Here is a 112,768-nt window from a genome sequence, read left to right on the forward strand (position 1 = left end):
CTCCCTGTGCTTCATTTCATGGATTTCTTAAGCAGAAATAGTCTTCATGTCCCACTGTGAGAGAATGTGCTGCTGTGAGGTTTAATTGAGATTTGTTGGTTTTGAGATTATTGACTGAAATGTGGAAGGATGATATTACATTTGCACAGGGATTTATTGCACATTGCAGAAAGCAGGAAGGACTATGGCTTAGGTGAAAACTATTGTAGAATTTGGGGTGTAGGTTTTCATAAGTGTATCACTTTCAAGCAGACACAAACTTTTAAGTAGTGCCAGTTGTTTGCTAGAGGAGTGTCCCAGGATGATCTATAGAGTATTTCCTAATTAATTACTTAAGATTGAAGGTATATTTAAATGGTACTGCATTGAAGGGAGAGCTATAGTGGTGCTTTCAACTTACAACCTAGAAATTACTAATTGAATTTGTTTTAATTAGGAAAAATCAGCTGCAATTGAGGAGCTGCCCCACATAATTTTGAAGATTTCTCGAAGTTGCAGTGCCCTGGAAATTGCTACCATTTGCCTGATAGCAGTAGTGTGGGCTGGGTTTTGTTTTGTGAGATTTTGGGTTTGTTCTGGCTTTTGCTGTTTGGGGGGGTTTTGTTTGCTTGTTTGTTTTCATTTCCCTGTTTTTTTGTTTTTGTGGAATTTGTTTATTTTTTTTTAACAAGTATTTGTCTTTAGTTTCTTTTTTTTTTTTTTGTTGGATTTTATAGACAAAATTAGCACTGTATAAAAATACATTCATTGCACAGAAAACATGTCAGGGTGAAATGTGTCTGATTCTTTGTGGTCTGCTGGTATTGCACTGAGAATTCAGGCTTGAGGACTTAACTTGCCTGAAGTATTTTATTTCAATTCTCATCCAAAAATATAGCATCCAAATCTTTGACACCTCGCTGGAAGTGTAAATGTAAAGATTATTGAAGTGCAAAGGAAATTGGGCAAAACTTGCAGCTTTCATCTCCCCTTCACAGCACTACATTGAGCATTTCATGTCAAGATAGTGACATTCTAAGTGGAGCTGATATTGCATCTCAATTGCCTGCTTCAGGTCTTGAAATAAAGTGATGTTTGATTATCTGTAATCAAGGTGTCAGGGTCCCAAAGCCAAACCCCTTATCCATATTTATGGCTATTAATAATGAGAAGTGCCAATCTCAACAGAATATGCAAGAGATCAGTTTCATAAAAGTATTCAGGTGATTAAATAAAATTAATTAAAATCTAAATCTTCTTAAAGCCCAGCCCAGCCTTGGTGCAATTTGGCCATGCTGCTACATGAGAAACAGCCAACTTTATGCTGACAGAGACAACTTAATGATAGATTTGCTTTATCAACTATAAGGTGCTTCAATAGGAGCATAACATGGAAAGGAAGAATCTCCCTGTTGGTTTTGTTCCAACAGAAGGTTTTTATGAAGCCTTGACAGGAGGATGGCCTCCAGTCTTGGGACCAATGCAGACAAATTAGGGAGAGTCTAGAAGGAAGAACCTTAACCTACTTTAGCCTAGGAAAAGAGGTAATCAAGAAGAATTATGATAACAGTCTTCCACTAAAAATATATTTAGGAAGAAAGTGATTTATTGCTCACTCTACCTGCTAGGGTAAGGAGAAAGGAAGTGAATGTATCACAGGCTTCCTCTGCTTCTCCTCTTAGCAGGTAGCACCAGAATAAAGATGGTTTGTTATGCTGCTCCAGTGTCCTGCCAGCAAGTAAGGATTCATTCTTTGTTGTAGAAAAGAACAAATGTCTTGCCAAAAAACTAAATTACAATCATCACTGCAGTGAAAATGCAGCAGGGACTGGTGGAACTTCCAGATGGGTGTGAAGGAAGGGCTCCTGCCCAGGAGATGTGCTCTCTGCATGCAAGCAGCACAAAGAAAGCCAAGAGTCACACTGGAAGGGACCCTGGACAATCAACTAAGGTACTTAGAAAGATCAGGAGAGAATAGTAGAGATGATGTTCTAGACTTGTGAATCCTAAGCCTTCTGCTCTAGGGTCAGGTGAAGCCAAAATTTTCCTGGAGGGAAGCACACAGGTGATGTTTCCAAGGTGGCTTTGTCACCCTCAGCCATGGGGCAGCATTGCATGAGCTGCTGAGGAGATGGGAACCCTCTTGACAAGGGAAGCTTCTTTGTCTGTCAGCATTCCAGCATGGGGAGGCTTTAAGCCAAATTTGGGAGGAAAAGAAAAACAGGAGCCCATTGCTAAGCAGTAACAGCTCTCAATCTCAACTAAAGCATAAGGACCAGAAAAAATCAGGTAGTTACTGTAAATCCAAGGGAAGGACAGGTAGGAATATGCCTCCACTGAACATTCCAGGTGATACTGCCTGAGCTGCACACCACTCCATCTCCCTGAGACAGCAAAGGACCAGGACAGAGAGAGACACAGCCCTCAGCCTGTGTTTGAGGGCCATGGTGGCTGACTTTGACAGGACTCTTCTTTCTTGTTTCTCACCACTGGGCACCTAGGACATAACAAAATGCTTCAGAGATTTATCTCATATCTTCTTTTTTCCTGCTACAGGGCCTTTGGTAAACATCAATTCTGGTGCCATCTTAGCACTTTTCACCTTTTACCCCTAGAGGTGATTGAAGGCACATTAGTAGGGCTTTACACACCATGAGAGCTTCTTACTTTATTCACATCACCCTTTTTCATAGAAACATCACACTAAGACAAAACACAGCAGTTTCAACCCACCACTCTCCCTACCAAATACGCCACCAGCAAACTCCTGGGGATCTTGACACGTCAGTATGGAGGTATGTGAGATTTTTCACTCAGTTTAAGCCTTATTCTTGACACCAAAACAGAAAACTCTGAAAAGTGGCTAACAAAGTCACTAGCAGATTTCTTGTGATTTAAAAGAGCAATCTTTGGAAAAGGGAAAAAGGAAATGATGAATCAAACCAACTGCAGTCTTCCACAGTTTTTCTGGGCACATAATCAGATCTGGGTTTTGTTCTTTTCAGCATTTGAGGAGTAATGTGATGATGAATGAAAGCCAGCATAAATTTGTCAGATCATTTCAAACCAGTGCATTTCCCTTCAAAAACGCTGCACACCATAAGGTGAGAAGCAGCAGATAATCACATATGTTGAATTTATGAGACTTTTGTTACTCTTTCATGTGATATTCCTGAACTAAGGAAAGATAGTAGAGATTAAAATTGCTTGGAGCAGTTGAAAAAGCTTCTTGGGAAATCCTGCTTGGGGAGTATTTATCACTATTTCATCCTCACACAGCAGTTAGATTTTGCAGGGGTCTCTCCATTGCCATCAGGGTTTTTAATCAGTGATATTGGGCAGATGCCAGAGAAAGGTGAAGTGCAGGCTGTGGATACACTACACAACAGGAGTTCAAAACAAACTTGACTAACCATAGAAACAGATGGCAAAAAAAAATTGAACTAAAGCAGTTCTAATACAGGATTTTACATTTTGGCAGCAGTGTACTACAGTACAAGTGCAGGCTTGGGAATAATCAGGCAGTTCCATTGGAAGCATATAGTTCCTGCAGCACATTTGAACTCTCCTGGGTCAGAAGTGGCATCCTGTTTTTAAGAGGTAAATTCCATACCAGGATATGGCAGCTAAAAGCTGGCTGATGTAATCCTCAGGTTCAGCTCAGCTGGGATGGAAGGTATCAGCTGGAGTTCTGTGCTCAGAATAAGCATGGGACACACTCTCCACACAAACAGGAGCTGAACTCATTGTGGGGGGTTAGCAGGAGCCTGAAGGGAAACACAAAAGTCTCAGCTGGCAAGGATGTAAGAAGAAAACAGAGGGAGAGGCGAAATCTATTCTCCATGACACATGTGGACAAAAAGTAGGAAGGATTAAATTTAAGTAAGGAAGACTTAAAACAGATAGATGGAAGGTAATAACAGCATATGCAGAGTACATATTTACTGTTCAAGAAGATTGTGGAATCTGTCATTTGTGACTGAGAAAGATGTTAACATCAGGATTGGACACTGCATTGGACAGAACCTGAGCTAGAATCAGTAGCTCTATCCAGCTTCTGATATTGTGAAACAGGATTGATTAACAAGATTTAAAAAATAGTCAAAAGAAGTGTGTGCAACAGCGAGCACTGGACAAAGCAAGCACACACCAGCTGAACAGTGCAGAGGACAAACCTCAGCCCTGGCACCAAGCTGCTCTCGTGGCAGGGAGCACAGCCACCAGTGCTGGACTCTGTGACAAGCACCAAAACACACCAACAAGGGGGGAACAGCAGCAGAATAGAACCGGAAAGGTCCAAATTTTGACACTGGTTTTCCACAACACTGCAGTTGCTCTAGCCTAGTGCACTGGACTGTCTTCTCTGATACTTTACATGCTGTGACTGGCCCAAGCTTTGAAAGACCTAGCAGTGGAAGGGCTGGAGCTGATGAAGGATGACTCCAGTGCCTCCTTGCCTTTTACAAGGCAAGTAAACCAATTCCACAAAGTTACTCCAATGCCATTAGCAGAATATCCATACAAAGAATCACTACTGGGGCTTTGGTCCTTGCTTTTGAGAAATGAGGGTCTAGCACAAAAACTAGCAGGAGAATTTATTCATTCCCACATGGAAGCCAAATAGATTGTGGTCAGTGAATGGCTGAACAGGCACCATGATGCATTACCTCAGATGCAGCAGGACTCACTTTGCTCCAATGTCAAAGTAGTTTTAAGTGACTAAAGACACTCAGATTTTTTGATCAGCCAAACAGGTGGGTCCTCTGCTATTGCATTAGGGATATTGTCTCCCATCAGTGCTAATTGCTGAGCTTCAACACAACTTCATTTTCATTGCACCTACCCCTTGAGAGAGCCCCAAGGGCAGAAAGCTTCAATCTGAAAGCAATGATCCACAGCTTCCAGGTTAGATACATGTGATACTTCAGGAATTGTTCCCAGAATAAACTCACTTATCACAGCTCCAGCTGCCTTGGCTATAGAAAGGTGGCTGGTGGCTGTATTGCTGCCTTTAACAGCAGTGTCAAGTTCAAATCAAAACTGCAGGAAAATTTTGGTCTGACAGTCAGAGCTGTCACCAGTTGATGCTTGGTAGCATCAACTCACACACTTTCTTGTGTTGACTTAGTGTATCAATCTAAAGAATATGCTGTCCAATGCTGGATTTTAAGTTTAATTTTACACTTCTCAGTACATCAAATGCATCACTTCCTAAGAATCCACAATTCCACTTATTTTAAACTGTCAGCATCAAACAAGCAATTACAGAGCTACCTTGATACTTAATGTATTTTCAGGGACAGCAGACAAGGAGCCTAAAATTGGAGAAACTTTTTACAAGAGCATGTAGTGACAGACAAGGGGGAATGGCTTCAAACTGGGAATCGGTTTAGATTAGACATTAGGAAGAATTCTTTACTGTGAGGCTGGTGGGACACGGGCACAGGGTGTCCAGAGAAGCTGTGGCTGCCCCATCCCTGGCAGTTCAAGGCCAGGTTGGATGTGGTTCTGAGCAACCTGGTCTAGTGAAAGGTGACCCTGCCCATGGCAGTGGGGGTGGAATTAGATGATATTTAAGGTCCCTTCCACCCAAACCATTCAATGCTCTATCAGGACTGGGCATCACAGGAACATACTCCTGATATGGAAAACAGTCAATAAAGATATTATTGTTCTTATCCAACAAACTGAGCATGGATGGGAAGAACAACCAACATAAAACCTGAGACTTCCTTGAACACCAAAAATGGCCCTATTAAAAATATATAGCCTTGTAACAGCTCTCATACCACTAATCCAAGATCAGTAACTTCCGATATAAAAATGTGGAAGCAGTAAACACAACATATAATACATGAAGCATGTTTGCCTATACAATACAGGATTTATGCAGCAAAGCTTGTACTAGAACTGCACAAATCAGCCTAAAAAAACTAGGATCCCAGGGAGTGCTGCTGCAACCCACATCTTTGTACACACAAAAATTGACTCCTCTCTCTCTCTCTCCCTCTCCCCCCAGTGCTCAATACTTCCCCACAGTTCATCTGTCAGATAAAACTGCCTCCAACTGAGAATGAACCTCAGCTCTGCTTGATAGCATCACTCTCCTAGGCAGTGGTGATGCATGGAAGCAATGACAGCCCACACAGCCTAAAGCTGCATCCGTGAGGCACAGGTGGGTAGCAGAGTTACAACAAGGGCACATTTTAAAATCTGAGTTTATTTCATCACAAATATGATAAGTATTTTGGTCAAAATTGAGAATTTTTTAAAAAATCTGTTTCCATTTTGGATTTTTCTGCTATTATAATTGTGAGTTTACTAATAAATATCATTTGATAGTATATATTTATGATCTTTTACAACTCTGCTGGCAGTATTTTTCTAAATCAGGGTATACTGAAGTCCTAAAAAAAGCCTAACTAGACTCAGGTTTGGTAGGTATGGCTGATGAAAGTTACTATGACAAAGACTTACAGAAGTGATACATCAAATGTTTTCTGACAGCCTTCACAGCCTAAACATTTTATACCATTATATACAGAAAAACTTCCCTGAGATAAAGGAGGTTCCAACTGCAGCTCCCCCTGACAGCTGCTCAGTATTTACACAAAGCTATTTGCTTCCCTGCAGTCACCAAAATAAGACAGTCCAAATTTCTAAGAAGGAGCACCTACTCTAAAGAAGTTTCAAAAGCAAATTTTGTTTAGCATTTGTGAAGAGCATTCTGAAGCTATGACTCCCCAAGACTGAATTGGTACAACTCCTACTTTACTCACAATGGAGGAGCCCACTTTACAAGACTAAAAGCTGCAGTGTTTCAGGAGCTTCACAGAGCCTGATTACATTTGTGCTGTAATTAAGTTGCATCCATCCTTGCTCACCACCACCGAGAACATTCACATCTCCAGCCCAACAGCTGAGCTGGCACAGCAGCCACAACTGGGCAAATACTGGCTTTAACAACAACAGTGACCTCATCAATCATGCTGAGTCACAGAAACACACTTCAGAACAAATTATTAGACTACACAAAATTTTGCAACACAAACAATTAAAACAAAGTTGAAACATTTCCACAAACTCACTTCAAATTAAGAGGAGAGTAAATTAACAGCGTGCTTATGATTGTAAAACTACTATGCTTGAGGGGAAATTCTGCTTGGCTGATGAACATCAGAAAGGCTTCAAAAGATTAATTAAATAATCCTGTCAAAACCAGTTGTTTCTTAATGCTCCCATAATGAATAATACTAATTATGAACATACACTCTACTCAATGTGTGCTTTTGGAATTAATTTGGCAACTGTGACTTTAGCTGAAATATCACTGCTTGCCTAGATTTTATTTTTGGAGTGATTTATCAATTCAAGAACTTAATTTATTCACTACTTAACCTCTGATGTTCTTATATGTATCACTGTTAAGACAGGAGCTTTTCAAGAAAACCCAGATGAGCAGCTGTATCTATAGATAAGAAACTCAGTGTTGCTGCTTTTTCTTGTTTGGTGGTTTGCTCCCCCTCAGCCACCTTGAGAGTTCTGAGAGGACCACCCAGAGCCAGAGCAGCAGCTGTGACTTTTCCCTAAAGATACACTGAGAGATATCCAAGGAATCCCTATAAATCATGAATAAAAAGATGAGAACGATCAGAGAGCTTGCAGCAACAGGAAGGAATGCCAGCTGGGCCCCTAGCAGACCTGGGAAGGGCTGTGCTGGCCATGGCCTCTGCAGCAGCCCCCGAGCACCCCTGGTGCTGGGGGATCCCGGGGCAGTGGTGACTCCTGCAGAGCAGCAGGGATGCACCAGCTGCCCGGGGCCAGCTGCACTGCTGTGCAGCAGGCACAGCCCCAGTGAGCCTTCACAGCCATCACAGGGTGCCCAGCAGGGGCTCTCCTGTGCTGATCCTGCATTCACACTTGGCTTCCCTGTGTAGGTGCAAACTGTCCTAACTGACTGTGGAAATTACAACTCTCCTGGGACACAGCATTTTTTCATTCATGTGGTGCCTGCGCTTAAAAACCAAATTAATAATGGGTTGGCATCAATATCTTCTTTCTACAAGTGGCAAGAACCAACTGCTACAGAAATAGATCTGAAGCCATTGATAACCCAGTTCTTACATTTGTCCGTGTCCCACATTTGCAACAATCCTACTTTATGGAAATTGGAATTTAATGTATTAAATACTTTGCAAGATCACCAACTGTGAATACTGAAAAAGAAATATTGACGCTGTACTTTTCCTTTTTTAAACAAATATTACAAAATTGAATTTTATTGAGTTTCACACAAGATGCACTTATAAAATTGATACAGAATGTCATTCAACAGAAAAAAAAAATGAATGCAATTTCAAGCTTTCTTTAGCAACTGCTAAATAATTATAAAATAAGATACACCAAATTGACAGATAATCTTTATTTCAATGTGTGAACATCTCCAATTAGTATAAAATACATCAAAATTTAAAGATTTTCAAAATTTTCCACAGCACAAATCCTTTTTACTTTCATCCCTGAACATAACCACAGATTTTGGCCATTACTCCCACTACTCTTATGGGAGAGGAGAGGCTGAAAGACTGCAGCAAGGAGCTCCCACCAGAGCAGACAACCCTAAATTGTACAGCAGAGTTCTCTCATTACCAAGTCTGCTCAGACATGTAACTCTGTCCAACTGCCTCCATCTGTTTTATTACTGTAGTCCTGCAAATTTCAGGGATTAGCAGATACATTAAACTTTCACATGTTCATACAGCAAATAAACTTCGGCTTTCCCATTCTGACAAATTAGGAAATAAGCAACGAGCAAATTGTCTTCATTTGTTCAGCACTGAAGTACTTTTATGATACCTTCCCTTGGAAAGTAAGATTGGTGCTTACTTGAATGTCTGAAAGGCATTTTGGAAGCTAATGCTGTATTTTCACATATGAAGAATTTATCATTAACTAAGGGGCCTCTTCTGATAAAACTCTCCAGCCTATGTTCTGAGCTCAAATTTAATCCATTCTTGGTCTGAGGATTCCAAAACTTCTTTTGTCAATCCTCCCAACTCTGCATCTCACACCAGAAAATAAGATGCATTGTAATGCTTAAATGTCCTTTATAGATCTAGTCCATCTACTTGACTACAACCAATCAATTACATTAAATGGATAATTATGATTTGATTGTCAGTGTGAGCTTTTATAGGCATGTTCTCAGGCAGGTTAATATACAGATGTCATTCTTCCAAGAGTTAAATGCAAAATGCAGTTCAATGTTCTTTACTGCTGTGTTAATGCCATACATACAGTTCCAACACAACACTTGTTTGCTGCAATTAACACTGCTGTTCCTTAACATTAGAAGTGCCCCTTTAATACTTTTTTCCTACAGGAACAAAAAATCCTCAGCTTTAAAAAAAATAAATCTAAATAATTTGCCTTGCAGGACACACAACACATGAAATGAATATGCTTCATATTTGCCCAGTTAAGCAGAACCTTCATTACTGTGATCTTTCCTTGGTGTTTAGTATCCAGATAAAATACTAAGCAGTAAGTCTTTCACTTAAAGGCAAAATTTTATTCTGATTACAAGATTTTCAAGATACATCTTGAAAAGATTTTTGCTGACAAGAATAACTATCTGGACTTACTGTTTAATGTACCAATGCTTTATGTGTTTGTTGATATAAGCACAAGTTTTGAATTCTGTAGACGTTTAATAAAACACGGTAACTGGATAGGCAAGCTTCCGGTCAAGTCGGCACACATTTCCAGGAATATCCTTACACTGCAGGAACCTTCATGAAAAATAGTGTTCTGGAAGCATGGATTCATAATGCAGAACAGGGTTATGCTTTTTCCAGTCTGTTTTCCAGAAAAGTGATAACTGCAGCTCTACCACCAGGCTAGAGACTCACGATCCACCACATTTTCCAAGAGGCAAGTTAAAGATCACTTACTTGACCTGACCAGATACCAAGCCAAGTTACTTGTAGAAAGAAATTAATAATTTTTTTTTTTTGCCATTAATAATTTAAGTTTTTAAATAAATATTTATGTGCCTTTTGGCAACTGTCCATTCTGGTAGCTCTGCTGTCCCAACAGCTCAGTATCCTCAGCACATTGATTTTAAAAAAAATAAATTCTTAGTCAATTCTGTTTCCACAAATAGTAAACCTGTCTATCTCCAACAAGTCTTTCTTTGCAGACCTGTGTTTTAATTCTGAACTGTCTTGACTTATATCTTTTTCTTCTCCATCAGGAGTTGTCAGAAATTGATCAGAATTGCTTGTTATAAGTAAAGATGGCATATTCTCCTTCTGATGCACTGGTTGATTGGTAACTGATGTAGAACCGTTTTCATCTGTGGAAATTCCTGTTGGAACAGAAGATAATTACAAAGATAATGAATTTAATACAGACACATTGATACAATGTGCAACATCCAGATTCATCCAAAGCTATCCCAAAATAGCGTGCTGCATCAAGTCAGCAGAAGTAACAGAAAAATACTTGCTGGAAGCCACTACATCTTCTTATCTTTACTGTAAAAGGTTGCCTTTTCTGATTTATAAAACATATAGAAAATAAATAGACAGAAAAAATAAATTCTACGGAAGATTAAATAATCAGCAAGAGCATAAGCAGCAGAAGTTAGGACATACATGCCTATTTTTGTTGGCTTAAGCAAAAAGATTTCTGACGGTCCTTGTGTGAATCACACTAATGTTTGCTACTGAAATGAACAAAAGGAATCCCTGTGGCAGGAACTAGATGTGCCTAATCCTCTACATAAGTACAATAAACCTGCCTTCTCCAGGGATAGCTAATAAATGACTCATGCACTGCTGTGCACTTTAATAGCACTGGCTCCTAAAAGCAGTGATATTAAAGATGTCTATTTTTATTCCTGTCTCTTACTTCAGTGGAACTGAATACTGGCTTCATTAACCTAGGATATTGGTAATATCCACGTATTTTTTCCATATTTTGTTAAAACATTAAAAGAATTAAAATACACAAGCAAATGACAAGGAGATAAGAAAAAAGGTAAGAAAAAAAAATCTCCTCCTCAGTAAATACTGAGTTATTGTTTCTAAAGGAATCTGAAAAAATTTGACTGATGTGGAGAGTACTGCAGACCAGGCCAAGGAAATGTTACCTGTCAGAATGGCAACACTATCCAAATTACTACAAAAACTTATTTCTGCAGAGCATCTGTCCACAGTATGCCATCTACTATCTGGAGATACATGGGTTACTCTCTACAATCTTAAGCAAGTTAAAGGTACTAAACTTGCATTGAGAAAGGACACAAGTAATTTTAATTCTGGAACTTGGTTAAAAACATAAGTATTCTCTAATCCAGCAGCTTCCAGATGTAGCTAAATCTAAATCTAAATGATTACCAGTACTTAGGGCTTTCATCCTTCAAGAGCAAGTTTAGAATTTTAATTCTTCAAAATGTTAAATGTTTTTGTGGACAAGGTAGAAACTCTTTAGAAAATTAACTGATTTAAACTATAAGCTGGCAGAAAGGAGACCAGACTAATTAATTCCCTTGCACTCATCCCCATACAAGATGGGTTGAGAGACTATTGTAAAAACCTGATGAGTGGGGCACAGAGATTAACTAATACTGCAGAGCCCAGCAGTAATAGTGCAAAAGCTGGGGAAAGCTAAAATCATTCTTTCACATTATCAAGATTTCTATTTAATAAAGAGGTGTTAAAAAAGACAAAAAAAAAAAATCTCCAAAAAAACCGTCTAAAACTGAGCTTTTTCCATCAGTAGTGGAAGCTAGGAATATTCTGAATAAAATCTACAAAAGCTTTTTGGTTGCTACTTTTTGCTCAGAATCTTTCCACTAGAGAAAATAAGCATCCCTGCTACTTCAACTCTAAACAGTCTTCAGGATTTATACCCTGTAAGTTAAAGGTTCAATGTAAGTAAGTACAACTTACAAAGTCTCATATCCAAATGTAGTAATAGAATGTATAATTCAAACATTATCATCATTATAGTCCTCTAATGAAATGCAAAATTGAATGCAAATATGAATTCAGAACAATTCATATCTCATTCCTTCATCGTGAAAGTAAAGCAGTTGTATGAATTTAAATACAAAGATTTGTACCAAGTTTCTGCCTGATGTTATTTGACACCTCTGAGATAGAGAGGTTTATGCCAAACACTGACAGATTCTTAACTCTCCCCTTGCTGGCGAGACACTCTGACGACTAACGAGCACCTTGCATTTCAAGCTGTTCTAGTTGTTGGCAAGCCATGGAGTGAACACAATAAAAGCCCCACTGTTAACTTCTCTAAGGCTCTCATTGAGCTTTTCCCACAGGAAGATGCAATCCAATTCAGTTGACAGGAACAATGAAGGTTTCTGTTTCCTTCTATAGTGTGTCACACAAATACAATAGTGCCATATTCCCATTATAAATTAACCACTGATGCTGAGGACCTGTAAGAGGAAATTGTGTGAATAGACTGGAAATGGAGTAGAGACCCACTGAAATTCCTATCTGGATTTCATAAAGCTTTTTGTTATGTGTTCATGACAACTACAATTAATTATACCTATGCATAAACCTACCATGTTTTACTTTGATTTCATGAGAAATACAAATTCCTTCCCTTCTAAACTTAAGCACTGTCACAGATGATATGTAAATATTCACTTATTTATGCAGTGACTGGCAGAGGGGATTGGACAAGATGGTCTTTAAAGGTTTCTTCCAACCCAAACCAAACCATTCTAGGATTATGATTTTAAAACAAAAGCATGCTTTTATTCCATTGTTTCTACCACCTCCACATATCGCATATCCATCTTATCAGAGATATGAGAGTTTATTACTGAAAGAAGATACGTGAACTAAAAGCAATAAATTCTATTACATTTACATTATAGTCTATGATATATTTGTGTTCACAGCTGTGCTATGGCACAATTAAGGTCCAGCAACAGGGTATGTACAGCAAACATTGCCATGCATTTGGTTTAATACCAAATTTAGTCTGAAAAATTTTCACTGAAAACAAACCAAGGCAGTTAGCCTTACCTTGGGTAGATTTAAATGTGCCCTGCTGTTTGCCACCTGGCTTCCCTGGGGTGGCAGCTGGGACAGGATTGAATAATTTCTCCTCCATTTTTGCTTCCTTTACATATTGACATGATTTCCCCAGCAATACAATGCTGTTGAGGACTTTGAGAGATATCAACCTGGGAAAAAAAATTGTTTACATATTTGCATTAGCATATTAAAATAATTGCATATTATTCACACTGCAATTATTAATATGAAAATAATTACATACAGTAAGTGCTGTCTTAGAAGGATTAGCTAACAAATTAAATCCTTTCAATATCAAGATCAAAAGGTAGTTTCCCTTTTCTAACAATTTGTTTCAGATTCAATGCTTAATTTCTTTTTCCTCCAGAAAGCATCTAGAGAAAAACATCAAGTTTTATTATTTAACTAAAGGACTACAAGGACTGTTAAGCAGCCATTTAAGACATCAAATATTTAAACACAGAATTAAAAAGTGCTCTCAACACTGCAAGTCCAAAATAAATGCACCCAAATTAAGTGTGCCCAGGAAAGGATTTCTAGCAGACTTGGAACCACAGGACAGCAAATACAGAACTACAGAATCATAAAGGTTTGAAAATACTTCCAAGATCATTAAATAATAACCATTAACCCAGCACTGCCAAATGCAATATCTAGCTTTTACAAACTACAAGATAATCATAGTAAGTATTTTTTCACATCACAGAAGACAGTCCATAAAACTTAACAAATCCAAAGAGGCAGCACTGCATTAACATCATAGCACAGTCCAGGTGATGGCAGATTCCTTTTCTATATCTAAATTGCAGCACAAACATCAACAAATCACTGAATCCCTTTCACATCTCTCTCCCTGTTTGAAGAAAAGGAAGGCCTCATCTAGCATCAAGTGCTTTTTTATCATTCAGCTGAGATTAGGTCTTTTGCAAAATCCAATTTTCATTACTAGTAACACATGACTCATAGAGCAATGTCCACTCCAGGAAGTGAAGGCTCATTGCAGAATGACAAGGAGAGAGTGATCTGTTCTCTGCAGTATGAATGAAATATTCTCTATGCAAATCAAGCTACGTAACAAGAGTGAACCAGATGCAGACTCTGAATTCATTCTCCACTTTGCAAAGTCTGTTTGTCATGTACATCATTAACAAACTAAAAAGACAACATTCACAGATCCATGAAACAGGTCTGCCTAATCATAAAGTGACCCAAGCACACTGCAGCAGCAGCCCCCCTATCTCTCTGTGCAAATGTAATCAGGACTTGTCAAACAGAAAAACAAACTACACTACACTTTTAAGGGGAAAAAATAAGTTTTGCGTATTCTATTTCAATAAAGAAATGGAAGAGTGAGCAGAGCACACCACTTTCAGTACTCAGAAGTGACATTTTAGTATCCAAGCAACCACAAAGAAGATGCCATTTTATCCAGGTTGAAAGCTGTGCTTCTCTTCAATTTTATTATATTATGGGGACAGATTTTATTTCAGAGAGCTGAGAAGCTCTCCTTCATTTTTAATGTTTTAGAGGTGTTTTTCTTATGCTTCTTATGTAACATGTTTTTGTTCTGAGAGTAGGTTTATACAGCCTAGTTTGACTCTGATTTAATGAGATCAGAAGTTGAAAAGGCCATAAATCACCACTTCCCTGTATCAGTTCCAGTTTTTCATGGAAAATTATGCAAGTATTTCTAGCAATTTTCCTTTATTCTTTTCTGCCAGCCTACCCCAGGCTGAAATTTCTAACAACAATGTAAGTTTGCAGTCGTTCAAAATTGTAGAAAAAGAAAACTCAAGGTTTTTTTTTGCAAGACTCTTTAACTACAGTTAAAGCTTAACTAGAGTTGTTAATAAACAAGACAAAATTAATTCATCCATAGTATAGGCTCAGTTAACTGCTTCAGATTTTATCATGTCATTTCTCACATCTATGGTATTATGTTTGCATTATATATATATATATATGTATATATACATATATTCCCACATCTGATGAAAAGCTGAAATTTATGTTCAGAACAAAAATTACTTGAAAGATGCAAGAGCAAAAAGTGAAATTTGTCAAAAAGTGAAAATTGTTCTCCTTTTTCAATTAGGACAAAAGAGACTAAAATGTATTTACTTTTGTGATCTACATCTTTAAAGAACAACATTTAAGACTTCATGTTAATCACATTACTCCTTTCTGCCCTTCATTCTCTAAGCCACAGAGACAGTGAAAAATCCTGGGCTGCAGCAGTGGAACGGTAGAGGTAGAAAAATATTACATATATTGGGAAAAAAGAAAAACCACTGAGCAGGATGAAAATGCTGACCTTGGTATACCACAGCTTGAATGTGATGACCAGGGCATAGTGCTTTGAATTATACAAAGCTGGCTTTAGGGAGAACATGGGCACAGCATGTAGTATGCTGGGGAAAAAAATCAAAGTATGGTGAAGAGGAATGTGGCTAAAATTTTACTATTTGGCCTATGTGCAATATCTCAAAATCTTAGTTATCTGACACTAAACAGATGTGTCCCTACACTGATGTAGATAAAATGCATCTGATTGAGCTCTACTTTTTGCAGATCAGGGTCAGATTAGATAAGAGTCTACCTATTAAAAAAGAATGTGTAGTAATCCTGTTCTTTCCACAAGCTTGTAGAACAGTAGTTCTCCTCTCTTCCAGAATGGCCTCCTCTCTTCCTGCTGAACCACTGCCTCAGCCTTAGAAGACTTACACTTCTCAAACCTAAAGCTAAGTTGTTTTTCACTTAAACAACTTGGTAGGACACTGGAAGAAGCACTCCCACAATACTGCAGGCAGGTTCTCCTTCTGTCAGCAACTTGAAACAATTAATTTCTTATGATCTATTTTGAGTGATAATAAACAATGACAGTGTAGCATACAGCTTTCCTAGAAAGTGGTCATCCACATATAGTACACAGCAAGTGTCTCAAGACAGGCAAACTAAATTGGATGTAAAGTACATTTATGCAGTCTCAGAAGAACCTATCAACTGGTGAGAAGTTAAAGGTAAGACAAGTATACACTGACTTAGCAGTGAAGGGGTGCTGAAGGGATAACTGCACATCATTGGCTATGGAAAACAAATTGCCATAGAATATTATATATCTTAACTTAGATTATTTACTGACCCCACTCTTCCCAGGAAAGATGATCCTTGCATTTATTTATTTTTTAAACATCATTTTCCTAAACCAAAGTAAACCTTCCATTTAACTACCTGAGAGAAAAATTCATTATCTGCTCAGAGCTCTTAACTGCTTATTTTGTTGGTTTATTGAATCTTTTGGTCTTGTTACAGAAAACTTCATTCCTTGGAATTCAATTTCCCTTTTTACACAGAAGTATGGTGCTTGTCTCTCAGATTCTCTCAGTCTTTTTGAAATGAGTTATTTCCATTACTGAATTTACTTATTGAGGGCTATAATCCCCCAATGTAGTCACAGTACTTAGGCACAAATCTGCACTCTCAATTTCAGATTATGACATAAGGGTTTTACATTTATGTTCTACTGCATATAAACTGTGTTTATTCTTAAATCCAGAAGGATCAACAGAAACTTCTTTCACATATGTAATAAAATAATGATGAATACTTTTCAATTGTGTGGATTTACTTACCCACAGTAGAACAGCACAACACAAACATAAGCTAAGACTCCTTGTACTTTTATTGAGCTTGTTACGACTCTGATGAGCTGTTTTAAGAAAAAAAGTTAAAAGTTAGCACACAGTTATTAATAGAACATTGTAACAGACATTTCTTATTTGGTCAATTCAAGAAAAAGTACAAACATTTACAATAACAGAAATTTAGTCTAATATTCCCTTTGGCAGTACTAACTACTCCAGATTTTGATTTGAAAAAGTATTATACTAGCACTTATTTGCTACTTTGCCAAAATCAGAGTCTGACAATGTTTCCTTAATGCTGACTTTGAAGAAAAATAAGAAGTGGTAAAAATCCTTTGAAACCCAAAGGCTAGGAGAGTTAGCAAATTTTGAAGAAAACATCAAGAGATGCAATGCAAAACAGAATCATTGTTACACATTATGCTAATTTTATGATTACAAAATTGCTTTGTGGACAAGGCATACAACTCCCAAGTTTGACTAACAAATGGATTCTGAAACTTCAGTTTTATTTCAGTAGTTTAAGCAAATTCTGTGAATAGTATTTGTCTCCATCTCTATGGGAAAGCATTCATTTAAGTTAACTCATACTGATATTATTCCAGGAACATGGTGAATTAGCATATTTGCTGACAAAGCATGTACAGATCCCCAGCATTATGGTAACTATTGCTTGCCTACATGTATGTATGGGGAAAACCAGGGCAGTTATTTAGAGAAAACATTCTGCAATAGTTAAAACAGGACAGCATATGGACATATGTTCCATTAATGAAGGAATTCATTTTATAGCAATGTGTATGTGTAACAAAGTCAACTATTTCAAAGTGATGTACTCAACAACAGCTCAGGAGCTCAGTGCCCTATATAAAGAATTTTGAATCATTAAGTGTGCCATTTCAGGGACAGCCACAAGGACTCATATGAAAAACCTCAATAAATTGCTGCACTACTGCTAACCTTCTGGCAACCAGCTGCTTTGACTATTCCAAATGAATGAATAGGATAGCTGCCAAAAGGAATATGTGTTTAGCAAACACAGATGTAGTTTAGTTCCACTGGTACAATTCAAGTTCTTAAAATTTCTACAAAATAAATATATATTTGATGTTCTATGAAGGGCTAAGAAACAATAATGCATTTGTGAAGCCACAGGTAGTATGTGATATAGGTTATACTGAGTGTTAACTCAACCTTTCAGCATCATTTCAGTTACTTCAGATGATAATTTCATCCTCAAAATATCCAGCCAGGTATCTCAGAGGGACAGATTCTCAAAGTGAGATCTTATTGACAGAAAACAGATAGGAATGATACAACTTACTAAAACAGCCAGTGGAAGAGGAATGAAACCCATTCTTCTGGAAACTGAATCACTATAATCTGTATATGCCTAGGAAAAGAAGAGGAAGAATAATGAACTACTTATGCAAAGGAATGAGCTTATTTTAGCTTGGCACACCCTCCAGATAAGAATAAAGCTCTGTTAACAAACACTATACGAGTATAAAGTGTACCTATTCACATTTTGGAATTCAAATGGAGATAGCTGCACTCTCAGACAAAAATGTAATACTACCATGACCAGTAAGATTAGCTTCAGTGCTCTAAATCAAGAGCAACTGGAGTATAATACAAATCTCTAAATCGAGAGCAATTAGGACACTCAATCCAAAGGCGCTCTGATATTTCATCTGTACATTATTACCAGCTTAGAGACCTTTTTCTATTAATTTGACTGATCCTCAAATACAGGGATAAAAGAACAATTATCCACCACACTAGCAATTTTAAATCATTCTACAAACATCTATAATTAGCCTTAAGATAATGGAGTCAAAATTATTTTGAAAATGTTTTTTCATTTGAACTCAAAACATAAGTACTTTGTATGACAGCTTGCCTTGCAGTATTCAACATCACACCAAAATTAGTGGCTAAATGATGCTATTTTATTTCCCACAGAGGATCCTTAGGAAAAGTAATGGAGCATTCAAAACTAATAAACTGGGGGTTTTTTATAAGAAATTATTAACTATTTGTAGCAGAAGGTGTCCAACTTCTTTGAGGTTTAACTACTGCATTCTTCACAGCAGCCCAAGAAACAAGCCCAAGAAAACTGCAGAAATCATAGTAATGATTTCATAGTAATCATAGTAACTACAGTAATCATAGTATAATTTAATAGAGCACACATCTAAAGCACTGATGAGTGGAATGCTAACAAGTGAAACCTAACAAGTCCTCATCCATGAAAGGTGTGCAGCTTTCCAAAAAATGGTACTAATGAAAAACAAGTGGTCTGTTCTATAAATTTATGTGGTGTACTATAAATAGCCATGCCACGACAGTAATATGCATAGTGCAAACATGTCTGAACATCTGTGTGCTCTGTCTTGAAAAAAATAGAAATTCCTAATGAATACTCTGTTTTAACCCAATATAGTTAAAATACCATGAAAAGAACAGTAAACTAAAATTATCTTGTTAAGTTTACTTACTTCTCATGTATGTAAAAAATATAAAGTTGTTGCAACTGTCCCCTTTAACTGTATTCAGAAGAGACTACTCAGCAGCGTATTAAATAAAGCTCAAACTGACTTGAACAACTGGATAAAAATAATATAAATCATAAAAAATATTCTGTTATCACTTATTAAAGAGAGCAAAGAAGAGTTTCTGTGCTGCAGGAGTGTTACAGTCCTGGTATGTGTTACTTTAAGTGCTCGTTCCAATATCCCCCCATATCAATTGTGTTACTTTAATACAGTAAAGTGCATTTTATTTTCAGGCTTACATTTTTCTGTCGACTGCTAACAAGGTCAAATGCAAGACTGGCTCTGTATTCACTGTAGACCTGGAAAAAATCCAGCACATCAGATGTGTGATTAATTTATTGCACTTTATAAAAGCAACATAGATATTAACAAAGTGTTTCCATAAAGCATTATTAACCTATGCATTTGCTGAAAGAGTCAAAGCCAGTTTTTCTGAGGTCTAACTGCACTCATCAAGAGATGAGCCTCTATTTCTGCAGTAAAGTAATTTGCATATATATAGCCATACAACAAACAAACAACACTATGCTTTAGGAATTGAATGAGAGACTTCATGAAGTTACTGAGTTTCAGGATCATGAGAAACACAAAATAACAGAAATCACATTAATCACATTTAGTTCCCCCACCACCCACCAGTTCATAACTGTTTTAAGGTACAGGAAAGCTAACTCTAGGATAAAATTAAACAAATGAGAGAGCTTTCTTATACACTAAGCAAATGATCTATGAAAAAAGCAAATTGCATCTGAAGATGAAATTAAGTTTTCCCCTCTCTTTAAAACAGTTCAGCATAATTAAGAAAGAAAATAATCTATTTTAAGGATAAGTGGCAGCACAAGTTGCACTGCAGGTGTTAATACTCCTGGAAAAATTCTGACCTAGCAACCATAAATCTTTAGAACTTCATACACAAACCCCACAAAGTTTATGAAATAAACCTTGCAAAATTGCCACTGACTACCCCCATCCTCCAGCTGTTTCAGCACTCTGAAGCATGCTACATTTTTGGCTACCATGACTTCATTACTGCTCTTTTCCACTCTCTATACAAAAGTAGGGCATGCATAAATGCCTCTGGCATAAGGGAGCTTATTAAGTGCATCTATTGCACTTGTTTCTACACCCCACAATGTAGTTACTTTAGAGATGCTAAAAAGAAAGCACTTCACAAAGTTCTGGTCTCATTTCCTGAGAAGTGGTTTTAATAGTGAAAAGACACTAACTCATATCTTCACAAATTTACCAACTATGTTTGAATTCTCACAGTGTGGAGCACAAATGGCCCCTGTATCATGCTGCAACACACAAGGAGCAGCCTCATCCACTGCTTTAAAAGAATGACTGGATAATATATGCAGCCTAAGAAATTTCAGGAGTGGGAAACTAACATAACCTACTTCATATCAGTGCTCCAGAGACAGCAGGGAAAAAAAATCTCTGATTTCAGATTCCACTTTTAACAAACATGCAAGAATAGAGTTAAAGCTGCCTAACAAGATCTGTTTTTCCAAAAGCCAGAATTTTAACCTAAAATCCACTTTGTTAGGAAAGGCTACAAGCTCTGTCTAGACTGCAGAACAGGTAACCTTTCAATTTAACTAATGATCACTTCACAAAATGATCTGCCAGTAAAGTGAATTGTAGCTATTATGTGTGCTGTTATACAACATTTGCAATAATTTATGGATCTGGAACTACTAATTTAGAATCAGAGGTGTTAGTTACACATTAAAATGATCCTCAAAAGTATATTGTATCAGGAAATTAGCAAGCTTTCCCAAGTGATATCAAATACATGAAAATAACAGCTTTTATGTTTTCTGTACTGGAAAAAAAAAAATTTAAAAAAATATATTAGCAAAACTAAACACAATTTAAAATAGCACCCAGTATTCCAAACAGGATACCTACGTCTGCCGTGATGTCATTGAATTTTGTTATAAAGGCATGTTTCACAATATCCACTGCAATTTCTGAAGCAACCACCATGCAAACATCCGGGAATAACACCCAAAAGTGATCTGAAGGTTGTGAAGAAACAAGTTAGGCCATTTAATTTAATGCCAGCATACAAACATAATTATAACAGTATTATTCAATGAAAAATCCTCATGAGCCTGAAGCCTGAAGAATCTGTAAGTTTACATCATCACTCAGCATGCAGAGTGCAAATTCTTGCTTATTCCATTGCTCTCCTAATAACTTATCAGTACAGTACAATCATACCACAGTAAGGATCAGGCTCTAAACTTCACTTTGTAAACCTTTAACTCCAGTAGAAAGACAACCTTTGTAAGTACCAGATACTACAAGTTCAGTATGTGTAAGACAGACAAAGCATCTGCAGTTTTAGATACTTAAGGCAAAATTTAGGCAGGCTGGTAAGATTCAGACAAAATATATCACACAGATCAGGGATCAAAATTATTAAAACAATGTTTTAATAAGTAGGTATTTTACACAATATTTATTAAAAATGTCATTAAAATCTTAAGTATAATCAATATTAGATTAAGAATTGTTTTTTTAACATAATCTTCATCACATTTCAATCTCACTAGCCACTTCATAGGGGATCCTTCATTCACAGTGTACTCCAAGGAAAGGAAAGGGCTGGAAAGAAATAATTCCAACACTGCTTGAAAGATAACTGTCTATGTTTATAGCATAACAATATATATTCCTGGCAGAAAGAATACAGTTATTCTTAAAAGAGTACCAGAAATAGAAAAATGAGAATCTAAGATATTTGCAAAATTAAGCTTTGTTAATTAAATGTGTTGATTACCCTTATCTTTCAGACTGAGGTAAGAAGCAAGGGATACAGCTCTTGATAGCATAAGAATTTTTCTTAGTTTACTCACCTGGATTCCATGAGAACTGTTCCATATTTCTTAGACATACAATTAGTAGCAGCACGTAATTGGTGAACCTCTCCTTTATATCTGGATTAAAAAACCAAAACCTGTCAGCTCCAAAGAAACATTTATTTGCATACAAAGATATCTACTCATTCTGAGGTTCTATCATTTATTAATTCTGCATTAGATAACATTTTCCACAAATTATTTAACTGGATTTAAAGGGTAGGGGAAATGCTGGGAACCACACCATGGACAGAATATCTGCAGTGAGTTGTGACCTGGTTTATCTGATGCTGCCTCAGTTTGAGGTTCCCAGCAGCAGAAGGGAATTGTGACTTACTATCACCTCTTCTAATACATTAATAAAATAATAATTCTTCTTGATAAAGTCTGTGCCAAAAGGACCAACATTTCCTAACTAAAACAAAGAGAATATACCTATCTGTCCTTTCAAGCTAATAGCTTAGTACATTAGCTTGGTACTATTAGCAAGGTACATTTTGTTTTCTACAGATCATACATATCCAAATTACTGTATACTGAATTCAATAGAAGGAAGAAAAAATGTTTGAAGACAACTGTTACACCTTAGCTAGAAGGTTCCTACCAGTCTTTCTTCCCATCTTAAAAGGCAAGAGCAGGATGCATTGGCACAGTTATCAAAACCATAAGCACTGTAACACAAAAGCAATCTAGCTAGGCGCTATGACTTGTCTCCTAGACAAGGCATTTTTTTTGATTTGGTGTCCTGTTTCCAGAGATGACACACACAGCTTGCTTCAGGAAGCATCACAGTTTTTAGGTTATTAAAAAACACCTTCCTGAAATTGCATTATTGAAAAACAGGATAAAACCTAAAACATAATGTCATCACAATTTAGAAGTTTTATGCTTCTGAATTCACAAAATACTGCCCAAATGACCAGAACACAGAATTGTCTGAAAGCCTAGTAACAAGCTACTGCTTGACGCTGTCACAAATGGATGAAAAAGCAGTCAAGCACTCATTGATCTACATTCTCTATCATTCCCTTGGAAATAATCACTGAATTTTCAGACTTTTGCACAGAATTGCAAAAAGGTTTTATCTTCTATTTCCCACATCACATGCTTCCACACTGCCATGAAACATCACTGGTCAGCAATGCACAAACACAGATCTCATCTTTAGTTTTTCAGGTCCCAGGGAGGACTGTACAGAGAGATATTCTCAAGTGGGAAGCAAGGACCTTAATTCAGGCCTAACATTAAAGTATGTCTCAAGCTAATCCTCCACACATTTATTAGCTGCTTGGTACATATTAGCTCACCAGTCAACAGTATTAAATTGAGAAGGAACATTTTGAGCTTTAAATTTCCTCTTATAATGCTGTAATAATACAAATTTTTCTTCCACTAATTTCTGAGACTGGGTGACATGCTGATACCTATTTTCCTCCTCTGCTTATTTCCCCTCTTCACAGTGGCCTCTCTTCTAATCTGTTATCTCTGCTGCCACAGCTGTTCAACTGTTAGGAGGGAGAGGAGTAACTGTGGCTGCTGTCTTCATTCTCATCTCTCATCAATTGTCAGAGTTGCAAGCAAGGCAGACAGAGCACTTTACAGCAGCTTCAACAGTAAACTCAAACAATTAAAAAAATCATTTAATTTCTCACCCTCATGGACAAGGACAAAAAACGCTTCAGGATATCCAAAACAATCACTGCTACTCAGTCCTAAATACCAATTAAAATTCCAGAATACAAAATATGTACAGCAATGTTCCATAATTTATTATGAACATATTTGATGTTGTACATGTACATTTGTTTTTTTAAACTGGTGAGGGGATTTTCCTGTACCATGTATTGCCACATCTTGGATGATGTGGTGAACCACACAGCAAGTGAAGCTTCCCTGGATTCACACTTGCTCAACAATAAAGGCAGTGCATCACTGTATTTGTGAATTTGGCAAAAGAGTGACAAACCATGAGTGTTAGTGATCTGTTACAGACAGCACAGGTACTAGCAGGAAGAAATCATTCTATTCTGCTTCAGCATAATGAAGAGTAAAATGGAAAGAAAAAGTGATCTCTTTTCATACTCCATTGTGACAATGCTTAGTAACATTGATATAAGCCATTTGAACATGGTTTTGCATGTATTTCACTAAGCATATATGATAAGCATTTCACATAATGGTTGTCCTGTTAGGATACAGTACGGCTTCAATAACTCTTGCCATTATAAGACAGGGTTAAATGAGAGCCAAAATGACAGACTAATGACATTTTAAATGCTCTTCAGCTACCTCCACAAGGACATGATTAAGGAGCTTACTTTCTCAGTATGATCCTAAGTGATCATAAAACCTGACGTGTAGCACTAATTCAGATACAGTTATCCCCTTGACCAGTCTCCTGTCAGCACATACCAAACATAGTGCTGATGACATATTATGCACTACTTCTCATCAAGTGACCAGAGCACAAGAAAGGATCAAACACTGAACAAGGAATCATCAAGGACACACCAATCTTAAACAGTCCTGCCTCCAAATCCCTCATTCTTAAAAAGAACAACTTGATTAGAATAATGGTATTTAAAAAAACCTAATGCCACATGAGAAAGCAATTTGAATTTCAAAGACCAAAGGTAAAAATAAAGGCTATTCAATATTGTGATCAGAGTAAAAGAGAGTGATAAATTTGGAACAAAGAAGAACAGAGAAGAAAAATTACAGAACTATAGAGAAGAAAATTGAAGTTCTAAAAATTCGGAATAAATGTTAAATTTTTGAGACAATAGATTTAAAAAACAAGGAAGAGTCAGGCCTATCAACCAACCAAAGGAAATAACCTAATGCACTACATCTAATGTCCTTCTTTGTATAAGGTACAATTGAGTTTGTTGAAAAAAAAATTTAATTTAGAGCGCAGCTTGAAATTAAAATACGACATTTAAAAGCATAAAGGAAGGCAGCATGCTGAGCTTTCAACAATGATGAAAGAACTTCTCTTTATAATTTGGTGTTCTTGTTCTCTAATACTGACCCTACAAAATTAGCTTACAGATAACTATTTCAAAAAGAGAAAATCCTATTTAAATTTAGGGAAATATTTCTTCCTGATATAGCAAATAAAAGGTTTTGTGTATTGAAGTGTTTTCCAATGGCCACAGTGTTTAGATCACCTGGGTGTACATAAATTTCCTTGTAAAAGTCAGGGTGACAATGCAAAAGTAGTTTTGCTGCAGCTGACAAATCAAAGCTGTGGGAACAGCATGGCTGAAGTCCCAGATTCTGTAGCTGCAGTCTCAAGCAGCTATACAAGCCCCAAGGTCTCTGTTGATCTGCCCCTAAGAGATAAGTTTTATTAGATAACAGTGAATTAATGTATATTCATATCCTGTTCAATTAATTATTACATAGATAATTCAGTTATTTTAAGTCTTGAAGTTTGAGTGAATTACAGTATGTTACAGTAGAATTTTAAATGGCCATACTAAGTTGAGAAGGAAAAATGACTCCATGAAGTCCAGAAAGGTAAATACTAGGAAGAATAATACAGCCACATGTCAGCTTGCTATCCACCAACTGGTGCTGAGCACGATGCCGAGTAAAAATGATTTCACAGTTTTCAGATCTGAACTGGTAGCTTGGTGGCACCTCCTATCCTGATGCCTTACTCCAGAGAAGCTTGAGGCAGCAGGGCTCTGCAAGGTATTTCAATGTGTGATACAGGGCATGTTTTAGAAAGTACAGCTTGCACACTTTTATTCACAAGACAACTTACTTTTGAATTCTAGTCTCTTGAACACAATATCTACTCTTGTGGTCATTGCTTATCTTTTCTGCTACATCATATTTTTCTTTCAATTAACATGTTAAATTACCTACTCATGAGAAATTTCTCAGATGCCCCTGAGATTCCTAATATTTACCTCAAGAATGACTATATTTAGCCACTGTGTACTAATTAGTACTTGACACTGAATTGAAAATATATGCTTGACAACAGCAGTATTTTGAGCTGAGCCCCAGAAAAGGTGGGACAAGAGGAATCCATTCAGTGCATCCAAGCTTAATCAGCTACTACTGCCATCATTACCCTAGACATGACTGCAGACCTCAGAAAACTACTAGAAGGAGAGAAAAGTGGGAAATATATGGAAGTACCTAGATTTAGTGTTTCCTTTCTGCAGCCCAGACATGCAGTTTAAGCACAATGTGTTCTAGGACACACAAGACTCTCCAAAGGCTAACTGGAAACTCAGCTGATAAGATCAGGCTAGCCTCAGTCTCAGGTAGGATAAAGTACTGGCACAGCATGCCAATACAAGATGGACCATCATTTCAGCTGCATGAAATAAAACATTTAAAGGATGCTAAAGTGATGAGAATACATGAATTGAAACAATAGTGTTCCATCCTTACTGAAGCTGTGGTGCATTAAATCTGCTCAAGTTCAAAAGAGGTGAAAAGCTCTACTAAAAATCTGTTATTTAATTCTGAGAAGAAAAACACTGCTATTTATGACCACACTGAAAGGTGTTCCAGGAAAAGTTACCTGTTTGAAAGGAATAAATTAGCTTGTTTTGTGCACTCTTCTGTGTATGTACTCACTGCTTCCATCTCCACACTGTCTAATGAATGGCAATACTTCTACCATCAACTGATAAAGGACGACCTGGTTTTGCTCTTATGGGTCTTCAATAATAATGTACAGCAACACAATATTGATATTCTTTTCTTTTTATGGAGGAAATTACTAGCAATTTCTAATATCAGTTCTTTGTTTATTTCAACATGAAAGAGGCTTCACCTTTAGGTAGGAGAGCTAGATGCATAGTTGTAACTATTTTCTGCGCTAATAAGAAACCTTATCTAGGTTTTCTGTCAATAGTTCTGTAAATTTAATTTTTAGTATTTTCACTGTAAAGTCAAATACCTGTGATTTTAAAATTAAGTAATTGAATCTTGTAACCAAAAATAATACTATTACCAATGAATAAACAGAATATCAACATAGAAGATCTTTTTGGGGAGGTTTAAGAGTAACTGTGTGGTAGCTTATAATTTAGTGTTAATTTCCTGTTCTATAATTTTCTGTGAAATATATAAGGTTTTATGTAAATAGTCTTTCATCTAAAGAATAAAAAAACATTTGCACGTAATATTGAAGTATGCAGAAAAATTAGACAAAGGCCATATCAACAGTCACAACCCAAAACTTGATGTAAGCTTGTTGAAAATTTAACTTGTGATACAAAATATGAATCACCTGTTTTTACATAAGTAGCTTTTCTTGTTTAACCTATCGCACATTTGAGTTATCTGGTTTTAAAACTATGAACTGGAATAAAAAGAATTTATTCTATTTTCTTTGCTTATCTGTATAAATTAAAGTGGAGAAATTAAAATCAGACATACTGAAGAAATTCTTTACTGTGAGGGTTGTCAGGTACAGGTTGCCTAAAAAAAACTGTGGATGCCCCATCCCTGGAGTGTTCAAGACAAAGGCAGATGGGGCTTTGAGCAACCTGGTCTATGGAAGGTGACCCTGCCCACAGCAGGGGGCTGGAACATGACAATCTTTGAGGTCCCTTCCAGTTCAGGGCATTCTGAGATTCTACAAAATTAGTACAAGCAAAGAAGCTCTAGCACAACCTTGAAGTGCAATCACTCCTACTGGTTTGAAATAAAGAATTCAATAAATGTTTCAAAAGGCTGATACCAGTATTAGGAAGAATCTCCATCAAAGGATACCTGAACAGCTTTACCTCATGAGACACACTGAGTACAAGCTAACTGTGTTGCTGCTTGGGATGAAATTTGCTAAGAAGTGCCAGAAGCATGCTTCCTAATTACCCTCTACCTATCATCTTGAGAGCAAATCAAAAATTAGAGTAATCTCTGGTATTTCCCTCACATCAGCTACTTTGTTACATTGGGTTTTTGTTTGTTTTAGGTTTAGGCGGGAGGTATTTCAAGATCCACCCAACAACATGCATTCTGAGATGACTGTGTCAATACAGCACACTATAAAGTTAATTTTTTGAAAACACAAGACTTGATCACTTGGAACCATGGGCATTTCAGCACAAAGCCAGTAGGCTGTTTTAGCATCCCAAATAAAAGGATTAAGTGTTCTTTGAAGTGGATCTCTGTTTCATCCTACTGAACCAAACAGTAAAAGGGGTGATGAGGAATGCAAGTCAGAACACTCAAATTCACCACAGTAAAATGTTTATAGTAAGAATAATATTAAATACATTGATTACATTAAATACATTAATGAATTAAATAAACAGCCTCTCTTCACATTTTCTTCTAATCAGCACTGCTATACATACCACTATTTGACATTTGAAAAAGATTGTTCTTCTCAAACTTCTTGAAAACACTTCCTTTTATTTCGACAAACTGCAATTTTTAGAAACAGTTAGTTAGTTTTTACTCAAAAAAACCTGATATAAACAAGTAATACTATCAAAAAAGATGTTATTTTAAAATATTAATATTTAAGACATATGATACACAAAGACACAGGATTATGAAACAAATTAGGGCAGCTGTATGATAAAGCTACATACTTACATTATTGGACATCATGATGGTAAGCAGTGATTTATTGTGGGAGTTGAAGGCCACATTAAGGGTTGTTGCTTGAACCATTATAAGAATAGCATGCAGGACTGCATAGCAGGGTTAAGGAAGAATATTTGAAATACATTTTCTGCACAACACTACTGAAGAGCAGTGAACCACAGATTCCCTATCTTGCTTTCAAAGTTTAACAGGAAAATTTCCATATCCCTGTAAACCAGACTTACAACAAGACAATACTTACACACATGTAATATATGCACAGTGCTTTATAGCATGTAATAATGATGCTAATTTTTCTTGTTCTGAAAGAACCCTATGACATTAGTCGTGAGAAACATCCATACAATCTGAAGAAAAAGATCTGAGGCAAAGATTCAGAATTAGCCTAAAGATTTCAGAAAAAATAGGGAAAAAATTTTATGAATTCTAAATTCATTTCAAAAACTACAGGACTACAGTATTGATTAATCAATTCATTGTAAGATTATTTCACACTAAGAACATTTGCATCCTGAATATGCATGAGTTTATCCCTTCATTTCAAGAAAATATATTCAAGGTAGTTTCATTTAACATTCCAGTAAATAACAAAACCCCCAGTCTTTACGGCCTTGTGAGCCAAAACACTAGAATACAAATCAGAAATAATTTTTCCATGAACTATCCAATTATGATTTTACATTTTATTATAGGTACACCATCATGAAGGGATTCTGTTTTTTTTTTAAACAGGTGGTACAGGCAATAGTACTTTTCAAGTAAAGGATGACTGATTTAGGAATACTATTAATTTTTAAAATGTACTAAAATAAAATAATGCAGAACAACTATCCTGCAATTCAACTTAGAAAATGTTGCAATTTGTAAAAGAAAAAGGATACAGACATACAACACTGCCATGATGAAGTGAGGAATCACACCTATGTGAGCTCTTTTCCTTTCTTTAGGTTCTGTAGCTGTCCAATAAAGAGCATCCAAAATATCTTGTCCAAATGAAGAAATCAGACGATCAGCCACCTAAACAAGAACAACCTTACTGCCTTTTACTGCCAACCTTTCTCTCCAAAACTTGAGTATGCCCAGTTCAAGAACAGTTCAAAAGTACAGCTCAACCTTAAAACAGTTTCACATATATATCACTTTTGATCTCTTACTTTTTCCATTTTCTCTCTGAATTTCACAGCAGTACCATTCCTTTTGTATTAAGCAGTTTACTTTCACTTTTAAACTTGCTATCCCCTTTGCAACAGTATTTGGAATAAATAATCACATATTGTTATCTTAAGATACTCAAGTACAGCTCAAACTTCAGCCTTTGATAAAGCAGTATGCGTGTTGTATCAAACCATTTAAAATGTTTTCTCCCATCCCTCTGGGTTAGGAAAAAAACCCCAACAATAAAAAGTCAATTCCAGATGACACAGAACACTAGTTTACAGGTACAAAAAATTCTGAAATAAGACTTGGCTCTACTGCTTTCTATATACTGATATATATATTTAAAGCAAATACATAAAGCAAAATTGAAAATTAAAAGTACTATAACACAAAACCAAGTGATTAAGAGGGACTTGAAAGTCTGCCAAAAAGGGAAAATATGTTGAAAAAACAACAAATACCTGGAATATAATCTAGAGAATATATGCACAAATAGGGAAAAAATCCCTCTACCAGTAATTCTAAAGATAGAAAACATATGGAATGCATTGAACTTGTAATTTAATATCAGAGCAAGAAAGGTCACAGGGAGTTCCAGCAGTTCCCAACATTTCATCAGTGGCAATCTTAAAAAACTGAAAATCATTACATGGAAGAACATTCTTTCTGCCTATACACTGTAATTCAGTTTTAAAACCAAGCTGCACAGGGCAACAAATCAGAGCTTCAAAAGTGAAAACTGGCACGTCTGACTAAAATAAAGAGCTGTCTCTCATTGCTCACTAATGGAACCAAATGAAAACAGTTAAAGATTACAAACTGATTATCTCTACTTAAGAAAGACAAGGAATATTTTTTCTTAGTGTCTCTCTGTAAAAGCACAATTTTGGACAAGTTTAATCATCATGTAGCAATACAGAACCAGGTGCACAATGTACCTGCAAATATTGATCCTAATAAATGTGTTTGTGGGACAACATAAACCTGGACTTCTGACTATTTCCTGACTTTTAAAATTAAATAGTTTTCTAGGTAAAGATACTGAAGTGAGGAAAGCCATACTTATTTCTGATACTACTACTGAATGAAATTTCCTAAAATATGAAAATTGAATTAAACCAAAATTTTACAGGATGCCTCAAGTAAATGTACAATGTGCTGTCCTCTAACAACCTATGAAATAAAATTAACAAAGCCATGAGCTGATGAATTATCACAAATCTGAAGCTCCCAACCCCACCAGTTTGAGAGATATTTACAGTGGCATTGTTTTCGGCTTTTAGATTTTATAAATTGAGATTATTTGCATTATTTGGTTCCTGCTCATTGTGATGACCCATTGAGTAATTTACACCTGGTGTAGTAACACCAGCTACAGAATGCTTAAGAGTTTGGTAAGTTTTTGTTCACAATATTGTGAGGGTTTTAATAGATAAAATGGTGGCTTTGCTTTTCTTTCTATTTAAGCAGTCCTTGTTTCTTTGCTGAACGGATAGAAAATATTAAAACCCACCACACAATATTGTTGCTTGTTTTTCTGAATGTGACTTACCTAAACCCTACATGCCGGCTCCAGGCTCCAGCAGAATTCCGTGGTGAGTGCTGTCACCAGCGTAACGCACACTGGGCTTCACAAGGAGCAGGAGCCGGTGGGTCTGAATCTAAAAAAGAAAAGTGTCATTTAAGCCAAATGTGCTGAATGCTCCCCTTAGCCTGTCAGTTGGGAGCATTCAGCACATAATTTGAAGATTTTGCATTCCTTATATCTGTCCAGGACAATACTCCCTGGACTTGCCAATAGCCGAAAACATCAGGACATTGTAAACATCTCTGTTGCTCAGTGATTCATTAGACAAAAAGAATCTTATTTTGAAAACTTGTGAAAAAAAGTAAAGTGTATTGCTTAAAAAAGAACACATTCCTTAAAAGAATTCCTTAAAAAGATTTGCTTGCATCATTAGCAACGGCTTCTATTAAAAATCACTAAAGTAGTCTAAGCAAGCCAATATTCAAGCTGTTGAAAGCTGACTATCAACCAAGTCTTTCAGTGAGATATCATGAACATTTTCTGCCAATATTGCTGCAACCTCTCATGGTAAAAAAGCCCCTTAAAAACACACACTCTGCTTGGCATGCTGGGTTTCATGAGACACCATGGAAGTTAAATACTGTTTCCAAATCCACAGTCTAATGTAATTTTCCTAATAACCATGAATAGTAAGAGACTTCCCCCCTTCCTAAAAGAAATAAACTCATGCAGCACTTTTCTTAGTTAAAACACACAATTTTGTTTCTGCCAAACATAGCAAAGTAATTCAATTACACATTCCAAACAGAATGGCACATGGCTTCCAATTCAGAGCAAACACTGCAGTATCACTTCAAATTATGTGGTAAGCACATAAAGCAGAGAAAGTACAGCACTAACTGATTTAAGTAGTCTCGAAATAAAGAGAAATTACTATTTTAAGCACATGGATTTATTTAGTAAGTGATAATCTCTCATCAATTATGGAGCTATATATGGATGAGTATCTCCCCACACAATTAAAATCCAGATAGTAACTCACTGCCAATTTGGTATTTGTACATATTTTTCAGCAAATGTAACATCAAAGGCAACAAAAATCCTATAAATAAACAACTGACATGGCTTGTATGATATTTATTTCACTTAGTATAACAAAGTATGTTCCTTATGCAATATTTTCCTATCTTATTAGGAAAGAACAAATGCCTTCAGACAAATTATTCAGATTTTGCAGAATGTAACCCTGTTTCAGCAGTCTTCAAACAAAGGTACAACAGATGTTCAAACAAGGGTTAATACACTATTGAGGAATCCCAGAAACCCAGCAGACTAACTACTGTGCACAAAACTCTGAGTCCGTTTAAGAGGCTGTATTCCTATTGTGTCCTATATTTGCAGGATGCAGATAAAATTGTGCCTATGAAAACATTATTTACCTTGTGAACTATTGATCACAGAAGTACAATTAAAAATCTTATGCTTTACATTAATAGCAAAACAGAAACTGCTTTTCTCAACAGAATTTCTCTTAATCTTACCTCCCAAAACAGAATTTCCTTTTCTTGTGTCACTGCATTCATTCACCTTATAGGCTTGTGTCTGCTAGCCAGGACTGAGGTAAAGCTGTAACATGTGCCCTTGCATACAATGAAAGCTATATTTCCACAATGATGACTTAAACCCTAAATTCCATGTTTTCTATTACCATCCTTCTCTGCTCTCTCTCAGGATCTTATAATTATTTTAAATCAACAGTTTCTACTTTTCTTGGCAAATTCAAAATCTCATTCATTACCTGGCGTTTCATAAGGGACTCCTTTCATTTCCATTTCTCAAGTTTCTTGCTATGAACTGATGAATAAGTTCCATAAATTAGGCATTATGAACCAGTATCTAAAACCTTATTGCTCACAAACCTGTCTGTTTCACTGCATCTATGCTTATTATCTTAGGTGTGTGCAGATTTGTGAGAATAGCAGATGTGCCACATTCTAAGTACAAATACTGGAAAACAGGTATTTTAGATAGTCTGACAAAAGCATGCTTCATATTCTGATACCAACATTCTTACCTCAAGCATGTTATAGATGATGTAGAGCTTTATGACAGACTGTCCCCTTATCAGATGATACATCATAGAGTAGTCAACATAGTGCATCATGAAGTAGCAGATGACCAATATAACTCCTTTGAGCATGTCACAGACCTGAGCAGGTTGTAGCAAACGCCTGTCACTGAAATACAAAAGGCAAAAATTCCATTAAATGCCATATACCCACAAAATACAGATGTTACTAAGTCAGTATGAATTTAAAGAAGCTGTTCATCATGGATATATTTTAATGCAGTTTATTATATCCCTTCCCCTGCTCTTCACTCCAACACCAAGACTACAATACACATTTATACATCACACTCATGAACAGGATCACAGTCTCTTACTAGCCACATCCCTGTAATTAAAACACTATTTGTTGAGAGCTCCCACTTTTTAATAACATTCTGCATGCATGCCCTTTGATTTCTAATTTACCTTTCCTCTTCCACACAATTCTATGACTTTGACTTCCTCAGGTACAGAAATTGCATTCACTGTGATCAAAACCAAATGAGGTAGTCATCTTCAATTTCAGTATAATGAACCAGATGCTGAGGAACAGGTTGTAAATTCTTTATCTCCCTTTAGCTCTAAGCTCTGCAGCAGTAAATGCAAACAATTTGACATCAGAGCTAGAGGTCAATTGTGAACCAAATGCAGAAGTCTTCCATGAGTAACCCACAACACTAAAGGGATCATTACACAATTTCTTCCTAGTAAAACAGGAAGAAAATAATTTTATCTCAATTGCCACAACAGTATGCATAAGCATAATAAAATTGCAAGGTCATATTCACTTGTCTATTTATTCAATTTAGTATTAATAGGATGCAAAGCAGTTAAAAAGCTTTTTAATTACATTAATTGTTTCAAAGAAGTTGCAAGCAATTAGGAGAATTCAAGTTATTCAAGAATTTTTAGTTTCAGGATTCTTAAATCAGTAGGTCATCCAATGATTAGGCAATGTTCCCACAAACTAATAACACATTTAGAAAAAAATAAAGAGTTATCTAGTAAAAATGCATACCATTTGTAAAAAGTACCCAAATAGTTACTTATTACCTCTAGAGTAGTTCTACAGACCCTACAGGGAAGTCAAAAATCTCTGCTATCTCACTCATTCTATTTAAATCACAGCTGGACTGTTACACTTGGTGTTTCTTTGCTGTCTTCCATTCAAAAGAAAAATGCTCTGAAAACAACATTCATGCATTATATCACTCCTGGAACCACACACTGACATTCCACAATGGGCAAATAGGTCATGCTCTTGCTGGGTGTATGAGCAATAAAGTTTCCAGAACTCTCAGATTCACAATATTACACTTTGAACAGAGAGCAATTGCTCCTTTTATTACATACTTTTTACTGCATAAACTGCATTAAAATCAATTACATTCTGAATAAAAGAATTTGACCTTGTCCAGCATACCAGAACTGCTTACAGGGACTTTCTCTCCCTAAGAGACATTTTCTTCTTTCAGAAGTCCTCCAGTAAGAAACAATATTCACACCATATCTTATTTCAGCCTAAGGCCTTGACAAAATGCCTCAGTGTATTTTGTTCATATCTTCAGCCCCTAAACTGAGTTTTAACTGCAAACACCAGCTGAAAAATGTAAAGAAAACTGAATGTGTACCTTTTGCCCACTGCTTAAAAAGCCAATGACTGTCTTTGCATAACACACCAAAAAAAAAAAAAGCACCCTCCCTGACCTGTAAAATCACTTCAAAAATTTACTGCCTTATTTAATTACATCTGACTTAAATGATTATAGTTATTAAAATATAATAGTATATATAGAAATATTTACAAGACTTAAGCCTATGATTATGATTGCTGTTCATATGCTGAGTAACAACATATTCCTTTTTCTCCAATCTACTTCCATTTTGGAAGTGTATTCAGTCATTTCTGTACAGGTTTCCAGGCCAACATTCAAACTCTGGGATACAGATTGGGATACAGTGGTAAAGGTACTATTATGCCACAACAGAAATGTCAGACCTTACCACATGAAAAAGAGAAACAGACTTTACTATTATGAAAATCACCATCTTCATTCTTCCAGGCAATAACTACTTTATCATTAGAGAAGTAATGAGTACCAGGTAGAGAAAATCTGATGAACAAAAGAGACACCCACTTGAAAAATCTCATTCAGTCTTTTGAAGGTTTGTTAAGGTACCAATTTTAACGATAGGATGGTCTCTTATTGAAATGCACTAGTGAGTAGAATCTGCTTATGAAGCTTCTGAAGCAGTCCAGAAAGATTCTCACAGGAAAATGCTTTGATGCCCACAAATGAATACAGACTGAAAATATCACATCAAAGGTTTTCTCGCTTACAAGTAACATCCAAGATGCTCAACCACCAGTCACAAGTTGCAGATGTTCTGTACTGATAACTCTCTCACTCTTCTGCTTGTGATGATTTTCATCTGTATGACTACAGTCAAGTAAAACCAACTCAGAAGAAGCCAGTGTGAATGCACATAGCAACCATCACAGGGGACTAAAAATTCTGAGAAGAGACTATATAAAAGCAGGAGCACAACTGCTTTTCTAAAGGTGGTCTCAACTCTGAAAACTATCTCAGGAGAGTAACTCTCTAAGTTGTGTACAAACTAGCATACAGCATTCTATACACTGGAAAGATGAAAAGATTATGACTATGTGCTGTGTACAGAACAGACTTGATTATCACTCATATTCAATACAAAAACTGCCCTAAAGAGACAGATCAACTACTTTTGACTGCTGGAATTAAACTTTTATAGAACAGATCCCATTCAAATAATGTTTTTAGAGAATTTTAGACTCATTAGGTTGGAAAAGACCTTTCAGAGAATCGAGTCCACCTATGAACTTATCACTGTCAAGTCCATCATTAAACCACAGTCTATGCATCTTTTAAGTACCTCCAGGGATGGTGATTCCACCACTTCCCAGAGCAGCAGACTGTTCCATTGCTTTATAATCACTTTGGTAAAGAAATGTTTCCTAATATCCAATCTAAACCTCCCCTGGCATAACCTGAAGTCCTCTTGTCCTACTTTTCATGGTGACTTGGATTTAGTTTCTCAGTCATCTGTCTGTATGTCTAGGAAAAAACTGCAATAAACAATATTTTTCTGACATTTTAATTTAAAATACAATCTATTAATGTTCTGTTCAAAGTTCTACACAATTTCTTGTGCTTCTCATCCTCATGAGAAGCAGAACCAACAGCAATGCTGTGACAACTTCAGAACAACTGTCCTGGTTTGGGCTGGGACAGAGTGCTTTTACTTTTAGTAGCTGTTTATTTTTTATTTAGTGCAAGAATGCTGGTAACACACTGAATGCTTTGGTTGCTGATAAGAAGTGTTTACCCTGAGTCAAGGATTTTTCAGTGTCTGTTGATCTACTAGTGAGGAGCTGCACAGAAAGCTGGCACAAAGTGCAGCCAGGACAGGATGTCCTGAACTGGCCAACGGGATATTCCACACCAAAGATCATCACACCCAGCATATAAACTCAGGGAGTTACCCAGAATGGGGTTTATCACTGTTCAGAGACTGACTGGCAGTGGCTGGTGGACAGCTCTGTCACTTGTTTCTCTTAGAAGGTTTCTCTTAGCTTTCTGTTAGACTTTCTCCTTTTTATTACTATTATTATAATATTTAGCATTATTCTTAGCATATTTTGTTTCAATTATTAAATTGTTCTTATCTCAACCCACAAGCTTTACCTTAACTTTCCAATTTCCTTCCCCACAGGTGGAAGATGGAAGGAGTGAGCGAATGGCTGCATGGTATTTAGCTGACAGCTGGAACTAAACCACATCTTAGTCACAAAAACATCCTCACAGTTTCAATTTCCTCAGTTTGATGACAGAAGAGCTGCCAGCATCTCAACCCTCTACTCAGTAAAAGAGATTGATGTAAAGATTGACAACAGAAAACTGGTTTTTAGAAAGTAAAAAGATCCTAGCATTTAAAATATCCCAATGTTCTTCCATTGTACACTAGGAAAGACTCTTTCACATTCACTAAAAAAGTAACCTACAGTGTACCACTAACATGTTTCCAAAGAGACAGATTAAACATGTCTACTCCATAAATGCATAGAAGCATTTTTATTGTAGCAGAGTCCTCTTCCGCTCTGGTTAGTAACATTTGGAAAGGGATTATGAGTTGTGGTTCTGAATATAGTACAGAAAAGGGACAATTATTTCCTACAAAGACAAAAAAATCAAGCAAACAGATTAAGTCTAATGATTTGTCACCTTTTGGCAAAAACACAACTGACTGCAAAGCCTGCAGTAATGAAATGATGTAGTCAGTGTTCAGTGAGAGCTGACCATTGCAGTTTTAGTACACAATCACGGGTTCAATCTGTACTTGCCACAAATCACTCCTATCCTTTGCATTAAGCTGTTTAATACATATAAACACACACAAGCTGATGTGGTTTCATGCCTGTCACAGCATCCCAGCATTCTGTATTCATTTTTTTCAAGATATGTTTTTACTTATTGTCTCCAGTAACTACTCAATACCAACACTGAAAAGTACTTTGAAGACATCTTAAGCACTACCTAATCAGAACTCATGATTAATATCACATATAAACTCATACTGCTGTAGTCATGCACAAGCACCACAGAATCTCAAAGAAACAAAATGTAAAAGCTCACATTGGTCAAGCTATGACAACTACAAAAAAGGCCAAAAAAACAAACATGAAAAACACAGCATAGTACTGGTAATTTCAATACCTCACTGGAAAGTAGGACCCAAGTTTTAAGAACTAGATATTACTGGGCTCATGTGGTAACTCAGAGTGTGATATTGTACAACTTTAGAAACCATTGAATGGAGATATGAGAAGCTGAAACAGCTTAGCTTACTTCCAAACACTTCACATTTTTACAGCTGTGCCTGAAGCATGACAGAATACATAGAGGAAGATTTCATATGAAAATTACATATGGATCATTTTTCTCATGAGTGACAAAATGAAAACAATTATTCAAGAGCACTACAATGGCACAATCTCAATCATTCTGGTAGCAAGGTAACAAAACAGTGGGCAGTAGAATTTTTTGAAGAAAGCAGTTAGTCTTTTCCTTTAAAGCTATCCCAGGCATACAGTGATGCTACACATCTGAGTTAAATATTAATACCTGCCTGGCTTTAATGAACTCTGCTCTTGAAAGACAGTATCATGAAAGCCTCTGTCCATAATGTACTTCCTCTAATCCTACCAGACTCCAGAAATAATGTTACATGGTTTCAAAATTAAGCTGAATATAATTTACCTCACAATTTTCACACCTCAAACCAGTAAATAAAAGGATCCAGGGAATCTGGACTGTCTTTCAAATGCACATTACTATATGATTATTATATTACATCATATGTGATTTATATCTTTCCACCTATTTCATGCCATTATTTGAGCAACCTGGTTTAGTGGAACCCCCTATGGCAATGGGGTTGGAACTGATGATCTTTAACATCCCTTCCAACTCAAACCATTCAATGATTCTACAATTATTCCATTACCACTTCAAATATTTTTTGCTTTAAGTCACACTAAGATGCTCTTTACAGAATTTTACAAGGGATTTCATTATGCTAAGTAGCAAGTTCCCTGATTAGCTGTATAGCCTAGACTATCAGGGAATCAAATTTTAAAATAACTTCCAACAACCATGTACCTTAATATTAAAGAGTAAGACTTATCCCTTCTTTCTATTATCTACTATGGAAAACCTTATATTGCTTTACTGCTACTAACACTGAATACACCAAAATGTTTAAATGTGAAATGATCCTTCTATCTGCAGGAATTCAGTGAAAACCAAGCATTCCTCTACAGACTCTCTCACACTGTAATGTTAAGCAGCAAAGCATGGCAATACAGAAAAAAACCCACATAAAGACTTCACCATACTACAGCATGTACTTAACAAGATGCTCCAACTCCTCAGCCTTTGGTTATATTTATCATTACATCTAGTAACTGACAGAAAATCTCCACTGAAAAAAAGCCTTACGTCTCAAAATATTATAAACACAGAAATCCATACTTAAGGGGATACACAAGCTCATAATTAAGTTTTACAGTGATGTGCAAGCTACACTACTATACCTCCCTATTCCACCACAGCATGCTTCTGTTTCAGCCCAGTCAATTGTTAAAAAAGCAGAACATGCCACACTCAATGCTTATCCTGCAGTATTTAAAGCAGTTGAAAATCAAATAATGGCAAAATTTCCACAATGTACTGACTGACATCAATCAGGAACTAAGCAAATCAGTCTGTTGCAGAAAAAAAAATTTTTTACAACACAATAAAAATCAAGGTTTAATACTCATACTTTGAATTTTCCAATTTATGGTTTGTTCACCATGAGACAAATTTAGAATGTGTAAATCCAAGTCTTTCCTCTGTATAAAAAGCCATTGGATCTGTGTATGTCCTCTGCCTTTGGAAAGCTAAAAGCAATCAAATTGCCTTATAAATAATTAGCAAGAATTACTCTCCTATTCTATAAAATTAAATTAAAATACTATCAAATTAGAATGTTACCAAATATCCTGACTACCAACAAACTTGGATAAATTTTAGGAAAAACCACATTTTTAAGATGACTTGTGACACTTACAAAACAATCCCCTTTGTTACAAAATTAAGTCTTAAATCACAATCTACATAAAATACCTACCCAATGAAGAAAAATCTAGTGTGAAAAACAGTGTTCATCATAAGTGAACTCCTTAAATAAGTGAAAGTTCAAGGAATTAGTTACCTTTCTGTAATTTTCAAGGCATTTCTATTTAACATCATAATCAAAATGCCATGATAAACATTTTATACAGTAGCAAGAGTTCTGTCTCCACCTATTGGTTGAAAAGCATTAGGTTCCATCATCCATACTGGCCATGACTACGCAGATGGTCACACTACTGATCCTTAATGTTTGTTACTGAACAGCATGATGGACTTCACAGTACTTTAATTTATTAAAGAAGCAAACCAGATCAAGGCTTTCAAAGTATTGGTATCTACCCCATCAAACTTGTTTTTGTTCCAACAGCTGTACAACTGAAGTCACTCAGCATCAAGCAGAGCGTTCTTAAAGATAAATCACAGTTTACCAACATTTGTCATTAATATGTTCAAAATCACAAGTAGGTAATGCACAAGATTGCTTAAGCAAGTGATTTCCAAGAAAACCAAGACTGTGTGTTAGGCATTTTAATAAGCCTTGCTCATTGATTCAAAAGTACTTAAAACATGAAATGCAACCTGGACAAAGTGAAATTTGCTCTTGCTGTATAAAAGCATCTAAAAAGAAGTCTCACTACAGGTGTTCCTGGTATGCTTTTCAGCAACTGACATTACAAAATGAACAATGCTTTCACTACATGGTGTAATCTGCAGACAAGCACACTTGTCTGAGCACTTAGTTACTTTGCCATCCAACTCATATGCACTCTGAATATATTATTTTAAACTTCACTGCAGACTGTCACATCATATCATATGAATTTTGTCTTCGAGGCCTCCTGGTGCTCCTCAATTTTTCACTAGTTTGATTACATAAGGTATTCCAATCATCTTTTAGAGTTGTTTGGATTTTGATTATTTTGTTAGTATTTTTAAAACCAAGAGGCATTCAAGAATTTTTCTTGTTTATTGATACAATTCACAGCATTTTAATTGGTTTATTTAGTTTAGACTATTTAGTCTCATCCAAATAATTCAGATTACTCTAAACAATTACTCCTATGACATCAACACATAAAAAATTTCCAATACTGTCACTGCAAAAATGTTTTAGATGGATATTTTCATCTTAATAATATACACACATATATATTTTAAAGCTTTTGTAAAAGTAATGTTTCTATAAATGTTGACACTTAAAAATCGTTTTTATTTGGGTTTATTGTTCAGTTAATAATGCACTGAAGAAGTCTTTTAGCATGTTATAAGCTTAAACATGTATTTTACAGCAAACCTCTTCTAACTGTATTATTTATTCAATGCTAACATTTTCAGACAGTTGGGCAACCACTGAGATTTATAAAAAAAAATTTCAGTTATTGATATAGTGATCTAGTTAAAGTTTTCCTTAGGTTTTTTTTCTCCATTTTACATCAGATACTTGCAGGGAAACTGAACAATGGAAGTTTGTTTTAAGTGTAGTCTTTACCAAACCCCGAATTCTTCAATATATCCTTCATTAATGAACTGTGGTGTAGAAAATTTCTAATTTTACACGAAGCACTAACAAAAATGATTAAATTAACACATAAGGGGATATTTTCCTGTTAGCACTAGTAAAGATGTCAGGGAAAATAAAATCCCAGCAAGGTTGAAGGGTATATTGCCCACATAACTATAAACTAAAATTTTTTAAAATGGGCTATGTGATCTATTGGAAATATTTTCCTACAATTATGTTCAAGTTTGACTTCAGGAAAAGAAGCTCTTTTGAGATTTTAAGAAGAGGTACACCTTACAGTATGCAGGATTTCACCAATGTAAAATTTTGATTGTACAGACTGATAAGAAAAATATATCCCAAATGAAGAATTCTAAGAAACTGAGAGCCAAGCTTGCCAAAATTAGGTGGCATTGCATTTCTCAAAGAAAAAAAGCCTCTACATGCACACAATAAAGCACGAGACCATGCTAAGAATGAAACAAAACCAACCTTGCTGTTAGGCCCCGATGAGAGCTGTCTCAAAAAATAAAACAACAAAACGAGATTTCAAATAAGTGACAACTAGAAAAAGCTTTCATTAAGCTTTTACTGTTAAAAGAACAGAATCAAATATAACTGAAGACAGTAAACAAACACATGCTAAAGTGCTGTATTTTATTATGCATAGAATTATCTGTAAGTCTTATACTAAGATACCTGGCAATTAACTTACTGAATGCCCTATGACTGAGGCTAAGCATTACAAAAAAATCCTGCTCTAAGCACACACAAAAGTACAGCTATGAACCTGACTGAAGCAGTACTTAGAAGCAATTTCAAAAAGCTTAAGGCACTATAAACTGAAGTACAGCAGGGGCTATAATTTTTCCAAGATACCTTTTTTTAAGCTGAGCCAAATTGGTCCACAGGTACTCTATGTGAAAAATGCTTTAAATCTATGATGATTTATTTCCACAATGATGTAAAGTTACATAAGAAAATATACCTACCACAAATAGTACTGAATCAATTTCATGTGCTTTTTATTAAAACTAAGTGTTGGTTTCTCCTTTGAGGAATGTTGATTAATTTACCTATACTATTCATTTGTAACCAGCCTTTTTATTGATTACATGTAGATGTGTGAATTTGGCTGACAGCACAGAAGGAAACAGAAAATCAGGATTTACTCACCAAGGAGGAATCCCTGTGACACCACATTCCATCCTATAAAGGAATTGAAAGTGCTCTTCCCTTCGGTCTGATTTACAAGAAAGAAAGAAAGAGAAGGTTGTAATGTTGCTACACTATGCACTGCTATGGAAAGGAGAAAGGAGTACCGAGAGGATCTAAAAGGATCTGAGAGTATACTACAGAAAATAATGAATTCATCTTCCTTTTTTTGGTTGGTAGAAAGCCACACATTTTGGTGGGCAGATGCACAGCTTCCTCAATGAACTTCAGCTGACAACAGGAAGTTTATGGATTTCACAACTAAATTCCTCAGAAAAAAAGTAAGTCTGGGAATAAGTGTGCAACAGAGGTTCAAATTTATTTAATAGCCTGATAATATGAACAAATAAATATTGTTCACAAGAAGAATGCCAGTGTATGTTTGTTTTATTCTTCCAGATATGCTTTCTTTCTACAGTTTCTTAGAATAATGTTGTTCTATTTATTTTCTACTGAAAAACACTGTTTCCTTTCAGAACTTGGTAAAATTAAGTATTACAGCATGTGGAAGAGGCTATAAACCACTTCCCCTATATTTAAGCACTTCGCATAATATACCATAAACAGGAATTAGCCCATTTGTATAGAATGCGGTTTTATTGTTTAAAAAATATAATGGGTACATTTCTCTACATTGAAAAGAGAAGATAGAATTATGAGGATATAAATAAGCTGAAGAATAAATTGGAAGGGAAAAAGAACACTCACTGATCAATTACTTCACAGAGATGTTGAAAAAAAAAAAATCAAGATGAAGGGAGGAGCACTTTTATTTACCACACAGAATGGAATATGATGTGGCAGGTTCAAGTAGCAACTAGTCAACATTTATTTGATATTTACAAGGAAGAGCAAGCTAAAAGATAAATAGCCACCTGCTTTGTAAGTACAAATGTAATTACTATTCAACTCTATTTTGTTACAAATACATAAAAATGTATTTCCTGAGCTGGAAGAAAATCACAAATAATATTGCCATAACAAATACAATCAGCATAACTACAAAAAACAAGAAAAGCCCCAAAAATTCAAAGCACAGGCTCTGTACAGAGATAAGAATCATTACATCTGAAGAAGTTCCATTACATACTATAGACATGAGTCCTAAAACTTTCAGTTAAAAGCCACCAACTTTAGAACATGAATGAATTAGATAAAGCCTCAGGTACTGAACAAGCAGAGATTCAGAAATTGTGACTAAAGAAATTGCTTCAGGAGTCATTACAAAAACAAAGACTTCTTCACTCAAGGTAATCTCAGTTTCACAGCATTTTACCTGATACCACTTTAACACAGCGAAGCTCAATAGATTAAACCTGCTTCTATTGTGCCTTACACACAAAATACTGCCAAGGAGGTGCACTAAATATTAGCATTGCAGGTGCATGTATGCATATATATACATATCATATACATGTGAGTGCATATGGTGCTTCAAATGTCACTTTCGTCAGCATATTGAACAATAACCTATACCAGCAAGTGGTCTTTGAAATCATTAATTGTAATTTCAGAAGAGCAGAAGAATTTCTTTGCCAAAAGCAAAGCTGAGTTTACTAATGAGGAAGAACATTTTTAAACAGTAAATAAGTAAGATTCAAATGATATGTTGAATTCCATTACATCAACCTGAATTTAAGTTATAGTGTCCATATAGATATCTACAAATGGGCATGTCATTTGCCTTATCATCAGGTTAAAACCAAATAACTGTCATTTTTACACAGCTAAGAAAACTCCCTTGACCTAGCAAGTCTGAGGTTCAGTCCAAAATTAAGAGCAATAAAACAGTGCTGCCATCTAGTGCTGATGTTTTACATCACCAAATACAAACATCTCAATTTTAGACTATATTTTAAAATATTAGTTTTTGCAACTAGACTAGCATTTGCTGTAATCAGAACATACATTTCTAAACTATGCATCTAAAAGACCTTCACAAATAAAGGCAATACTGATAATACAAATACAAACAACTTTATTTTAAAAAATTTTTTAAAAATCAGTAACCATAAATCAACTTCAAGTTTTAGAAAATTCAGAATAAAGGTCCTGAAGTCTTTATTAATTCAAGCAATAAACATAACATCAATATAAGTGCTCCTTTTATTTCAGGCTACACTTAAGGCTTATACAACCAACTTTACAATGAAGTAGCAGATTTTATGAAGGAAATTAAGTCTGTCCAATTTTTGATGTCAATGCCAGAAGGGGAAACTAAAAATTTTATGTATTAGCAACTTCTTAGAATTGATAAGAACAGAAAATTAAGACATGAAGATCTTAATATTTTTATGGTTTTCCTCTACCTGTTTCACTTACTAGGATTCCTCAGAGAAAATAAAATAACACATTTTACTCAGGGATCTTTACAGCAAAGTTTTCTATGAAAATAAGGAAAACTTCTGCTGTTCTGTTTTAATATCGAAGAGCCTAGCAAAAGACATGAGCCTAGTCTAAGAAATTAATAATAAAAAAGTTCAAATAGATGTCAGATCAAAGAACAAAACTATAAGGTAAGGTTCCATCTCTCTCCTTTGCTAACCTGAATATGTCTAAGTGCTGCTGCTATCAACCTGCTGTGTCTGAAGGAAACAATGATGACAGTGACTGCTGGTAAAGTTTAAAGGTCCCACACACACCTTTACTAGTTTAGACTGAGACGTCTATGTTACAGTGGCAGAAGTCATTAGTAGTTCAAATGGCACTGAAAGGCCATAAAATGAAGCACACACATAACCAGTGAAACATTTTGTAAGGGTATCACCTTTGTCTTGAATCAACTTACCGTAAGCCATAGCAAGGCAAAGTGATGAACCGGAACATGGCGAGAAAAACTCTCAAAGGAAGCAGGGTGAACACATACAGAAAAGCATCCAGGCACAAAAAGATTCCAAAAAACATCAACTAAATTACAAAAATAAAACAGAAATATGTTAGTAGTTTATAAAATTTACAAAAAGTTTATAAAAAATTATCTTATGAAAAATACATTTACATAAGACTAATTAATGAAATAAGGACAATATTCTCACTTGTTCAGTCAGCTGAACTGTAAAAAAAAAAAATTTGAGGACTATTCAGCCAAAATTTTGCACCACAAGGTCCAAGCAGTGAAGACTTTTGTAGACTTTCACAGCTCACTGAACTTAGTCTTTATTTAATATATAAACTGCAGTTGAATATAACTGTAGCTCATTTTCCAATGGTGACTTTCCTGTAAGGTTATCAAAGTTCACGTTTTCAACTCATAGAGCTGTGTGTAAATGAGCACAGCCATTTTCTGCCTACCTCCTTTTTCAACCTTGTTTCCTCACCCCAAAAAGTTTTCTATTACCCTGTAAATTTTCTATTGAACAGCTAATTACAGCTGTGGTAGGTCTGCAAAGAATAACCACCTTTTTCATACAAAAAATACAAAACATGAAGAGGTAATCTTCTAGTTGCCCTCAGTTAAAATTTTTTAATCCTTAATATATACAAACATTAAAGCCATTCAATGTGGCTACAAGCCAAGCAACTCTGTGATAATTAAATTAGACATTAACTCTACAATTCCAAAGCTCCTATGTACCAGACTGTCCCCATATGACATTCCTTTATCTGCTCTTCAAATGATTCCGCATTCTATCTAAATGGAAGTCTAGGAATATGCTTTTATGCTTCTATCAGACCATGAGCCAGTTACTTCTTTTCCTGCAAGGATAATCCCATAGAAGCCAGTTTAACTGGCTACACAATTAAGACTGGCAATATCTAAGCAGACCTAGATATCCATGTCAGATATGCATTTACATGTGGAAGTTGTATGTACTGCTGATGGGAAAGGAGGATACTGGGGTGGGGGTGTAAACCAAAGTACAAGTAAATAACTTTTCTCTCACAATCTTTTTGCCTTTTAAAGTACCTTCTTTGTTAGCTTGTGCAACAGCCAGTTCCATGTGCAGTGAGAACTTGTACACCTTGAACATCCCTGTAACTCTGAAAGCAATCCTATAGACTGCAGAACAACTATCCACAAGCCACATAAGACAACAGACGCAGGCACAACAGCACTGCCATCATTCCTGAGTTTTTACTTTCCTCTGTAATGTTATTTCAACCAATTTTACAGTGGTAGCATACTTCAATACCATCGTGATGTTAAGATCTCTTTCCTGATATTTACTCATTCCCCTCTGTTTTCAAATATTTCCAGCATTTTGAGTTATTATTCAAAGTTATCATGAGGAGTGGTTACATGAACTGTGGATTAATTTATGCACTGCTTTAATATGTCACTAAGCTATCTATTTATTTTGAAATAACTTTTAAACTAGGTGCTGAATATTCAAGCACTGAAGATGATTGGAACTGAACAGTTTGTATTTTCAAACTCCTTAACCCAAACAAAACAGAAAGTTAGCCTGCTTTTTCCTTGTTTTCTTTGAGGACATCTTTAGAATCACAAAAACAACACTACTTTTTCTTTTAGATTTAGACAGACTTCTTATCCACCGAAAAGAAATTATGGTTTTTCACTTTCTATAAGCTTGCATTAATATTTGCAATTAGTGTTTAATATCTTAATTTTCTCAATGCTTTTACTGCAGGCACCCAATGAAATATAATTGGTGCTGAACCTTCTACTCAGTTTCTGTAAACATTATTTTTGCTGCTCCATTCCAGATATTAAGGAACTAATCACAAAGCCTACAGAGCTTTTCCCTCATCACAACTATAATTTAACAAAGGAGCACAAAGTTTAATTTTGAGATAACTGAAAACTGTACCCTTAAGATGGAAGGGATAGAGACCACCAGACCACCTTATTTAGTATAAAGAACCTAAGACAATGTAAAGCTCCCACTGAAACTGCACAAAATGCTTGAGTGGAAGCAGCACTTACACAGTAAATTATCTAGCTTCTCTAAATAAAAAGGGGCACTCACAACAACAACAACTAAAATACTGCCTTTTGAACATCACATCCCTCTCTAAAACTATGGATGCTAAATAAGTGCCTATCATCTGATATTAGGCTTTCATAAATATACTCAAATTTATTCTCACTCTACCTGATTATAGCTTTCATTCTTATTCTGCAATTATACTGTTAGGTAGCAAATAAAACAAGTCATCAAGAAAATTCTTCTCTTCCTTTACTAGTGTCTCACAAGCTCTATTTCAAGTAAGCAGATTTTTGTATCACATCAGCAAGTGATTTCTGCAACAGGTGATGATCTGTACACTATTTAGTTGATTTCTAGGTGCTCAATTTGATACAGTTAGTATGTATACTAACAAGGACTAAGCCAATGCAAAGAACCAAAAATTAGTTCATAATCTCACTGGAAAAAAACAACTATCATTTTAAAAATATCTTTATTATTCAGTTACATATTATTTCATATTCAAAACGCAGACTGAAGTTTTATTTACCATGTAAAACCCATCAATTGCACCATTTACAGCATTAATGTTATAAATAAGAAGACTGCTGAATATTGCATATTCTTACACACTGAATGTTTTATTGAAAAGCTATGGTGACAACCCTTCAGGATAATTTTTGTGTCTTGGAGACAGCATGTAATAATCTACATAATTAAAATGGAGATGATGTAGAAATTCTGTATTGTTCAACTGAGTCTCTACCACAAGTGGAATATTCAGTCATAAACTAGAATGGGTAAATACTGAGGATGTGAAGACACCATCCCTGGAGTTGTTCAAAGCCTCCAATCCTGAACATCTTATTGCAGGTCACACAGTTTTAAGCTAGGGCATGGACTACTCCAGGGGTCCATCCCAATCTCATTAATTCTGTGACTTTCTGCACTAACTGACTGGGAATTTAGTTTGGTAAAGCCAGGCCTCATCATGGCAGAAGGATGAATTTAATGATACTGAAGGGGAACATGAGCACTACTGACCAAGGGAATCCTGCCTACCCTTCCTCCCTCCACTTTCATCTTTAGTTATAAAGCTCCCCTTCTGTAGACTCTGGATTCTCAAAAATACTGGCTGAGCAAATCAGTACACCAGTCTAGCACAGAGCAAACAGAGCAAAGAAAGTATAACATTTACTGCCAAATTATGAGCAGATTTAACTCCTGGAATGGTCCAACAAGCACCACAGCTCATGCAAAACTGGCAGTATGCATAAAGCGGGAGACTGAAGTGGGAGGAAGAGCAAAACAAGCTTCTTCCTTCAGTCTAAATTAAAATGATTTAGCCCTATATAACTTAATCCCTAGAGATTTTGGGAATTTTAGCAGTACTAATTTTAATGTTATCATTACACTGCAGCCTAGCCAAACCCTACTACCAATGTTGCCTTACTCATCATTCCTGAGCATAATGCTGCTGCCTTCCAGCACGGCAATCAACATGGTTAAGCCAGAACCAAATTGGCTCACTGCAGGGCCAAAATTATATCTAAGCTGACATAAAGGAGGTGGCAAGAATCCCTCAGGAAGGGCTGCAACACTGGGACAGAGAGGGAAGATGTGGTAAATGGTGGCAAGAAGGAAAATAAAAGACCACAAAATTAAGTCCAAAACCTCGGAAAAACTCATCTGTCACGATGTTTTCATAAGACTGAAACCCTCCAATCCTCAGAGAATTTTACACTGGCAAAAAATCTTTGAAACAGTTTTTTTTAAATTAAAAATTACATTTTGCTGTTTTCTTTTGCTTGATTGTTCCTTTAAGGATGAGTGACGTCTTAATATTTGAATTAATTTGTCATCATCTGCATTTGTTTGTCTCTGCTAATGACAAGAGTTGCCAGCAGCAACAAGCAAATAGGCAAAAAAAAAACCCAAAACAAAAACATTTAAGCTAGCAACATTGAAAAATGACCATTATAGATTATTTTAAAATAAATAATCATTAACATCTTATTTTTGCAGCAAAAGTGTTTTAAAAATAAATAGTTATTTAAATAAATTTAATTCAACAGATTTCATCTCCAAATTGAACCAAACATTAAAGCATACTTCACCTTTTCCAGTTCTTTTGGTATCCGCATGCATGTGTACACTCTCTCTCGCCGCTCTGTGTATTTTGCTTCATTGTGTTCAAGGAAATAACCTCTTGTTAGCTCAGCACTGATGAATCTCAGCAAGGAAAGATCTATTCAGAAAAACACATAAGCAGAAGATACTTCAGGCATGACCTCTAGAGGGTGGGAAGCTGCTATTCTTTTGTCACTTATTACTTGCTACATGTTTCATTTACATGGCCTCTGACCTGGACGGTTTCTGCTGATGGTTAAATAACTTCGCATGGAAGGAGTTACAGGAGATGCAAGTCCAGCGCTCTCCCATTCACTCCCCTGCTGCCTCCCAACAAACAAGCTACTTTTCCCGAGCAATCAGACATCCCACTTCTACAAAATATTACTCAAAGCCGCTACACAAAATGCAACATGCTGAGTGAATCTAATCCTTAGTGTATTCTCAGACTTCCTAAATTTACTAAACTCTAATTTTGACTTCTTAAAAGCTATTTTCTCTCTCCACAACATTAGCAACCTGTTCTTCATTTTAAAGAATTATTTTCTGCAACAGCAAAACATTCACAGATACGTGATCCCAAGCGATTCAGTGCACAAACAGTACAAACACACTGAACTTCTGGTGATGAGGTCTTTCACAACCAAAAAGTCATTAAGCACGTACAGATCTCCTATGCTTTAACTGCCATAGGTAAATAACCTGAAGGCTAACTGGCCTGTGTTTAAACAGCTCATATGGCCTCTAAAAAAGACTTTGCACAAAGTAATCTTACAAAATTAATAATATATGAAATCATAATTATGAAATGCACAAGAAGGTTGAACTTAAGCTTCAACACTCACTGACGTGGTCTGACATTACCACCTCCTTGCAAAACTTCAGAATTGACAGGACACTACAATGAAGTTCAGTATCTCTGGTTATTGGCCTTTAAAACCAGAAACTCTCAGTATTTACACAATACCCAGAAGATAAAAATCACTTATCTACACAAACAGATGAAAAGCTACAGACACTTGCTATGATACAAGCACATGTTCACAAATAGTGAATTCAAATTTCTGCCAAAGTCTTAGAACTAGAGGAGGCAGAAGTAACCTTGCATGGTAGAATGCTCGACATTTTTCAGGGCAGGAAGAGGCTACATATACATTCTTAGTAAAACAACTTAGCTAACAGCTGTTAAGAGGAAAATGCAATTATTGACATTCTGCATGAAGAAGTCACCCGAAGCTGAGGCAATGCCTTGTCAATATTCATCACATTGAAGATGAAGACTTTCCCAGTAACCAGAAGATTAAGAAGAGTTTTAAAGCAAAAAAAGGAATCAGCTCAAGCAGACACATAAAAGAAGCAAAAGAGGCTGTGCTTACAGCCTGCACTACCTTGGGTGAAAGGTGTGATTAGAACTTGGGGGGACTACAGGCACTTCACAGAAGTGGTGACACATTAATATTCGCTGTATGTCTGGTATTGTGATTCATTATTGCTGATACTGATCACAGCTATAAAATTCACTAACTACTTCTTAATTATGCATTATTAATAAATCATGATTTTCTTTAAACTAAGAGAACTGAACCATTTTTCCCATGTATGACCTTTCGACTGGATAGTGATTTTGATGATCTGTGTGTTACTGATCCACTTCTACTAAGTAGGCCAAACCCACTTGAGGCCTTAAAGGCATTTATTTTAAAACAAACAAAACAACATGTTGCTTAATGAGCAGTAATAAACTAATATTTAGGTATAAAGTTTCAATCAAAGTTCATTCAGTGAAATCACTGCTCAGACCTCTTGTAAACTTGTTTTCTCGAGTTTTCCTTTGCAACATACCACTTGTAACTTTTTCAGTTATGCCAATTCTTCAATGTTTAAAAACTTGAAAGTTCCACCTAAAATAACCAACCTTCTCTAATTTAAAGTAATCTCAAACAACTGAAGTTGCCTGCACAGTAAATACATGTATATGGGTAAGCACCATGGGACAATTTACGAGTCCCTGTCAACTTCACATATTCTAAGATTTCAGCTAATGAACTATTTGTTCCCATCCCTTCTTACCCACACAAAATATTTTAGAGCTATAGCTGAAAACCAAATGCTTTAAAGTATTCAACACCTTATATTTTCATGCCCAATATATTGAGGGATAATCACTCCTCATGACTGAGGTTGATCAATGCATAAACTCCAGAGTGTGACTGCAAAATCATCTCTCCAGTGACAGGGGATGCACTGGAGCGCGCAGTCACTCAGCCACCTCCCTTCTGAGCTCTTACCCACCCAGCCCCAGCCTCAGCTCTGTGCCAGCTGTGAAACAGATTAGTGACTGACCCTGTAGGAAAAACACAGTAACCAAAAGAACAGCATGAGACACCAAGGCAGAACAAAGTAATAAATCATTGGAAAAACAGCTTAATTCTGCTATCAAAGCATCAAGCAACATTTTATTTAAAAAGTAAACTCTACCTCCTACTTTAAATACTTTCCCTACTTCAAATTCCCCTCTTTTGCAGTCAGAAAGTTTTAGACTGTGGCCCAAGTTTAATCTGTTCAGACAGCATACTCTCAATGCTGACAGTATGTTCTTTTATCTCCACACCTTGGTACAGGAAAAAATAAGCATCTTCAAAAAACACAAAAGAACACAAATTCCTTCAAGACAAGAAGATAATGATTTAACTAAATTATACTTCAATGCATAGCTGCACAAAGGATAACTATTAACCAGAAAGGAGAGGAAAAGTTGTGGAAATTTGAAATGCAGTGCACTTCAGTAAGTTTCTATCATATAATCCTAAATACAACAATTCCAGGCACTCACTTCACTCCTCTCAATCCTAAATACACACTTCTTCCATAAGCATGCCAATTATTCAATCAAGAAAATATATATTTTAAAAAGTTTTTTTTTCTCCTCTAATCAACTTCTCTTTACATACTAGTCCTGCTACACCAATGTGAAGAAAACCCTACTTCTATTATTTAACATATTGCTACCCTTAGATGAATTAGAATTTTTAGTTGCTCATTCAAGAAGCCTGTTCTTATGTTTTCTTGCCATGAAGCAACAGAGAGCACCGAAGATTTTTAACTATTTTAAAATTTCAAATCATTTGCATGAACACAGTTAAGTGACAATCCCTTTTTAAAAAATTATTTGTTCAGTTGTTTTCAGGCATATCAGTATGTATCTTTATCATTCTTTTTCTCACCTCACAGCAATTCTTATTACTCCAATCAAGTCAATTCCATCATAACTATAGAAATGACATCCCCTTTACATTGTATAGTGTTCATCAACAGCATAGAACTGCAGTCAATGATGCTGCATATCTGATGATATAACACATCACAAACAGACAGTACCCATCAAACTCAGAAGAAAAGCCTTTAATTGTTGACACATTATTAAAGTTCAATCCGAATTCCCATTCTTTCTTTTTTTTTTTTTTTAATAAGACCTGTGTTATCACATTCAAGCCAAGACTGAAAAAGCCTTGAAAGTTTAACACTTCAAGCACTTTCCAGATATTCAGCAAGCCAAACAATTAAGAACACAGTGCTAATACAGTTATTTATAACCTTAGCAACATTAAATTAATCCTGACAGTGACTGACAGTTTTTATAAAAACGGCAGAGCTATTTACAAAAATTGCTTGGTAGATACCTGAAATAACCACTTGAAGCGTGAACGTAAATATAGCTGCATATTGATAGCAAAGTATATGACTTTTTTCCTTTATTTTTCCTTATAAGCCCCCAGCTGGTAAACTTCATTTACTTTAAATGACTTTTAATAATCTGCGTACAACTTCACAGCTCTAATGGCATCGTTGCTGCCAGCAGCAGAGGCAAAGACCACTGTAGTCATAGCTATGAGCGTGCAACAAGAACTGGCAAGACGATGAAACATTTCCAGCACTTGAGCAGGAAAGTTGAGCGAAGCCGCAGGCTCCCGGCCCGCCAGGCTCGGGAAACGCGGGGCTGCAGGCTGAGCGGCCCCGCTCCGCTGCAGGAGCCCGACAGACAGTCGCACCCTCCGGGCACAGCACACCCACGGACGATGCCCGCGCTGTGTGCACACCCCCGAGCAGCAGCAGACAAACTGCGTGCCAGGGCACGGGGACCGCCCGGCACCCTCCCGATCCCCAGCAGCCCGGGGCGGGCAGCCGGACACAGCCGGCACACCGACGGGCTGCACCGCACCGAGGGGCCACTTGAGGGGCCGAGCCCACGGGCAGGGCTGAGCGAAAGCTCCCTGGGGCCGCCCGGCGTTCCCGGGGCCCGGCCGGTCCCGCCGCACTTTCTGAACTCGCTGCTCGCCCAAGTTCACGGCGCTGTCCAGAGCCGCCCGCCCCGGGCAACACCGCCACGGCCACCCCGGCTGCCCGCGGGGCCACCCCATCCCGGGACCCCGCTGCCGCGACCAGGAGGCCGCCGGCCCCGCCGCCGCCCCTCACCCGAGAGGCTCCGCTTCTTCTTCCTGCCCCGGTCGCTCTCGTAGAAGCCCAACGTCTCCGTTCGCTGCTGCGGGGACGGCTGCCCCGGGCCGGCGGCGGGCGGCCGCGGCTCGCTGCTCCCCCAGAGAGTTTTCGGCTCCCCGCGGCCGCTGTCCTGCCGCCCGTCCCCGCCGCTGCTCGGAGCGGCGGCGGCGGCGTCGGCAACGCCGGCCATGTTCGCCGCCCGCTGCGCGCCCGCCGCCCCCGCGCCGCGCGCCTGCCGGTGACTCATCACCGCGCGACAGCCGCGGGCCCGGCCGCGCGCCGCTGCCCCGCGCGCGGGGGGCGGAGAGGGGCGGGCCGGCGCGCCGCCATCTTGCCGCCCTTAACCCCTCAGGGGCCGGGCCTTTCCCGGCGCGTCCCGCCGCGCCGCCCCGAGGCTGCCCGGCTCCCAGGGCCCTGCAGCGGAACGTGCCCGGTTTGCGCACGGGGACAGACCCAGCGCGCCTCTGCCGCGTTCCACAAAACGCGTCTGACGGTCACGGTTTCACGCCCCCCTCCCCACGAGGGCCGTCGACGGCGTCTCAAAGCAGTTGCTAACAAGGTGATTAAACCTTGAGCCACGCAAATAAAGACCTTGTTCAAAAATGGAAAGCGAGTGGTGAATTATTAACTTTAAAGCCAACAGGGTTTCAATGAACTGGAGAGCACGAGTTAGCCCGCGCCGAGCGCTGGAGGTCACGGGCCCACGCTGGCCGGGCCGAGCCGAGCCGAGCCGAGCCGGGCCGGGCCGAGCCGAGCCGAGCCGAGCCGGTCGAGCCGAGCCGAGCGAAGCCCAGCCGAGCCGGGCCGGGCCGAGCCGAGCCGAGCCGAGCGAAGCCCAGCCGAGCCGGGCCGAGCCGAGCCGAGCCGAGCCGAGCCGAGCGAAGCCCAGCCGAGCCGGGCCGAGCCGAGCCGAGCCAAGCGAAGTCGAGCCGAGCCGAGCCGAGCGAAGCCGAGCCGAGCCGAGCGAAGCCGAGCCGGGCCGGGCCGAGCCGAGCCGAGCCGAGCCGAGCGAAGTCGAGCCGAGCGAAGTCGAGCCGAGCCGAGCCGAGCCGAGCCGGGCCGAGCGCACTCAGCGTCTGAGGAGCCCGGGAAACAGGCCTGCAATCGCGGGGCCCTGAAGCGCTGGAAATGCCATTCCTTCCTGGCAGCGTGGTGATGAGCCTTGCTAGAGACCATACTAATGAAAAATCATTGTTCCTGCCACAGACTACTTGTCTGTGTCGATTTATACACAAACATGGGTGTAAGAAGCAGGCAGCTCAAGGTAACAGTGAAGCACTTGTTTGCACGGGAATTCACATGGGCATGAGGACAAAATACCTGGCCTGAATTTGAAGTACAAGATCTCCTTCACATTCAGTTCTCGTGTTCTTATCATGCATTCACAGGCCAGATTCAGTCAGATTAATATTTAGCCACTCACCCTGGGAAAACAAAGAATGCTTTATTCTTTCTTTGGAAGGCCATAGTAGTCTTCGTCTATAACTCTAATTTAATTGTACAGTTGTCTCAAAGAGCATGTTGGGCTTTGGACAGACTGGATGTGCCCATTTCCATTGCTGTTAGTAGTTCTAAATGCCCCAAATCTGTCATTTCAAGCCAAATCTTGTATTTTCAGTCCAAATTTTGTATCCAATCCAATTTTGTATTCAATCCAATTTTTGTATCCAAATCCAAATCTTGTGTTTTCGGGCAGTGAAGTGCATTTTCCAGAGGGTGATGCTGTGTAGTGAGAGTATCACAGAGCTGTGATAGCTACTATATTACACATTATCAGTTTGGAGTTTCATCTTTTCTCTTTAGAGGTAAAAAGCAGTTGGAGAAATAGGATGCAGAAGAAAAGCTCCATAAAGAAATTAAAAATTATGTCAGCTGAAGGGTTGGTGCAGTTGATGCAAAGTTACATGACACCCTGAGAGATGTTCTGTTCTCTCCTTCCAACTGTATGAAAGTTTTATCCAACCGTAAGATGCATTGCATGATATTTAAGGACAGCAAATGCCACAACCTTGTTATCAATCTTATTGAAAAGAAGATACTTGCAGAATCAAACATCATCTAGCATTTTATTCAGGCCCGCTGAGAAGCTATGTGATAAGTTGTTGGCACCAGTTGTGACAGCACATACATTTTTGTCTTCAGAGGTTGATCAAAGACAACCTTGCTTAATTTACAAGATCTTCAGTTTTCTGCTTGAAGTAATTCAGCTGAAGGCACAATAATATTATGACTGCAGTGTGGTTTAGCTAAGAATTCACTCTCCTCCTTCAAAAGCACATTGAGTAGATATCCTTGAGTTTCTACCCATGGGGTCCTGTTTATTTTTTTGGTTTTTTTCCCCCTGTATTTACATACAGTTTATAAACATAATTTGCTGGATTATTAGTATGTTCTTTTTCACATGCAAATATGTGTATTCCAAATATTACATGTGATATTTTGGCACAGTGTCCATCCAACAGGTTAACCCAACTGCAGCAAAATCCAGTGTTTAGGTATTTGAGGCCTTGAACTAGCCAAAACAGAGGAGAAAAGTTGTTTGGTGAGAAATGCAAGCAGTGTTCATATAGGAAGAGTGGTTCATTATGATATCTGCTGTTGGGAGTTATCTAGAGCCATCTGCTTTTTGGGCAGGAAAAGCTGAATTTTTTCGCCTTCCAGAGCTTATCTGCTTTGAAACATGCTATGGAGTTACTCTGCAGCAGGTCAGAATCTGCTTTACAGTTTCATAACTGTTCACAAATCTTTTTCCCAAAATGATTTTCTAAGAACAAGACACAGCCCTGTCAATGTTCCTACAGCTACAGTTCCACCTTTTTCCCCAAGAGATAATTAGCAGGTGGGGAGGAGGGGTAGGATTGTTTCAAAACAATGACTGTCTCCCAGGAGAAAAACCCAGTTTCATTCATAGGACAGCAAAAACCACTAGGATAGTGAATATAGACTGAGAAATAAGGGCCACTTAAATTTTATTAGGAACATCAGCTCTTTTGATCTTTGGGGCTTTCTTTGCACAAGCTACTTAAATTTTTGCCTAAAATTTTCCATGCATATAGTAGACTGATGTTTAAACTACCCAAAAAGTATCTTATATGTAATTTTCACAGAGGAACTTTTACAAATTTGATACCAGAAAAGTTTTTTGGCACTGTTAAGTATTAAAACTTTTATAGTGTATCCATCTCAGCTATGCTTTAATCTCTGAGTACTCATTGCTGCAACTGCTCTCTCTCCTAGTGAGAAGAGTTCCTTTACTCTGAAGAAATTGTACATGGTGTGAAACTCCTCTTTATTTTTGTAGTGGATTTTTCGTCCACAAAACTCCACAAAAGGTCACTAAGAAGAAGATTCAGAAAATGCATCATAATTTTTTTTTTGGTTTGTGCTTTTTGCTGTCAGAACTTTGTTGTCTTTTCAGACCTTGCCATCTGTGTCATTCACCCCCACCAACTCAGACAGCTCTCTTCAGAGACTTGCTGTATCAGTGATGTGTATTAAAAAGACATAAACTAAGATATTCTTTTTAGGTAGTAATAGAAACAGGGAAAAAAAGATCTATCACCAAAATCTTATTTCATATGAGAAGTAAATTGTGGGCATAGGTTAGGAAATGTGAAAGAAGTCTAGAGAAACTCAGTGTACTGCCCTAAGCAAATTTAAGTGAAACAAGAATACAAGTAACAATAAAGAAGAGGCAGGTGTTAAAATGATAATAACAATGCAATATGAAACAGTTAGAAGTAACTGCAATACTCATAACTTAATGCAAACATCTGGTTTCTTTCCATTGTAAGTTCTTGGCTAGAGGGGCTCAAACTTCTTTGGACTTTGCAATATCATTCAAAACAGGCCAGATACTAGAAATGTAGCTTTTATTATTTAATTTCTTGAGTCTCCTGCAAGAATTATCTTGAATTATGATCTTGAATGTGATTTTCAATAATTTTTTTTTTTAATAGTGTCATTGGTGTGTGCACTTTCTGTAAGAAGGCAAGTTAACAAATTCATTGTGAATTCAAAGTGCAATAATACTGATTTATTTCCACAATAAAATATTTTAAACCCCTTTTGTAATATGAGCAATTTCTTTTGTGTTGACTTTGTGACTTTTAGTTCATCAATCCACTTATTATGTGAGTGCTATTCATTCTTCTACTAAAGGCAGTGCATCTCTTGGCAACAACTGATATTAACAAACTTAGTTCTAAATCTTTCAGAGTTGCAGCTGTCGTATATTTGCAAGGTATTAAAGTATTGGTTGAAAATATAATCTAATTCTGTCTCAGTCAGTTGTGTTTGGTAGATGAAGTTAAAAATATCTGTTTACGCCCACAGGGGAAAAATCCCGTAAAGACTTATTCCTCCACTTTATGTTCAACGTCTATGCAGCACATTTATTTTGCATGGGATAATCCTCACATATGAAAAATAATCAGTATAAGAAATTTTCATAAGCTGTTTCACTTAAACAAAAAAAGTCTCAATAGAAAATAGCAATGCTAGAGTTTACCATATTTTTTCCTGTGTTGTAAGCTAAAGATTAGGTTGACTCCTAGGTAAGCTAAGGGCATTACTCAACATCAGCCTGTCCTTGGATAATGAAAGTACAAATCATGTTATGCAATACTACAGTACCTGAAAGTCGAGTTTGACTTCTCACTGGTACATTTCCATTGTTTGTTTGCTTTGGATACCTCATTATATAGCACAGGAGCTACTGCACAGTTAAAAACCAAAGGTGCTTTCCAGTGACACCATGATTGTCCACACCTTTCATCTTTGAAATTTTTTGAGGAATAGTTCTCCTGAGATACTTTTATATGGCATTTTATCCTGGGACCATTGTTCAAGCAGAGTTCAGTATTAAAGGTTCAGTATTAGTTCAGTATTAAAGGTTTTTAAATGCATGCTCACATTATCTTAAAAATGAAATTGATAATATTACATGATTTTTAAGACTTCTTACAGTTTCCCAGTGTAATATTTTTATATTTCTTTCTCTTTCAAATTTCATGATTTTTTTTTATCAAGGCAGTACTTTTTCTGTGACCATCAGGGACAGTATTTTCCTACCCATGACCTGATCTCCATTTCTCAGTGCCTTGATTTCTTCAGGTTTTATATCTTGTTTAAAGTACCACAACTAAAACTTAAACTGCTGTCTCTGTTGGAGTGAAAATATCTGAACTTCTGATAGCTTTTATGTAAGAACAGCAACAATGTGTCTCTTCAACATCAGCATCACTGAACTCTGTGATGGGGCATTTTGCCATGAAATTCAAAGTCAAGTAAAATTTGAAGGTGGAGTTGTACCAAGATTCATAAGTCTCTCCAATTCCAAGTTACTTTTATCACAATCTTCACCCTGAGATGCTGAAAAAAAGGTTTTGTAATCTCTTCTCTTTTTCTCACACTATCTGCCTGTAGCTGCATAATATTCAAAGATGGCTCTATACTTGATAAGATAGTCTTAAGTGTTATAAAATAAAAATGCAGCTGCCTTTGACTCCATCCTCAGCTGCTTCCTCAGGAAAGCTAAGCCAGACATGAAGTGTGAGAGGACTGGGTGGGAGGAAATCGATGGAGAAAATGCAGATGGAAAAATGGTTATAGAGAGCTCCAAAAGTCAAGAACTGAAAAGGGGAAACACCTGGCAAGTAGGGTCTCAGCACCTAAGCATGAGTTTCCTGTGCCTAACAATGAAACTTCCAGTATCTTACAGAAATGGGTTGGTATTTTGTTTAGATGTCAGAAAATAAGTTACCTATAAAAATGAGCTTTTTAATGTATAAGTTTCAGCCTACCATTTTTTCATATTTTTCAGGTCCGGGGAGCAGAGGTGAAATCCCAAGTTTAGAGTATTCAGGGTTTTGTGACTGAATTTGCAGCATGAGTTTTCAGTCATGTCAAACCCAAGCGGAGATGGAAACTTCTGCTATAAGAATCGTTAGCAATCAAGTTTGCTGTAAATTGATTTTAATAAGTTGAAGATGTCAATTCAGCAAGAGCATTTCTATTATGATAATATAAGAAATATAGATATAGAAATGTAGATATGTATAATATAGATATACATATATACAAGCTTTGTGCCTAAAATCAGGTTTTGAGATCTTTAGATCTTAAGTCTCTTGCTTCTGGGAAACACCTCTACTCAGAAGAGAATTCCAATGTGTTAGATTTGAACATAAGAGTGTTTTCTGAGTTTACACAGTAAAAATCACAGAATGGGTGAGATTGGGAGGGACCACAGTGGGTCATCTGGTCCAACCTCCCTGCTCAAGCATGGCCATCCCAAAAAATATGGCACAGGATTGCATCCAGACATTTCTTGAGTATCTCCAGTGTGGGAGATTCCACAACCTCCCTGGGCAACCTGTTCCAGTGTTTGGGCATCTGCACAGTAAAGAAATTCTTCCTCATATGCAGGCAGAACATTCTGTGCATCAGTCTCTGCCCATTGCCTCTTTCCCCATTGCTTGGCAGCACTGAGCAGAGCCTGGCTCCATCCTCCTGGCACCCTCCCTTCAGACACTGACAGGCACTGATGAGCTCCCGTCTCTCAAAGCTGAACAGGCCCAGCTCCCTTGGCCTTTTCTCATAAGACAGATGCTCGTGCCCCTTCATCATCTTCATTGCCCACTGGACAATGCTCTGTGTCTCTCTTGAGGAGCCCAGAGCTGGACACATCTCTCCAGATGTGGCCTCAGAGCTGAGCAGAGGGGCAGGATTCCATCCCAACCTGCTGGCAATGTTCTCCCTAATGCACCCCAGGGTGCCACTGGCCCTCTTGGCCACAAGGACACTGCTGGCTCAGGGACGCTTGTTGTCCACTAGGACCCCCAGGTCTTTTTCCACAGAGATGGGCTTTCCAGCAGGGCAGCCCCCAGCCTATGCTGGTGACCAGATTTATTCTTTCCCAGATTAAGGACCCTGAACCTGCCTTTGTTGAATTCCAGATGGTTCCTTTCTGCCCATCTCTCCAGCCTGCCCAGGTTCTTCTGAAGGGCTGCACAGCACTCAGGGGGATCAGCCCAAAGCTCCTCCCAGCTTTGTGTTGTCAGTGAACTTGTTGAGGAGGTATCTGGACCTTCATCCAAGTCAATGATAAAGAAGTTAAACAATCCTAAAACTAGTATTGAACCTTGGAGGACACCACCCATGGCAGGCCTCCAACTAAACCCTTTGCCAGTGGTTACAAACCTCTGGGATCTGCTGTTCAGCCAGGTCCCAATTCATTCACCTCACTGTCCTCTCATCCAGTTCACAATTCCTGAGTTTGTCTATGAGGAGGTTGTGGGAGACAGTGTTGAAAGCCTTGCTGAAGTCAAGAATAGACAATATTCACTGTTCTCCCCGTGTTCCTCCAGGCAGCTGTTTCCCCATACAAAGCAATCTGGTTGGCCAAGCATGATTTATCTTCAATGAATCCATGCTGACTACTGCTGATCACCCTGTCATCCATGTGAATAGAGATGGCCTCCAGAATGAGACACTTCATTACCTTTCCAGGGATAGAGGACTGGACCTTGGGTCCTCCTTCTTGTCATTTTTGAAGACTGGGGTGACATTTCCTTTCTTGCAGTCCTCAGTCATCTCTCCTGATCTCCATGGCCTTTCAAAAATTATCATACTGGCCTCACTATAGTGTCTGCCAGCTCTCAGCACTCATAGAAGCATCCCACCAAAGCTCATGTATTCTTCAAAAAGTTGCACCTCCTGCAGGACTAAATCAATTAAGAGTTCTGGGACACTAAGCTTAGATTTCTATTTGTGAAAATCATGGTTCATTTTGTAATTATACTTGCATGTGAAAGCCATGAACTATAGCATGCATAGTAAAGGAACTATATTGCTTATGAATGTGGGACTAATGGCTTTGAGACCAAAACTTCTGTCATTAAGTCAAAATAAAGTCATGACCCTCACTGGGCTTATGCAGTGTTCATGAGGTTGGGACTGGTTTTGAAATATTTGAAGTTTGAAAGAATAAATGTTTTAATTTTAATTGGTAGTTGTTATATAAACAATGCTAGAATAGGTACACTTAATCCACTGTGTGCAATATAACGAGGGTGAGTGAGAAACTTTGTACAAAACTGCTCTTTATGAGCACACATATTGTTTTATGCATATGGACACACAAATGTTTATTTACATATGACAACAAAATACTAAAATCAAGGTCAACTCTAAGTATTTTCTAACATAAAAGATGTTCTAAAATCAACCATTCTCTTTCAGGAAGGGGTTCAGTGCCATGTTTTAAAAATAATAATTATCCCTTTAGATAGATTTTGCTTTATTTGTTTTGTCATTAACTCTTACAATTCTGTTGTCAAATATGAGAACAGAATTTGGATCAAATTCAACTCTAAATTAATTTCAGTAACACCAATGTAGTCTGTATGATCTTTTATGTGTGCATATGTGTATGATCTTTTTAGTGTGCATGTGTGGGGTTTTGATACATTTTCAAACTATGTCTATCAATATATCAAATTGTGTCTATCAACAGCATAGTTAGAACATCAAGGGAGTGATTTCTTATGTGCCAAAGACCCTCTGTAGTAGCTTGATGAGATAAGGACACATCATCAACTGGAACTCAAAATCTCCTGTCCTTTTTTTGCTCAAGTTTTTATTTTAAAAAGGCAATTTTAATTTGGCAGGCTCTGTGCAAGTCCAATTATAATTTGGAACAGCAGGAGTATTGCTCTACCTTGATGAGTAACAAGATCCACTGGAATGTATTGGGATTGCTCTTTCAGTCCTGACAGATCATAAATAAAGGCACTTGATACTGAAAATGCTTGATATTCCTGCAGAGTAACCCTACCTGCCCTATATTTGAATCAACTAGCACAACAATAAGTAAACATGTTTTTCCTTTCCATTTCCAAATTATTATTGTTGTGAGATTCTGCAGTTGTCAACAGTTTATATGCCCCAGAGTTGCATTTTGAGTTGACAGAACTCATGGAGAGACATCAAGAGTAAAACTTGAGATTCTGTTTGTCAGTTGCTGAATTAACATTTGAAATACCAGAACATATGTATTGGGGAAATCATCAAAGGTTAAAGAATCTAGCAATTTAATTGAAATAAAATGAAATATATACACTTTTGGAAAATGAGATCACATTTTCAAACACAGGCAGATGACTAAGAAAAAGTCATGTAAGTGATGTATCTAAACACTATTTACTGGGGAAGTACCAGATTAGCTTCTATCTCAGCTTTATGAATATATGCTTCTTTACATTCTAATGGCTTGTTCTGGCCTAAAAAGCTTGCACCAGTATGCATTGATGTTCATGTTTGTTTAGAGCACCTGCACACAGAGATGCATGTTCACCTGACCAAGTACCCAATATCCCATGGATGAAAACAAGCCTAGACAAGCAATTATCCAACCAGCTTGCATAAAGATGATTCCCATGTATATGGATATTTTTGTGGGCATTAGTCAGTTGTTATGATAACTTGATCCAAAGTCTGACTCTGGAGTTATTTTAGTGACCAGGGTGCACTATTTTAGTTCTGTATTATAAATCCCTATAATATAATTGCTGACAGAACCTTTATCGCAGCATTGCTAGCAGGTCATTTATGATCATTATGGTCTGTTAGAAGTTCATTTATTCATTCAATCCAGGAACAAAATGCTTGATACATAATTTTTTATAATTGTAGCCCTGCCTAGTCAGGATGACCCTTTCCGAATGACTGGAAATTACATGACTCATTCCCTCGTTTTTATATTCCCAACTGGTACATTCAGTTCCCTCCCAGTACTCCTATATTTCATGATCCATAACCATCATTCTCCCATTTCCTTAAGTGAGATTATTTGAAAGAAATCAGGAGATTTATAAATTGAAATAAGAACAGTTGATTGCCTGAGTGTTGCCCCTTGGATGAATGCAAAGCTATCATCCTAATTGAAAGCAGCATACTTTATGGTATTATACAAAGCCTTCTGATTATCCACAGAGCACAAGTTACCTTTAAATTGGAGTCCCTGATGTGAACTAAGAAAGAGATAGCTGAGAATTAAAAGAAAAAAAGTAAATTATTTTCACAGAACTACTGTGCCTTCTTACTTACTCTTTCCTACTCATAGCATGCTCTTGATTTCTGAGGTTGTGATTTAAGATTACTCATGATGTCAAATCACCTTTTTTTTTCTACAGTGCCTCTGGACACATCTTGTTTTTGCCCCCTTAAACATGTTTTGCTCAGTTCTTTGGCAGCCAGACTTTACAACTTTGCCTGAACACTATTGTGGACTTTCCAGACCTCTAACCCAACTTGAGTGAGCACATTTAATGCCTGTCTGAATCAGCCACATGATGAGCACCACAGTGTCCAGCAGGCAAGCCAGGAGCTGCGTGTTTCCCTCTGGAAAATAACTGGTGTCCTGGGAGAGAGGAACACCCTCCCGTTTGTTTGCAGTGACCGCTCAAACACTGTTATGCTAGAAGCCGTCTGCTCTAGGAAGTTAAGGAGTAGACTGATCCTGGGCCAGCTCTTTCTGTGCAGCAAAGCCCAGTTTCTATGGGCTTTCAGGGATCATTGAGCAGATAATTCACTGCTGAGAAAGTGACAGCACTGTGTGCTGCTGGGTTAGAGGCAGCTGGAGGTGGCAAGCAGTTTTGCAAGGGAGCCATTTGTATTTAAAATTTTAGATCTGCATTGTAGAGTGTCGTTTTAGATACCCAGGTTTAAAACTTTTGTAACTTAAATTTAGGTGTTGGTTAACAACTGGACTTCATCTCTTGTGGGCAATGGATAGCCAGGTTGGGAACTACTCTAACAAGGTAGTTTTCCCATTTACTAAATATAGCTATTCATTTTAATTTGCATAAAGAATATGGATGTATAAGTCCCCAATTACTTTAAAAGCAATGATATGATGAAGTAATTCGTTCAATGAGGAAATGATATTACATAGTGGAAAGCTGGTTTGCCAAGGATCAATTTGTTGACATTTGAATCCAACTAGAAATGAAATGCGTGGAACAAAAAATAGGGTATTTTAGTAAAAAGCCATCTCATCAATTTGGATACAAATTAAAAGCATCTATGCTTCCCAGCCAGAGGGGCTAAGTAAGGGATTTCTCTGCAGTAGAAGACTCAAAAATGACCAATTAAAATAGAAGAAAAATAGAACAGTGTATCATTAAGGCATAAGGAATGAACATGTTTCTTTCTTTATTCCAGATGTAGAAACATTATGGCACTCTATTCCTATGTATAAAATGAGGATACTTCTACCTTTTACCAGAACTGTGGTGCTTGATCCTGGAACATAGAATCATAGAACAATTTGGGCTGGAAGGGACCTTAAAGATCATCTAGCTCCAATCCTGCTGCCATGGGGTGGGGTGTGTGTGTGTTTGTGTGTGGTGTGCATAATGAGTCTTATATCTGTGAAATCTCTGAAATCCTCAAATAGGAAATAAAACAGGAAGGGAAATACCATAACTTTGGTTTACATCTGCATTTCCTTTGCATGATGGCTACAGTTGTGTACAGAGTCATATCAATTCATTGCATCATCTCTACAAATAAGGCACAACAAAATTTTGTTCCAAGAATTTTCCTGTCTGAACCGAAGATTATAATAAATAAAAATCAAATGATAGCAATGAAAAATGAGTGAACTATGAGGAACTGAAGAATACAGCTGTGAGAGATAATAAAAGCAGTTACTATGATATACACATTTGGTTAGTTTGTCTGAGAAGCAAAAGGGAAGGACAAGGTGCTTTTTACAAGGTAGGAGGTTTTCTTTCTGAGTACAAGATAGATGTAAAGCTTTCAGATACAACAGGCAAATGAAAGGTTACATTAATTATCCAAAGCATAATTGCTTATAATTATTCTTGAAAATAATAGCAGTTTTAAAATCTTCTATTTAACTTCAGCTTGAATTTCAAATATTTTACAAAATTTTACTTTTGTGTTACTCTTGAAATCATATAGCTATAATAAATTAACAAAAGGCTATATCTCAGATAATTCATGTCAGTGTTGGATAAACACTTAGCAAAAGGCCAGCAAGGGTTCACTTTGTCATCCAGAGATTGGGTAGTCATGTCTGTCAGAAATAAATACATTTTTATATATACTTATATAAACTCCTACCCTGCTAAAAGCATTCAGACTTTCTCTCCAACTGAAATTGAATCAAAATAGTGATAAAGAAAAGCTCTTTTAACAGCATATATGTATGCTGCACAACAAGCTCAAATAGGAAATGAAGCTATAATACCCAGAATTGAATTGGCAAAGATTCAGTCCCTGTTGTAAGAATTAATTTTCAGGTTTTTGTACATTAATCAAATTTTAACTGATGAGAGTTAGAAAAATCTGCCTATATGACCACTTTTTGTTCCAGCTTGGTATGCTTCAGGATTTCTTGCTCTTTCCTCAGAAGAAAACAATTGGGATTGATGATAGCCTGCTGGAGACAGGATACTGCCTCATAGTAAGGAGAAATCTCACCAGCCGTGCTTATCTGTTCGTCCAAAACATGCACAGATTTTGTGCATTCCAGTGTGATAGATCTTTTTAGGATTACACAATGAGCAATTACCAGTAGCAGAAAAGAATTCACCTCTTAATTCACCAACTGACTGAGTGCTGCCTTTCTGTGGCTGCACTCCTGTGGATGAGCTCTGGCTCACCTCATGCTTCTGCTGTATTCTGCTTTCACCCCTTTTCAGCTTTGACAAAATTGCCTCAGAAGTATTTCAGGCTGGCTGAGATCATTCATGTCTTGCTGGTTGGTGGATTCTGGTCTCTACCTCATGCTGCTGCTGTGGTCTGGACTGCACTGGAGGCAGGACCAGGGCATTGGGCTCTGCCTGGGCTTCTGCTTCCATGGGATCCTGGTGGCTCTCATTGCATCAGCAGTCAGAAAGGGAAGATTGCTTCTGGTGACTCATGTGTTCCTAATTTGTCAGTTTTCTAATTTGTCAGTTGTTTAAGTTCTAATTTCGTGTTCCTAATTTGTCAATTGTGAACTTAGGCCGTTTTGAAGGTGAAAAATGTGCAGGGACTGATCATGTGTGTGGTGAAGAAATTCCATTGAGTCTGTGGATTATATGGGTATTTGGAAACATTAATGACATAACCTGTTGAATCTGCATACCTGTAATAATGGTAACAAGCCCACAATCTCTGTTGACATTAAGTGATTAACACTCTTAGTAATAGTACAAAGCATTGTGAACTGTGGAAACACTCAGCAATTAATTGTATTTTGTGTTCTAGAGACTTGCCACAGCTAGGTTAACAAAGAATGACTGCATGCCGAACCAAAAGGCTCCAGAGCACACCTGTGCAGCTGGTGGTACTGACACAGCATTGCAGAGCCACTGCCAGATGTGTCAAAGCTGCCTCGGGGCAATATTTGAAATAGGAGAAAAATATACCCTGGGTAGTCTATCATTCCACCAGACAGCAAAAATTATGGGAGACATTTAGGCAAGTGTGCTGCAGGGGCTGCACACACCTGTGGTAGCATATATCCTTTTTAATTATGGCTTTTCTTGGCTTTCTGTTGATCTTAAGACCTTCAGCTCAGAACTCTGTTCACTCCTCTGTCTTACTGATGTGCCCAGTTATTTATGAGTAACTTCTTGAGTTTTAAAAGTGCATCTTTCACTGCACTTTATTTTTTTAAATTTTCAATAAATACCTATATTCAATTTCAATTGACTTAGATCTACATAGTTGATAATGAAGAGTGCTTGCCAGAAGTTGAATTATCACTAATTCTCTAATTCTGACATGGATATAAATTTTGTGTGCTGGTCTGCTTGTAAGAGCAATTTCTTTTTGAAAGACTCACTATGGAGAAAATCAAAAAGTAAGCAGATTTTTAGAGAAAGGCATGAAATTGTAAAATAGGAAAATGTAAACTAAATATTTAAATAGACTTCTATAAAATATTTAATAAATTTAGGGTTAAAGATAAAATGTTTTGGGCACTGCTAAAAAATCTCACTTTCTAGTGTAAGTCAACATTAACTAAATCACATAAATTCAAACGCAAGGTACCAGAAATCTTTAATTCTCTGCTGCCATCTTGTGACTGCTCCTGTGACCTGCTGGTGTATAACAAAATCCGAGATACTTTTTCCCAGGGAAGTGCACCTGTAGTGAGGTGGAGGAACTTCAGTTGTAAGAATTTGTGGCAGGTAGCTCTGGTTTGGAAGATTGCATAGGGAAGAGTGAGAAGTTCAGTTGGGACAACACCATGGTATTGAATTGCTTTAAGTATTTTCTACTTTCTTTGTTCAGTTTTGATCAAATAGTGCATGATCATGGTGAATTAAGAAATAATGTTTTGTAGAAAGTAGGTGGATCTGGTTTTTCTAGCATATGCAGCAGGTCAGGTATGTTGTACTCTGTGTGCAGGATAAAGGATGTGTTTTATATACATAGATGATGCATGGATTACCCATATTTCATGACTCACATATTTGCTAAAGTTCAGTGAATGCAGTGGTGCATTTCATGCTGTATCTGAGCTGACACACTGAGCACATTGTGTACATGGGCAGAGGGGCAGTTCTTTTTCTGTTGGAGGGTATTTTCAGACTGCCTGAAGAAGGCACCTAGTTAATTGAGTGGCAGAGGTGGAGACTTCATTGAAGATTGATTGTTGAGGAAATCTGTAGAGGGAACCAGATGTTGCTCTAACAGATATTTTGAAATTATTGAGTTATAACACAGCAATATGTAAAATTAGTATAGGAGAGGGGTGACGTTTAGCAGATCTTTTGAATATTCCTCTGGATGTAGCAAAGCAAAAATTCACTTCCATTTACAGGTGCTCAGAAAGCACAGCAGGCTGGAGATTGATGAGGGATGTCAGACAAAGGAAATTAAGCTCTTGAACCTGTATGTACCATAATGTTCCTGCTTTCTCATGGTTTGCTTTGACAAATTCTAACAGAATAACCTGCTTTTTCTGAACTGCAGTGAGCTAGTGGTGAGATACATAGCTCATATACCAACTACAGCTACATCCTTTTCTGAACCTACTTTGTGGTTGGAAGGCAATGCCATGTGGTAATAAAACTGGGTTGGATGCTATTTATTGAGTCCTCATGGCCATGGAAATATTTTCTTCCCCCTGTACCATTCTCCAGGGAGCTCTGCACACCTCCTGCATTCTCTTCCTTAGAGATACCTCAATAACCCAGCTGAAAGGTGACAGGCAAGTTGCAGCCATCTCCAGAATCCCAACTTCTCTGTATGTGCCCGGCAATTCCCTGCATCTTTGTCTGAACAACGCTGTGCTGTGTGTGGATGTGCTGCATCCTGGAAGAACTGGGGAAATTCTGCCTTTGCTGCTTCCCTAACAGCTTGAAATTGCAGTAGGAAAGCTGACCTGTATTTGACTTACTCAGTGGAACTGCTGGTGTTAGAAAAATAAATAAAATCATATATGGATTATTTTTGGCTGTGGGCCTTCCTTACCAATTCAGTCACTGAAACAGGGCAACCTTGGTTAAAATAATTGCTTGTTAAAGTAGTATATCTTTTATCAGCCATAAGGTTAAAAAAGAAAAAGAAAAAAAAAGAGAGGGTTTTAAAATGTATTTTGATCTGTTGTTTTGAGTGGAATGGTTAAGTTTATTTCAGTTTTTGAGGATCACAGACATTAGTGATGCTGCTTAAGAGCAGGCTACATACTCATACTCATACTCATACTCATACTCATACTCATACTCATACTCACAACTTTCAGCAAAAAGACCTGATTTGCCTGAGGTCATGCAGTCATTTCAGTATCACTGTTTCATTTTTTTTAACTTTGCAAAATAAATGTCTTTTTTTTGTTTTAATTCCTCATTCTCTCCAGTTTTCTGAAAGTTTTCAATACTTACAATACTGACCTGTGACTCATTTAACAGAAGAGATAGTTTTGCTTTTACTTCTTTCTCAAGTTAAGTATTTGTCAAAATTTGTCTTTCATTTCTGCTTGTGTTTGCCTTTCCTTAAAACTTACTTTCATAACCTGAAATTTTCCTAAAGTCATCTATTGCTGCTTACTCCAGCTGTGCCCTTGATAATTCAGAATATAGGCAGTCTATGTACTTTTCCCCTTCCTAAAGTAATTTTCAAAAGTCAGTTATCACTTTCCTTTCTCTTTTGCTGCCTTTCTCCTGCTTCATTTATGTTCTCTTTGTTATATCAGTTTGCATGAGACAAACACTGTTATTTTTTTCTACTCTGTACAATCCATCAAACACTATCTCCTCTGCCCAGATTCAGAGAGGTCAGCAAATAAATGTTTGTTGCTGAGATTTCCATCTTCTGCTCAATGTTAATTAAAATGAGAGAGGGGATGGCCTCAGCATTAGGGTTAGGAAGAAGAATGTGTGAATATGCATGAAATGCAGCAACATTTTTCTATTACAAAATGCTCATAGAGTAAAACAGATACAGCAATGTTCTATGAATGTGTTCTTCCCTGCTTATATAGCCTGAATACAGCATAGGTGCATCATAGGCAATGGAACAGTGTTTCCACAAATTATTTCCAAGCAGTATTTGTTATCCTGCAATGTCTGTAAGAAAAAAAGACAAGACAAGCTTTCAGGCACGTGATTGTTCTTGGGATGCCCTGCACAGGGCCAGGAGTGTGACTCTATGGTCCTGGTGGTTTCCTTCCAACTCAGCATATTCTCTTATTCTGTAAAAGCAGAAACCAGGCAGCATGTATGAAAATTAAGCTTTTTTGGTAGGTCCTTGAACATGCCAAACCTCAAGACTATGCCCCACGTTTCCCATCCCTTTGAGAGACACAGTTTTTTAACCTGCTTTCAATATGCTCAGTTACTGCACAGCTGTTCATCACAAGATCTGGGTGGGCATTCACTCAGCTATTGGAAATACTCTCTTCCCCAGAGGTATGGCTACTTGCTTATGCTGGACGGTACTGACCTCAGCAGGAATCCTGATGAAATTAGTTTGCACTAGCAGGATGAAGGTTGCTAGAAGCATTTTAGCAAATCTGCCCAAGATCCCTTCCAGGAGCAGAGCCTCCAGGACAGTGCTGGCTGTGCAAGCAGCTGGGGTAGAGTGGCTGAACAGGCATGTGGGATCTTGCAGAGAATGTCTGTCCTAACCTGAGACACTGGAAAACAAAAGCTAGTCACAAGAGCAAAGCCAAATTAGGATAGAGGCCAAATCGAGGCTTTGTCTCTCATTTGATTACTATGGGTGGAGTTTTCAACTAGAATTCACTGCTGATGTCCAAATGTCCTCCAATATCACAAGGAGACTTGTCCCTTGTGAAAAATTCTTTCATGCCCCTCAGATTACCTAGAGTACCTGAGTGTCCAGCATTGCAACCCAAGTACCCTATTCTGCTCCATCGTTTCAGAAGACAAAACAAAATGAGAAATAGAGAATAAAATTAATATATATTTAGTAAAAATTCTTCTCTGTTAAAGCTCACAAGTACAGCTGTTAGGTTTCAGGCATTTCCAACCATTCCTTTTACCTCTCCACCCTCAACTCCTTAGTTAAGTATGTAGCTCAATTCTTGCATCCATATTTTCAGAATTGTGGCAATCCAGATGGCCTCATCTGGGCTTGTTTTGACTGCCATGGTGCTTTATCTTCCACAGTGTAAGGATCCTGTGGCCTGCATCTGAAGACAGGATCAAAGACAAAGCATCAAAGACAGGAAAATATAGTCTAGGAAGCAGTAAAAATCAGTAAGCTTCACCGTGAATCCCTCCACCCCCCTGTTTACACACCTCCAGATAGCCAGGAATATCTTGCTAGATAAGATATTTTTATGTTATCTCCAATTTGTATTGCATTAGACAGCAAGGTAACATGGTCTGATGTGTTTTTACATGGTCTGATGTGTTTTGCTAGGGATACATTCACTGCTTATTAACTGGAAAAAACCTGATATTAGCTTTGCTTTGCTTAATTTCTAATGTTATTTACTCTGTGATAACTGACTAACCTCAGTTAACGTTGTGAATTGTTTGCCCTGTAATGACCAGATATTCCATTACATTATGTAAATTATTTGCATAGTGATCAGGATTTAATGTTATTGGTAATTAGAATTATTTGCCTGCTGGTAATGCTGTATTAATGATCTGTCATTAATCACAGGGCACACCTTACCAAGAGCTCTAATAAGGAAAGCTGCAGTTTAATGTCACTAAACTATTGGTCTCATCTGGGCCATTGTTTTACATCACAAGCAAGTGTTTTTTGTATTTATTGATCAGTCATTGACCATTACTGTAAAGACCTGGGGCTTTGTAAATGTCTTTATTCTCTGATGTAAGATATCACTGGACTGAGTAGCAATTATTAAAGCATGTAGCTGATAAAACTTGACAAGTTTTCACACTTGCAGTTTTAAACCACATGAGAGTTCTTTCTCGTGAGAAGGAAGAAGTTCCATAATCCACACCTCTCCCATTGGTACTGACAGAGCCAAGGACCCATCTTTGCCAAAGGAAAATTAAGAAGACAGAGGCTGATGAGGCCCCAGCCAGCAGAGCATCATGTTCAGGACAAGACACTGGCAAGGGCAAGTTCTTCCCCTGCAAAAAGCCAACTGAGAAATGTTATTGCTCACTTTTATTAGGAACCACTTTGACTTACTGTGTATTCCTCTTGCACCAAACTACTAGTAAACTAGTTAGTGTGAAGAGCAATAACAATAGACATAACCTCCTTCTTACTCCTATTTAGAATTGCTATGCCTAGCAGAAAATCCCATGCTCTGGTAAAGCTGAGTGGCTGTTTAAAGCTGGGTGCTGGAAAGACACAGCTCTGAGCCCTGCAGTGTGCAAGAGCAGTAGCCACACTGCAAATGTGTAGTGATCATTTCTGTGTATAGAAAACAGAACAGAACCATTAAGTGCCAGGATCTCATGGGTAGGAGTTAGAGGTTAGGGCCCCAAAATCAGGGTTTAAGGGACATTTCTATATCCTGGAGCTCCATGCACCTTGGCATACCATGAACAGGTATGTTGTAAGAGGTCATATGAGGTCATCTGAGTAAGACTTTTGCATACCCACAGTAAGTATAAGGCTTGAATGTTTTATCTTCTCAGGCTCTGAAGTTACTTAAAATCAGAACGATCTAATTAACTAACGTTAAATGATGAAGTTCTCCATCATCATTCCCAAATGAGACACTTTCTGAAATGAGACTCATACCTAAGAGCCTTTCCTATGACTGAACTGCAAATTATTTAATGTAAATACTTTTCCTGAGTATCTGAAAGAGCTAGAACTGCATATGAAAATGCAAATACTTGTCACAACACTTTCTGTAATTTCTATGGAATAAAGAACTGTTTACCTATATAGTGATTCATTCAAATTTCAATGCCTGTTTATCATGCTAAAAGATTTGAAGAGTTTGAAAGAAATATTTATGCTGAAAAGCTTTCTTTAAAATCAAAAGGAAAATAGCTGAAACCTACTGAAGCAGCAAATGTATGCTAAGGAAAATCAATGTAAATAAAATATGTCTTTTAATATTTTATGAGGGGAAAACAGCATAAAAATGTTATTTTTAATTTTGACCCTCTTTAATGGTCTTGATTTTGCCTGGTAAAGTTAAACTAAAAACTTAATCAATTGTACAAGGGAAAATGGATAATAGAGAAATATGAAGAAGAAATTTTTATATATAAAAGGCTAATTGAGGATTGGTTGATGCAAATAAATATAGAATATGAATGACTATGATGAGCTTTTCTCATGAAACCTGTGTGCTTCATAAAAGCTGAACTATTAAAGTCAGTAAAAGATTTGGCAGATAAATGTTCTTGCCTTCTTAACAAATAAATATCGAAAGAAAGGGGTGAATAAATTTCAAAGTATTTGGAATAAATTGCAACAGCCTGTACTTTTCATAAGATACCTACTGACAGAATTAAGTAGGCAAATGTTGAGATGTGCACACAGCAATATACTGGAAACATGGTGGGTATTCAAAATACAGCAGCTACCTTTTTTGTGAAATAAAAAAAAATAAGCAAACAGTTTGTCCACCAATATTGTGCTTTTATCACATAAGAACATTATGTTTCTCCAAGTTTTTTGGTAGACATGGACCAATTGCCCTATAATAACAAGAAACTGAGTAAATACGTTCTATGAGTTCTGTGAGCATTTTGCTAAAATAGCAGCAAATTACTTTTTCTATGAATGTAGGGATGAAGGTGTTTTGCATTTTAGTTCATTTCATTTCACTTACTTTTTCATCGGCAAATGAAACCATAAAGGTGCACATTTTTAAATTTAGAGGTAGATTTTTTCCCTTACAGTGATTTGCACAAATGTATTTCAGTTTAGGTTAGAATAGATCCATTTATCAGACAGTACAGTGCCTTCAGCTAAAAACGCTGGAATCCCAAAATCATAGGCACTAGGGAGATGCAGTGGGTAGCAACAGACCTGCTGCAGATCAGCTGTACAAGAAATGTGGAAATCCAGACTCAGATATTAGCTTTATCAGTGTCTGTGACTTTTTTTCCCCCCAGCTTGGTCAGTTAATGAGATTGGGAAATGCCCTTGTGGAATCCTCTGAGTCTTTGCACATAGGCAGAGAGGAATAGCAGGGAGTGTAAAAAGGTGTTGAAGAGGAGGGGCTCTTCGAGATCATATAGTTTCCTGAGGTTTTTCAGAATGTGTTTGAGGTAGGAAAACAGTCCAGCTACACCCTGTATTTATTCCCTTCCAAACCTGGGCTAATCAGAGTTTACTAGCAGAAGTTGGTATACAAAAAGCATATGAGAGGAAAGAGCCTTATGGTCTGGAGGGGAGGAACAATGCTGTGTGTGCTGCATCCACCACATCCCAGATCCCTCCTGATCCTCTTGGCAGTGCAAGACCAGTCTCTGTGCAAACTGGGGCATGATGATTCATCCTGCTGAAAGTCTTCAGACTTTCTTTTGCTCATTCTCCCTGAAGAATCTGGAGGATTTCTAGCCATCCCTTTCTTCTCCAGGCTGAAAAGACCCGATGATTTGTAGCTGCTAGATTAATGTCACACTGCAGAGACTGAAAAACTCTGAAAAAAAGAAGCAAAGGAATAAAATTATGTATACATATAGCCTGTACAGAAACTTACATAACACAAATAGGGAAATAAGTGCAAGAAAATACTGACAAATTTACTCCATAAAAAGTCTTGAATTTACTAAAAAAATAATAAATATGAAGCTATTTACAAGTACAGGCACGTGCGTATGTTATAGAGCATATGGCACTCCTCTAACAGTTTGATTCTGAAAAATATTGACCAAACTTTGCTTGGCCTTCAACTGAGAAGTAAAAAAAAAAGGAACATCTTAGTATTATTTGTAATATTACCTCAGTGCCTTCCTAATCCAAAACAGAAGCATTAATCACTGTGTCTTTGTCATGGCAGCAGAGCAGTTTGCAGTCTCTCTGAATACTTGATTTATGAACAGCTGATGGCCATTGAACTGCAGCAATCCACCTAACAGTACTCGCTCCTGCCTTGAGTATAAATGTAACAGAGCACCAACATTTTATTCTGTCTAATATATTCAAGGTTAAATTTGTAGGCTCCTTAATTTTTGCCTCTCTTTCCTCTGGTTTTCATGTCTTTTCCTCCTCCATCACAAAAAGCATTGCTAATCTCAGACCCCCAGCTCACCACCTTGTTTCAAAGTCTGCACTTTGTTGTGCTCAAGAGCATGATCAGCACTCTTCTACCTTCCAGTACTGTCAAGGTGAGCTCCTGCTTCAGCTGAGAAAGAAATGGCATGGTCCTCCAGCCTATTGTCCTTCACCTCTCTGTAGGTTTCCACTTGTCCCATGAGTTTCATACAAAATTTGGAGTTTTGAGGTCTACTGCAGATTCTTTCGGGTGTAAGTGCCCAGTGTGGCCAAACGACATAGTTCCTTTAGAAGGAAAATGAAAAGGGACTAGATTTGGTTTTTGTTCATTTCCAGATCCCCAAGACACTCAGCTAGAGCTGCAATTTAGAAGCACCTGGGCATCCAGAGAGCACTCTGACCAGCCCCAGCTCCCATTCCGTGTATGCAAAGCATGTGTCCTGAGTCCAGAAACATCCAGCTCCAGTCTCAGCAGTGTGTGAAGTGCCTCCTTACCTGTGTGCACCTCTGGTGGCACAACAGCTGTGGGAACCCACACACTTCATTAATGTGCTTACTCTGTGTGTCATTTCTGTTGTGGTCTGCCCTCCAGAGAGACTTTGCCCATTTTTTATGAAATATCTGTGCCCTCCCTTTTTTGATATTGTCACATTCCTTAGGCCTCCTTTGAGCTCTTGTCTGCAATTTTAAAAAGCCAAGGCTGTCTCCAAATTTCTATTAATTACAAAATGGACATAGCAGAGGTTTCTGCATTTGGTAGTGCTTAGGAGGGTATTGCTTTGTAAACTCTGCATTTCTATTCACCATTGACTGTAACAAAGCACTTTTTGTTGGTTAATAATGCCTGGAAAATAATGGTTAAATTTAAAGGCTCTCCAATTCTGCAGAGTGTATTAAAAAAAGAAAAGAAAAAGGCAATCACTAGAAAAGCCTAGGTTTTTAATGCTTTATCTCACGTCTCTTGGTAAGAGAATGAGGGATGTGTTCACAAATATTTGAAGAGTGGCTGGAAGAGATAGTGCTGCCCTACAGGAACTCCAGGCATCAAAGGGTATATATCAAGACATAATGGGATGAAATTAGGCAATAAAGCTAACCAGATAAGTAGTCTTTCATCCTGGAAGTACATTCCAAGTGTTGCATAAATGAAATAGCAATTGCAGACATTTTTGGAAAGGATTCCTATCAGGGAGATCTGCCAGGTGTGGGTGGGGAGAGAAGGCAGGAGAGGCTCACTAGCACCCTTGTCCTGCCACCCTGCCTTTGTCACCCCAGGCAGGGGGAGCTGAGTTCCATGGGCTTCAGTCCCCCAGAGCCCTTCTGCCAGCCCTGCCCCTGTGAAGCTCAGCTCAACCAAAGCACTATTACAAGGCTCACACTGGTGGAAAAATGCCTAGGGTAGGACCAGAACCAGGGCTTGGCCCAGATAGCTCCATGAAGCCCTTGTGGCTCCATGGGAGCCCATCTCTGCCCCCATGGGCACTGTGCCAGCAGCAGGGAGAGCAGGGCAAGGACAGTCCCCATGCACTGCTGGGCACACACCACGGGCAGAGCTCAGCTCACGAGTGGGGACACGGTGCATGACAGCCTACACTCTGTCCTGGTTTGGGGGACAGGTGTCTGCTAAGAAAAGCAGGAGCCTCTTTTTGAAATGGAGAATGTAAAGCCCCTCCTTCCAAATTATTATAATTTTGAAATTAAGGAGCTCTCATGCAAAGATATGGGAAATAGGATAACAGTTCTTTACTAGGAAAATTAAAATAGAAATATAGTATTACAAAGAACAAACCCCAAAACACAGACAGATATCCTGTCAGTCAGCCAGGATGTTGGTAGCAGTCCCATTAAATGGTGGCTAGAGTCCTCCTCTAGTGACAGATGTGGTTCAGCTGAAGCAGTGCTCCTGTAGAAGGTGCAGTTTTCCTCTGAAGGTCCAGGGATGATGTGGAAAGGTCCAGTTTTCCTCTGGAATCCAGTGGAAAAAGGCTACCTTGGTGTTCCAAATCTCGTTTTTTATCTTGGTAGGAAAGTCTTGGCTCCTCCCCTTGGCTGGAGCATCTCCCAGTGGGATGATGTAATTTTGTCAGTCATGCAGTGGCACTCAAGGGCCCATTAACAGAAGATACGTCCCTGAAGGAAGGAATGGTTGTGAAAAGATAAAGATGACTGCCCCACCTGGTTTTAGCAGATACCCCCTAGCAGATAACACCTCCCATGGAGGTGGAAGGTCTCAACAGATGGTGATAGAATACGTACTTTTGGTCATATCCTGTACTGAAACCCAAGACAATTCATTTGGGCTATAACCACGAATGATGAGAACAAATTATTAACATTTCTACCAAGAGAGTTTGGGAGAAGGCGTGGGATGCAGCACAGGCATGTCAGGCCATGAGGCTGTGAGAGGATGGGCTTTAGTTTGCTTTACCTCCATCGATCTGCTGTTATTTTTCAATAAAGAGCTTGTATTAACATATTTTAAATGCCTGAAAATTAAAGGAATAATAATATTGCGGTGAACACAAAACCAGGGCACCTCCACCATGCCCCACTAGATGGAGCTCGCAGCTCAGGAGCGGGATGATGTTCTTTGTGTCACCGAAAAATGAAACGGTTTTACTCTCACCCTTTTCTAATTTTTATCTTTTGCTAATATAATGCAGATTGGTCTTATACATTATTTATGGAGCCCAGAACTAGTATAGGGAATGCTGTCACTCATTTTAATGATTTAGATATGTTTTTTATTATTATTATACTGTATAGGCTTTGGAAAACCTTCATTTGGATCCCATTTAGAACACAGGAAGTTGCCCAAAGCTTGGATATGAACCTTAATTTACTGAAATCCTTGTAAGGCTGAGAATATTTACTGCTGGCATTTATTGCTCCTGTGAGAGTTAGAGCGAGAGAGAGCTGGGGGGAGAGAAAGAGGAAAGGAAAGACAACAGTAACTTCAGCCAAAAAAGCAAAGAACATATGTTGGAGTTGTGCTCAGCTGCGTGCACGCAGAGCTGGGTGATCTGAGCTGCTCTGCTGGGACAGGAGGTGCCTTACTGCCTCCCAGATTCAGGAGAACCCCACCAGGGCTCATCCTTTGAGTAGCTGAATCTGTTTACCCTGAAGCTTCTCTTTATAAAGTGGGATTCACAAGCAACTTGGTCATGCATTTGATGCACCCCATGAAGGACTGGGTCCTTTTTGCACATGCAACAGGAGTCTCTTTAGATAAAAACCACAGGGATTTTAGCTGTGCAGAGTTGCAGAGGTTCCAGGGGTGCCCAAGGGAAATATAATGCACAACCCCAGGCAACCTTGGCTGTATACTAGGGAGAGTTGCAAACCCACCACTTTCTTGCAGGGGGTGGAGAAGATGACCCTGCAACAAGCAGTAAAAGAGGCAGGAAAAGATCTCTTAATTTTCTTTCTCTTTCCAGTTACTTTGTGCTTGCACAATAATAAATAAGCCTACTCAACCTTGGTTGTTAAAACTTACACAGAAAAGTATTCCTAGGATGGGTCAGTCATTGTTCAGGTTATGAGTGCAGGTGATTTCAACAGTCTCCAGCCTTTCAGAAAATCAGAGTTCTGCACTTCAGGAGAAAAAGCAGGTGCCTCAGTAAATCACATAGCATTTTTTACTTTAGAGAAAAGTAGAAAAAAAATATATATATTTAAAGGTATTTGTTTTATGCTCCCCTGTTCCTCCAGCCCTCTTTCATTCAGCTGTTTAACCTGCCTTTCAACTGGTCTCTCTGGTGGCTTGTTTGTCCTGCACTGCAACAGCTAAAACAGCTAATAAAGTAGCTGGCAGGAGGGTGAATGAAAGGACCATGCCAGCTACTGTCCCTATTGTAGGAAAAAAAACAATAGCAAAGATTTTATATGTCTACCTTGAAATTTCCTCAAAAATCTGTATGTTATGAGGAGTTCTTAAATGGAAACATCGTTTTGCAAACCTCTAAAAAATGCAATATATTTTCTGAAAAGCAGCATAATTTAAAAGATTGCCCATTTACGAAATACCCACAACTGTTTGTTGCTATTATTACTGAAAAAAGCTTTTGATGATATAGTGTCATTATTTTGTATTTAGTTATGCTTTGTTAGTATTTATTAGTGGCTCTGTGAAAGGATCAAGGTGTAACTCAACAAGGCACACCAGTGTGTGGTGAGGAGACAGCTTTTCTCCAGGAGCTCACAGCCAGAGTTTAGTCCTGAAGGAGGCAGGATGGGGCAAAAGGAGACAAAGTCAGTCTGTGGAAAGTTATCCCCTTCTTAAGGGCTGGGTGGGGCCCAGACACACAAGATTATTGCCAAGGTCTCAAATAATAGTGCAGCTGGAGAACATGATTCAAAAATCAAGTACATAAAATTGGAAGATCTGTGTTCATGATACACTATCTAGATGCTTAGTGTATAATTTTAATCTTAGCATGAGATTGCTCCCATATAAACATTTAACATCTCAGTAAAGGCCTCCTGAAGAACCTTGAAATACATGCAGGTAGCTCAGATATGCAATGCCCGCTCATAGAATTAGGGAAAGGGAAATGAAGAGAAGGAATTTGCAATTTCTTGTAGAGCTGGAAGGTTAGGGATCATTCTTTATCTCTTGTGTGAGTGAGAGGGCACCCATCATGAACAAACTGCTAGACACAGTTGTTCATTTTTGCATTAAGATGTAATTTCACATTAATTTAAAGGACTCCAGTGCAATATGGTGGTGGCATGGTTTAATTCTTAATAATCTCATAAGAACTGCAATTTTGAGAAGATATTTAAGTGTTGGAATAGATAAGGAAATTGTTAAAATTCAATCATTAGAACTGTTTAGAATAAGTGGGACAAATATCAGCCAGGAATGATATAGGTATGGTTGATTCTTCCTCAAGGCAGAGAAATAGACTGGATGACCTATTTACTCTGTTTTCAAGGACTTGTGTGCAACTAACTGCAGGAGCTTAAGAGAGAAAATATTCTGTGTCAAGGAATAGTATTGCATTGAAATAAAGTTCAATTTAAGCTCAAGATGAACAAGAAGTTTGTAGAAATCATATAATTATGCAAAATCCAACGTACATAATACCTAAAATTTCAAAGGAAATTGACCCTTTAAGGAAGTACATAGAAGGTAGCATGGGAAATGCTAAGAAACAACATCCAAGAAAGCTCTGCTATATAACATTATCAAATAAAATAAATCATTCCAGTGAGGGGCATTTTGTGTTTCTAGTTCCAGATTCAAATGTTTGCCTAAAAATAGAATTTTTTTTTCTCTTTGTGTCATCATAATGTTGCCATTAAGAACATAGCCAGCAGCTACTTTCATTAAGAGAAGCCTGTGATCTCAGCGGCAGGAAGAACAATGGAAACATGCTGTTCTTCTCAAAATGCCTCTGTGGATATAAGCTGCTTCTGCTCTGCTTTTTCATCACAAGCTCTCTGCACACCAGCAGAGCCTCAGAGCAGCCAGGGAGGAGCAGGGTCAGGCTGGGCTGCAGGGTAGCCTGTGCCTGGGCTGGGGCAGGGCTGCAGGGTGCCCAGGCTGCTGCTCTGCCTTGCTGCTGCCACTGGTGCCATGGTCTGGCTGACACAGCCTGCAGGATGGGCTTCTTGGCACCTCTCCTGGGAGGGCACTCAGCCTTGCCCCACACCACATGCTGCAAAGGTGGCTGGGACTGATGGGCAGCCTGAGTGTTCCACGCTGGGAGGCTGGGAGCTGGCTGTAACCAATCCATCCCCATGGATCTGCCCTCACAGAGCCAGGCAGGGGGTCTGGTGGCCTGTGTCCTGACTCTGAGCGTTTAAGCACAGTACAGACGCAACTTCGTACTGGGAAGTCACTTTCATTAAGGAAAAAGCAGCATTTTGAATGAGATTTTTGAAATTTTCTGCAGAAGAAATTCTAAAAAACAACATTTAAGAGGTGAGATGGTTGTTGATCCTACAATGCTGTGTTGGAGGATGGGGCACAGTCTTTCATAGCTTTAAGTACTTTGAAGCATAAAGAATCCCCTATTTTACTAAGATCAGAGGAACAAATCATTACTTTTATTCAAGATAACATTTTAAATGAAAATTAACTCCCAAACGGACTGTCCTGGTTAATTTATAAAACCTTAAAAATGTATAGTTATTTTGTGCTTTCTCTGTTAAGAAGATGGGTTTATTTGGGAAGGCTGTAACCTTCTAGTACTATTTTTTGAGGTCTTCATTGGCTGCTTGATGGACCTCTGAGTTGACACTGTTTTACTTCAGGATATCAACGGCTAGAACAACATTGTCTTGTTGGCTTCACTTGATGAATTCTTGCAGGTGGGATTCAATCAAATGTGTAGCAAGCATTGTACAGTGACCTGATTATTTATCTTGTCAAATGGAGTCCCTGGACATAACTACCAAGCAGGCATTGACACTGGAATATAACCACCTCTGTATTAAACTGTCCAGCTGTGATGTGAAGAGAGCACCAATTATTTACTTAAGAAGCATAACACAGAGTACTGAGGACATTTGAGAGACTTGAGAGCCTCTGTAGCAATAACTGCTGTCTCAGTAGCCTTTTTGAGGATGGCCAGTATCAAATTTTTACAGCACTACTCTAGAAGGTCATGATTATATCATATTTAGCACAAATTCATGGAACATGCTCACAACTGGTGGATTTTTATTTTTAATGATTTCATCAGTCACTGCATTCAATGTAGCAGGGTATGATCAGCTTATGAAATTTCTAGATCTTGCCCAGCAACAGCATTCATCAGGCTTCTTTAGCACAGTTGTGGCGCCACTGTAACTTGAAGGGATCTGCTGCTGGTGCAGCATGTTGCAGTTGAACCTGTCAGGCAGCTAAACACCACACAGCTGCTTTCTCACCCTCCTGCAGTGAGATCTGGGAGAGAGCTGGGAAAAGGGTAAAACTCATGGGCTGATAATGATAGTTTAATAGGACAGAAAGGCAAGTGAAAATAGCAATAATGATAAAGGGATACACAGAACAGGCTCTGCACAATGCAATTGCTCACCACCCACTGGCCAGTGCCCACCCAGCCCCAGAGCAGTGGCCACTGCCCCACAGCCAACTCCCCCCTGGCTTTTGTTCACTGTGATGCCATATGATATGGTGTATCCCTTGGGTCCAGCTGTCCTGTCTCTGTCCCCTCCCAGCTCTAGGCACCCACACCCTCCTCACTGACAGGCTGTGTGAAGAGTTGAGAAGTCATTGGCTTAGTCTAAGCACTGGTCATTACCAACTAAACCATCAGTGTGATATCAGTATTATTGCCATCCTAAGTTCAAAACATAGCACTATAACAGCTAAGAGACCTTTCAGCCATTAATGTCAGCTTTAGCCAGTGAGACTAGTGGAGAAAAATGTACTAGTACAGGAGAGTTGACAGCATCTCCTAGAGCTGAATCCCTTCATATCTAGCAGACTTGGTGAAGACCAGCTGAAGAGGAGGAGGGTGACTGGCTACATTGCTGAAGTAGCTCCACTTAAGGGTTAACTCTTGACCTGACCCTCTTTTCATCCTGCATATTTACAACAATTAGATAAAACAATAACTAGCAACTTATCTTAACTGCAATCTATTTTTATATAGTACAGCTTGTGCACAAGTTTTTGATAAATTTTAACTACATGGAGAGTTGAGAGAGTCTGTAGTTTTAAGATTATTCAGGTCAAAGAACAGATGTTAAATTTCTTTAAATAACAAGTTTAATTTTAGCCCAAATTAACAGATTTGTTTATTAATGCTCAGAACATTCAACCTGTTTTTAAAGGATGAGAATTGTAAGATTGGAGAGGTGCGCTCATTTTTTGTCCATAATAAAAATGGTGAGTCTGTGCTCTAGAAGCAAGAGAAGTGTCCCTAAACCATAGGGTTGTGATCAAGGTCTTAAGAGCACGTCTGAGAACCTGTTAACTTTGTGAGCAGTTGGGGCAAGTGAGCATTTTTCAAGAAGATTCTTGAAGTGGAGACATTTTTCAAAGGATTTCTGTGAATTGGACTCAATGGAGGGAGTCCTGCAGTTGCACATTGTCTCTTCTCCACCCTCCTTTCTGACAGGCAGCCCAAGAGCAGGGGGGCTGCACATCCCTCCAGTGCCACACTTCATCCCTGTGGTACCTCCACAGATTGTTTTCTGCTTATCATTTAAGTACTCTGGTCATCATAAACTGGTGTGTGATCCCAAGCTATGAAACCACATTTCATTTCAGACACAAGAACCAGCTTTTAGAGGTCCCCTAAGTTTGCAGAAAATCTAAGCATCAAAAAATGCTGTATATTAAAACCTAACAAAGTCTGTGATTCCTGGTATTCATGGGAATTAATTGGCTGTGTGAAATTTGAGAATTATACAGGTTCACTGCTAGGAGTAAGTCACAATTAGTGCCAAGTGCTTTTACCACTAAAAAAAGCCCCATGGATTAGGCTTTCAGAAGAAAGAAAACCTGCTTCTGAACTTTTTGCTGCAGTTGGATACTCAGTTATAGAATAGTCTCCATACTGCCAGTACATTTACAATGTAAACGCTTTCTTTTCAAGGTCAGGGTTTTAAAGCACTAGACTGCTATTGAAACTGCAGGGGCAGAGCCTGAACAATTCTACTGGTTTTCTAAAAATAAGGAGCTTTATAGCTAAACTGCGGGATGTATTTTAAAAGAGTCTCAACATTTTTCTTTTTCCTGCTACTTGTATCCCATCTCTAGCAATTTTTACTTCTTTACACAAAGGCACATTTATCGCAAGGCACGGCACAAAATCAACACTCTTCCATTTCAGCAGTTAAGCCCCATCTTATAATGTTTGTGATGTGCCACAATATTCAAATGCATTAAAACAAAACCTGACCCACCAGAGGGAATATGGATTTATAAATAAATGACATAAAGGGAGGATGCTAGTTCAGGCTTCTTAGCTGCAACTACTGTGTTGGGTTTTGCATCCAAATATGTCATATTTTCATTTAAAACCTGCATCCCTCAAATTCCTCATGAAATAGGACTCTGAGGTGTGCAGGACTCTGAGGTGTGAATGATCAGTTCTATTATAAATGCTTAATTCTAATCAATCAGGTCTTAGTATTCCCAAACCTTTGGAGCCCTCCTGTTTAGCTTTTGCAGTACTTGAAAATATTTATTGTCCAAAGGATAAAATGCTTTTTCTTGTTATTGGAAAAGATTTTCTGTTAAAATACTTAGGACTAATCCACTGAAAATACTGAGGACTAATTTCTGGTCAGTTTACAGCTAGGTGTACTGACAGAAAAACAATGAGGTCTTGGCACCCCCATGAGGTTATGGAAAGACTGTCCAGGGTTTTAAGTGAAAGATCATATCCATACCTTCCTGGAAGCTGTGACAAAGGGTCATGTGCTTTCAAGTTGAGAGGAAGGCTCAGTGTGCACTTGGTGTCCTTGCTCTGGGTTTCAGGGTGAGCTATTGTCCTGTAGCTGATGGATTTGCCTGGCCCTGCTGCTAAGCACTGTCCCAATGTAAAGGCCAGCAAGTGAATTTAAGTGGCTTTAGTTTTGCCTTCCTGGTCCTCACTGAGCAGATGATGGTGAAAACCCACCCACGTGGATAACAAAGTCACATCTCTCATTTTCTTTTGCAATGTTTTCTTTTTGGCTTTTACTACCACATTTAAAGCTGAAACACTTAATCTCTCTTTTACAGACATCTGAAAATCTTGTTCTTCAATTCAAGCAAATCAAATACTGGTGTTGTGTTATTTGTCATTAGCAAATGTAGTAAAAGGGTAAGTTTTACATGTAAGTTCTTTTTTTTCTATTCTTGTCACCTAATAAAAAATAGAGATATGTATGGAGATACTGTGCAAAATTTTTTTTTAAAGTCAGACAAAGTGTGGAAATTTAATTGTCCCAGTCCAAGAATTTGGGTACTGGAGTGTAAAACTTCATTTTCATTTTCTAAACATTTTCAGTCACCTCTGTACCTTTCAACCCTTTTTTTCCTCTTTAATTGATTCTATTAAAATATGAAAAACATATAATGGGAAAACTCTACATTCTTTTAAAAATAGCAGGAGTGTAGTTGACAAAATCAGTACAACTCTTAGACAAGACTCAACTAGGAAATATTTCCATTCTTTAGCATATCGAAACATACATATGGTTTGCTATCACTGCTGCCCAGCACCAAAGCCAACATCTCAGTCTGTGCAAAGAAACAGGAGGACAGTCAGTGGGTGGTCTTGAAGCATGAAACAGAAGGAGGGAGAGGGAGTGAGCGGGGGAGAGACTGTGTGCATATGTCCAGAGGAGTTGGGTAGCTAGAGCTTCCCTTCAGGAGATGAAGAACCAAGATTCATATTCTTTTTTCTGATCCAAAAAAATGTGCTAAATTCTGCTCTACCAAATCCCCCATGAGCAAGTTATTTGGTTATTCTGTACTTTCCAAAGTCACTTCTTAGAGATATCCTATTATGAATAAATAAAAGATATCCCTTGGAGCAGGAGTATTCTGTTTATGTTAATTAACAGTGTTCTGTGTGTTCTGCCTCTCTTTGTTCTGTGCTAACTACACCAAGTGAACAGCAGCAGTGGGACAGCTGGAAAGTTTTATCCTAAACTGCCCCAGGGGGTGGAAAATACTGATTGAAGTTTGGGCTGTGAGCAGGAGCAGAGCATGGTTGCAGGATGTGTCTCATCCCTTGGGATCCTACACTCCTGATCTGAGTTAGGTGCCCAAATCCAGGAGCCTCAGCCTTTGTATGTCCTGGGGCTTGTCTTCTCCTCTGAACTGCAATTGTATCTGGAGCAGCTCTCTCTTCTCCCACAAGTGCTCTCTGCTCCTACAGGCTCCTAAATCAGGAAAGGAGATGGTATTAGATGGCAATCATGTATGAGCAAGATATTTCAGTGGCTAAGTTACTTTGAGGATTTATTCATAGCTTTTACTGAAATCAGGGGAAATGCTCATCTAGATTCCTCTGCAAGTCAGCCCTTAGGATTTTCAATGGGAAAGGAATGTCTGGGCATCATCTGCGTTATAAAATTTTATTTTTGATGCCTCCATAGATTTTATAGTTTTGCAAAAACACGTAACAAACATGGAATTTATTGCTCATAGTTCATCCAGGAAATGTGTCATAGTACAAGATGGACTGAACATAAAAGATGCTTAACAAGTATACAGCAATGGTCTGTAAAACTGTTAAATAGATCAATAAATAATTCCAGTGATAGCATATTGAATTTCAATAGTCAGTGAGAACCAACAGTTTCAAAATGCTGAATTTTGCTTTTCTAATGACTAAGTCTGTGTCACTTTACCATAAATACTCAACTTTAGCAATTATCATCAAGGCCCTATTTAACAAGTTTCTTATTTTAACAAATGTGATTTACTGCAGCAGTGAATTGTTGATACTATACCTATTCTTTGTTCCTTGATGAGTTTAACCCATAAGTTGATTTTATAAGGAAAAATGTCTTCAGGGACTTTTTCAGTAAGCCTAAGGAATAGCATGGGGGAGTAAAGCAGTGGTTTTTATACTCTGGGGATACAGAACTGAAGGTTCCCTGATGTTTGAGCTCACTGACATCCAGAAAGCTGGCAGCATCCAGTCTTCAGGGAAAAGCTCAGCTCTCCTAGCTTGCATGGGTAAGATTTGTTCTACAACCTTTGCTCTGGTTAGTTGGTGTTTACACGGGGACACCTTCAATGTAATGTTGGAAGTTGTAGCAACATCCTTGCCACACTTCCAACTCAGAGATCTGAGACACCAGATGATGGATGGAAGGAGTCAGACATTGAAGATATGTTCTCAAAGGGACAGAAAACTTCCATACCTGGCTGGAAATCACAGGCAGCTTTCCAAGAAGCAGAGCCTGAAAAAGTAAAGCATTTCAAAGCACTTGTTTTAGACAAAGTTAAGTGAAAATATTAAAACCAGATCACTGTAAATCAATTTGTGTAACAAAAATACTGAATAAAATACATAAAGACCAGCATAATTTTATGAATGTAAAAGAAAGAAACCTAACACCAAAATTCTTTGTGAAGAATATAAAAACCAGTAAAAGCTAGTTAATATGGCCTAAGTTTTGTTCAGGACTGTTAAGATATGAGGAAGTGAGGACCTTTTTTCTCTGAAGATGAGGACCTTCAACTGCAGAGGACTGCTGCTGTAAGATGTGTAGATGTTTATTACCTAATCATTAGCACTTTATTATACAAACATTAATACAGGCTGCATTGTTACAAGTAAGGCAAATGGATGTATTTCCAGGCAGACTAGATCTACATGCATTGGTGTGCATTCTGGGATTATCTAAACCAGCCTGATTTCAGATTATGATTAGTCTGGTTCATTCCTTTTTATCACCTTGATTTTTCTTTTTTTTTTTTTTTTGTCTGCTCTTCTGATTGAATTTGGCAAATTGGCTTACTTTTTAAAACAGTCTTTAAGAAAATATTATAAAATGTGCAAACATCTATTAGCATTGCTCTATCTCCTCAGGTATATTCTTTCTGCCTGCAGGGACTGTACCCATCAGATATGTTCATATTAGGCATGAAATATATCCTGACAGTACCAAGAAGCTTAGAGCTCTGGGTGGTACCTAAACAGCACCAGATTAGCTTCTGTTAGAAAGGTAGAGTTCACTGTGAGCTAAATGGACTTCCCACAGTGAGAAAATATTTCTAGGTACAAGTTTATAGTGAAAAATAATTTAATTATAAGTTGTTAATTTGGACACAGTGCTCTGCAAAGCTCCTCTGTTCCATGAGTCTATTCTTAGGCTGGAAATTAAAGGGTACAATTATAGCCACCAAAAAAGAAAACCTCAAAAATAGATATGTCATGTTTTCTTGTCTTCAACCCACTCCATAGCTTCCACAGGTAACCAGGCTGGCACATGGCCTAAAATTTACACTCTCCTATTAGGATTAATTGTCCAATGACAACCTTTTAGAGCTTTCTTTTCTTTCACAAAGAATAAATTGATTTGTCATTCAATTCCTCTTCATGTCATGCTGTGTTATTCATCATTCCTGCATAACATTGTTTTCTCTGGATAATTAACATACACCAAGTCTTTATGGTTTATGGAATTTGAGCATTTTTCTAGGCTGACCTGGTTGTTTTCATGCTGGTTCATCCCATTCCCCATCACCCTTCCCAACTCTTCCCACCCTTCCCAGCCCCCCAGACCTTCTTGAGTTTTACAGTAACACTTTAATGTTTTTTTGACCTACTCACCATTGTGGAATGTGTCTGGAACCTATAGTTCACTACCTATATCTTAATCCAAATGGAGTAATTTCATACAAATATTGGGTTCAACTTCTAGATGCATAAAGTATTTTGATGTTGTCAATAAGTTACTAAAATCATTTCAGTCCATAGGGAATTAATTATGTACGTGAAAAGTAGAAAATTCTAGAGGAACCATTTAATACAGAGAAAAAGTATACCAGCCCAGTGGCTATTGCAACAACTTTTTCATTATAACAGCAATAAATTTTCTGCAAGCATGAGATATGCTGATAAGGCAGAAAGTTTAGTAACTTATACTGCTGAAAGTTGCATGACCATCTGTAATCCCATTGCTTCCAGTAAGAGTACTAAGTACCAACTACTTCTGAATAAAAGGTCTATGTGGAAAACTACATTTTTACTTCTTTTTGCCTTACACATTATTTAAACAAGGGTTTACACATTCATGGCAGCAATTTCTGTCTCTGAAAGCAGTATATTATTAGATCTCTCTAACAATAATAGAAATGTATTTTTTTTGTATTTTTAGATGTTTCCACATTATGAAATATTAATGTCTTATTACATTTCAGCAAATAATCAAGTTTTTGTTTCACAGTACAAGTATTTACACTATTTGATTTGTCTTCATAGTTTGTCCTCATTTTGTATAGATGTACCTACCCTATGGTAGTCAGCACCAAGCAACTCAAATTGGCATGGAAATATTACCTCACAGGTACATTAAAATGATTTATCAAATGGAATCAGTAAAAAACCCCAAGTGGGCTATTTATCACTGAAAAAGATCATAATTTCTGACATGCTTTTTTGGTTCATTTATATATCCTGAGCTGCAGCTTTAACTGGAACTAACTTTTCTTGCCTTCAGCAGACCTGATCTAGCAGGGACAAATAATGAACTAAATCTTTGGTCTTGAGTCTAATTTTGGTGCTAACTGAAACTGTGAGCTGCTTTTCCAGTAGTTTAGCTCCATGCTGAATCTAGGGCAGACCTTTAGGAAAGTGGGCATTTTCCTGGAGAGTAGAGGTTTCAGCTGTACTCTGGGACACTTGTAGAAACCTTAACAAAGGTCTCAGAGTTTATTAATGTCACTCTTCATGTCAATATACTTTATTACCATAAATCTCAAAGAGGTCAAGGGCTTCTATTGTTGGGGTTTTTTGGTTTTGTTTTCTTTGGGGGTTTGTTTGTTCGGGTTTTTTTAACTTTTTCTCTGTAGGTGCTTCTGCTACTGAAAGATCTCATCTTTTTAGGGAAATCTGGATTAGAAGATATTAATTCACAACATATTGAACTTTTCTGCTCTACTCAAAAGTATGCATAGCTGTATAAGACCATGTCATGTTCTGCCATCCAACACCACACAGAAATTTCTGAACTTGTGGGGGGGACATTACTGTGTTTGTGGCATGTTATTCTCACTTCTGGTCCTGGAGTAGGCTCAGACTGGGGCTGACTTGTGCATTGTTTGCACTGTAATTCACTGAGCTCCATAGAAATTATTGTGGTTTGGGATGATCCAAGCCTGGATATAAACCCAATCTGATCCTTCCAAGAGGGAAAGTTTTTCCCATGGACCAAATCCTTAGTCTGGGATTGCCTTCTTCATGTTGCAGCCTGGGTACTGGCTCTTTGATGACCATCTGTACAAGATGACTCTGTACCCCAAATCTTCACCCAAACCAAATAATCTCAGCTACTCTTCCTGGCCTGGGTCCTATGCTAAACCATCATCAGAGGCTGTGCTGCCTTCTCTGTGCTGCCCTTCCAGACATCAGGCTTGTCAAGTGGAGTCTTTTGGGTTTATCTTGTGGGGAAGGTTGATGCAGAGGAGCACACAGCCATGAACTGACATTTGAGGGGTTTTGCTGCCTGAACTTCCAATCTGTTCCCAATCTGAACCTGACTCTGACAAATTACTCAAGGGGCAAATCTCAAAGGAAGGCTGTGAATCTGTCACACTTGTCCAGTTTGCTGTGAGAGAAAAGGAGTTTCAGTGTTGCACGCCCTGGCATTGGCAGATGCACTGTGGATCCCAGTGAGGTTGGTTCCAATACCTGAATTCAACCCACACCCCATCTGCAGTGGAATTCCACTTCACCTGAGTGTGTGTTTAGTTTCAGCCTTCTTTTGCTCTTCTGTTTTCATGTGAGTATGTAAGGAGGGCTTAGGAAAGGAGCAAGTGCCTAATCCAATCCTGCATGCTGTTTGGATGTGTCCCTTGAAGTGACACTGCTGTTCCCATAGGATGCCCCAGATAAGTCAGCTCTGCTGTCAGTGGCATTAAAAGGCTACACCTTGCTGCTGCACCCTCACAGTGAGACAGGCAGTGCACAGGGCTAATTCACCATTAATGGGTTGCAAACTTTGTATTCTTTTAGAGTTCATAAGGCATTGCTCACATACACAGATGCTCTCTTCTGCTTTGGAAGTTTCAAGCATCTTTGAGTTCTACCAGTAGATGAGTTTTAACTGGATCTCTTCTGCTCTGCCAAAATTCTACTACCCCACTTTGGCCACAAGCTGCTGGTTTTATTCGCTTTTAGGCACATTTGCACAGTTTGTTAATACACTATAAAAAGCCTAAATATTAAATTACACAATCTTCACATTTCACTTATGCACTCTTTAACTCCTTACAAATAAAATGTTCTGCATCTTATAGTCCAAACTACCTTTTTGTGTGGCCTCTGTATTTGCTGTTTGTTTAGGAACAAGCTTGGGGAGTATCAGACCATTTCAAATGCTGGTTTGGAAATATACTCTTGGTATAATTTTTGGATTACTCCTTTTTATCACATCTTAACTTTGAATATCAGAAATTCTTCTCCTGTGGATAAGGGGAGTTATTGCCAACCTAATTTAAAATGGACTTTAAAAATTCAATCTTTTTAGCTCTTTAGTTTTGATTGTGCATGGCTTGTAGGATTATAGCTTCTTAGTTTTAATGTCTATTTTTGAATGCTGGTTTGGGGTCAATGGTTAGAAACCCTCAGTGTCATTTTTAGTTCTAAAATATCCTTTTGATTTACATGTCTGAGGCGACAAAACCTCTTATTGTTATCATTTTTTGAAAAATTGCCAAGATACAGCCAAATCTTTCACTGCTTGCTGCACAGAACTGCTTCTTGCTTTCGTGTACTGTAGAATTCATTATTGTAATGCCTTGTTTACTTACATTTCTTTCTGGTGATAATAGGCTTTTCAGCCTTCAGCATTCAAGGCCTTTGTCCACAGAGGAAAAGAAAAATCAGGCAAAACATCAGGCTCTTTCATGAAGCTTTTCAAATCTCATTTCAGAAGTTTGCTGTTAACCATTTCAGCATCACTATAGAGGAAACAAAAACCTTCACAATGGAAGATCCAGAATCAGAAACATCTTTGCAGAGAAACTGTTTTTGTTCCTACAGCTGTTTTGATGCAAAGCATATATTCTAGGATGCATATTCCCCTTTCAGGAGTAAGGGCTGCCTACCTTCACACACCTTCACCAACATACTGCTTTCAATAAAGTCAGAAAATAATGTAGTAGCATCCTTCCTATTGGCATTTTGTTCATGGTAATAAATCCAGGAAAGTACCAGATTTAACTATTGGTCTGTACTTCCCTAAATGCATGAGTTTTCTTTACTTTTAGGAATGGTAGCCAAGGCTAGTGGATTTCAAGCAGCTGTTGAATAATTTTAAACAAATAATATTTATTTTTAAACCAAAATAATATCTGAAAAAAATTGCTGACATTATTACATCATATTTTATTTAAAATGGTTTTTTTTACACTTTTAAAAATAGCAAATATTTACAAAATATTATTTTTTAGCTGTAAACATATTTTAAAGAAGTAAACTGGGTTTTTCTTACCATCAACAAACCTGACAGCACATGGAAACTTAATAAATAGACTTCTGTTTTTCAGGCAATTTTTAAAAGTTTCATTTGTTTGGGTTTTTTTAATACTAACTTCACTGTTGTTATAATTCCACAGACTTTCCTGTTTTAATACCTTCTTCATGGTGCCTTGAGGTTTGTGGTATCTTGCTGTTTTGATATTATTGAAGGCTGGCTCAGAAGAATGTTTTAGAAACTTGTTTTTCATATTAGTGAACACAAATAAGTGCTTTCAAAGGAGTATGCAAAGGGCAAATTTGTCCTTCTCATGTTGGACTCCATCACATTTCTCCAGAAAAGATCTGCTCATCAATTGAACTTTGCTCATTCTGGGCACTGGACATGATGGTGGTTCAGTGGGAGGGAGCAAGAGAAATGTGTCATCAAGAGTTTGAAGATTGCACTGGGCAAACTAAAGGTCATCAGTTTTCTGGCTGCTCAGTGCTTGGCTTTGCCCCCATGAGCTGTTCAGGCCTGTCTCCATCATCACCAGTGAGTTGTGCCACTCCTATTGTGAGTTCTTATGATTTTGTCAAACATGAAGCAGCTGGTCTGAGGTGTTCTGTGCTTCATTTCTGCCCCCCCTTTCTGTGATACTTTTTGTAGATCTTGGGAATCAGTATTCACATGACTTTTCCAGAATTGAGACAGATTTCTGGCTTTTTTTTGAGGCATAACTCCCTTTCTAGAGTTGAAACAGTGCTTTTAAAGAAAGTCTCTAACATATCCATAATTATTGCAGAATTTGAAATCTGTCCAAGGGGGTTGGTTTGATGTCAGTGACACTCATTTTTTTCAAGCTCATGAAAATTTATCTGTGTTTTCTTCTTGCCCTGTTGTGACATATCAGAGTTTTGTGACCAGCTGTCAGTAGATTTCCCCTACTCTGTGCAGACTCCATCTTCCTAAAGGTGCTGTCTGCCAGTTAGACTGTTCTGTGCCTGAGCCCCCCAGCCTATCCAAAATGTGTTACCTATGGGCTGCTCAGGCTTCCCAGCAAGGCTGCAGCTCTGTTGAAAACATTTGCCAAATCACAATTCTGGCACTGTCCATACCAGCAAGATGCTGCTTCTAAAAAACTTTTCTACAGAAATTGTGCATCTTCTCATAGATTGATGAGAACTGTCAACTCTGAACCTCTTGAATTGATGGTTAGTTTGGGGTTTGTTTAGCTGGTGCTTCAGCTCTGGCTAGACACTTTCAAAATACCCAAGCTCTTCATATTAATACCTACCCTTCCCCATACAACACAGTCCATCTGGAAACATGTCACAGGCCCCATAAGCATAGTGGGAGAGTATTTTTCCTTTTTCCATCACTTATGTAGCATTTACTGATGGCTAAACACCATTAGTTCAATATCAGGCTTACCAAAAGCAGAAGTTTATTTAAATATGGAATTTGAGTATTTTAATAAATTGCACACATCTGAAAATAGGACATGATCATATTTTACCATAAAAATAAACAAATCTTTGTGAGTTAAGGTAAGAATTAATGAAAACAAACATTACCCTGTGCTTTATAAGCATCTTATCAATGAATAATAAACTCTTTTATTTCAGGAGTCTTATAATAAAATAAAGAGTTGAATCTGTTTGGAAATGTATTCTTTAATGAGTGCATGCTGCAAGCACATCCATCTGTAAAGCTGAACTTTAGCATTCAGGTAATAACTGTGCTGTCAGTTTGGCATCTATCTTATGGTCAGCACTATGGCAGTAAAATAATTAAGAAATATTGAGTGTCTTAAGATCCTCCATTTGAAATACTACATTAGAAACAGTTTTCCTAAGTTATTTTTCTTTTCAGTGTTGGCAGATAAGTTTCTTTTCCTTTAAGGCTTCTGGAGCTTGGTGAAGTCCCTAAATTCTGTGCATTCCTGTGGGTTTTGAGTTGCATTTAATGGGTGAACATATGAATACGTAAAAATGCTTTACCCCCTGCCATAAATTATTCATACCAATAGGCCACTCCTGCTGCTTCTGCACAGCCTGTGGAAGTTGGACACATGGACAGACAGATATTTCTAAGAGCTTTAGCATTATCATGTTGGAGAGGTGTTAAGACAGGCAGCAATTTCCTAAAGATGGAGTGTATGTTCTTTCTTCTTGGAGCATGTGCTCATAAGAAACTGTCAACTTATTTCCCAAGTAGAATGCATAAAAAAAAATCCTTCTGTTTACATTAAGTAAAACACTTCAACCTTCGTTAGCAGGTCTAAAAGATAGCAGGAGCATTAAAGATAATCCAAACAAGTTAGAAATGATCCTGAGCCTGCAACAAGCAGCTTTCAGGAGGTACTAAAGCAGGATGGAAACCTGTAAAACACCAAATCTGTCTGACAAAGAGAAAGGGAGAGAAGGAGATTGAGTGTGAAGCAAGGCAGAAAGTTCACTGGGGCAAGGATGCTGCATCTGCACAGGCCAGAGCAGCTGCAGCAGGCTGGCTGGGGCAGTGTCCTGGGAAAAGCAAGCAGGGCTCTGCACGTACAGCTGGTGGTTTTCTGGTTATATGTGAAAGTCTTGGCTACAGGGATTTTTCCCCCATTTAATTTTGTGTTGTCAGCAGCTCCCCATTCAGCAGAGAACACCTCTCTATGGATGGGATTTGTACACACACACAAGTGCTTTGCTGAATTAAGGCAAATGGCACTGATGATACCAGCGTGGGAAACCAGAGCAGTGGTGTAATTGACTCGTGAACCAAAACTCAGAAAGCTGGTATTAAAAACTGCAAAATTAGTTAGCATTTTGTCTTGGCACCCTCAAACAGTGGAAGGCAGATATATGAGATTTTAAGAAAGGACTTTGAAGAGGTTTTTAATAACTTTATTTTTTTAAACTTTTATATTTTATGTCCTTGATTCTTTTCTACTCATGTTTTTAAAACTCATAACAGTGTTATTTAAAATATTTTTCTCTTACACCAGAAGACATGAAACACCATGACATAAAACCAAAATAATTATTTCTGCCATTAGGAATTACTTCTTGATGAAAAAAACACAGTATGTTAAAAGAAAAAAGATAGAGTTCTTCAAATCTTCAGTCAGAATCAGAGGAAGAGGCCTCAGAAGTGAATCTCCATTGCACAGGCACATCAATCTAAAGTATAAATCAATGTACTTGTGCAGAATTTATGGATTACTGTAGGAATCTGGATGTTTTCTTTTCTTAGTTTCATGATTGCTCATCTTAAAATAAAAGAGATTATAATTGATTGAATTTCCTTACATTTATGTAATTAATATATCCTCATTAGAAATCACTTAGCTCTGATATTTCCCATTGGTGCCATGGCTGATAAACTAAATGCCAATCAGTGTAATAAAAACAGTGAAATATAATTTCTTGTTGTTCCAAGTGATGATCAACTAATCAGCAGTAAATTTAATCAGAACACATTAACATCAATCAGTCGTATTAGTGCTTGCAAACTGTAATAACCAGCTACATCTGACAAGTTATAGAAGTTTTTCTATAAACAATTCTAGGCCTTATGCACATTTAAATATATGGGTTTTTCATACATGTGTGCAAGTACTTTAAACATAAAAGAATATGAAACTTCCATGAATGGAGTACTTAGCCCTGTAGCAAATGTCTGTTACTTGAACAGCCTACAGTTTTAAAATCTGTACTGAGCTTTACTGTTAATGGATCCAAGAGACTCTTATAATCAATGCCAGCTTTTCTGCATTCTGTGAATGTGTCCATGCTGCTTGTTCAGACAGAAAAGCTTTAGTCTCTTCCCCCTTGCTGCTGGGAGTAAGTAGGGAGAAAAATGGACCACACTGATGCATTTCCCTGTATTTCCTTTCCTTAATTAAACAGTAAGCAGGAGATAAAATGTAGATCCCCTGACCATCAGTGGGACTCAGGGCTTCAACTGAAATGGGTTTTAGGCATTCCAAAATTTTTATTGGGTGTTTTCATCCCATCCACCACAATTCAATATACTTAATGGAGAACTTGATTTTGAATTTATTAATTTCTACAGTGTAAATACAGGCATCACCATTCAGGCCCTGACCTTTAAGATTCACATTTTTGCAGTGTTTAATTCTGCACCACACATGTTCATGGTAATGACTGAAGATCTGAAGAAGCATTTTGAAGGGTATTTATTTGATTGTAAGAGAAGAACTTTAATTTGTCTTTAAATAGACCACAAGTGTACATCAGAGTAGTGTACATCTGTTTGGGGTTAGTTTCTATGGTTGAATGATTATTTTATAGTAAATAACCTACTTAATTGTTTTAACCTTTCTCTGTTTGCATATGTTCTGAAGATGCTTTATAATTTTCTTGAATTAGTATAAATTATTCTTTCAATGGGTTCTCTGAATATTACCTGTAGATTGTTTATGTTTGAAAGACTCACTATTCAAAATTAAAAATGTAATATAATTTTGAACTTCTCTTGCTACATATCATTATTTCTATTCACAAATTAGGAGAGATTTTTGATGAAACTGCTCCGAACTACAAGTTTAAATTTTCTTGGTGAATAGTGTCATTATTCTCAAATATTCTTCAACACTCCTGCCTGTGAACTCATCTGCAGGAATAGTCACAGAAAGTAAATGGAAAGAAGACAAACAGCCAAGACACATTCACTGTTTTACTTGAGCGAATATTCTTAGAAAATATTTAGAAATATTGGCTCTGTTATTAGTTATATAAATATTCATACAAATCTGTCTATCAGATTGCCTCCCTGAAATTACTCAGGCCTTTTTAGGAACTTGGAGAGAAAAGTCTCTTAAAAATATATTTCTGCACATTTTCCAGACATATAATAGACTGGATATGGCCTTATAAATTACAGGCTTTCCCATACTCATCCAGTCATGGGGCCAAATCTCAAAGTTAACTTTAATGGGATTTTGGCTCAGCAAGGTTGGAGGAAGGGCAGCAGAATTTAGCCTATGATTTATACTGCTTCCAGAAATTGCTCAGTGAAAAAAAAATATACAGCAGTGGTACTTAGGTAGTACAGTTGCATGTAATTTATTTTCTGCATAACCCACATGAAATTTAATAAGATATAAAAAAGTCACATTTTTGACTGAAGTCTTACAAATTTTAGCTTTAGTGAAAATAACTGGCTTCTCAAATAAGTTGATCAAGTAAAGCAAAAAGTGAGAAATATATATTCATTCAAAAGTGTTTTATTTGATTATTTTTATTTAAAAAAAAAAAAAAGAAAAAGGAATTGCATTTCACAAATGCATGAACATATGATAGAAATTAGGAAATGTGCTGTAGCTGTGTTCTCAGCAGGAATGAAAAATGAGAATGCTCTGGCAGTTTAGGGAGATAGGGTTCAAACTCCAGGGCCAGGAGCTATGTTAGTCTCTAGGATTAAAAGACTGATTTTCATTAAAGACAGTGGTACCCACTGCCTTCAAAAATAAGATAATAATATAAAAACTTTTGTATATGTAGGAACTTCCTCTGTAGAGTATCATTGGTTGGAACAATTACCATAAAGAGAACTTTAGTGGGCTATATCATCTTTGGTAACTTTTCCATGGATTTTTATACACACCTGGGTGTGTTTGATGACCAGATGCCAAGATAAGCTGGCAGTGATCCTTGATGTAGTCAATTCAGTGTAGTCAATTCAAACAGATTTGTAGCAAATAAATGGAATTCAGTGAATAATATTGTTTGTTGACCTCCTGAGGTAGATCTTAAAGCAAAGCAAACCAAAAAGCAAAGCAGGAGCTGCCTGCAGCCCCTGGGGATTTCACCCAGCCTGCCACCCAAAGAGGAGCTGCAGCCACAGGGGCTTTGTTGTGCACCCAAGCAATTAAGCATCCTCTGTAGAAGATAGTTATACAAAACGTTTGTATATTTACTCACAGTATAAATTATTTTTATGGAACACATATATTGATTACAGACCCAGGGACTACAAAAAAAGCCAAATCATATCACACACAAAAATGCCCCAAATTCTAATTGCCAGCAGTTCAGCAAAATTGTGCCTATTGTTCTTTACATCTGAGAGATTCAGTTCAGACATTGAAACAGGTTGTCTGGGGCATCATTAGTGCTGGAGATCTATAACAAGTATTTAGATAAATACTTGCCAGAAATACAATAGAAATGGCTAATCCTGCCTTGGTGCAGGGGGTTGGACCCCATTGGGTTCTCAGACTTAGGATTTAAGAAACAATGTTATGTATATAAAACTGCACCTTGGGTCAAAGCCGTATATTTAATAAACAACAATTAGAATATACTCACTATGATATTCTTTTGACATCTAAAATTAGTTTTAAATTTGACCTAAAATTTATTTCTCTTGAGATAAATACAAGAACAATCACAGAGCCTTTTAAATTTTTTTTTTGAACAGGAATGCTGTTTTATGCTCAGAAGTCTACACTAAACATTTCGCATTCCACTAAGGGCAAAATCTCTCCCTCTCATGCAGTGTTCTCAGAAATGAGGTCAAGCATTTCTCAATCCCTGGCAAGAAAACTTTCTGACTCATTACTTCACCACAATTCATCCAGAATTTCCCCTTGGGTCCTAGTCAAATTGTTCAAATGTTTTGGAAAAATGTATCTTTAGCATCCCAAGAAAGGGAATATGGAAAAGATGTCCTCCTAGCGTGAAAGGATTAGACTCCTCTTAGATTTGAAGCAGAATTTCTTGCAGTTTCCAAGATATTATTATTTATTAATTCATGCAATGGGTTTCACAAGCACTGAGGTACTTTATAGAATTACAAATTCTATTGCAAAAACACAGATGTGGAAGTCCTGTTGATACAGACACTGCTGAACCGTGACCAGCTTTCTTGTAGCACCCAGATATCTCCAGAAATCCCCACTAATTTGGCACTGAAATGACTGAGCTTCTCAGCCTGATTGCTGAGGACTTCCAAGTTCCCCAGAGCTTCTTGCCCTGAATTTAAGACACCAGGTGCTCACTTCAAACACTTTGAAGACCTCCTGTATTTTCCTTAATGATTGAGCCTGTGTGCTTGTGTCCTGAAACTAATGCAGCTCATCCAAGCCTGCCAAGCTCCACAGTTTTCTGGGAGCTCTGGGATCCATTTCTGCATCATGAAGCCTCACATTCCTTTTTTTTTTGACTGTCCAAGAGCTGAACTGGGCACATGCATTGCAAAAGCATGTTGATGCATTTCCACTCCATCCTCCCTCCACACTCAGCAGCTTTGAAGGGACCTCTGAAGGTCTTCTGGTCCAGGTTCTGCCCAGAGTAAATCCAACCATAACTCTTGTTTTCTATTTTTCCAAGGAGCCTGGCTTAAACACTAACTTGGTTCCTCTTGTCTACTTCCTTTTTTTTTTTTTTTTTTTTTTTTTTTTTTTTTTTTTTTTTTTTTGGTTGCCAATACAATTTACATTATGTAAAACTCCTGAAAGAATTCTTATGGACAGAGATGGGCTTGTGTCTGCCGTGGACATAACCATGCAAATAACTCAGGCAGCTGGCACTGCTACCCACTTTTGTCTTTACAGAGCCTTTCTGTCCTGAGAATGGTTACACAAGACGAGTCACTCTGGGGGCTCAGGGTTAGTGGGGAGGAAAGACAAAGCTGATGAGGAATTCATATTTCCACATCATGTATCCCTTTTAAGGAAAGGGGGAAAATGGGGTGAGCAAGGGTCACTCTCGTTCTGTTGGACTTGAGAAAAATTAAAACCTACTGCTCAGTAAAATGGCAATACTAAAAATAGCTGATACATATGTAACGTTGTAGTTTGTGAGAAAGCAGGCACAACGTCCAAGCCAAGTAGCAAGAAGCTTTGCTGAGAAGGGAAGCCCTTGTAAGTGTACACAGCTGATCACCACTTCCCTTCTGCCTCTTCTGCATTGCTCCAATAAACTACAACACTGACTTTGGCACTGGAAGAACGAGGATAAAATGTTTGTGGGATGCCCAGGTGGTCCCAGACAGCACACAAACCTCTTCAAACACATTTGTGCACCTACATGGCAGCGGTTTCTGTTTAAGCCTGAAGTAAGTAAACATATGTAAAATCAATTTGTGATCTCAAAAATGCACAATTATCCTTTCACAATTAGCTTTTTCTGTGCTGAATTTAACAAGGCGTAAGCAGAAGAAAACATCACTGCTTCACTTCTTGCTTAGGACTTGTCCTGGAGCTGGAACCCCAGGGCTGGAGGGCTTCAGGGTGGCTTAACACCATTTCATACCTCTGTCCTCACACACTACAAAGGCCAAATCTTACCCATGTACCCCACTGTGCCACTCCCAGTCACCACATCGTGCAATCTTGTCTTAAATTTCTCTCTGACAGAACAATAGCTTTTCCACCCCACTGATTTCATACCAGAAAGCAGTAAGAGAAAATCATTCATTTAGCTCATGATTTTACATCAAGGGCAAGTGGCTGCACACAGCTTTAGAGAAGGTGAGGTGTCACACTAGCATTTTATATTCTAATATTAATAATTTGATTTAATATTTAATATCACTTTTTAGTGTTTAGATAAGAGTTCAGCAAGCTTTTTCAGCCCATCTCCCACACTTCAGTGTCTGGAATGTTGCATGCCCTGTCCCTCTCAGCACTTATTCACACATTAGGAAAATATTGACATGGTGTTGTTATCCTATTTGTGCAAAGGTCTCCTCTGCTGCTGCCAAGCCGTTGCTTCAATCAGCCATGAGAGTGCCCATGTGTCACACAATCAGTGTCAGACATTCACAAGTATGTAAATTGACCCAGTGGCTCTTCAGCATGCACAGATTCCATTGACTGAAGTGGAAAATTTTATATGTTTAAGGGCAGTAGGATTGGAGCAGTTCCAGCAAATGATCCCTGCCTGCATTCATGAGGACAAAATGAAAACTCTTGACTTTCAAATAATGTCATAGGCACTCCCTACACCACATTTTTCATCCCTTTTTTATTTTATTTTAGTGATTATCCTCATCAAGAAAGGGCTCAACCTTTTTTCACTCAGGGTGTCATAAAAACTTTTATTCTCTTTCAATCTACTACACTAGGAATTCAGCCCCCCCAAGGTTTTCAGGATCAGGTCCCAATTCATATAATTTCAGGAACTCTCAAGACAAGAAAAACTGGCTTTCTGCCAGAAAAATTATACATAAAGATATTTTGCTTAGAGCAAAAAGATCAGGCCTACTGTCCAGAACTTCCTGATTAGTTGAAGATGTGCCTTTCCAAAGCACTTTTATCCCAAAGTAGCATTAATATTTCCCCCTTTTTTACTGCTCTGTTTTTGCCATCAAAAAATCTGGCACACATTTGCTTTCTCTTTCTGAAAGAGCTTTTATCCTTATTTAAAGAAGTTTAAAAGTGTGCCCATTATCCCTCACTCACACAGAGTGTGCCCAGGCAGCCAAGCAGCTGTAATCCAGCCAGAAACTCCCTGAGCTCCTCAGCAGACAGGCTGGACACAGCTCTCCCTGTCAGCTGCACTGCTGATGGGTCCAGAAGCAAGGGAGAAAGCCCCAAACCAGGAGCACTGAGCTGTTGCACATCTCAGCTGCTTCCCCTGCTCTTGCAAAGAGATTGTTGTTATACTGGGCACTGCACAGGACTGTACTGGTAGTTTGCTGGGCTCACGGTGCTTTTTATAGCTATTGAGAGTTTTCAGAAATTTGTATGAAAACGAAATCTCACCAGTTTAGCACTATTCTGGTTTTGCTACCTCATGCTCAATTCATGAGCCATACCACCAGACAGAGACATTACACGTTGTGTTAAAATGACAGGGCTATTCCTCCCACCTTAGGCAGCAAACTGAGGTGCTAGAGTTAATAGCCTCATTTAACACTTATCTGAGCAATGGATTCAGGAAAATGTCTCTGGGGCACTCCTTGGATTTTTGGGTGGGCTGAACCAGCTAATAGAAAAACCTCTTTTCCCTAACAAAGACGTTATCACCTCCAAACTTATTTTTTGATGAGAGACTGAATACTTAAAACTCTTCCCTTGCATCCAGACTGAGTTTAGAAATTTTGAAAGGCTGGAGAAAACTAAGGAAAAAGCAGTACATGTAACAATGATGGAGTGACAAATAACAGGCCTGGGTATACCATTCCGAACAAGGATTTTCTGGAGGCTGTATTTCCTTTCTATGGGGTGTGTGTGTGTCATTTAGACTTTGTTTAGCTTTTAAGCTACCAGTGAGAGAACAATACAGGGAGCAACTTAAAATACGTGTTAACTTGGGCTTATCTTACCTTCAGCACTCTTTTGGTGCTGTGCTGCAACATTTTAAGAAGAAGAACTACTGTAAGGGCATAAAGCTTTGATTTGGAAATGAAATTTCTCAAAGCTTCAGAGTATGTAAGGTGAGAAATGTTCTTTTGAGGGGGTCAAATGCAGACCTGAGTTCTGTTCACATTCTGGCATAGTCAGGGATCTGGCTTTTCATTAACCCTGTACACATCTCTCCAGTTCCTCTCTTCTCTCCTGGGCATGCAAGGAACGGAAGGGTCGAGGGGGAGAGGAATTTATTTCATTAAAAACCAGAGAGGTTTTATTATATCTTTCTGAAGTGTCACAAAATTAGCAAATGCATGGAAGGAGCAGTGGTTATGACATCTTGTCATTGCAACTCTGCCTTTTCTCCAGCTGCCATGGGCTGCACTGAACGTGCTGCTATCTGCAGATCTGTAAGGTATGAATCATCTCACACATTGCCGAGGTGGAACCTGGCAACTGTTTAACAGCACTGCTGCAACACTATGGAACATTTTAAGACAGGAAATTAAGAGTACCTGAGCCAACTAAAACCACAGGGGGAAGTTTAGATGGACAGAATTTAATTACCCATTTTGGAATTCAGCCAGGACACCAAAACTTACACCCCAACCCTCCTGTAAAGTGCCATCAGATCTTTAATACTAACAACTGTTCAAAACATCAGCCATAGATCTGCTCCAAATGAGAACAGCACTAGAAGTCATCCAAAACCTGTTAAGGTATTAATTTTCTACTGACTGACAGGAAGGCTAAAACATACTGATTCACACAAGCAAGCTAAAGCACAGTGAGCAAAATATCTCTCCTATCAGTACTGGAGGCTTAATGCTTTTAGGAGAATGCAATATATATTCAGAAATGCATCAAGTAAAAAAAAAAAAAAAAAAAAAAAATCTAAGTAGTCAAAGTATCCTTGTGCTCCCCTTGCAGAAGCCCCAAATGTATGTCAGTGCTCAGCCTCTTGTTTGGTGCCTCTTTTAGCATGGAAAAGGGACACACTGTAGTGAATAACAGTGTGTCAACTTTAAAGGAAAGATTAAAGCCTGAAAGTCTATACATTTTCATTTCTCACATTTTTCTAAAGCAAGCTGTATACTATTTAATGTTTATTTGTGGTGAAGATGAAAAATTCTTTCTGCGGGTTATCTTTTCGAGAAGAGTAGGATTTGTATAAATCATGGTTCTTGAAATTCCTTAGGCTGAGGAATTATGTCAGCCCTGAAAAGCATGGGTTCATTATTCACATCGTGTTTCTCTGTTGACATAATTCCCTAATAGACTGGGACATGAGGTGTCCCATTTTGATACTTCAACCAACAGCCACTGCTTTTGCCTCCTCTAAATAGTAAACACTTCTGTCTCTGAGTTCCTGTCTTAAAAAATCCTCTGAGCAGTATATCTATATAAAAAAGAATATCTGGGTTAGCTGTGGTCCACCAGCAATTTATCAAGCAGCAATAGTTTGGTCTGTGGGATATTTTTCATTATCTGAGGATTATTAATAGACACACTATATACATAGTGATTATTCCTTGACTAATAATTGAGATAATATCAATATGAAGCCTAGTTTCATTAACACCTTAGTAAAGAGACTATGATGTGAGGTTTGTTTTTTTTTTTTTTCTTTTATTCCCTCCAATTTGTAATCAAAAGTTATTTAATAGTAGAATCAGCCTTTACTTATAACTGAGGCTGTGGACTTGGGGAGTTGGCAGAGCCAGCTGCTGGGCTGCTGGGAGCCAGACTCTTTTTGATCTTCATATTGAATGGTTTCCTTTGATCACCTAGACAATAGATCATAAAAGAACAGAGCTTTTACCCATATCTCCCTAAATTTGCAGGTAAATAATGAGATGGTCTGAACTCAGGCTGGAGTGTAAGATTTTTAACAAACAATTCTCCCCTTTGAAGTAGACTTAGTAAAATTAGCATATAAATGAGCAATGCTGCTACATAAGGACATGTGGCTGGAGTGGAGGGATAATTGGACTGAGGGGCTGGTTTCCAAATGAGGTCCTTTGCTGAATGACCAGCAGTGGGACTTCAGGTGTGTTCTCTTTGAGAGTCTAGGGCCAGAGCTGAATCTGGGGTTTGCTCAAGCTGGGGACCATGGCTGTGTGGGAGAAGACTGCAGCTTTGTAACTGGGCTGGAAAGTGCAAAGTTAGGTGGGAGGCAGGGCAGAGACAGACCCTGCCTGTGCAGGGAGAGCCCTTCTAGTCAGTGCTGTGGAGTCAGGCTGGGTCCATCACACTGACACTCGCCTGTCATGGTCAGCTGTGCAGTGCTGTGTGATGGGATCCTCCATGAATCTCCTCTAAGCTTTGCTCAGCCTATGAGGAAGGGCCATTGTGCTGAAATAGCTGCAGTGGCTGCTGGCAAGAGCTGCATGAGCTGAATTCACCGACCTTGAAAATCCAGAACTAGGATTTAGTGTGGTGGGAGCAGGCTAACATTAGGATTTTGAGTTTCACAGATTTTTATTTCACCAAAATCAGTGGAATTGCCTGTCCCAGTGGGAAACTGCCCCTTGTTACATGGTACCTTGGATTCTCTCCTCTCTGCATGAACAAGGCAGCTCCTCTGGGAGCAAAACACCCTTGTCCTTCCATGGCAGGGACATGTGGAGATCCCTCAGCAGCAGTGCTTGCTAATGTACTGAATGAAAAAGAAGTTAAACTAAGTACTGATGTTTTGAGTCAGCTTTCAAAAAAATTTCTCAGTGTGCTTGAAGGAATCATGTTCAGTTCACTTACTCCTTTATGTGATTTAATAAAAATTAAACTTGAGATTTACAGAGAAGAGTAGACCATGATATATCAGTGGCACCTGAAAAGCAAACAGGACAGTGTATTCCATGTGTTACAAAAACCAAGCTCAAATTCCCTGTGGCTTGCTTTGAGGATAGATATGGACTAAGTTTCTGCAGAAAGTGTCAGCACACTCTGGAGGCACTCACTGTCCTTTGGCCCTGATGCTGCTGGGATCAGCTTTACCCTCCACAGGGATGAGATCAGCCCCTCTTTCAGTGTAATCCTCGTGTAACATGGGAGGCTGAAGGCTGAATCCACTCTTCTACATTTTAAGTGAATTTTCGGGGCAATATTTTTTTAAAGACATAAATGACATTTCAGTCTCTTGTGAATGGATCCTGAAAAAGGAGTTTCTGCACTTCAGATATTTCCTCACTATAATCCTCCTTTGCTTCCCTTGGGAACCTGTTAGGACAGGATTTTGCACTGCTGGTAAGCACAGCAACCCTCTGGAATCTTTGTCTTGCTGCTGGAGCACTGCCTGAGGCTTTTCCAGGAGGAAAGGCGTGCACAGTGGGCAGCAGCAGCCACTGGTGCTGGGAAGAGCCAAGTACCTGCTCTGCACAGATGAGTGAACCAAGAAGGGGCTTTGGGGAGGATTTTTGGAGGTGCTTGAATGTGGGGAGCTCTTGATGGGTTTGGACAAGGGGAGTTTAATGCAGAGCTTTGGAAAGATATGGGGATGGCAGAGGCTGAAGGCTCTTCAGCTGCCATCTGGGCATGTTTGTGATAAGGACCAAGGGATGGGGAAGATTGAAATGGATATGTTCAGAAACAGGAGTTTTGTCTCAGGAGAGGGGAAAGCTGGGGTAGGGGCTGGGGTGGGAGGGTGATGGGCACCAAAGGAAATGGATTTATTAAACACCTCTGACTTCAATGATGTGTTTGGGGCAATCTCCTGACCTATTTTCCTCTCTCCATTTTTTTTTTTTTTTGGTTGTTGTTTATTTGGTTGGTTGGTTGCTTGCTTGCTTGGGGATTTTTTTGTAGGTTTTTTTTTTGTTTGTTCATGTGTTTGTTTGTTTGCTTCCTGCTGGCAAAAGGAGTAGCCTAGCCCAACCAAACAGAGCTGATTGGTTCCAGAAAAAATATGAGCTTTTCCTACACTCCTGAAATCTTTCTGTCCTCACCTCTTATATTTATTAGTTCAAAGTTATTCACCAAAAGTTGACCTGAATTCTCAAACTAGTTTTCTTCTGGCAAATAAACTCTTCACTAAAAACATATGTGCCCATCACTAGACTAAATGCAGGCAGTCTATTTACTTGCAGTTTGGCTGATAGCTGGCCCCTTCCCAGCAGCACAGAGGAGATGGAAGGCATTAAGAAAAGCTCTGAATATTGCTGGCTGAATAGTCTGCAAAAAAAGGATAAGGATGACAGGAATGAAATCCTAGCACTTCTAAGAGACACTTGGAAGATTTTGCTACAGTTTCTATTAAAAAAAAAAAAATCCATGGAAGTTACACAAATAAAGACCATGCACAGCCCTTTGAAACCACACCAGTGTGACACCATAAATACATGGGAATTAAACAAAAATAATAAAAAAGGACCTTAGTAGAAAGCAATGCATTTAATGGCTTGGCTCAGTGTGGAATAACCTCTAAAATACATTCCAGAGCTGTTTTCTCCATCACATGAAGGAAAGGGGCAAATGGAACTGCAAATAGAGAGGCACAGCATTTGCTAGGACATCACTGCCTGGCCACTGCTCCAGCACACTTGCCATCCCAGCTGAGCACGTTTCATGGTGGGGCAGTCTGGCCTTGGGCTGGAAGCTGCAGGCACAGGAGCTGGACAATGTGATCACCTTTGTGAAAGCAGGGGAGTGGCAGAGAAGCTGAATGTGGAGCTGATGTTCAGCAGCTGTGTTGGTACAAGATGTTGGGGCTCTCAGTGATGTTATTGTGTCAGTCAAAATATTTTCAGTAGTAAATAAAGGGTGAAGAGACAGAGAGCAACAACAGCCTCCAAAAGGAACTGACACATTGTCCTGGTTTTGGCTGGGACAGAGTTGATTTTCTTCATATGGCACAGTGCTATGGTTTGGATTCAGTATGAGAATCATGTTGATAAACACAGGTGTTCTGGCTTTTGTTCAGTGTTGCTTACTCTAAATCAAGGACTTTTCAGTGTCCTGTGCTTTGCCAGCCAGCAGGTGCACAAGAAGCCAGAAGGGAGCATAGCCAGAAGAGCTGATCAAACTGACCAAAGGGCTGTTTTATTCCACAGGACATGCTGATTATATAAACTGGGTGGGAGCTGGCTGGGAGGCACCAATTGCTGCTCAGGGATGGACAGGGTATGGGGTCAGTGAGCAATTGTAATGTGCATCACTTGCTTCTCTAGGATTTTATTCCTTTCACTCTCTCATTTTCATCAAATTGTTATTATTGTCATCAAGATTATTATATTTTACTTTTAATTATTAAACTATTCCTATCTCAGTCTAGGAGTTTTATGTTTTTTTTTCCCTTGATTCCCCTCACCAGAGAGGGAGTGTGTGTGAAAAGGTGAGTGGGGTGTGAGCAGGGAGATCTCTGGTACTCAGTTTCCAGCTGGGGTTAAGCCATGACAGCTGTGCTGTTCCAATAGCTTGAATTTGAATTGTGTGAAGGTCTCTTTGTCTTTAGTTAAAGGAGTAGCATTTAAAAGAAGGTGTATATCCTCTAAACACATTTCCTCGGACAGAGACCACACTGTTGGCTCAGGCAGGTGAGACAGAAGGAAGAGTTTCCATTCAGGGGGTATAAAGCAGGTGACTCCTGCTCTTGGGGCCTCCACAGGTATGAAAGCTTATCTTGTATGTCGATGAAGAGTGGAACAAAAAAGACTTTTTTTTTTTTTTTTTTTTTCCCAAAAGGGGGATCCATTTGGTGGCATTGGGAGGGAAATATTTCACTAGAAAATAGGAATAGTCATCAAGGAAAGATATAGGAAACAGAAAAATCACAGGATGAAGTAGGCTTAGTAGCAAAACAACTGGGGGGTTGACAAATTACCAGAAAAGTGATATTCTCAAAAGTACAAGCAATATCACAGGCTTCACTGAAAACGAGGTTAGTTTTGGAAATTAACATCACATCTGTCTAGTTCCAATAATCCTTGTCCATTTTAAAATGGAGCTCATGACACAAGATATCTGCTATAAATAATCAAATACATTATAACCTGGACATATCCTCTACATCAAATAATCCTGCTATAAAAACTGAGAATAAAGGAATTTGCTGGATGACTAGCACTCAAAAAATTGTTCCCTGGTGGGTTATTTGCAGCCTATTCTCTACTTCAGTAGTTTATGTTGAATAACTCACAGCTGTGGAAATATCTCCACAACAGAATTTAATACTGCTAATAAAGGGATCCAAATTGGCCCAGCTCCACTCAAGACTCACAAATGTGAAGACATACAGATTTCTTGGGCTGTGTAAAAGGCTGAGAGGCCTCAGGGTGCTCAGGCAGAGGGGCTGTACCCAAAGGGTGGGATGGGGCTGTGGGTGAGCCAGGCAGAGGAGTGCACTGTGCTCCTCATCAGGGCACTGCTGGCTTCCCATCAGTGTGTGCCACAGCCCAGTAAGCTCCAAAGCCTTTTGGTTCTGTGTAGAAAGTGAGGTCCTCAAAGCTGTCCTTTTGTGGGAATGATAGGAAACTGTGCTTTTTATGAACTGCTTGCTGTGCTGTGTGCACAGAAAGTGCCACAGAGCCACACGTACACAGTGGGCACAGCCCAGTCAGGGTTATCCAGAACTGGTGACATGTAAAGCACCAGGTGACATAGCAGCACCCTGGCACCAGCCCTTGTAACTGGAAAGCCAGAGCTGGCAAGCCTTTGCCACGTTTTGTTTTTGTTTTGTTTTAATTGCAAGTCTCCTGGATTAGTCTATTTTCAAATATTGAATGATACTTGGGAAGGAAGGAGAGGAGAAAGATGGAATAACTGATGCTTTGGGTGATCTATATTATTCTATATCATTCATATGTCCTTCAAACTATCTCTCTGCAATGTTTACAAGCATATTTCTGTAGAGAGCTGGGCAGGACACATCTGTGTAATTAATTCTTAAGTATTGGGGCTTAGTCATGAGCCTTGAGAAGGGAACCTCATCAGCCAACCCCTGGCTAGTTTAGAGCTGCTTGCATTTGATATTTTACTGCCAGCTCCAGAAAATTTTAACTGTTTGTTTTAAACTGAAAACAAACTTGTGGTGCTTATAGTTTCATGACAGTCACACCTAGAAAGAAAATTATCAGAATAAAACTTAAAATTTCAACACCCAGAAGGAACCAAAGGAAAAACACATTCCAAACAAATGAAAATGTTTTGGTTGAGCAAAAAGCAACCAACCAACCAAAAAACCAAATAAACCAAAACAAAATATTAAAAAATCATTGTCTTGGGTTGCAATACAGGATGTGACCAGAAATGTGTATTCTCTCACCATCTGTTGAAGCTGGGTGGGGCAGTGATTCCTTATCTCTGTGGCACATATTATCTGCTAATGGGCCATCTTTAAGACAAGATGGGGCAATCACCTTTATCTTTTCCACAACCCATCCTCCCTCCAGGAGATATCATCTGCTGATGGACCATTCAGTCCCACTGTGACTGATAAAATTACATCATCCCACTGGGAGATGCTCCAGCCAGGGGGGCAGCCAAGCCTTTCCTACCTAGATAAAAACTGAGATTTTGGACACCAAAGGAGCCTTTTTCCACTGAATTCCAGAGGACAGCTGGACCTTTCCACATCATTCCTGGACCTTCAGAGGAAAACTGCACCTTCTACAGGAGCACTGCTCCAGCTGAACCACATCTGTCACTGCAGGAGGATGCAGCCATCATTGAATGGGACTGCTGCCAACACCCTGACTGACTGACGGGTGTCAGCTTGGATTCTGACTCTGTCAGTGTTTTGGGATTGTTCATTGTAATACTGTATTTCTATTTTAATTTTCCTAGTGAAGAACTGTTATTCCTATCTCCCCTATCTTTGCCTGAGAGCCACTGAATTTCAAAATTATAATAATTTGGAGGAAGGGGGTTTACATTCTCCATTTCAAAGAGAAGCTCCTGCCTTTCTTGGCAAACACCTCTCCTCCAAACCAGTCATGATTTTGAGAAATCATTATTTCTGTACATCTACTCTGAGTTTTTCACAACAACCTGCAGTCATACAGGCAGACAATTTGAAGTGGTAGTCAAATCACCACGAGCTTCTCCTAAGGAAGGTGCTGGTCTGGAGGAGACTGCAGGGCACTCGGAGGATGAGGTGTGGAAAGATGAACATAACAGACCCAGAAAAGCTGTGGCTGCAGCCAGCCTTTTAGTGTGACAAAATGACTCTACTCGTTTTAAGGAAGGGCTGTCCCTGTGTTTTCTTTCTTCGACCTCAATGCATATTTTAAATTAATGTGCCTGTTAATCAGATAAAGGAGGTTGTTACAGTTTAGCATTGGCATTGAACAGCATGGTCACAAATGATTTAAAAATAAAACAAATGAATAAAATTAAAAACATATTAAATAAGATAAATTTTCCATTTTCCCTTTGAGTCTTGACCTTGCAGCTATGTGCCCATCCTGGTACCTGGAAGTGCCTGCATGAGGCCCATCACTAGAAGGTTTCCTTCATTACTGATTGCAGTTTTCTTCCCCTGTATATGGCCTTTTCTTGGCAACTGCTGTCTTGTAGATTGCCACTTTCAGAAGCCTCAGACTGTTTGAAGGCAATTATTATACAGACCACTCCTTCCTTCCCCAGCAGTTCCCTTCCCTACTTGAGCACTGGCCATGCTGTGGGTCTCAGAAAAATCATAGGACTCGACAACTCTCTTTCCATTTTAAAAGCCCATATCCTACTATTACATGGTCTTGAGCTCAGAAATGTTGCCTCCCTGTGGAGTGCCACTGTTCAGCCCCTCATTATAACCTGGCCATTAGTATTTTTTCCTCCCTCTCAGGAATTCAGATGGCATCTACAATAAAGCCAAATCCTGCTGTGTGAAATTTGAGTTAGGCCCTTCACAAGGAAGTCCTGACTTCTTTGAAAAAGGGGTTATATTTAAAAATGTTACATTTTTTTGAAGAAAGAAGGCTGATACAGGTTATATTTTTTTAGTTTTTAGGCTGAAGTAGCAGCAAAACAAATAAAACCATCTTGAAGCTCCCCATCCTTGTTGACACAAAGATCAGCAGAGGAGATACCTGTGATATGTAAAAATGAAATTGCATTACTGCTGCAGAGCTCAGGAACCACAAGAAAGGTGTGGTTGCTGTCCAGGGACACTGTAGCAACAAGCCCAGCTTCTGCAGGACTTCCCACCTGATTCACATTGGAGGATGATGGTCTAAGCACAGACACAGAGCTGCTGACAAACTCAAATGAAGATAGCTGTCTCAGTAGTTCACCCTTTGTTACCACCCTTTGGAGGGGAGATTT

At 38.2% G+C, this 112,768-nt stretch overlaps 1 protein-coding gene across 2 annotated transcripts; it reads right to left on the reverse strand.

The window, feature by feature from the left end:
• Positions 1 to 8,221: 8,221 nt before the first annotated feature.
• Positions 8,222 to 54,790, reverse strand: TAPT1 (transmembrane anterior posterior transformation 1). 2 transcript variants are annotated; one of them, XM_079307434.1, is made up of 15 exons: positions 54,421 to 54,790; positions 49,935 to 50,065; positions 45,735 to 45,853; positions 42,224 to 42,247; positions 33,479 to 33,641; positions 29,600 to 29,735; positions 28,707 to 28,804; positions 28,463 to 28,532; positions 22,128 to 22,208; positions 21,175 to 21,284; positions 19,500 to 19,559; positions 18,027 to 18,095; positions 16,691 to 16,767; positions 13,047 to 13,207; positions 8,222 to 10,348 (listed from the first exon to the last, which is right to left on the reverse strand). In XM_079307434.1, exons 1-15 carry the CDS (start codon positions 54,689 to 54,691, stop codon positions 10,119 to 10,121), a joined length of 1,800 nt encoding a protein of 599 aa, XP_079163560.1. In that variant the 5' UTR covers positions 54,692 to 54,790; the 3' UTR covers positions 8,222 to 10,118. The 2 variants fall into 2 exon arrangements, with proteins under 2 accessions (XP_079163560.1, XP_079163561.1); XM_079307435.1 differs by lacking the exon at positions 42,224 to 42,247 and having other exon boundaries at positions 54,421 to 54,786.
• Positions 54,791 to 112,768: the final 57,978 nt, after the last annotated feature.

The sequence above is a fragment of the Erithacus rubecula genome (genome assembly GCF_903797595.1).
Source record: "Erithacus rubecula genome assembly, chromosome: 5".
NCBI classification, from domain to species: domain Eukaryota; kingdom Metazoa; phylum Chordata; class Aves; order Passeriformes; family Muscicapidae; genus Erithacus; species Erithacus rubecula.

Excerpts from the sequence above, each read along its gene's own strand:
- TAPT1 (XM_079307434.1), bottom strand. The coding sequence starts at position 54,691 with ATGAGTCACCGGCAGGCGCGCGGCGCGGGGGCGGCGGGCGCGCAGCGG. Across the intron at positions 28,533-28,706 it reads CCATCATGATGTCCAATAAT|TTTGTCGAAATAAAAGGAAG; the intron begins GTAAGTATGTAG and ends TAAAAATTGCAG. Across the intron at positions 10,349-13,046 it reads CACATTTAAATCTACCCAAG|GAATTTCCACAGATGAAAAC; the intron begins GTAAGGCTAACT and ends CTGTTCCAACAG.